The sequence below is a fragment of the Medicago sativa genome, chromosome 8 (genome assembly GCF_051527215.1).
Source record: "Medicago sativa cultivar Bolivia chromosome 8, Bolivia_mono, whole genome shotgun sequence".
NCBI classification, from domain to species: domain Eukaryota; kingdom Viridiplantae; phylum Streptophyta; class Magnoliopsida; order Fabales; family Fabaceae; genus Medicago; species Medicago sativa.
In genome coordinates, this window is record NC_140756.1 from 61,539,863 (window position 1) to 61,653,902 (window position 114,040).

Here is a 114,040-nt window from a genome sequence, read left to right on the forward strand (position 1 = left end):
CTCTAAATTCAATAAAACTAAAATATGATCGAGGTTTCTTTATACTGACAATATAGCAATACGAGTAAGCACATATGATTATACAATTAGGAGTACATTTATATGTTTCTAATCACGGCTCTAATAAATACAATAGGCACCAAGTTGAACTTGAAAATAAAACAAAGATTGAGATACATATTCATTGCTCTAACCCACACTAAAACCAACTAGAGACAGACCCACACATAAGCCGAGCAATAAAATTAATCAAAGTACATATATTATTTAATCAAGTGTGGGAAATAGAAAGATCAAAACAAGAATTCTCTAAAATAAGCCATCTATCATGAATGATGAGAGAAACAAAACGGCAAGTACGATTTCACGACAACATGTATTTAAGCACATAATTTACACAAAATATCATGAATCAATATGTCTCTTAATTATTTAAAATGCAATCAAAAGGTATTTATAACATCTATGGTAACGAGTTATTGTCGCCTTTTTCATTGACGATGAGTCGATGGGTAGTTACTCAAGGTAGCAACAACTATAGTCATTTAAATTTGATTGTGAGTAGTAAAAAGACTTTTTAACACAATTCTAGAGTGCACAAGTGTGGTCTCACTTCTGCTTCCTACACCACTGCAAAAATTCTTTTTATTACATGTTTTCAATAGAGAAATTCAGTAAATGCACATTCAAATAGGTAAGAGGGATTATTACTTTGCTAGAAAAAATATTTCAATGAGACTGTAACAAAGTAGAAACTACAAACAATACAAAAAACCACATCAAAGTTAGTCAGTTAAACATGATCACACAATAAAACATAACTACTAACTAGAAAACACTAGAAAACATGACGACACGACACAACGACTCATCTACTTGGCCGGACGGACCAACCAGGCTCTGATACCAATTGTAACACCCCGTTTTCCCAACTTGAAAATTTCATTTAAATCAGAGTATTTAATTCATAACGGAATGTCACATAATTCATTTAAATCATAAAATGGATAATAATAATTATCCTTCAAATTCAACATCCTGAAAATCTTAAAACTGTTGCAGCGGAAAATAGTTCAACATTTAAAAGTCTTGGCACGCAGGCCTTATTGGAAAATCTCATAAATTAGTTCATAAAAGAGACACGTAAGGAATAGAAGTAAAAACAAGCCCCCATCCCGTTACGTATCAGAGCACCTAGACACCAAGTGAGGAGTCCACTCACGAACGCCTCTAATCTTTATTACCTGCACATTACCCACGGTCGAGGCAACATATACGCAGAAGGGGTGAGATTTCTCAAACAATAATATTAAGCTTATAAATCATCAAAATGCATTTAACAACATAGAACATTATTAACATATCAAACATTTATCATTCAGCATCATATCAAATCATAGACAACCATCATCTTTTTAAATCATCATTAGACATCATGTTCAACTTAACACTTGACTCGACAACACGACTCAACTTGACAATGCAACTCTTATCAACTTAACAACTTAAACCATCGTGAAACTTCTTGTTATGCAAATGCATGTGGTACCAATCAACAACATAAATGAGCGTAATTAGGCTCTTCAACGTGTGAGCACAAAGGCTGCCGGGCCTAAAGCCCCCAACTTTAACGAGCACAAAGGCTGCCGGGCCTAAAGCCCCCAACTTTAACGAGCACAAGGCTGCCGGGCCTAAAGCCCCCAACTTTAATGAGTATGCAATGGACTCAATCTTCCTACAACTTAGACAACAACGTGAACATCTTATACAACTCCATAATCATGGACAACTTCTTAAATTCTTGCAACTTAGACCGACTCATGCAACTTCAAGACATTAACAATCAACAGCAGCAACCAATCAACATTTACAGCATTTAACGGTGTTTAAATAACATATCAACATTAAAGAGAATGAATCATATCATCATAAGCATCGTAAATAACACATATAGTGCATAAATAACAAGATCACATATTTATATAACCCATCTTTAAATCACACATTTTCAAATAACACATCTTTATATAACACATCGTCAATTAATTCATCTTTATATAACATATCATCAAATACTCACATCTTCATATATCACATCATTTTCACATCATCAAATAATTTACAAATTACAATTAGGTAAAAAAATTCATCAATTACACTTCGTTAAATGACTCATCAATTACGCATCAATACACATCCTCAAATAAAATATCTCCATAAATAAAAATCACTAGCAACACGTAAAATCCTTGTGTGTGTAGGTATATTTCTTTTTCCTAATTATCATAATTTGTGAGGCACTGATCCTATATTCTAATGGTAATTCTAATCAGCCTAGTTCACCACTGCTAATAATATTTTCCTTTCGCTCCATATGAATATGTCCTTCCAAATGGTAGTTCATCAGCCTATTATATAAATATAATTCTATGAATAATAAATTTCTTATGAGAATGTTTTTCAAGTAACTAAATAATTCACACACATAAGCACCTCTTAGTAACTATTCAAATGGAAAAGTTGGATATAACAAGTGAGTAGGCATACGATAGCTTCTAGAAAAAGTGGAGCTGAAGACAGAGTAGAGGAACTTATCATCACTTTCTAATATTAAATCTTGTTTGTGGCCTTAAATTAAACAAGAAATCATGAACCTATAAAATACCAGACGCATGAAACCATGTGGATAACCAAAATTTGAGAAAATAATGACAATAAACTCCCTTTTATAATTAACCAAAAAAAAAACATACAGGAAATCCGACTAGAAATTTTATCCACAATTTGCTTTATGTCTAATTTTCTGGATCCGGAGATTAAAAGAAAAATCAATCAAACACTCATGTCAAAAATTCAAAGTTCACCGATGGATATTAGCAAAGAGAAAATTAATTAACCACCGACCAAAATAAACAAGCAGCAGCAATTAGATCACAAAATTTTAACATGAATTCATTAAAAGATCATAAAAAAAAACAATGGAAAACAAAACCCTTCACTACACATGTGATTATACAGCCCTTATGGTGAATATAAACTTCCCCTTTACATCAATTCAGCAATTTTCCATCATCTAATCATCAATTCTCACTCAAACCTTAATTCCTCATATTCTCACAAACTCATCCTAAAACATGTTAGATGCAATCTAATGATCTACAGACTTAATATTAGTGAAAGATAGTCTCACCCTTACCTTAGATTATTTTTCTGAAATCAAAAGCAGCGTGCGTTCTTCGTTCCTAGAGTTCTCTCTCTGAGTTCTCCTCTTCTTTTCTCTCCTTGTTCTCCTCTTTTCCAAAAAGCGGTTTAACGTAAAAACTCTTTCTAACCTAAGCTTCCTTATTTATAATACTAATCACTCTTCCTAAATCTATTTAGGCCCAATAACTTATTCTTCTTTCTATTCTAACCTCCAATTCTACTTACACTAATAATTCTCATATTCTAATAAATAATAGAATAATGCCACGTAATAAAATACTAACACCTCATATATATAAATAAATCACATAAATAGATTCTAACTTAATAAAAATAATTAAATAAAAAGGAGGGCGTTACAACTCTCCCCAACTTAAAAGAATTTCGTCCTCGAAATTCAAAGCACAAGAGAAAATGAATTTAATTATTGCAAAAATATCTTAAACTATATCCCAATCCAAGGAAGAATGAAAAAGAAAGAAAAAAAAAATTCTCTAAATTCAATAAAACTAAAATATGATCGAGGTTTCTTTATACTGACAATATAGCAATACGAGTAAGCACATATGATTATACAATTAGGAGTACATTTATATGTTTCTAATCACGGCTCTAATAAATACAATAGGCACCAAGTTGAACTTGAAAATAAAACAAAGATTGAGATACATATTCATTGCTCTAACCCACACTAAAACCAACTAGAGACAGACCCACACATAAGCCGAGCAATAAAATTAATCAAAGTACATATATTATTTAATCAAGTGTGGGAAATAGAAAGATCAAAACAAGAATTCTCTAAAATAAGCCATCTATCATGAATGATGAGAGAAACAAAACGGCAAGTACGATTTCACGACAACATGTATTTAAGCACATAATTTACACAAAATATCATGAATCAATATGTCTCTTAATTATTTAAAATGCAATCAAAAGGTATTTATAACATCTATGGTAACGAGTTATTGTCGCCTTTTTCATTGACGATGAGTCGATGGGTAGTTACTCAAGGTAGCAACAACTATAGTCATTTAAATTTGATTGTGAGTAGTAAAAAGACTTTTTAACACAATTCTAGAGTGCACAAGTGTGGTCTCACTTCTGCTTCCTACACCACTGCAAAAATTCTTTTTATTACATGTTTTCAATAGAGAAATTCAGTAAATGCACATTCAAATAGGTAAGAGGGATTATTACTTTGCTAGAAAAAATATTTCAATGAGACTGTAACAAAGTAGAAACTACAAACAATACAAAAAACCACATCAAAGTTAGTCAGTTAAACATGATCACACAATAAAACATAACTACTAACTAGAAAACACTAGAAAACATGACGACACGACACAACGACTCATCTACTTGGCCGGACGGACCAACCAGGCTCTGATACCAATTGTAACACCCCGTTTTCCCAACTTGAAAATTTCATTTAAATCAGAGTATTTAATTCATAACGGAATGTCACATAATTCATTTAAATCATAAAATGGATAATAATAATTATCCTTCAAATTCAACATCCTGAAAATCTTAAAACTGTTGCAGCGGAAAATAGTTCAACATTTAAAAGTCTTGGCACGCAGGCCTTATTGGAAAATCTCATAAATTAGTTCATAAAAGAGACACGTAAGGAATAGAAGTAAAAACAAGCCCCCATCCCGTTACGTATCAGAGCACCTAGACACCAAGTGAGGAGTCCACTCACGAACGCCTCTAATCTTTATTACCTGCACATTACCCACGGTCGAGGCAACATATACGCAGAAGGGGTGAGATTTCTCAAACAATAATATTAAGCTTATAAATCATCAAAATGCATTTAACAACATAGAACATTATTAACATATCAAACATTTATCATTCAGCATCATATCAAATCATAGACAACCATCATCTTTTTAAATCATCATTAGACATCATGTTCAACTTAACACTTGACTCGACAACACGACTCAACTTGACAATGCAACTCTTATCAACTTAACAACTTAAACCATCGTGAAACTTCTTGTTATGCAAATGCATGTGGTACCAATCAACAACATAAATGAGCGTAATTAGGCTCTTCAACGTGTGAGCACAAAGGCTGCCGGGCCTAAAGCCCCCAACTTTAACGAGCACAAAGGCTGCCGGGCCTAAAGCCCCCAACTTTAACGAGCACAAAGGCTGCCGGGCCTAAAGCCCCCAACTTTAATGAGTATGCAATGGACTCAATCTTCCTACAACTTAGACAACAACGTGAACATCTTATACAACTCCATAATCATGGACAACTTCTTAAATTCTTGCAACTTAGACCGACTCATGCAACTTCAAGACATTAACAATCAACAGCAGCAACCAATCAACATTTACAGCATTTAACGGTGTTTAAATAACATATCAACATTAAAGAGAATGAATCATATCATCATAAGCATCGTAAATAACACATATAGTGCATAAATAACAAGATCACATATTTATATAACCCATCTTTAAATCACACATTTTCAAATAACACATCTTTATATAACACATCGTCAATTAATTCATCTTTATATAACATATCATCAAATACTCACATCTTCATATATCACATCATTTTCACATCATCAAATAATTTACAAATTACAATTAGGTAAAAAAATTCATCAATTACACTTCGTTAAATGACTCATCAATTACGCATCAATACACATCCTCAAATAAAATATCTCCATAAATAAAAATCACTAGCAACACGTAAAATCCTTGTGTGTGTAGGTATATTTCTTTTTCCTAATTATCATAATTTGTGAGGCACCGATCCTATATTCTAATGGTAATTCTAATCAGCCTAGTTCACCACTGCTAATAATATTTTCCTTTCGCTCCATATGAATATGTCCTTCCAAATGGTAGTTCATCAGCCTATTATATAAATATAATTCTATGAATAATAAATTTCTTATGAGAATGTTTTTCAAGTAACTAAATAATTCACACACATAAGCACCTCTTAGTAACTATTCAAATGGAAAAGTTGGATATAACAAGTGAGTAGGCATACGATAGCTTCTAGAAAAAGTGGAGCTGAAGACAGAGTAGAGGAACTTATCATCACTTTCTAATATTAAATCTTGTTTGTGGCCTTAAATTAAACAAGAAATCATGAACCTATAAAATACCAGACGCATGAAACCATGTGGATAACCAAAATTTGAGAAAATAATGACAATAAACTCCCTTTTATAATTAACCAAAAAAAAACATACAGGAAATCCGACTAGAAATTTTATCCACAATTTGCTTTATGTCTAATTTTCTGGATCCGGAGATTAAAAGAAAAATCAATCAAACACTCATGTCAAAAATTCAAAGTTCACCGATGGATATTAGCAAAGAGAAAATTAATTAACCACCGACCAAAATAAACAAGCAGCAGCAATTAGATCACAAAATTTTAACATGAATTCATTAAAAGATCATAAAAAAAAACAATGGAAAACAAAACCCTTCACTACACATGTGATTATACAGCCCTTATGGTGAATATAAACTTCCCCTTTACATCAATTCAGCAATTTTCCATCATCTAATCATCAATTCTCACTCAAACCTTAATTCCTCATATTCTCACAAACTCATCCTAAAACATGTTAGATGCAATCTAATGATCTACAGACTTAATATTAGTGAAAGATAGTCTCACCCTTACCTTAGATTATTTTTCTGAAATCAAAAGCAGCGTGCGTTCTTCGTTCCTAGAGTTCTCTCTCTGAGTTCTCCTCTTCTTTTCTCTCCTTGTTCTCCTCTTTTCCAAAAAGCGGTTTAACGTAAAAACTCTTTCTAACCTAAGCTTCCTTATTTATAATACTAATCACTCTTCCTAAATCTATTTAGGCCCAATAACTTATTCTTCTTTCTATTCTAACCTCCAATTCTACTTACACTAATAATTCTCATATTCTAATAAATAATAGAATAATGCCACGTAATAAAATACTAACACCTCATATATATAAATAAATCACATAAATAGATTCTAACTTAATAAAAATAATTAAATAAAAAGGAGGGCGTTACAGTGCACGTGTGTTTAGTAAAATTGATTTGAGGTCAGGTTACCATCAGATTAAGGTGAAGGATGAAGATATGCAAAAGACGGCATTTAGGACACGGTATGGACACTATGAATATAAAGTGATGCCTTTCGGTGTTACTAATGCGCCTGGAGTGTTCATGGAGTATATGAACAGAATTTTTCATGCTTTTCTAGATAAATTTGTTGTTGTGTTTATTGACGATATTTTGATTTATTCTAAGACTGAAGAAGAGCATGCAGAACATTTGAAGATTGTTTTACAGGTGCTGAAAGAAAAGAATTTGTATGCAAAACTATCAAAGTGCGAGTTCTGGTTAAGTGAAGTAAGTTTTCTTGGCCATATTATTTCTGGTAGTGGTATTGCAGTTGACCCGTCGAAAGTAGAAGCGGTATCGCAATGGGAGACTCCTAAGTCAGTTACGGAGATCAGAAGTTTTCTTGGTTTGGCTGGTTATTACAGAAGATTTATCGAAGGATTTTCGAAGTTGGCACTTCCATTGACTCAGTTGACCTGTAAAGGTAAAGCTTTTGTGTGGGATGCTTAGTGTGAGAGTAGTTTCAATGAACTGAAGCAATGGTTGACGACAGCTCCAATTTTAATTTTACCAAAGTCAGATGAACCTTTTGTTGTATATTGTGATGCGTCCAAGTTGGGCTTAGGTGGTGTGCTTATGCAAGATGGTAAGGTAGTAGCTTATGCTTCTAGACAGTTGAGAATTCATGAGAAGAATTACCCTACGCATGATTTAGAGTTGGCTGCTGTGGTTTTTGTGTTGAAAATTTGGAGACACTATTTGTACGGTTCCAGATTTGAAGTGTTTAGTGATCATAAAAGTCTGAAATATTTATTTGATCAAAAGGAGTTGAATATGAGGCAGAGAAGGTGGCTAGAGTTGTTGAAGGATTATGATTTTGGTTTGAATTATCATCCGGGTAAAGCCAATGTGGTTGCAGATGCCTTGAGTAGGAAAACATTGCACATGTCTGCTTTGATGGTAAAAGAATTTGAATTGCTGGAACAGTTTAGGGACTTGAGTCTTGTTTGTGAATTGACACCTCAGAGTGTGCAGTTGGGTATGTTAAAGATTAATAATGATTTCTTGGAGAGTAACAAAGAAGCACATGAAGTTGATGTGAAAATTGTAGACTTGAAGGTTGCTAGTAATCAGGCTACAGGTGGTGATTTTCAGGTTGTTGATCAAGGAGTGTTGAGATTCCGAGGCAGGATTTGTATCCCTGATAATGATGAATTGAAAAAGTTGATCTTAGAAGAGAGTCACAGAAGTAGCTTGAGTATCCATCCGGGAGCTACAAAGATGTATCATGACTTGAAGAAACTGTTTTGGTGGTCTGGATTGAAGCGTGATGTCGCACAATTTGTTTATGCATGTTTGACTTGTCAGAAATCGAAAGTTGAACATCAGAAGCCTGCTGGTTTGTTGACACCATTAGATGTGCCGGAATGGAAATGGGATAGCATCTCCATGGACTTTGTGACGAGTTTACCAAACATGCAAAGAGGGCATGATGCCATTTGGGTTATTGTCGATAGATTGACGAAGTCGGCACACTTCATTCCGATTAATATCACTTATTCAGTAGCTCAGTTGGCGGAGATTTATATTCATAATATTGTGAAGTTGCATGGTGTCCCGTCGAGTATTGTGTCGGATAGAGATCTGAGGTTCACCTCGAGATTTTGGGAGCCTGCAAGAAGCTTTGGGCTCTCAGTTGAAGTTGAGTTCGGCTTATCATCTGCAAACAGATGGTCAGTCGGAAAGAACGATTCAATCATTAGAAGATTTGTTGAGGGTGTGTGTACTTGAGCAAGGTGGAGCTTGGGATAGTCACCTACCGTTGATAGAGTTCACATACAACAATAGTTACCATTCGAGTATTGGTATGGCACCTTTCGAAGCTTTATATGGTTGAAGGTGTAGAACTCCTTTATGTTGGTTTGAGTCGGGTGAAAGTGTTGTGCTGGGACCTGAAATAGTTCAGCAGACTACGGAAAAGGTCAAGATGATAAGAGAGCATATGAAAGCGTCGCAGAGTCGACAGAAGAGCTATCATGACAAGCGTAGGAAGGACCTTGAGTTTCAAGAGGGTGACCATGTGATAAGTGCTCAAAAGTATTACTTTTTATATTTTAAAAGAAGCATTTTTGTAACTTGTTATGCAAGTTATCCAAGGAAAAGCATTCAATTGTTGTAAATTATCCATTTATGCTTTAAATGCTTCACTCTACTCAAGTTTTACAGGAAAATGCAAGCAAAGGAGCAGGAAATGGCAAAAAGGAAAAACAAGGTCGCTATTAGCGAAATGGTGGCTAATAGCGAAATCATGAAAAAAGCAAGAACGTCGCTATTAGCGTATGGGGCGCTAATAGCGTATAAATTAGGTCATGACTGTGACATCCACTCCGTGAAATCTGGCACTAGAAGGCATTGATTGTGACAGGCACATAACCTAATAATTTCGCTAATAGCGAAAATATGGCTATTAGCGAAATTTCCTGCTCTATAAAAGCAAGTTTCTCCTCTCTTCCAATTCATTCAGTTGTAAATTCAGTTCTGTAATATATGTTTTCTTAGGTAGTTTATGTTTTGTAAGAGAGGAGTTAGTTCCATAGAGAAACACCAAGCAAGGTAGTTAGGAGTCGATTCAATAATGGATTCATTGAGACATCGTGGATCTTTTCATGGAATCTTCATCTTTCTTTTATCCTTTGCAAAGCTATCATAGACATATGTAGCTGCATCTAACTTGTGGTTTTGAGGTATTCAACCTAGCTATTATGTAATTTCTTTATCTTTTAATTATGGTTCTAGCTTATTTATTCAATATTGTTGTTATTCTCGTTCTTAATACTTTCATCGAGATTCAAGATGATTTGGACACGAACTCTTGAATCTAGAACTAGAATAACAATCTATCTTAAATTATCACTCTTGACGCGTTTGACTAATCTTTGATAATCACTTTTAATCAAGAACTTAATGCTTTCGGACATTTAATCGGTTGGGAAATCGTCGGTTAAGTTATCCGATCGACTTTGTTATATTTTAAATGATTTGGTCACGAATGTTTAAAAGATACGTTAGAAATAACTATATCGTTTTATGACACGATCGATTATGTTATCTTTTAAATGTTTTGGGCACGAATGTTTAAACGATAACTTGGAAATAACAATATCACTTTGGACACGAAGGATGTTGTAGAAATGATTGTGATAATATTGTTGAATATGCTAGAACCTGTTAATTGATCAAGATAATTGCAGTTGTTACGCTTGGTTGATGTCTCTGACCTCAAGCGGAATTACTCTATCTCTTCTCATTTTACTTTTATGTCAAGTAGTTAAAATAAGTTTTGTACAAATAAACAAATTATATTCAGATCCTTAACGTGACAAATATTGTGGAAATATTTAAAGATATACACCATCCCTGTGGAGACGATATAAAAATACTTACTTTTGATCGTTGTAAAAAATACTACTTCATCAAAATGGCGCCGTTGCCGGGGATGGCGTGATTATCTTAAGTATCGAAACAATTTTGTCATTTTAAGCAATTTTGCACAAAATTCTTTCTTGTATATATTTTTGTTTAACTTGTTGTTATAAAGCTTGGACATCGTACTGAAGCGATGAAAAGATATTAACTTGATGCTCAATGGTAAGAAATATCACTTCAAGGTTACCAAAGATTTTGTCTTTGGTCATAAAACTTCTTCAAGGGTATCAAGGTAAACCAAGCTAAGATAGATGTTATAGAGAAATTTTCCTTTATAACATCTTGATCAAAGAAAAGTTTAATTTTAATTCAGAATATTTAAATACTTTTTCTTTGATTAAAGTTGGTAACTGCACAAATAATTTTAGCATCTAATTGAAATTTAATTTTTGAACTTATATGAGATGCAAATGATTATGCTGTTTGTGCAATCCTAAGCCAACACAAGAACAAATTTTTCCAATGCAAATTTTGCATTAGAAAAGTTTTGTTCTTAATCTGATAAGGTTCGAAGTCATTGTTTCTACAGATTATCAGCTATAAAATAACTCTTGACAAAAGGAAATTCTAAGCCTCGGCTGTTGAGGTGGATCTTTTTGTTGCAAGAATTTGATCTCAAAGATTCATGACTTGAAAAGAGAAGGTTAAAAGTTATGGTAAGATTGTGAAACAATTTTGAGTTTAATCCCGGGAAACTTAAATTGAAGTGGATCAGTCCGTCTATGATTAAAGAACCTTTTGAACCTTACTTTGATGGTGAAGTTGATCAACAAGCATGACAATTTCATTGAACGACCCAAGATTTCTTCAAGAAAAAGGCGTCGAGTTTATGACGTGAAACAAACGCTTGCTGGGAGGCAACCCAGTTTTGTAAGTCAATTATTTTCTGTTAATTTCATGTAGGACCAAGTCATAAGCATAAAAACATCAAAATGAAAAATTTTGTTCAGAAAATTTCGCTAATAGCGAAATCTGAGCTATTAGCGAAATTCTGGCAGAAAAAAAAAAATTCATTTACTTGGTTCATTCTATTTTTAGTTATGTTGCATTTTTTTTTTTTTTTTTTTTTTTGCTTTTATTTTCATTTGACTTTATGTATTTTATGATTTTATGCATTTTATAATTATTAGTTTTTTTTTTATTTTGGATTTGGTTAAATTTTATTGTTTTTAGTCCTCTTAACTTTTTAGTTTAATAGTTAGTATGTTGTTGTTATTATTATTATTATTATTATTATTATTATTATTATTATTATTATTATTATTATTATTATTATTATTTTTTTGTTAATATTTATTTTGGTTTAAATAATTTAGTTTGTTGTTGTGAATAAAAATCCTTGCTTGTGTTTCAAAGAAGAAAATGGCTCATGAATGTTATTGATCAAGTGCTCAAAAGAGCCAAAGAAATGAGCAACAATTACAGGTAGTGATTATGAGAAAGTGCAAAGCCAAGATATTAGTTCCTAGTTTTCCAAGGCATGTAAAAAATTTTCAGAACAAGTACTTTGCACAAATTTTTCTCTTTTAGTTCTTCTCATAAACATATTTATTCTTGAACCACTTAGAACTTAGCTTAAATGTGAGGTAGCCTTCATCTATATACTATATGCTGGAGACCAATATTCATTGACTAACTTGTTTTTGTTATGTTAAATCTAATAATTATTTTAAATTGTATGAAAGCATGGAAATGATCAAGGCATTTTTCAAACTTGAGTAAAACACTTGACCACAAAAAGCTTACCCGCGAGAAGAGTGAGTATCTGACACCCCAATCTGAGCCAAATTAATCAAGTCCTCAAACATGAACTAGCAATACTCATAAGCACAATGCTTATTGTCCAAAATTTTGAAAAATTCAGTTCATGTTTGATTCACTTAAAGGACTTTGATGTTTTTACATTGTTGAACCCTAAACCTTCTTGTATTATATCCCTTATCTAAGGATAGGGAAACTTTCAAACAGGGTGATATTGGTTTAAGTTGGGGAGAAAGGGAGGTAATTTTTGGCAAGTATCATGGTGATTTGTTAGAATTAATTTGACAACGTTGAAGTACATATATATTAGTAGTAGCAACATTTATTTGAAAAGAAAAGAAAAAGAAGAAAAAGAAAAATAAAAAAATAGAATAAGTTGTCAATATTATTTAGATTGCAATCACCAAAGGTTGAATAAATTGGTAGGGAAGTTTATTGATCTTATCATTATTACAAAGAATGTGTCCGACTATTTGATTTCAATTTTCCCACATATGACATTTCTTTTGTAGCCCAACCAAGTTATAACCTTATAAAGACCTTTTGATCCATGCTTTGTATTTTTTTGAGATGATATTTAGATGGACATATAACTTAATCAGAATGTTAGCTTGATTATTGGATGTGTGTACACTAACCCTTTTTCATTTTTGTTTTTACTTTCAAAGTGTGTTAGGTGTGGTTCATAGGTAAATTATGTTTATGACTTGAACTTTATTAGAAGATTTTGTGCTTAGGACTTGTTTTATTCTCAATATTTATGCTTGGATTAACAGAAACTTCATGCTTGCTCGCCATTCACATTTGAATCACAACTTGAAATTCATTTTTTGCTTGGCATTGTAAATTGTCCGAAAAACCTTTAAAATTTCATTTCTATTCTTTTGTTTGAGGACAAACAAAATTCTAAGTTGGGGAGAGTTTGATAAGTGCTCAAAAGTATTACTTTTTATATTTTAAAAGAAGCATTTTTGTAACTTGTTATGCAAGTTATCCAAGGAAAAGCATTCAATTGTTGTAAATTATCCATTTATGCTTTAAATGCTTCACTCTACTCAAGTTTTACAGGAAAATGCAAGCAAAGGAGCAGGAAATGGCAAAAAGGAAAAACAAGGTCGCTATTAGCGAAATGGTGGCTAATAGCGAAATCATGAAAAAAGCAAGAACGTCGCTATTAGCGTATGGGGCGCTAATAGCGTATAAATTAGGTCATGACTGTGACATCCACTCCGTGAAATCTGGCACTAGAAGGCATTGATTGTGACAGGCACATAACCTAATAATTTCGCTAATAGCGAAAATATGGCTATTAGCGAAATTTCCTGCTCTATAAAAGCAAGTTTCTCCTCTCTTCCAATTCATTCAGTTGTAAATTCAGTTCTGTAATATATGTTTTCTTAGGTAGTTTATGTTTTGTAAGAGAGGAGTTAGTTCCATAGAGAAACACCAAGCAAGGTAGTTAGGAGTCGATTCAATAATGGATTCATTGAGACATCGTGGATCTTTTCATGGAATCTTCATCTTTCTTTTATCCTTTGCAAAGCTATCATAGACATATGTAGCTGCATCTAACTTGTGGTTTTGAGGTATTCAACCTAGCTATTATGTAATTTCTTTATCTTTTAATTATGGTTCTAGCTTATTTATTCAATATTGTTGTTATTCTCGTTCTTAATACTTTCATCGAGATTCAAGATGATTTGGACACGAACTCTTGAATCTAGAACTAGAATAACAATCTATCTTAAATTATCACTCTTGACGCGTTTGACTAATCTTTGATAATCACTTTTAATCAAGAACTTAATGCTTTCGGACATTTAATCGGTTGGGAAATCGTCGGTTAAGTTATCCGATCGACTTTGTTATATTTTAAATGATTTGGTCACGAATGTTTAAAAGATACGTTAGAAATAACTATATCGTTTTATGACACGATCGATTATGTTATCTTTTAAATGTTTTGGGCACGAATGTTTAAACGATAACTTGGAAATAACAATATCACTTTGGACACGAAGGATGTTGTAGAAATGATTGTGATAATATTGTTGAATATGCTAGAACCTGTTAATTGATCAAGATAATTGCAGTTGTTACGCTTGGTTGATGTCTCTGACCTCAAGCGGAATTACTCTATCTCTTCTCATTTTACTTTTATGTCAAGTAGTTAAAATAAGTTTTGTACAAATAAACAAATTATATTCAGATCCTTAACGTGACAAATATTGTGGAAATATTTAAAGATATACACCATCCCTGTGGAGACGATATAAAAATACTTACTTTTGATCGTTGTAAAAAATACTACTTCATCACCATGTGTTCTTGAGAGTCACTCCTATGACCGGTGTGGGTCGTGCATTGAAGTCCAAGAAGTTGACTCCGAAGTTTATTGGTCCTTATCAAATATCTGAGAGAATTGGCACAGTGGCTTATAGAGTTGGTTTGCCACCACATCTTTCGAACTTGCATGATGTGTTTCATGTGTCGCAACTTCGGAAGTATGTAGCGGATCCTTCACATGTCATTCCTAGAGATGATGTGCAAGTTAGAGACAACCTTACGGTAGAAACTTTACCTTTGAGGATTGATGATCGCAAGGTGAAGACGCTGAGAGGCAAGGAGATACCTCTAGTGAGAGTTGTTTGGGGGGGAGCAGCTGGTGAAAGTCTTACTTGGGAGTTGGAGAGTAAGATGCAGGAGTCTTATCCTGAGTTGTTTACTTGAGGTAATATTTCGAGGACGAAATTCTATAAGTTGGGGAGAGTTGTAACGCCCCATTTTTATTCTAATATTTTAGTAGATGTGTGAATATTTTATATATGACTTTAATTGCTATATAAATGATTTTATGTGAAATATATGTTTTATATGATTTTTATATGAAATATGTTATGATGCAATTTTATTATATGAATATTGGGGTTGTGTATTATTTAAATGAATGTTGTTATTATTTGATAGAAATAATATGAGAAATAGAAATATTATAGAAATAGTATTTATTTTTGGTTAATGGGAATTAAGTGGAAATTAATAGAAATTAAGGGAGTTGGGTGAGAAAAGAAAAGAGAGATATTTTTGAAGTAAAAAGAAAGAAAAAGGGAGAGAAACATTTTCACGTGAAAACATTAGAAGAAAACCTGCTTTTGGAGAGAAAACCTAGAAGAGGCAAAGAGAGAGCTAGGAAGGAATCGATTGCGGTAGCTTGTCGTTTGGTGTTGCTGAATTAAGGTAAGGGTGGGATTCCTTTCAATAATCTTGATATATAATTTGAAAATTGATGAAATTGTTGTTCTTGAGTTTAGGGTTTGAGAGGTTATGTTAGATGATAATTTATGATAAAACATGTTGTTTAATTGTATGAATATAGGTTGTTTTACCCCTATGATGTATACTAAACCTGTAAACATTGTTCTAATTCATTTTGGGTGATTGGGGGATCAAAAATTGGGTTTTTGGAGTGAAAACTGGTCTTTCCCGTAAGCTGTGAATGTCCAAAATCGGGCCCCGAACTGCCAAAATCGGGCCCCGAATTCTGAGCTGATTTTTCAGCTTTGGTTCGACAAAAATCGGGCCCCGAACTGCCGAAATCGGGCCCCGATTTCCTGTCAGTCAAAACTGGAAAACACTCACTTTTTCGCCCGTTTCTGTTTTGAATTAGCTTTCGATGTAAACATAAAAGTTGTAGATAATTGAGTTAGTTTTCTAATGGCCTTGGTTTGGAGTGGAAAAGATTTGTAGATTTTGAGTTATGATAAAAATAGTCCAAGTGGGTCTTTAGCAAAATTTAAGAAAACTTAGCATAACTAATCCCAAGTTAGTCCAAAAACTTATGGTTGGTTTCCCAACTTCAAACTTAAGTGTTAGGGCTTTAGTTGAGGTGTTTTATGGATATTTGACTTATGTTCTATCGATCAAAACTTAATTGCTTTTGGGGGATGTTTTAGACTTGAGCTGAATGTAATTGATTTATAAATATATGTTATGTTGTTGATTCCGTTGTTGACGTTGTTGTATCATCTAATGTCAAAGTTGGGGAGTGTGTCATAATTGTTTTAGGCACATATGTTGTTGTTGTAGTCGCTGTTGAAGTTGTATGTTGATATACACAAGTCGAGTCCATTTGCATACTCACATCTGTTGGGGGCTTATGCCCTGGAATGTTCATCATTCAACCCGTTGGGGGCTTATGCCCTGGAATGTTTATCATTCACCTGTTGGGGGCTTATGCCCTGGGATGCTTTAACCATCCAAATTGTTGGGGGCTTATGCCCTGGAATGCTTAGCATTCAACGCGCGTAGATTGGTACCACCTGCATGATGCATAGTTGTTGTTGTCGTAGCATTGTTGAGTAGTTGTTGTTGTCGTAGCATTGTTGAGTCGTTGTTGTTGTCGTAGCATTGTTGAGTCGTTGTTGTCGTTGTAGCATTGTCGAGTTGTCGGTGTCGTTGTGGATAATGTTGTTGTTGTTGTTGTACCTTGTTGCTGAAATTAATTATGTTGTTGCTTATGTATTTATTTATATACTTTATTAATGATGCATGTTGTGATATGTTGTTGTTTTCATTAATTCGATGAATTATATATTATTATTATTGGATAAGTTTCTCACCCCTTCTGCGTATATGTTGCCTCGACCGTGGGTAATGTGCAGGTAATGATGGCTTGTAGGTTGATTGGCTCAAGTGTCTAGGGCTCTGATACATATTAGGATGGGGATCGTCGCGAGTGTCTTCTCATTTCTTTTATGTATCACATATTTTGGAAAGGACTTGCTATTAGAATAAAGTTGAATTATGTTGTGGCCTTTGTGCCAAGATTTTTATTGATGTTGAATTTGGTTAAATTTATATTTTAAAGAATTATTCCGCTGCAGTTTGTAAGATAATTTAAATGTTGGTATTTAAATAAATAGATATTTCCTATTTATGAAATTTTGATTAGCAGTGTGACACTCCGTTGTGGGGTACTCTGATTAAATTAACTAATATTACGCTGTTGGGAGAACGGGGTGTTACAACAAACATTTTGAGCATGCATAGATACTATGACATCATATGCAATGCAACCAATGATTTGATTTAACCATTTACTTTTTGTGTGTGATTTTAATCCTTTTCATTTATTATATATCGTAATTGATTGAGTTATGGCGTGATTTTATTTTGCATATATATATATATATATATATATATATATATATATATATATATATATATATATATATATATATATATATATATATAACACACACATATATGAATATAAACCTGTCTAAAATATTTTAACTTCTTAAAAAATATATATTTTCTTTCAAAAAAAAATATAAATATTTAACTTCTTTTATGAAGCAATTTTACTATGTTTCTCTGAAAATAAAGGGTGAAATTCCTATATGTCCATGTATTATTTTATTTTAAATTCATATCAAATATTTTATCAAAGTATTTTACTATACTTTGTAGTGAGTTATTTTAGTTAAAATAGATATTTAATTATTTTATGCTTGTGAACTATTTATTGATTGGTGTTACCTGGATTTTTTTTATTAGATTTGCGGTCGAAAAATCTACTCTAGTTTGTAAATTGAGTTGAAGGAACGTCGTTTATATTTGACATTAGATATTTTACTTCATCCTTATATTTTCCCATTTTGTTGTTATTTGCATGAAGGAATAGTTTACATAAATTTCAATCATCTAAGAATAATTTAAAAATAGTTTTCAAGGGTGAATTAAAAAAATTGAATCATCTTATTTTTTTTGAAAGAAAAATGCTTATAGCATTTCATCAATAAGTTGAATCAATTTATGAAAAGCGGTTTTGTAAAATCTATCGATATTCTCGTGTTCTTGTTGAGGGTGAAACTATTTTATGCTTTGAAAAATGCAAGATCTGAGAATTTTTTTTTCATTATATATAAAAATATTTTATTTTAGAATATTTGAACTTGACCTTTTTCTCCTTAAAAAAAATCACCTTTAAGAAAAATGATTTTTACTATCTTATGATTTTATTCAAATGAGGAAACTTTACCCTAACCTTTTCTGAAACTTTCTTATATGAGGGTTAGTATTCTAATACTCTAATATTCTTATAAGTGTGTGTTCTTCTTAGTAATTTTTTAATTATTATTTAATTAATAGTTTATTTTATGCTAAGGAATTTTATTGAAATTGTAACACTCTTTGTTTTATCGAATTAGGTCAAATATCGCCAAGTTTTTAAGTTAGTTCTTTATAACAAACTAGTTCTTTGATTTTATTTTCCAACAAATTAGTCTTTTAACTTTTTTATTTGTAACAAATCGTTCCTTTAAGTCATAAAATAACTACAATGTTACCTTTCTCTTATTCAACTTTTTAAAAAAGTGTTTATGTTTTTTTTTTAAGGAAAAAAAGTGTTTATGGTTTCATTTAACATTTGTGGTTATAAGTCCAAAAATTATTTATTGTAGCAAACATGATTACTTACACATATTTTCTTTTTCTTGTTTCCGAATTCAATACTAATTTCACAGATAAATGTTTAACAAACAACATTATAAATCAAGTAATCGAACATAATCTGTAATATCCCGCCTGTCAGTATCGGAATATTACCAGTCGATCGTGTCAGAGGGTTATTATTACGGAAAGAAAGTTTGATGGAAATGTTTATTAATGGCATAAGTCAGGTACGAGCTAAGTATCAGTGTCAAGTTGAACGCGTCAAGACGAAGGGCAGTTAAGTATTTACGCGCAAGGGAGCATATAAGTGTTTTTGGGGCCAAAATATTCATTTTTCACTTCTCTTTCTCTCTCTAGGTTTGAGAGAAAGAATTCTCTCTTCTCTCTCTCTAGGAGGCCACCCCCTTTTCCTCTCCCAATCCACTCAAACTCTTCCAAGATCATCAAGTGGTCAGCAAGCATGGATCAAAGAAGCTTTGGGAACAAGAAAACATCAAGAAGGAGAAGTTTGGCATGATTAGAGAAACTTGGAAGTTAGGGTTTGGGCTTGATCAAGATGGATCTAAGCTTGTTAGATGCTGCATATATCATGTGAGTTCTTAGATAAAACCTACCTATGGGTTTATGTGCTTAATTTTGCAAGGAAAACATGAATTAAGTTAAGTTTAGAAAAATAAGATTTTTAGTACCCTAGCCTTGATCTTGCTTTGTTCATGTTAAAACTACCATGAAAGATGCTTTATAATGTTATATAAGTTGCTGGATGTTTATAGTGCATTGCATGATCGATTTGGACGAGTTTTGGATCAAAATTGCAAATTTTGTACCACAGACCCGAAGAAAGTCGCTATTAGCGAAATATTTCGCTAATAGCGAAATTCTTCAGACAGGAACCCAGAAAAAGTCGCAAATAGCGAAATTCTCTGGAAGGGCCAGCATGCTTTTGGCCTGTTGGTCCATTCCAGGGTCGGTGGTGCATTCCGAGGCTTTCCTTTCATCGTTTTATAACTTTGTAACCCCAAAACAACATCTAGGCAATGCACATAACATCAAATGATCCTTGAATCAAGAATCATGGTAATCTTGGCATGTACATCAAGAAAGGCGCAAGAGAGTTTAAGCCGATTTATTCAGGTAGTAAGCACTAAGGAAGGGAAAGAAAGTAGAGCCTTGACATAGCTTGTCAAGAACTAGAATAGTTAATTAGTAAAGAAATAGAATGCTATGCATTAGTGATATGCTTGATAAGACGCGAAGTGATATAGAACATTACCTTTGCATAGAAGATAAGTGTCATACGAGTATGGCAAGATGTGAATTGATTAGATATCTCTTCAAAAAGTAAGATAAGCAAGAAATGAGTTAATTACCTCTAGTTGGATCGTTTAAGTAACCGAGGTAAAAGAGATAGCATGTTTAAGTTTAACTTTCATGCATGCATAAGACCAAGATTTTAATAAGAGTGTCATGTCTCTTGTAATCCTTCCAAGGTTGGATTCAAGGGGTTCCCTAAGGGGAATGGTTAAGCCGAAAGGGAGCCGCATGTCACTAAGTTAAGGTGCCGTGTCTTTTGTATTCCTTCCAAGGTTGGATATAAAAGGTTCTCCAAGGGGAACGGGGTAAGCCGTAAGGGACCCGCACGTCACTAAGGGAGTCCGGTGTGCTCTTGCTAAGCATTTCACCGGTAGTAAGGGATTATCTTCCTGGGTTACTCCACGCGGGACTAATCCGTAAAATGAACTCAAATAATGTTTGTTTGTTCAACGCTAACATAATCAATGAATTTGACTATGCATATTATTAGACATGTTTATGTTATGTCATAGAGCCTTGACGTAGATCGTCAAGATCAAGTAGAGACTTGGCGTAGATCGTCAAGAAGTAGTAAGTTAGCAAGAATCACTTTTGTGATAAGAGATGATATGTTGATAGATGCAACATATTCATGCAAGTAGAAGCAAGGAAAGAAAGATATACCGATGACGATCTTAGGTTTTTCCCTATTCGTCCGGCTTAGAGTTGTGTCATGATTATACTATGTTTAGGCCTCGATACGTAGAGTGTATCTTGGCATTGCGGTATTAGTTTCCCCTTGACCGCCATGACTCTTGTAAGAAGAGAAGCCTATAACAAGTTAAGATGAGACTATGACGGCCCTAGTATGCACGACCGTCTAAGTAAGCAAGACCCCACACACGTATAATCAACCGGCAGGTTGTATTTTAGACACGTGGTGACCGTAGGTTTCCCTCGTGGTTACCTATAGCCTAGGATTAGGTAGAACTCACTGAGATATTATGTCTCATCCCAATCCTTAATTGTTTCAGATAAACAGGTTGGATTAGCAAGCTAGTAGCCGAATGGATGATTCAACAAGTGTTCGTTCGTACCCGCTGTAGGAAGAGATGGATATTCAAGGACACATTTATTATACTTTAGGAAAGTTGAGTTTTGGATTTATTGTACAAACGCATATTGTTGTAAAGATATTCATTCGAAGTTTTAATGTTGTAATTTATTTTAATGTATCCAGTACTAAACTAATGCACATGCTAGACTTTCTAGACACGTCTAGTGTGGGTGTTACACAATCATTTCAAACCAATATTAAATAATATACTTATGAACCATAGTTTTGAGAGCAATGAATTTAGATTCATCAACATAGTATTAAACATCCACAATAAACACTTTTTGACAAAAGTATTATTTATTTTATTAGCGGGAGTGAAAATATTAGTTTGGATAGATTAGTTGATGATTAATAATAGACCAACCGTAAGAATGTAGTATCGATGAACTAAAATAAAATTATGTCTCCTCCTTTGGTGAAAGGTTGATAAAATGTGTACTCAATATATCACATCATTTTAATGATATTATTTTTTTAAAAGAATCATTTTAATGATATTATAATGCATATGTTTTTTTTAAGAATAAACTAGTTAAAAACCCGTGCGATGAAAATCTTTATTATAAAGGAGAAATGAGTAAATTAAGGGAAATAACTGCATCTTTCTAATAAATTGCTTTCATTCATAAATGTGAAAATCAAGCAACATATTGTACAAATCTCAGCTATATGTATCTTTCTAAAATATTTATCGAAGCATTATAAAACTTTGTTGTAGGAAAAGAGCATGTTCTATTTTGTTCAAGAGATTAGGAAAACAACATTATAATTAACATGATACTAATTGGAACCAATGAAGGAAGCAACAATGTGCAGATTAACATTACATAATAGTTAGGTTTATAAAAGAGACTGCTAGTGTCATAGACTAACCAAAACGAGATTTTTGTCAATATTTACATCAGACAAAATGAACGAAACAAATGGCATCCCAAGGTCAAGATAGTTTAGGATTACAGTCTAAGCGATACGTTAAAATAGTATAAGGTCAAATAGTTCAGGAACAAAGATCTAATTTGGAACAGTTCGAACGTGCAAGTTCTTCGGTGACTTTTCGAGATCAAAGATAAGCTTACCACCTTCTTCCATCACACGTTCTCTGCAGAAATTGAACCACTGCCCACCCAAGTATTTTTCATAGCTTGCTCTTTCGGCGGTAATGAGGTGACACTTATACTTTCTCTGTGTCTGGTCATCAACGAGGGTGATTGTTTTGTGCTTTCCTTTCAGAATTGTTCTTGACACCTCGTTTGGGAAATGCTAAACAAGGAAACAACTGCAATATTAGTCTAATGCATATTAACATGGATAAGATGTATGCGAATATAGTTACATATAATTTATAAAATGAAGGTAGCATAACTGATTTTAAGCTAAAGAAAATGTACCATGACTTGTAATTTATCTTCCTATTATCTTCCTATAAAGTCTAGATAAATGCATGCATGTGGATTATATATACCCCGTTGACCAATTAACATTGTTGAAACAAATGGAAATTAAGCATCACTCCCCCATTGTTTTCCCAATAGTGATGCAGTATGTATCATAACACAAATTATGCAAATGAAATAATGAATAAATGTATTTTTAATTTGTACGTAAAAAAACTCAAAGCATGTTTGTGGATTAAAAAAAACAAACCTTGACTAAGTTTCTAAATTCAGCAATTGGCCTAACTTGAGACAAATTGAAAAAATCGTTGTACGAAGTACGTTGAGAAGAAGCCGAACCCTGACTTGAGTTCTGACTGAAGCTTTGTCTCTGAGCTTGAGAAGTGTTAAGGTCACGACAACTATTCAAGAAACATGGTTAAAAAACAATCAAATCAGATTGTGAAATAATAAGTTACTCTAACACTGTATTGTGAAATCATAATGCAAACTTACTAAGTCTTAAACTTCTCAACAACCGGATGATGTAGGTTGATGAGCAGCCTCAAACCTGACCAATTGTTACATATATTTGGTTTGCCATTGTCTACAAAATGGAAGCAAAGAACTCAAGGTAAATAGATGGTACATGATAAGACTACGAAGTATTTTTCCCATAGTGTTACATCAACCATATTCCCACTGCATAAGGAAAGACATATTTCAGGTCATTATCAAACCTATACAAAATCCTATCATCTGATGCTGACAAATTAGAAAATAATACCTTTCATCTCTCAGCACAATGTCCGTACACGGTTTCTTTTCAGTTCCAATTGGCGTTGTCTTGACAATCTCCTGAAGAAGCCCGATGATTTCTTAAAAAAATTACATCTATAAGAGCCTTATAATCGAAACCAAAAACAACCTTAAAGGGATGGTCAACGAGCTTAAATGCAATGTCATTATTAAACACATGACAATTATACAAAGTATAAGTCTTGTTTTCCTCGATCAAAGTCTTCCAATGCTCCAATTCTCTATATCGAGTTATTACATGAACTCGATCACCCTAAATCCGAGAAAGAAACCAAAAAACAGAAATAAATATGTACACTAATAAGTAACATTGATAAATTATGAAGGAAATTACAACAAATCTTAACTAACTCCTCTAACCTTTGCATCACAAATAATGAACTCCATATGTTGATTCTCATTACTACCGGTCACAATCCAAGAATCAAGCACTCTAAATCCTATTTTCCAAATGTCCAAATCCTTTTTGAGATCCTTTATGTAGTCATAATCCCTTGACATTGAAAGCCCTATATAGAAATATAACAATACATCATTTAATTTTATTCCCTTTGTTCATTCTGATATCGAAAGAAGGTAACATATTTCCGTGTGATCAATTTTTGTATCATCAAATCAACCTGATCTTAAATGCACAAATTTCTGTATCATCAACTTTTTGGACGTTAATGATATGACCAAAACAAATTTACATCAATCAACTTTCGTACGGCTCAATGATATAAGAAAGAATAAACCAAATATGAAAATTGTTACAACTTTAGGAATACTCACAAAATCAAACAACTAATCAAGGTTCTTTATCATCAACTTGGAAATTTAATGCCACATGTTAAAATATTAGTTGTATTAGATCTTTACCACGACCCAAAATTGAATCACCAAAATAATGACATCAATCATGATATACCAATATCATAACCCACATGCATCAATTTTTTTTAACTATAGTACCACAAGGTAAAATAACAATTGTGTCAAAACCTTACCATGAGCTAAAATTCAATCATTCAATCATCATGACCTGTACTATAATCCACATGCATGCATTTATTTAAACCATGAAAATAATGCATCAAATGCAAAAACATAATCGTAAGAAGCTAAAATAACAATTGTATCACAACTTTACCATCACCTAAAATTCAATCATCATGACATTTGACTTCTAATTTTGATGAAATGTCAACTAATTAAATGATTGTTCAATAATTTATTGATATCTAAAGGTAATTGTCAGTATTCAGCCATTTGTTCATATTCACATTTTTTTCACCCAAATAATAAAGTAAAAAGTCTACAATTGCAAATATAACAATCCTCTAATTTTTTTTGTTGCAAATATAACAATTTAAATGAAGGATAAAATTGAAAATAAAAAATCACTCCAAAATCATGTATCCACTTATATCTATGTATAAAAGTATAGATTTTGAAGGAGACTACCATATAAAACCAACTTCCATGCGTGTGACACCATCGTTGATAAGCCTTCAAGCCCGATTAGCAAAACGGTGTAATTACCAAAATTAAAACTAAAACTATGGAACACCGAATGAAGATGGAAGGAAAAATTTATTAAATGAAACTTTTATATCTGTTATTTTTGATAAAAAATACCGGTAAACAAACTTACCCTTAATTTTGAGTTAATTCGTAAATTAAAAGTTGAGTTGGGAAGAAAATGTTATATAGTTAATGTCATTAAAAAAATATAAGTATGATTTATCTCAATTTAAAAGTTTAAGATATCTTCTTTCAAGAAAAAAAAGGTTTAAGATATCTTTAATTTTATGAAAATCAAAATTTTTATATATTTTTTTTTCAAATTTACATATCTTAACGAAATAAAAAAAATGGACAATACGGTAGTGTCCCAACGCTAGTTAGAATAATAAGAATGTTTCTTAAAAAAGAAAGAATAATAAGAATGTTCTATACAAAAATATCAATCTTTAGTTCTTTACTTCGCGTGTCGACATAAAACACACAAAAATTTGGTTGGGTTAGCTGAAGTTAACGTGAAGGTGAAGGTAGTATAAGAACAAACAAGAACAAGTGTCACCCTTCACATGTTTTGCCTTATCTTTCATAAACCCCAAAACTTCAAAGCTAAAAACGCAAAACAATAAATAAGTTGAGAACGAAACGTGAAAAATCAACAAGCACAAAATATTATGTGAGCCACAGCTGCCCAACAACACTAAAAAAACACCCTCACTCTTTTCTTTTATTCGAACGAAGTTTAGATTAGTCCAGTTTTAAGTTCATGAAAGTCAGGACAGATCTCAAGACTCAAAGAACTTTTTAAATATGCTTATAGATTATTTATCAACGAGGTTTTGACGTCGACTACAAGAGTTGAACTCCCGTCCTTATCAGGATTAGTTGGTTTTCGAGTTCATTAAAGTCGGAATAAATCTCAAGTCTCAAAGAACTTTTCCAAGTATACTTCTAGATTATCTAACAGAGGATTTTACGATTTTACGTGACTATAAAAGTTGAACTCACGTCTTTACTAGGAATTAATCATACTTATCAACCGAACCAACTTTTATCGACAAAAAAACCCTTTCATTTTGAATTTCATTTCTCAAAACGACATCGTTTTTTTCACTCCCAAACCAAACACCATCATCTATTATTCTCATCTCCCTCCATTCATTATCAACAAAAAAAGCCACACACACATCTATAGTAATGATAACAAAACAACCATAAAGCACCTCATCTTATTTATTACTTCCATTTTTAAATTCAAAAAATATTCATACACATAAATATTCTACACATTCCTTTTTCACTTTCTCTCATTTCAAAATTTGAAAACCAAAAAAAAAAAAAAAACGAAATCTGAGAAAAGAACAACAATGGCGGAGCAACGAAACCGTTGGAGTTGGGACGTTACCGGCTTCGAACCGTGGAAGTCATCTTCGCCGCAAACGCCGTCGTCTCCGGCGGCAGATTACGATGATCGGAGACCTAATACGTCGTTAGTGAGAAGATACTCAATTTCTTCGGCTTCATCGGTTCCTCCGCAGCATAAGAACACTACTGCGGTTAAGCTGCAACGGTTAAATGATAAAGTTAAGGTAATGCGTTTTTGAATCTTCAATTGTAACTGTATTTAGCTTCTTCTTCGTTTTTTTCCTCAATTCGGGAAGTGTTTCAGTGGTTTTTTTTGGTTCGGTTCGTTTTCGTAGTTGCTTTGTTGTTTCTGGTGCGTAGTTTGAATGTGTGAATTTCAGAGAGAGTTAAGGTGTTAGGATGATGAGTTTTGAGGCTTTGTGGAACTTCAATGCAGTGTGTTATGCTGTTCGGAGCTGAATTAAGTTTGTTTTAGTGTCAATTTGTTGAAAGATTTTCTCATTTGATGTGTCTGTGAGTTCGAGTGAACAAGGATTTGTCGATTTTTTAAGCGTCGGTAGAAACTCGCCAATTTCGTTGTGTGAACTACTTCAGTTAATTTGCTGGGAGGATAAGTCGGTCTTTAAACTGGATACCGAGTTTCCAAAAGAAATAATTATGCCGGGAGGTCTGTTTTGATGAAACACAGACATCAGACATGATACTGACACTGACATGTAGATGCTATTAGTAATTTAAGAAAATAGAAGTAATTGAACATAGCTGCATATGCAGGTTTTGTGTCAGACACTGACACTGATACATGTTGGACATCGGACACACTTTTAATTTAAAGTGTCGGTGATATATAGACTCTATTATGACTTTTAATGACTTGATTTAGTTCTTGGTTATTATGTGATGAAGTGGGTAGAGTGGAGGGTTTCCTTGCTGTTTGAGGTGTGAATATTTTGAACCAAGAACTAGGGTGTGTTAGGGGGAGGTTTTTTAGAATAATATAACATGAGGTGGAAGAATTCGGAGTAGGAGAATTTAGGATCAATTCAAACCAAGAGCTAAGTTGGAGACTCTGAAGATGTGATAGCACATATATGTAAAATGAATTGTTTTTGTATAAAAACAGGTTCTATCTAATATTTTCATTTGAAAAATAAATTCCTATAGGAGTCTAATTTCAAATGTTTACCATAGATGGCATATAAAAAGTGTAAGCTAGATGACCATATTCTTAATGTAATCAAAGAATTGTAGTATTACTAGTATATAATTTTATTTTTGAATTTTAGGATTTATTGGGCAGATAAGGGGTTTGGGTAGTTTGGCGTTTGGTACAAATTTTCCATGCTATATTGCTATGGTTTATCAAGATGATTAGAATATGTGCATCTATGGAATATCTGCACATTGTTACAGCCATGCTGGGTTGAGTGTTTATGTGGTATTCTTGCTTATTTGTTTTGTTTTAATCATGTGTTAACAATTACATAAAATATTTTGCACAGCTTGCCAAAGATGACTATTTGCAGTTAAGACAAGAAGCAAGTGAGCTTCAAGAATATTCAAATGCAAAACTTGATCGAGTTACACGATATCTCGGTGTTCTTGCTGAGAAAACCCGCAAGCTAGGTAAGAAACTAATTTTTATTGACTCTTAGCTCATGCTAGATTAGTTGTAAGTTTTAAAATTTGACATTTTTCATATAAATTTCTTTTTATTGATTGGATCACTTAATTTCAGTGACAACTTGAGACTTATACTTTAAACTCTGTCTGATCTGTGCGACCACCATAAATGTGGTAGGTTTAGATTTAGTTTCTTGAGATACATGAATTATTTATTTGTTTATTTTTTGGTTCCTTAAAGTTTTCGGGGGGGGGGGGGGGGGGGGGGAGTTTGCCTCATTCAAAATTATGGCATGCTAATTCAATCCCTTGCATATGTGTATCTCTGAATTTATTGTGCTGTTGGTTTTTTGTCGTTAAATTCTGAACTTTTTTGCCTACTTGTGAATTTCAGATCAAGTTGCCCTTGAAACTGAAGCAAGAATATCACCGGTGATCAATGAGAAAAAAAGATTGTTCAATGATTTATTGACATCTAAGGGTAATTACTATGTATAAAATTTCCTTTAGTATTCTGCAGTTTCTTCATATTCACTTTTTTTTTTTGTCCCCCAAATACACTTTTTATACATTGTTTTATATGGAGTGACTGGAACGGAAGCTAGTTAAATACTCAACTTTGATCTTATTAAAGCTGATCGAAACTTAAGCGATTAATATCTTTTGCAGGAAACATACGTGTATTCTGTCGGACAAGGCCGTTATTTGAAGATGAAGGTCCTTCAGTTGTTGATTTTCCAGATGATCACACCATTCGTGTAAATACTGGTGATGAATCCTTGGCTAACTCCAAAAAAGATTTTGAATTTGATAAAGTTTATGGACCTCATGTTGGACAAGGTAAAATGACTCTATTCTTCATACATTACTACCGTTTTGGAGTTGAAAAGTGGTCTTTGATATACAGCTTACTTATATTGTCCATTATGCTCTGTTTGTAGCTGAATTATTCAGTGATGTTCAACCACTGGTGCAGTCAGCTTTGGATGGATATAATGTTTCCATATTTGCTTATGGTCAAACCCATTCCGGAAAGACCCACACAATGGTTAGTCTTCTTATTTTTTTCTGTGCGTGTGTGCCCATGTGCATTCTTTGCACAATGGTCGATATTATTAATTTATTTTTACATTTAATAATGTTTGGTCTGATCAATTGCTTATTTGATGTTCATTCATTATTCTCAGGAAGGATCGAGCTATGATCGAGGTTTATATGCTCGGTGTTTTGAGGAGTTGTTTGATTTAGCCAACTTGGATACAACCTCCACTTCTCAATATAAATTCTGTGTTACAGTTTGTGAGCTTTACAATGAACAGGTCTCTTTCAGTTTTCAGTTACCATGTACACCCTTTTTGTCATGTCTCTGCTTTACATCCAGGTTTTTATTTCACTTGGGACTATTTAATTTTTCATGCAAGCTCCTTTTATGTGCTTTCAGACAAGGGATCTACTTTTGGAGTCAGGGAAAAACATGCCAACACTCAGCTTTGGAGCGGATGAATGTTTCGTAGAATTGGTGCAGGAAAAAGTCAATAACCCTTTGGAATTCACTACAGTTTTAAAAACTGCATTTAGGAATCGGGGAAATGATTTATTAAAGATCAACGTATCTCATTTGTATGGTCTACATTCTCTGTCTACATCATGTGTTGCCATGGTTGTATTGTACCATGGTTTTATTTATTATGTTTTAAGTTGTAGGATAAACTTATATTGATAGCATACTTTTACAAATCTATCTGGTATGATCAATCAAATGCACAGTTGAATATTTATTTGTGGGATGTAATTACAATGCTAAAGGTTTCTTTCTCTTTTATTTACATTTTATAGTTTTTGTGACTCACAGTTGAATCATAAAAGGTTAATATTTTCTTGTAACGTATCTGATATTCTATCAGAAAAATAATTTTATAAGTTTTTGGTAGATTTTACAATTTTGATATTGTGTGCATGTGTAGCTGGATTTCTAGTGAGGGATATACACTAATTTAGCTTTGTTGATTTAATGTTTTGCTCTGTCAGGATTGTCACAATGCACATATTTTATAACAATTCGATCACTGGTGAGAACTCATATAGTAAACTTTATCTGGTTGACTTGGCTGGAAGTGAAGGTTCAATAACAGAAGACGACAGTGGTGAGCGTGTCACAGATTTGCTGCATGTGATGAAGTCACTTTCAGCGTATGTAATTTTTTTCATGCATTTTCCCCCTTCGTTATCAAAATTATACACATATGCTCAACAGTCGGCAAGATGTTTGTCCTCCATTTCTTTAGGTGTCAATGCACTTTGACTGCTCACTTTTATCCTATATTTGGTGGTTTGCCAGTTTTCATTACTTGTTGCAATTTGCAAATGTTACTAAATACTAAGTTAGGTGACCAGATTTGTTATCTCTATGTTTGCTTTGGAAACAAATCTGTAGGTAATTAGTCCCCTATAACTCGATGTAGGTTTAAGTTGGTTGGGCAAAACACTTAAAAAGTAAAGGGTGTATTTTCCATTATTATATAGTTAATTAATTTCCTATAACTGGATGTAGATTGTGTTTATCTTACAGTGGTTGGGCTAAACAATTAAAAGTAAAGGGTTCTTTTACTAATGGGATAACTGATTCCATGTTTCCCCATATCGATAGTGAACTGGATTGCGTGGCTTAGTCATCAACATGTTAATGGTCTAGATAGTTTGTTCAAAATAGTGATCCCAATTAAAAGTTGAAAGGGTTTCTGATTAACCTTTCTTTGCAATAAAGGAAAAGGGACAGCCTCTGTAGGAGCTTTGCTCATGGTCTAGATTGTTCAAAATAGTGATCCCAATTGAAAGAAGGACAGCATCTGTAGGAGCTTTGCTCTGTGGCAGTTGGAATTCCTTTCCACTATATTTTGCTTATTTCAATATTTCAAAATACTCACATTTCCTAACATTGTTGAGCTATTTGTTGGATATATGATTTATAAAAATTAGCTCAATTTTATTAAATAAAGTTGTCAGAAAATACTTTTAAGATTGATAAATAAAGAATTTGAGCTTTTTTTTTTCTCTCTTCAATATCAACTGTGCCATTCACAAAAATTACAGATTAAAACAGAATGAGTATATCCATTGTTGTTAGAATTAGAAAGAACATAAATAGGATATTTAAGTTTTATAGTGTTGTATAATTACGGTAATTGGGGTGACTAGTTTTTATTTTTTTTCCTTTTCATTTTATGTGATATAATTCCACTGCGTAGTTGAGACAGATATTTCCATTCAATATCTCTCTTTTTTTGCTTCCTTCAACAGATATCACACAAAGCGGAATATGCAATAAAATAATAAAAAATAAACAATGAGAACTTGCATTAGTAGAGTCCTTTCTATTGGCTCGGCTTTAGTAATTAATGTGTTTGAAAATCAGAAAGTATGAATATTGTGGTTCGGCAACACTCTTAAAGGTGTATTTGATGCTAGTGTGTTACCTAAGTCCCTGTGTCTCCTATTAACAACTAACTGGATCGGACTACTCCGATGGGAAATTTCATTCATGATCTAGATTATCTAAAATGTCGATCCCCACGACAAGTGTTTTGTCATTAACCTTTATCTGCAAGGAAGGTATGATAGTGTATCACCAAATTCCCTGTTTCCCCTACCAACAAATAACTGGATTGTGCAACTCCAGTTGGACACACAATCCAGGTTGTTCAAGACGGTGATTCCCATTGGAAGAGGCAAGGGTTTATGATGAACCTTTATCAGCAAGAGGGACAACCATAGTGTCCCTCTGATCACTGTGATGCAAGTATTGCATTCAGTAAGCTTTCCCAAATGTTTAAGAGTTGTAGTAAGTGTCAAAAATTATTGTACCTTGTCCAGTTCTGTGCTGTAGTGATGCATGTATAGGTGACACTTTAAATCCATAAAACTGAATTGTAATTTGATTCTTCTTTCCTACTCTAGCTCTCTCACATTTCTATTTTTATGGCTATTTCGTGTGACATATATACATTTCTGTCTTAATTTGTATTGAAATTTGGGCAATTTGAGCAGAGTAAAAGAATGTGATGCATGTCAAATTTCATTGTCTAACTCATTGTGGCATTTTTGAAACGTCTTTGCAGGTTGGGAGATGTTTTGTCTTCTTTAACATCGAAGAAGGATATTATTCCTTATGAAAATTCAATGCTAACAAAACTACTAGCAGATTCACTTGGTATTGATATTTTCTTCCTACTTCTATTTATGAGCTTGTTTCAGCATCTATTTGGTATTTGAGTTATCAGATGATCATGTATTAGTAAACAGAAATTGCCTGTCTGTTAAGGGGCTAGTTAGTCCCAATTAGTTAATTGGTTAGGAATTAGTTAAGGGGGAAAGTGGGTAATGAAGTATTAAGAGGCAAGGGTTAGAGGGAGGTCAATTTTAAATAGCTGAATCCTTTGGAATTTAGGGGGTAGCCAGAGCCTCAAATATCTTCTATTTTGTTATGCATTCATGGGAATTCTTTCCTATTTTCTCTAATAGGATACTGGGTTCTATCAATTGGTATTAGCGCTCCAATCTTGAATCTGGGCCTGTGGGATGCCAATGGTGCATTCAGAAGCTGCGCAGTATCCAACAAGAGAGCTAACAAGAACCTGTTGCATGGGCACAAGCCTATAAAAAAAAAGAATTAAGGGTAGCATGACCCAAAGAAAGAGGCCAAGTGAGTCAAACAAAAAGCAAGGGCAAAGGCAGAAAACAATCTGGAATTGAAAGATCAAGTTGGCAGCAAGAAACCAAAACTGCCAATGTCAAAAGATGGGAGCAAACTGCAAAGTTGTTCTTCAGGTATAAGCGAAGCCGACAAAAGTTTCAAAAAACTAGGAAGATTGGGTGCACAAAGTTGGGTAAGAAAGTCGAATGAAGAAAAAAATAGGGGACATAGAAGTTCATAAACCCCTAACAAAGGAGAGGAACAAAGAGAAAAAATAATATAAGAGCAGTAGATAGAGGAACACAAGGTGCTGTTATGCGTCCTGCAAAGGTAAAAAAGAGATGGGGAAACGAAAACCACTTTGAAGTTATCTAGCTCAAATAGTTTCTTAAAGAATTGAGGCTTGAGGATGGTGTGTAGATGATAATCTTTGTGATAATTAGATTGCTTTGCATTTCTTCTCAGAGTCAATTTTCTACGCGAGGACGAAATACATTGAGATAGGTTGCTATTGCATTAAGGATAAGACCATGAGACTCTTTGGGAGAGCTTATGAAAACAACTTATTATGACATGTCCATAAGCTTTTTATCCTGACATGGCTCATAGCTCGAGACATCACTATTTCGTCTATTCGAATAACCAATCGACAGAGATTTTCAGTCTTCACTAAGTCACTGAGAGTTCCTCAAATACGTTGTCATGAAATAATGTCATGATGGGTAATTATGGATTGATAGATTCTGTGTTGTGTATTATCATGTAGTTATCGAAATTGGGGTCACCGTAAATCCTTGCATTTATGACTCTCAGTGAATATAATATCCTTTAGTCTTTAATTTGACTCATAGATTCCATCACCCGTTTCATCTCTTTTCCTTCTCAACGCAAATATTTCCATATATACACTCTATTTGCATATATTTCAAGTCTGTTATTTGATGTGCAGGTGGGAGTTCAAAAACTCTGACAATTGTGAATGTCTGTCCGAGCGTTTCAAATTTATCAGAGACATTAATGTCTCTGAATTTCTCTGCTAGAGCTCGAAATTCTGTCTTAAGTCTTGGAAACCGAGATACAATAAAGAAATGGAGAGATGTTGTAAGTTCCCTCCCATTCCCATTTATAATTTTGATGTTTTTCTACCCATCTGTATGAATTTTTGATCGAAGCATTTTGAAACCATAATAACTACTATTATACATGACATATGATAAAAGATAAAATTACATGTGGATACTGGATAGAATGATGCCTATATTAAACTAGAACTTGATGATTATAGCATCCTTATTTATATTCTTCATTCTATTTGTCATTGTTTTATAGGCCAATGATGCCCGTAAGGAGTTGTATGAGAAGGAAAAAGAAATTCTTGATCTAAAGCAAGAGGGTCTGGGACTCAAGCAAGCCCTTAAAGATGCTAACGATCAGTGCGTTTTACTCTTCAATGAAGTACAAAAGGCATGGAAAGTTTCCTCTGCATTGCAGACCGATTTAAAGGTTTGGCAATTTATGCAGCAACAAGTTATTGGTAGTTTGACATATTTGTTTTCAAAATATTGCATGCCTGACTTTTGTTTATCCATCGAGTCATTTTATTTTCTTTTCATGCTGCAAAATGTTGGAAGTACAAGAAATTTTATACAATATTTTTTGAGAATATAGGTTCATAGTTAGTAATAGTTAGTCATCTGACAGATGTTCATTGTGAATGACAGCTGTCCAGTGTTAGTGCATGATAAATCACTTGTGTAGGATAAGAGTCAACTGTATATAGCTGTTGTTCTCTCATTTGTGACTGAATTGAATCGTTTTAACAGAAGCAATAGAATCATTTTAGCATCTGTCTTCTATTTACAACTTTGAAATATATCCGAAATATTTTCTTCCGGTTTATTCCAAAATATTGAAAAACTGAAAGATAGTAACAATTAACAAATAAATAATCCACTATTCACAGAAAAAAATTGTTGATGACCTGAGATTATAAGACGAAGGCTATGGGAAAGCAGCCTGGGCTCATCCAAAACACAGATCCGAGCTATTAAGTTCATCCCAAAACGGATCAGACGAGTTTATGGTGGGTTCCCGACTTTTTATCAAAACTTAGTGATTCACCCTGCTTCACACTGGTTGATGCTGAGCGAGATGAGTTAACACTGGCTCTCAGATTTTGGTCAAACAAAAATATGGGTTGGGAGTCCTAACATTGTCATTTTGGGTGTGTGTTGGGTCTTATTCCCCACTTCTATGCAAGTTTTCTAACTCATTGAGCTAAGTTGCATATTTGATCAGAGTTGGCTCGAGTCTTATGAGCAAACAAGTTTCTGTGCACGTTGACTCAGTTTTTACACCTAACCTCATACATCACAAGTTCACATCTAGCGAGTTTGACAACAATGCTGCAGCCAGATGCAGCGTGAATGACAAGAGAGAAAATTGGAGTTGCACACCCTGAACTCAGTTCTGACTTAATAAGCGAAGACCCGAGGAATTAGAAATCAATATCTGAGAAAATGCTTTATTATTAAATTAAAATGTCACTGTATCTTCAGAGATGTTATAAAATTTATACAGTCTGTTAGCTCTAACAGAATTCTTACCGACTGTCGAACAGTCTGTAACAGACTCTAATAAGTCTAACAATTATAGCACATGCAGGAAGAACACCTTAAAACAGAGTCTGCACAGATGTACTCTACACTCAAAAGACTTTCAAATATGAGGATAACTGTTAATACCTCCGGTTCGTTTTATAAGAAACAATTAGGTTATTTCTTTTGTTCTAATTATAAGAAACAGAGACTAATTTTCACGAGTATTTTTTTCGAATAAGCTAAACTAGCCCACCTAAATTGGCACCTGGGAGAATCAAACATGAGACCTTGAGGAGGAGCACACTCCAAGGTCCCAAGCCAACACCACCTAATTTTCACGAGTATTAATAATTAGAATTTCTTTTATACTCATTTATGTTAGCTAAAAATCGTCCTATTCCTCGTGTAAATGGTGCATTTAATGAGTATTCTTTCCTGATCCTAATGATTGTCTTTTGTTTCATATGCAAAAAACAGTAGTATTTGACTATTTTTATTCTTCTAATTTCCGCTTAAATATGTACTCTCTTTTTTTCAATTCTATTTATGAATTGATCTCAAAGATTAATGGCATGTGTACTTTGTTTACCTAAGAGACTTAGATACTGTGTTAAAAAATTATCCCTAACTGCATACAATCACACTCTTCTATCAACACTTCGTTATTAGCTTTGAATATATAGGCTTCAGGCTTGTCAGTGAGCTATATTGTTGCTTTTACCTCTTGCAGTCAGAGCATATTTTGCTCTCAGATAAGTATAAGAGTGAGAAAGAAGAAAGTACTCAGCTTAGAAATCAAGTTGCTCAGCTATTACAGTTAGAACAAGATCAAAAATTGCAGATACAACAGCAAGATTCAACCATCCACAGTTTGCAGGTTGGTCCAATCTTATGCTAGTTTGCAAGAAATATTCATCACGAACTTAATGTTGTGCGGTAGTCCAACTTATTATTTTTAACAACAACAGTTTCCTGGCAGAATGTTAGAAATAGTCGAAAAAAATGGCAATAATAGATATAAATGGTTCAAGAAGAATGAATGTAAATCAATCTTTTTCACTGGGATGCTTTATCTTACATTTTTATAATTATGATCGAACCTTAAGTTCTTCACATTTTCTACCGACTCTTCATTTTTTATGCCTTTTCTTCTTCCTATTTCTCTCCTTGCTGGAGTTTAGGTTTTCTATACAGTATACTTTCAATTCAATTGTACTTTTGCTGTTGATTCTTTTCTTGCTGTCAAGCGTATATATCATCAAATTTATGTGCTAATGGCTTTCCTAGCGAAAATGCTGTAGGAGCGCAGCTTATGCCACAGTTCGAGATTTTTGAGAAACCCATCCATGATTCGAATCGCAAAGCCGTGATTCGAGACATAGTGATTCTAATAAAAAAATCCTTTGATTATCCATGATTCGAGTCGTTTAAAGGAGAACCTTATAGAAATTTGAAAAAACAAGGTCTGATTTGAATCATACTTTGTCAAAATCTTTCAAATCAATATCTTGTTCTAAATATTTTTCAAACAAGGCTTTTATGCACATGAAAATATTTTCATGAAGATTTATGATATGAAATGATCCTAAGATAGACGGTGCATACACAAAAATTAATCTAAGGGACATCACTCAAAACTTAAACAAATAATCTAGAACCAATACAAGAGTGCAACTTACAAAACCTTTACACTAGATGTAATTATGTATGTGATCATCATTATTCATGCTTGTTAACCAATTTATGTACCCTTCTCTGTTTTTTGTCTCTGAATCAGGCTAAAATCAGAACCCTTGAAACTGAGCTAAGTGGAGCTCTTGGATCCAGCAAAAGCAGTTCAACGTCAGAACCAGAGTCTGCAGCTAAATCTGATTCCAGATCAACTGGAGATGGCACTGTGGTAGCGAAAAAATTAGAAGAGGAACTCAAGAAACGTGATGCTCTTATTGAGGTCTGCTTTACAGTTGTGTCTTTTAGTAGTAGTCTACCAAATTTTTTTCTTCCTATTAAATTATGGTTATTATTTTTTACTTCTTTGACCTCCACGTTTAATTATGGTTATTATTATTTTTTGTTTATCTGGATTTTTTTAAAATAAAAAACATTAATGGCCACTGTACTTGGAACATGACATCTTGTAGATACTAAGTGATGTACATACCGGTATAGGAGCATAGTTTAAGAATGGGCAGATCTCCGTGACAAAGAAACAATGTACTTCCTCCGTTTCAAAATGAGTGTCACTTTAGCAAAAATAATTTGTTTCAAAATGAATGTCATTTTCACTTTTCAATGTACTATTAATTACTTTTTTTTCCAATAGCACCCTTAATTATTATTATCCACACAACTTCCAAAGTATCATTCTGTACTTTAATTTATAATGATGGCAAATGCACCAATAGCTAACGAGGCTGTTTTAGTAAAAGTATCATATCTTTGGACAACATTATTCCATTCCTTAATCTCTGTGCAATTGGCTAAAGCGACACTCATTTTGAAACGGAGGGAGTATATAAAAAAGCTTTTAAACAAAAAATGAGTATAGATTTAGTAAATGTTTCATTGCCCTGGTGGCACCATATCTGTAATGAAATAGAACAAATAAACCTAAACTTGCAACCAAGAAAGACCAGCTTAAATTTTTTTATTTTTTTAGATGTTTTGGATTTTGATTTGCCCAGTGTAACTTCTGTTTTCACGAGGAGCTCAATTTTATATTTGAATTTTTGCAGAGGTTGCATGAAGAAAATGAGAAATTGTTCGATAGATTGACTGAGAAAACATCTGTGGCTGGGTCACCTAAGGTAGGAAAGTTTCACTATATACCTGATTGACTTCATACAATCGAAAGTTTCAATATTTACATTGATAATCTCACTTACGTGCTGTATTTCTGGTTTCTTAAAGGTGGCACCTTCTTTTCCGCCGTCAAGTCCATTATCTCGTGAATCAGTTAATATTCAGCCTCAGAATATGAAAAGGTAGAATATATTCTATTGCTTGTATGATTTGCAATTTTTGTTCTGCAGTATATAATTAATTGGAAATAAATTAGGAATGGCACTGGCAACAACCCAACAGCAAATTCCATGAATGCTCTTTCTTCACCTTTGACTGCTGCTGCTGCTAAGAACGATGGAACAGTTGCTTTGGTTAAATCTGGCTCCGAAATTGTCAAGACCACCCCTGCGGGTGAATATCTTACTACAGCCTTGAATGACTTCGATCCAGATCAATATGAAGGTCATGCTGCCATTTCTGATGGTGCAAACAAGCTATTGATGCTGGTATGTATCAGTGATCTATTTATGATTCAGTTTGCTGAAAACAGCTTTGTAATAGCATTTGCAGATATGTTCTTTCCACTTCTATAACAGTCTGAGTCTTTAATGTGTCGGGCACAAGCCTCGGGAGAAAAATGAGAAATTTTTTCTTGTTGTATAAACCAGCTATCCTAAAAGCTTAAACCGTTTGGGAAAACCATGTTTAAAACTGAACAAGACTGGCCGGTTTAACTTATTGAACGAGGAACAAAGAAAGCTTAACTCAAAAAACCGGTTGATCCTAAAAGCAATGGAAACTGTTTGAAAGTTGGTGGTAAAGAACAGTATGTTCTGGGCATCAAAGAGAGGTTGTAGATGTAATTTTATCCACAAAAGACGCTGGAGTAAAGACACCAATTGATTTTTTTATTTTTTTTTAAGGATCTTTTCATTGGTGTTGATTGCTCTGGCTCTCAGTAAAATGCGTGTACGGTTGCACCAATTCCTATACTGACAGTTTTTCAATCTTCATTACAAGCTAGACTTTTTTATGATTGTATTTAAAATTGGTGCAGGTTTTGGCTGCTGTCATCAAAGCCGGCGCCTCTAGAGAGCATGAGATACTTGCTGAAATTAGGGATGCTGTTTTCTCTTTTATCAGGAAAATGGAACCAAAGCGAGTAATGGACACCATGCTTGTTTCACGTGTTAGAATTCTATATATACGATCTTTACTTGCAAGATCCCCAGAATTGCAATCAATTAAGGTAATAACAGGTAGAGGTTATTGGATTTCTCTTCAAAAGAATATGATACAGTTTTGACTCTGTATTTTGCGGTGTTTTATCGAGTCTAGTGGCATACCTTATGTTAACTTGGTGAATCTTGCACATTGATTTGGAAGGTCTTGCCTGTGGAGTGCTTTCTTGAGAAGACTAATGCAGGGCGCAGTAGAAGTTCCAGCCGAGGGAATAGTCCTGGAAGGTCTCCTGTGCAATATGTCGATGAGCAGATCCAAGGATTTAAAGTGAATTTAAAGCCAGAAAAGAAGTCCAAATTTTCATCTGTTGTGTTGAAGATTCGTGGGATTGATCAGGTAGCTGCTAATACCTATTAATCTATTATTATTATTATTATTATTATCAACAGAAGAGTTCAGTTAATGAGGAGTAGAAAACTTTTGAAGAATGAAAAAATAGTTTCTCACAAGATTTCTTTTCAAACTCTGAACATTTTTTTTTTAATCTTTTCTTGTTGTTCGTATCTTATATAATTATATTATCATCTTAATAACAGGTTGAGGAATGAACAAGACCCTTATTAAAATTCAAAGTTTCTTTTTAGCTTCTGGGTTGCTTATGTTCACTCGTTTCTTTTCTGTCTAATACATACAAAATTCATTCATTTATAGAACTTCTGTTGCAAGTAGAGTCTTCATTTTACCTTACTTTCTTTGCAATTCGAAACAAACGGCACAGGAAATCTGGAGACAGCAGGTGACTGGTGGGAAGCTTAGAGAAATTACTGAGGAAGCCAAAAGTTTTGCAATAGGCAACAAGGCTCTTGCTGCACTCTTTGTACATACTCCAGCAGGTGAGCTGCAGCGCCAGATTAGATCCTGGCTTGCAGAGAGCTTTGACTTTCTATCTGTTTCTGGAAATGATGCATCCGGGGGGTCAACTGGTCAGTTGGAACTTCTTTCTACAGCAATTATGGATGGTTGGATGGCTGGACTTGGTGCTGCTTTGCCTCCACACACTGATGCCCTTGGCCAGCTATTATTTGAATATTCAAAACGTGTATATACTTCTCAACTACAGCATTTAAAGGTACCTCTCATGTTAGATCTGCTTAGAATGACTATGAAGGCATATCTCACAGATTCTTGATTACTAGAAGAACACTTATTTATCTTGAGTTGAGATATGGTACTCTTACAAATTATGAAGCCCATATATTTCAAAAATGGTAAAGTATTGGTTTCCAACACGTATCCGATACCAATATGCGGCAAAAGTATCCAATAATTATTTTAATTCTATCTAAAAATATTTCCACCGATACTTCTCAAATACATCTTGATGCTTCTTCCCAACTAAAAACACAGTTGGCATCTTGTTAGGATCACAAGTTTATTATTATTATTATTATTATTATTTTATTTTTTTTTGGTAAATTGTGATCATCATATACTGATTACTGATATGTTTATATATTAATGCGTAATTAGGAATGTGAACATCTCTTTACAAACATTGTGCAATTATGCTCTCTCTCTACACACACACACACACACACACTTTTGTTGATGTATCTTTTGATCGTATTGTATCGTGATTTTTAGAAACTTCTTGTATCCATGTGTATCATATGTATATATGGCCTTCATTGCTTATAAACTTTCGGTTGTCAGGATATTGCTGGTACCTTGGCAACAGAAGAGGCTGAAGATGCGGCACAAGTAGCCAAGTTGCGTTCAGCTCTAGAATCTGTTGATCATAAACGAAGGAAGGTGCGTAATTTTTTTACTTTTAAATGTACATGGATGTAATTGTTATATATGAATTTACCCATATATCTAAGAGGTTCTGCATAATGTTCTCTTTATAGTTATTGGGGTGATATGAGGTGATATAAAAAACAAAACTAATCTCTTGATTTTTCTGAAAGACTTGATCCTTATTAAATGTGGAAACAACTTGTGAAATTAGATCAATATGGACATTAGGCACCAGTCCTAAGGGATTATATAATCTTATCAACCATCGTAAGATATAATCATGATATTATGCTATTTTGCTTCTAGGGCTATAGAGATTTCTTGCGTTTGATTTTTTATAGCTTTAGTCTAGGTTAATGGAGTTAGCCTTGGATGAAAATCCTATATTTGTTAACCTTGGATTAAATATGAATGGCAAAGGTTATCAATTCCTCCCTAGTAGCTACTAGTCTACTACTGCTTTGTTAATGGTATATAATCCAATTTTAAAATCATTTACAAAATGGTACTAGCTAGTGCACTAATATTTTCTTAATGATTTTCTTATCATCATTGGTTAATATCAAGTTCTTCATTCTTCTTACAATCAGATTCTGCAACAAATGAGAAGTGATGTAGCTTTATTGACATTGGAAAATGGGGGTTCACCTATTTCAAATCCTTCTACGGCAGCTGAAGATGCACGATTAGCTTCTCTCATTTCACTTGATGGAATATTAAAGCAGATCAAGGTTCTAATCTTATTTGTACAAATCCCTTTTTGGCAGTTTGTAAACTTATTGGATATATATCAATAATTCTAGGTATTATTTAAACAGGATATAACAAGACAATCTTCTGTGAGCATCTTAAGAAAAAGTAAGAAAAGAGCATTGCTTGCGTCACTTGATGAACTAAAAGAACAGATGCCTTCACTTCTTGAAATTGATCATCCATGTGCTGAGAGCCAGATTGCCAATGCTTGCCACATGGTTGAGGTATGCCGAGTGTTGGATCTATTGTATAGAGTAACTCATCTCGCCCTCGTTTCTCTTGTGTTTATGAGTTGGTAATACTATTCAAATTACCATCACAATTTTGCTGAAATAAACCAACACTAGTTGTTTTCTCTTATTGGGACTAGATTTGAGTTTGTAAACTACTGAGGATTGAACTGATAAAAATAATTTAGATTGATTTCTTTTGTGATGCCTAAATCTTCTATTGTTGTGATACAGTCAATTCCTGAAGAAGATGACCGCATTCAAGATCTATCTCATGACCGCAACCCAGCAACAGATCTAGGCACCGGGTCAGAAATTGACGTGGCACAGTGGAATGTACTCCAATTTAATACAGGCACTGCCACACCATTTATAATAAAATGTGGTGCAAACTCAAATTCAGAACTGGTCATTAAAGCCGAAGCTCGAGTTCAAGAACCTAAAGGTGGTGAAATTGTGAGGGTTGCCCCTAGACCATCCGTTTTGGAAAATTTGAGCTTAGACGACATGAAACAAATATTCTCTGAACTACCCGAGGCTCTAAGCTTGCTTGCCCTAGCAAGGACTGCAGATGGCACTCGAGCACGGTATTCTAGATTATATAGAACCTTGGCTACTAAGGTTCCATCTCTTAGAGATTTGGTCAATGAACTCGAAAAAGGAGGTGCACTCAAAGATGTGAGAACATGACCATTGAAAGATGGATGGTTGTTAACTATGCCTGAAGTTTGCTTTGCTAAACTGTTAATGCTCTTTTGGGGTTGGGTTTAGTGGTAATGCATTCTCTTTCGAGTTTGCTTTATTCTTGTGGAGGCAAAATCTGTGTAAAATGTAATCGTTACCCAACATTAATGTATTTAGTGGTAATTATTTTATTGTATTTCTTCTTCAGTTTTGGCTTGTGCAATTAATCCAAATAACTTGATTTATGTCCACATTTACCAAATTCAAACAGGTGAACAAGCTGGCACACCCGATTTCAATTTACAGATACAGGTCTCAGTAGATATCTCCGCTAGAATATAGGTACGCCTTGCTAAATTGAACTGTTGGGAATAAGAAAAAACATATTTTTTGATATGGAAAGTGAACAAATTTATTTTCCTTCCTGTATGTTTTTATAGACAATTGTTGTAAAATGCAAGTGGAGAGGCAAATTTGCCGTTTAAGCAAATCCAATTATCAAAGTCAACAATCTTCTTGTGCTGTGGCCTAGAGACCATGTGATAGGTTTCTTCATTTATACTTTCTTGTCTCCCTTTGAGTGTGTTTAAAACTAATTACACAAAACTATGTGACCATAGCCTCATTCGCATCTTATATTCCATGGCAAAGGATCGAAGTTCTGTATTTAGATTTCAAAAAATTTGCTACATTGTCGTTATTTTTTCCTTTTGCTCTATCATCTTATTCCTTTCCTGGACTCATTGTTGCAGCCAATGCTATTCACCTTTTGCTTACCAAACAACACTGCAAAATCAAACTCAACCAATCAATCTCCTTTCATATCCTTTAGCATGGAACAATCTAATCTTTCCATCAAACCCATCTTCAAAGTTCCTCAAGATTGCACTTTTTGTCAAGAAATGGCCACAAAGATCTCATGCTGGTGGACTTGAACGCCACGCCTTAACACTTCACCTAGCCCTTGCCAAAAGAGGCCATGAACTTCACATATTCACCACTTCGACAAACCCCTCGTTCTCTAACCATTCAATTGACAACAACATACATTTTCACTTCTCAAAACCATCACCTGCCGGTTACCTCGATCAAGCCGTAGTTTGGGAGCAATTTCAACTCCAAAACTCAACCATTAGGCCATTTGACATTGTTCACACTGAAAGTGTTGGCCTTAGGTACACACGATCTCGATACATTACCAATTTGGCTGTCACATGGCATGGAATCGCGTACGAGACTATTCATTCCGACATCATTCAAGAACTTCTAAGACCACCCGAAGAACCACAACCAAATGCAATAAAAGAAAGAACAATAAAAGTTGTTGAAGAGATCAAGTTCTTCTCAAATTACGCTCATCATGTCGCAACAAGTGATCATGCCGGTGATATACTAAAGAGGGTCTACATGATTCCAGAAGAAAGGGTTCATATTATTCTTAATGGTGTTGATCAACAAGTTTTCAAACAAGATATTTCCAAGGGGAAGGAATTCAAGAAAAAGCACGGAGTTCCAGATTCTAAGTCATTGGTGATTGGACTAGCAGGAAGGTTGGTAAAAGACAAAGGACACCCTTTAATGTTTGAAGCCTTAAAACAAATAGTTGAAGAAAACAACACCTTTTTAGAAAGTAGCATAGTTCTTGTGGCTGGAGATGGACCTTGGGCTGCAAGATATAGAGAACTTGGGTCAAATGTATTGGTTTTAGGACCCCTTGAACAAGGTGAACTTGCTTCTTTCTATAATGCAATTGACATATTTGTAAACCCTACTTTAAGAGCACAAGGTTTGGATCACACTCTTCTAGAAGCTATGTTGAGTGGTAAGCCAGTAATGGCTACTAGACTTGCAAGCATTGTAGGGTCTGTAATTGTTGGCAATGAAATGGGTTATACATTTTCACCAACAGTGATTTCACTTAAGAAAGCCTTATATGAGACATGGGTTGGTGGCAGAGGAATTCTAAACAAGAAAGGTCAAGTTGCTAGGGAAAGAGGTTTGCAATTTTTCACTGCTACCAAAATGGTGGCTGCTTATGAAAGACTTTTTCTTTGCATATCCAGTTTAAATCATAAGAATAATTTTTGTGAATACCATCCATTGAGTACTTAAACGAGTTTCAATTTCATAAAGTAGAGGAAAAACGCAGAAGCCTGTTGTTTAAGCCATCAGTGTATTTTGTGAATCCTTATAACTTTGTTTGCCAAACTTTGCACTATTTTATGTAATTTTTTCACATGATAGCTTGCAACTATACTTGGTGTGTTCTTAGAAGCTTGAACCTTTTTGATATGTTATGTAACCGAAGTAATTAATATTTTCTTAGGTATCCGTATCATGAACTTTATACATTCTTAAGTGAGAGTGTATTCTACTTTATTTATAATATACTTGATGATACTTTATTGAGAATACTTAGACACGACCTTATAAAATTGGTTGTGAGAACATTGATCTTCTCATGTAATGCTGCAATGCAACTGCGTCAATCTTCTTGAATAATCTTAAATCATCTTGGTTCATTGTTGAATTTCTTGATTAAAGTATATGAGATCTGGCAATCTAGTCTTTGGTATTAACATTTTAGGGACTAAATTGACGGATTTTCGTACACTTTAGAACACTAAATTGGCAGATTTTATATGGTTTTAGGGATTATTTATTATATTTATATAGTTTAGGTATGAATCAAAGAGAAAATAGGGGTTGGATAACTCAACTGGTTTGAGATAAGTGTTAAGGAGTTGAAGCCAAGAGAAAAAATAACATAACAATTACTAACAAATGAACATTTGTCATTAAAAAAACGAACAGAAAATGATAGTTTTTTTTTTTTGGTTACTCAGAAAATGATAGTTTAAGAATAGATTGATGGTTCATTCAATATAATGTTATGTTTAGGATTTTTTTTTTATATCTTTTTCTTAAAGAGGATTTCCATTCTATTCACAACCTATGTATTTGACGGTCGCTAGCTTAAGTCCAAAGTTGTTTTTTTCCAACTACAAAGGTAGATTGCACATTGATTTAGATTTCATTCATGAGACTCAATGTGATATATTATAATGAGATTTTGTTTAATGGCAATAACATCAACAAATGGTTGGTCAATATAGATAGATTAAAACATGTAAAGGTGAGAAAAGAAATATTTTTAAGAATACGTATGAAAATTTGTCTTACTCTGCCCGTGGTGGGGATTTCTATTCTTGAATAACCATTGGTAATGTGTAGAATATGAAAGGTTTCACCTTTATTTGTTCTTCATTTGTATGCTAAGGTTAACTTAGAAGGAATCAACAATGAATAAGTTGAATGAGGGTGATATTACTCAAAAAAGACATGGTGATTGAGAGATCGTTACTCTAAAAAATGTTTAGGTTAAATTTCTCGTGAAAAAGTTAAAGCACTTGCAACATGAAGAGATTTGAGATAATCAGAAATTTAATAAACAATGAGAATTTGAGAGGAGTAATTTGAAGATATGGTTCGAACACTTAAAAAAGAAAAGATACAATTGAGTCAAAATTCAAATGTGATGGTATGGAGTATTTTGCGTCTTTACACGATAAGTTACTAACTAACAGATAAGTTCCACCAACAATAAAGGAAAGGGAAAATTACAATGACATCATTGAAGTCTCTTTAAACGACACAAACACCCCCTCTATTTTTTTATTAGACACTAACTTCCCATAAATTCTCTTAAAATAGATAAACATCTCCCTTTATTAAGTTAACAATGTTTGTTCATCTGTCAAAACTAAAAGAGATAAAAAGAGATGAATGATGTCTTGTGATCAATGTAAACTATCATCGCAGTATTGCTTTTCATCAATAACCATCTTGATTCTTGAGTTAAAAATAACTCACGTAATACTGATTATCATCAATAGCTAACAAGTGATAATAAGCAGAGGCGGAGCCCTTCATGGGCGCCCACCTAAAAAAATTAAAAAATTAACAATTATAGGTTTATTTTGCAAGATTTTAAACAATTTTACTACGTTTTTTTGTTTTCGGCACATCCAAATCTCTGTAAAGCGGTGTAGTGGCCCACCCAGAAAAATAAAAAAATAAAAAATCATAGATCAATTTTGTGAGATTTTAAACAATTTTTCAACGGTTTTAGACTTTTGCGGTTCCACAAGTAGTATACATGATTTTTGTCGTGCCTATGCTTGACTGATTACCGGAGGTTTACACACCTTCTAATTTATGGGGGGTTTCAAACCTCCCTTACATTGTCTCTCAACTAAAACTTGTTTCAATTAACATTTATACTATAAAAAAAAGCTTCATAATTTAGTGGTTCACCCAAACCCTTTTTTTTCTGGCTCCGACACTGATAATAAGTAAACATTTACAATACTTTTAAATAATAGCAATCAACAGAAATGAAATAATTTGTCCATAGCTCATAATCACAAATTACAAACATCATAGAAAACTTCAAAAGGAAAAAGGGACAAAACTTAATGAACACCTTCAAAAAGGAAAGAGGGCATAATAAAGAATTTCAAATTACATGGTATGCATACCACAAGAACAACATATTGCTTATGAATGTTTATTTGAACGAACAAGTTTTTCAAGAGTTATGTAATATGTTGCAAGATGATTGTGATAAAGGTACTACCAAAGAGAATATTGACTATAACTTTGTGAACAAGACATTAAAGAAAGTTTTACATCTTAATGAAATATTTAATATTGTGGACATGTATATCAATTTTTAAGGGAAAGTTTCATCTACATTAGATGGGGAAAAACCATCTATTGATGCCTTTAAAAGACCTTTAACCACTATATTTTTTTTTTGAAAGATTTAACCACTATATTTGTTGACCTTTAAAAGCCAACAATATATTTCTCCAACTTCAAATATAGATTATACATTGTTCTAGATTCGATTCTTAAAACTAAATGTGATATGTTATAATTGAAGCTTTCTATTGGCAAAGACTTAAGGCAATTGACCGATAAAGACAGATAATAACACTTAAAGATGGAAAAAAAAAAATGAGGTTTGTAAGAATATTATAGAAATTGATCTCACTCGATTGGTGGTGGGAAAGGTTTGATTGAATAGACATGGATAAGTGATATAATATAAAGGGATGTACGTTATTATTTTTCTCCATGTGGGTGCTAAGACTACATTTTCATGAATTGTTCAATTCATGTCATGCAGACATCATATTTTTGGAAAGAGTAATGCTATTTTGACATCCATTTGGTGACAACTTTGTTGACAACCTTGTTTTTCCCACTTCTTATTGGTCAAAAACAATGGAGAGAGAAAAATGAAGAGAGAGGATAACAACATCATGTGAGTATGAGAGAGAAAGTTGTCCAAAAGTTGTCAAAAAGTGGTTGTCAAAATATCATTTCTCTTTTGGAAAACAAGAACATAGTTGACCAAAACAATGTAGTTGAGCAAGATGAAAAAGGATAACAAAACTCTTAAAAATACATGAGAAGTGATTTGGTTATCATTACTCACAAAAAACACTGAGGGTCAAAATGCAAGAATTTACTAAAAATGGTAATGTGTTCACACAATACAACAAATGTGTGGGATAAAAAAAAATCAAAACTAGGAGAATCTTGAGGGAACATGGGGAAATGAAAAATTTAACAGTTTTGAGAAGATTTAGCAAATTAATACCTCTAATCCCAAGAGAGTAATTCATAAGTGATAATTTCTTTGATTTCAAATATGATATATCTCTTGTAAATAGGACCGGAGGGAGTAATTCATAAGTGATAATTTCTTTGATTTCAAATATGATATATCTCAACTTTTGGTCGTGATGGTTTATACAAACAAATGGAAAACTTATATTGATTGAGATTTTTCTTTTTGGTGCAAAAGAAGACTCATTCGTTGATGGGTTGTGGTGGTCAAAGATATCCATGAAATTTAGGATAAGCTTCTACTACAATACATAATGAAGTTAGTTCAAATTTGAAGTTAAGGTAAACAATGAGATGCTTGGTTGGTAAAAATCCATGTTATTCTTGTGAAGAACAAATATTTCGAGCTAGCTCTATAAAATTATAATAATCTTTTGTGGTTGAAAAATAAGCATACTTTTCAAACATAAAATATCTATATATTTTGTAATAAAAAATAAACTAAAGTCATGACAGACTCATATTTTCTACTATCTCTATAGACCTTTAAATGAATCCAGCAACTAAGCTTTATCTGCAAAGATAAAAGAGAATTAGAGTTAACACAAGAACCATAACATTGCATAAAAAACTATAAAGAAATCCTAAATAATAATGTGTTTGCTATACTTTGCTTTCCCGCACAAACTACCAGTTAAAGTAATGGAAAAAAAAATATATCATTTATAAAATCATACACACTCCGGTCACTATTATAAGCAAAAATTTACAATTTTAGATTCATTCATTAAATGATGTATGTGGACTATAATAAAGACCATATACATCATTTAATGAATGAATCTAAAATGTAAGTTTTTGCTTATATTAGTGACCGGAGGGTGTACATGTTTTGTCGACAAATGACATCGTTTCTTGCGATTTTTGTTTTTTCATTAATTTTCTCTATCCTCAAACTGCGCTAGTACTCACTTTGGATATACACTCTCTGATCACTATTATAAGCAAAAATTTACATTTTACATTCATTCATTAAATGATGTATGTAGTCTACAATAAAGACCATATACACCATTTAATGTAGGGCTGAGCATCAGACGGTTTTGAGCGGGTTCGGGCCCGAAATCGTCACACTAGATGAAACCGAAGGCACAAATTTCAGAACCAGTTCCGACCATATGTTGTCTCGGTTTCGGCGGGTCTCGGTTAGTCGGTTTAACGGGTAGCACGGGTGGGTTGGTTCGGTTATGTGTCTCAACAAAGAAAAAAAAATCATAGAGAAGAACAGTGGGTTTCAAAGTTCAAACCTGAGTACAACAATGACTTATGACTTATGAACCTTGACAAGAAAAATGATACGAAGCACAACAATGAAAAAACACCAGAGAAACAATTAACTAGAGAGAAGTGAACCAATTGCGACAAAGAAAAAGGAGAGCAAAAAGTGAAAATAGGCTTGATCCATGAAGAGAAGCAACTCAGTTGTGATGTACGGTGACGATGAAAGGAGACGCAAAACCAACAAGTGATTCTCTCTATGTAGCTGGGCGCTGGCTACAGAGAGGTGGTGGTTTTATTACTTTAGAGAAAGACAAAGAAGCATGAATGCTTTTACAGGAAATTGAAAGAGTTTTTTTGTTTGTTTTGCTTAATAATAATGATAATATTTATTACTATCCTTCTATATTTTTGTTTTTGGTAGTGACTATCCTTCTATACTTTGATAAGGATCACGTGCATAGATCTCATTTCTTGAGTGTTTAAAACAACATGGTATATTATTTTAAAATAAGTAACGTGTGTCAGCAAGTTTGTAAGTGCTATTGGGTTGTGTGTTTTGAGAGCCTCAACGTGTATAGACCTACTTTTTCAAAGGCTGTGACTGCAAGTAACTAAAAGGCTAGCGAATAAAATAGACAATGTATCGGTCGGTTGTGGGTACCGATGGGTTATAAAACCAGGAACCGCAACCGACCGTTGGTAACTGCACATACTCGATTTTGACCATTTTTGAACCCGACAACCGACCCGACCCACCCGTTTAATTAATATGAGTAGCGGTTTGAGCGGGTTTTGGGCGGGTTCGGTTCTCCTGCTCAGTCTTAATTTAATGAATGTATCTAAAATGTTGATTTTTGCTTATAATAGTGACCGGATGGTGTATTTTATACGATGTAGAATATGTTGTTGACAAATCTGTGTTGAAATAACACAACTATTAGGGCAATATTACACATTGTCAAATAGGTCATCTATTGCGGGACGGAGGGAGTAAAATATTAGTATTTTTCGCCTCGTCATATTTACCACTAGGAATTGTACAATGCATGCCATGCAGTTATCACATTCTTGAAAACTTCAGTCGGCAATGAACAAGAAGAATGAGGGTGACATAACTGAAAAATTACACTTGTGTGAAAGTGAGAAAAACACACGCAAAAAAAAAAAGGAGGTTTGAATTGTGTTGGTCTTTTTTTCATTTCATTTGGATCACTTTAGACAGATAAATGCTAGTAGTAAAGAGATAAGGGAAGAGAGATGACACAAGTAGGTAATCCTCATTCATTCCACAATTCAGAGTTGATCCAGTCCCCTCGTACTTATGAGAGATTCATTATAATCAACAGATTAATTACAACAATACTACCAAGACAACATACTCTTAGATTTCCTCTTCAACTTAGAGGACTTTCTAATCTCAATATAGAGATTTACAACAAATGTGTTTACATAAACTTAAGAAGTAATAAACAAATTAAGGGCATTACATTATAACTGTATCTCTTTTGAACAAATAATATATGAACAGGTTAGACTTCGAATGGTTGTATATACGTGAATATGTTCAAGTGTTGTATATGTTAGTACCCTTATTTAGACAAAACTTGATCCATTATATAGAGATGAAGTTTAATGACTGTTGTTGCTGAAGAAACCCTTGTATATGAATGTCTGATTGAATGTTGAGATATTATTTATTAATTGTAGTCAGCGAATCAGAAATTCACTTCCATTAATGATGCTCTAAATTAATTTTACTTAACTGCATAAGTCAGATCAATGTTTCCTTTCTTAGAAAAGAGTTTTTGCATGCATCAGTGACGTGTTCTTGAGTCACCACTTAGTATAACGGATCGCAGTCCAACCACAGAGCGTTGACTCCCTCATAGCGTGAGCTTGACCTTGACCTTGATATAAACCTTTGTTTTTATCTATTGTACAAAGCTTCACTTCAAGGTTCAGAGCGTTGACCGCAGTCTAGAGTGTTGGTTTGGCCCATAGGTAAAACTTCATTTACTTAGAATTTCATGCACACTTACATTAGTGTGTGTCATTAAAATTTAAGGGCTTATGTCTGTTAACCAATTTTGGTGTAACATTGTGGGGGGAATACTTCAGTGACTTAGAAATGGGGCCATTGGTGCCATAGCAGAGATCCTGGCCATTGATGTGTGTGGGTCCGCGTGGGGATGTGTGTGTGATGTGTGTGTGTGTGGTGGAGATGGAATTGGATGGTGCCATTGGTGCCATTAATGGCACCAAAGTAGATCATTACTATAAAAAAAATACTTAGGTTAAATGGCAATGATAAACATTAAAAATAATGCGCTTGCAAAATCAAACATATTTGAGGGATCACAAATTTTTTTTTGGGTGGTGGCCGGGATTCGAACCCCGGACCTTGCATATATTATGTATTGTTCATACCAACTGAGCTAAGCTCACGAGGACAAGGGATCACAATTTAATAAACAATGAGAATTTTAAGAAATAATGAAATCAGATAATTGACATTTTGTAGAATATTCTAAAAATTAACGCCTCCAATCTTGATGGGAGATATTTGAAGATATTGGCCGAACATAATGAAAAGATGTACAACCGAGTCAAAATTTAAACGTGGCGGGTATGGAGCCTTTTGTGTATTTTTGCGATAAATTACCGACCAATAAATATGTTAGTCCAACAATTAATAAAATGAATCCCATGTCCTCGTGAGCTTAACTTAGTTGGTATGGATAATGCATAAAATATGCAAGGTCCGAAGTTCAAACCCCGGCCACAAGAAAATAAAATAAAATGAATCCCATAATATAGAATCTTGTATGTGTTGAGCATGAATATAACAACATATTTCTTCTAAATGTTCACTTGAATGAACAAGTTGTTTTCAAATGTTCACTTGAATGAACAAGTTGTTTTCAAGAGTTATATATGAGATAATATTGACTAAAATATCGTTAGCGGGGCATCAATGAAAGTGTTGTATCTAATGAAAATTTCTATAGAAAACTTGTTTGTTGAATTCAGGGGCCATGGAAAGCTTGAATACTCACCGTGTTGGAAAAATATATATTCTTGACTTTATAGGTAATCTTCTACTACAACAGACAATAAAAATAGTTTAAGTTATAAGTTAAAGTAACCAATGAGTTAATTGGTTGATAAGCAAATGGCTCTTATTCTTGTAAAGAGGTCAAAAAATTTCAAGATCCCTCCACAAAGGTGCATTAACCTTTTGAAATTGAAAAATAAAGGTTTAATTGCTATTTTCGTCCCTTAACTATTTTCAGACTTACCAAAAAATTAGTTTAGGGACAAAAATAACAATTAAGCCAAAAATAAACTTACTTTTAGACATATATTATCTATAAATTTCGTTAAAAGTAAACTAACGTGAAGACAGACTCAAATTCTCTACTATCTGTGCAAATCGTTACATGAATACAATGACTAACCTCAATCTACAAAGATATAAGAGAATCAGAGCTCACACTAAAAGCAAAACATTACATAATAATGTAAAGAAACCTCAAATAATAATGTTTTTACTACCTTTTTTTCCTACATATTTCTCAATTCAAAAAAAATGTGTTATATATTTAGACATACAAAAGTCCAACACCATATCTGACATTGTATATAATACAATCAAGATGTCAATGAATTTTGCTAACTTTGTAAAGGGAAAGTCACCATGACTTTCTCCGTATCTCTCGCCTATAGTAGTCTCTTATTGTTGTTGAAAAAAATGGGTTTGTACAATGTCTTTAAAGTTTTGATGATAACAAAGTATCGAATAACAGTTGAATATCGTAATATATATTTAAGTGTGTATGACCATAGATTAAAATTTGTCAAGTTATGAACATATATAAGAGCATTTGAAGCACCGGAGGAGTTAAATACTCTATAGAAGATATGCAGAAAGGTCAACTAGAAGTCAACAATATGATCAAAAGCAAAGAATTCATCCAGAAACTAATGAAGGTCAAACTCTGAATCATCAGACTCTAAGTCACCCAAACTCTAAGTCAACCAGAATTTGAGTCATCTAGACTCTGAGTTATCCAGACTCTCAAGACTTAGAAGCCAAACTTTGAATTATCCAGGCTATGAAGACTTAGAAGCCATGTCAACTTTGTTTTCTTTTGAGAAGGGTCGCTTTCAGCCTCTGACCAAGTACAATTTGTCTTCTTCAGAATCACGTGCTAAGTTAAATTCAAGGGCAAAAGGAATGAAACAGATAATTCTAATTATAATTATCATTCATTTTTCATCTCTTTTTCTCATAAAATACCCTAAAATATAATAAAATCACCATAACTTTTCCCCCAAAAATTATCCCATCCTAACCCATCTCGATGTAGATGTTTTTTTGATGGGGTTTGGTTCGGTTTTGAGGCTAAAAATAATCTGAACCGCAAGACGAGAAAACATGTTGTTTGATTTAGTTCAGTTGGCTTTTAAAATAAAATCGGAACCAAACCAAATCAAACCAATATGGTTTGACTTGGATCGGTTGGTGCGGTTTTTCTCAAGACAATACAATTTTTTGTTTTCAACATTATAATCAAGACAAAAAGCTAAAACACAACATATTTTCAGAATGTTTCCAACAATGTTTTGAATTTCATCCAACATTACAAAGTTAATCCTATTATGTAAGAATTGCCAAATACTAAAGTTTTATCATTCTTTAAAGTTTTAATCCTATTACAGTTTTGCTTTTTGGTTGGTTCTGTTTTGAATACCCTTATCCCAATGTGTGTGGTGTCAAATCGAAGATGTGACGTTGAAATTGTGTCTAAAAACATTTGAAATAATAGTCATTTTAGTCTCTAAAAGTGTAACAAGTAGTCACAATAGTCCTTCAACGTATCAAAATTTCAAAATAGTCTTTGATTGTGCATTCCGTTTGTCAAAATAGTCTCTGACGCTAAAATAATCTCTCAATGTTCACAATTACTCTTTTCATATAGGGACTTAAATGACAGTAAATAAGTACTTATAAAAGGACTTATATGAAGTATATTAAAGACCTAATATAACAATATTAATAAAATGTTTTATTGTTGGAGACTATTTTGAAATTTTAATATATTGAAGGGTTAATAGGTTTTTACCCCCCTGCCATTTGGGGGACTTTTGGTATACCCCCCTACGAAAAAAAAACTTGGAGATTCCCCCCTGTAATATAAAGATTCCTTGGTTTACCCCCCTAAGGCCATGTGGCTGGATTAATGAGATGATGTGGCTTGCTGACTGTGTATTTGTTTATTTTTTGTTTTTTTTTAATTTCCACGTGGCACACATAATAATTATTTAAAAATAATAATACTAAATATCTGAAATACCTAAAGTACCCCTAATGCTTAAAAAAATAAGAAATTTTTCCAGAAATTATAAAAAAATTGAAAAAAAAAAGTAATATTATCTAATTGTTTTATTTTGAAAATTAAGTTCCATAATTTTTTTATAAAATTATATGAACCTTTTTTTCAAATTTGTTAATTTAGAAAAATATTTTGTAAAAATTATGGAATAAAATTTTCAAAAAAAATATGAAATTAAGATTTTGACAATTGAAATAAAATAGAATTTTGGATTATATAATTTTTCAAATTTTATTTTCATATTATAATTGGAATTCAAAAAAAAATTATTTCCAGATTTTTAAAAATTAAAATATTTTACAGAATTTTTATTTTTTGTTGAAAAAATAAAAATAAAAAAATTATTTCAAAAAATAATCTGAACTTTTTTTAATTTCGATTTTGTTTTCTATTTTCTATTTTTTATTTTGATAATTAAAAATTCAATTTCTTCTCTCTTCTCTTTTTCTACAGCAACTTTCTTCTTCTTCCCAACAACATTCTTCATATTTTCATCAAACTCAATCCCCAATTTTTTTACCTCATCATCTTCTTCCCTCTATCTCATCTTCTCTTTCAAGAACACAACACAACATAACTAACACCACACAACAAAAACAACAACAACCCACAACAACACAATTCCCTCACTTTTCCTCTCAAATCCAAAAACACAAACCACAATAGCAACAAACACAAACCCATAAATAGAAATGCTCTTTTATCGAATAAAGTGGTGAGTGTTAAGGAGAGTGCTCAAAAGCGAGTGTTGCTAGCATTCCTCATTGAATGATTATTGTGACTACCAAAATGACTATTAACCCAAAAACATTTCCACCTAGAAAAGGGAAATAATCTCATTTATCAAATATAAAACTAAAAAAGTTGCCTCATTTCATGCTTTGCCTTTTGTCCTTCCCAAAATCTAAACAAATGTGTTTTCGTGTATATATAACAATCCGCATTCTCCTCCACTCTCACTAGTAACAGTCTACTTCAAACGAAAAACAATGGAAACAAATGACTCCGAGCCCTACCACTCTTCTCTTAACACAGGTGTTGCTATGCTTTCACGTAGACTGTTCAATTCTTGTCGCAAGTTCATCGATCGTCAACCAAGATCGGATCCCAACATTGTTGCGCAGCTGGATCGCATTCTTGCTATTGTCGATGTGCTCGAAGCCTCTTCACTCCGATTGGGTTCCACCCGCCACCCAGACTACTATTCCATCCTCAGAGTCAAACAATCAGAAGCTGCAAACCGTGACCTTACCCGGCAGCAATTCAAAACCCTCGTCAGACTACTTGACCCAAACAAAAACAAATTTCCATTTGCTGATGAAGCCCTTATGCGAGTCCGTGAAGCCTGGTATGTTCTCTCTGACCCGGTTAGACTAGACAAATTAGAACGCCAGATCCGCGGAGATGATGTTTCAGTTGCTTCATTTTGGACTATGTGTCCTTATTGTTGGTATTTGCATGAGTATGAGAGGAAGTATGAAGACTGTTCTCTCAGATGTGCAAATTGTAAGAGGACTTTTCATGGTACAGCCGTGAATCCGCCGGATTCAGAGTCTATGGTGGAGGGAAAGGAACAATACTATTGTTACCATATGAGTTTGCCTTTAAGGTATCCTGTGGATGGAGGGTCTAAGTTTGAACTTGATGGAAAGAAGATGAGGGTAAAAACTGTCGCTAATAGAGTTAGAGTGAAAGGGTTTGTTGCTGACAGTGAATCTGAGCCTGAATCTGATCCAGAAGAAATGGAAGTGGAAATGTGAAAACCTAATTTGAAGTGTATTTTGGGGGAAATGATGAAATTGTGGATTATGTTGTTTTTATGTGTATGATAAGATGCTTTGGTTGTGTTAGAGATTTTAGCAGTAGAATCAACATGTTGTAATCTTGTAAATATTGTGTAGGACTAGTCAAGTTGGTAATGCATGTTTAACTTATGACTTATGAGTAACTTAATAGAATGTGAATCTTTCCTCTTTATGATTTGGATCATTTTTTTCAGATTATGTTGTTGGGAATATTGTTTGTGTGTTTAGCTTGATTGTTTTTTGGATTGTTCATTCATTACTAAGATTTAGACAGGTATGTATGACATATTCTAATGTCTGAGTTTTATTCATTGAACGAATTAGACAGAAATTGACCAGGTTTTTAAAGCATAAAACAGAGTGAGATTGAGTTGATTGTGATATCTTTAATGAATACAATTTAAGGTATATAAGTGAAATCCATAATGCTTTTTGAGATTTTCAGATATGCTGAAGTTGATAATGAGCCTTGATATTCAATTCAAGTGATTTAATTTTTTGCTTTTTATTAATTAAAGTTGGATAACAAGCTAGGTGTATATACAAAATCTAGTGATTCAGATTCTCGTGAATGTCCTCTTGTGCTATCAGCATATAACTGTGTTGCTGCACTTAAATTACTAGGATACAAATTTTGATAAAAGGAGATAAAATTTGAAGTTGATGAACAATTCTAAATCAACGGTGTAAATTCTTTGGTTTTTTTTCTAAAGAAAACTTATGAGAGTTGAGAAGATTGAGTGACCAGATTGCTAGCTTTTACTACCTCAGCTGACCAGATTGAGGAATTTTTTTTTGTCTGCCCTATATTGAAAAGCAAATTCCAAATCTGCCCTACATGAAAAAGAAAGTCCAAAACTGCCCTACTTTTTCTCTTTCTCTTTATTCCCCGCAAAACAGGTTTGGGGGGTGTCATTCCCAGCAATTTCGTTTTGGGGAGAAGGCCCTGTTTTTTTGTCTTATTATGTTATTACCCGCAAAACATGTTTGGGGGGTGTCCTTCCCAGCAATTTCATTTTGGGGGGAAGACCCTGTTTTTTTGTCTTATTATGTTATTCTCCGCAAAACAGGTTTGGGGGTGTCCTTCCCAGCAATTTCATTTTGCGGGGAATAAAGAGAGAGAGAGAGAGAGAGAGAAAAAGTAGGGCAATTTTGGACTTTCTTTTTCGTGTAGGGCAAATTTGAAATTTGCTTTTCAATATAGGGCAGACAAAAAAAAAATTCCCAGATTGATAGCTTTTACTACTACCTCACCTAATGCTAGTATGCTACTGCCAATAGTTAATAATTGTCTAACATGGCCAGCAAGTGTAATTATTAAACTGCTATATACATGACCTAAAGTTCTGTACTGCAAAATCTTTATTGTCTTACAATTCAATGATTACAACCACCACTGGAATGTCATCGTGATGATGATATGTTTGGCTTCACGGTTAAAAATGTTAAAATTGATTTTGGTATGTTTGGTTGCTTTCGAGAAGAATTGATTTTGCTTTTAGAAATTGTAATTTTTGATTATAAAATTGATTTTAACACTTAAATAGTTCAACTAACTTTTATATAAATGTATCCAAACATAAAATCATTTTACTTTCAAATCATTTTTATTCTGAATCAATGTTACAGAATCACTCACTCAAAATAAATTTTTATTCTGCAGTAATTGCACGACAGAGTTACTATTCTTAACCATCTGATTTGGAACAACAATTGAGATCCTTTAACCTAATAACATTTATGTATAGTAGACGGTTCTATCTAAATTAATGACCAAAAGTAATTACAGTGGGAAACTACGTGATATTCTTCAATAGCATATACACAAGTTTGAGTCGTATGTTTGCTCAAAAGGCAATATGCAGTGAACAAGCGAATATACACAAGTTTTAGCAAGAGAGCAAAACAAAAGGGAGCAAATACAAATATTTCAAACTGAAAAGATACTCATGAAAGAAAATACATTCATGAATACATAAGCTTTTCGTAGGATTTCATTTATAGACTAAAAGGTTGAAACTTGAAAACCTTTGCTGAAGTAAATGTGACACCTTTAACGGATTTGGCATGTACGAAGACGATTGTAGCGTGTGTGCTTCTTCGTTGGGCAGCAATTGAGCTCCAGTGGAGATGTGGTTAGTATCGTAGTGAGCCTACGACGATATTCTAGCGGAAGCAAGATGTTTGTCGAGTTGTTGAGCTTCGCCACAAAATCCAAAAGTGAAATCTAAACCACTTGCACATGAAACTAATGGACAATGAAGAGAAACATAATGAGAGGCAGAAAAGTTGTGTAAGGGAGCGAATCTTGGTAGATACACAGAAATTAGGACGGGAGACAAGAGCTAGGTTAGGGTTAATGAGATAAAAGATAAATAAATTAAAATCATATGTTGAAATGAAAAGTTAGTATGTACGGAGCATAAGAATATCTAATAAATAAACATAAAATCTCCCTCTACATTTATTACTTTGGGCGATTTTGGTGAACTCGACTATATTGTGTTACCAATTTATCTGGGTTATTCGATTATCAGGTCAGTGACGGGTCTTTATTCGCTGGTTTTATCTTTGATTTCTTTACTCTTGTTTTGATATTTTTCCTTCAGTGTTTTATGTCCTAGTCATTCATATACGCTTGGGTGTCACTTATGCCCATAATTTCATGATTCGTAAAATGCTAATATACAAATTACTAGCAGCTGCCAATGGTTATACCAGATAAATGTTTCAACACTGCAAAGCAAATATATTCCCTTATATAAATAAATATCTGTAAAAGATTCAACTGATTTTACAAATAGTGTATCAAAGCTACTAAATTACAATAATTTTCGAAAGCCATGGTGTGGACCAGGTCTCATATCAGAAAACTAGTCCTATTAGCAGCACCCAAGGCCAAATTTTAATATGTACTGAGCCTGCGTGTGCCACATTCATCATCACATCTTCAAACCAAGTTGCATCTACCATGTATCAGAAAGAAGTTGCATCTACCATGTATCAGAAAAATAGTGCATGAAAAATATAATTTAAATCGGGTGTCAAGTCTCAATGCTTATAAAACTTCAATTCTCTGCTACAATTGGTTTTCAGTGTATCCTCCAATTTCTCAGCTCGGTCAAAATCAACTTTAAAAGTAACCATGGATATGTCATCTTTACCCGTATCATAATCTTGCTTCATGTCTTCGACATTAAAAGACTGCAGCTGTAAATGACAATAGCAATGAGCATGAGATGTGTATACATTTAACAGAAACACATACAACTCTTGCAGTTAAAGCAAGAGATTCGAGCGGTAGTTATGACTAGTTTTAGAAAAAAATGATTGTGGAATGCCAAAAATAATAACAGATAGTGTTGCAGGATAATAGTGGAAGCCGCATAGCGCAAACAGTGCCTACAAATAAAAAAGGCAATGGAGGCAGAGCATAGTTTACATATTTGAAGGTTTATGTAATGAATGTAAGAGTAATATTCATGGACTCTTCAATTTTTCTATTATAAAAACATGTTGGCTACATCAGCTAGAAAAACCCCGGCACCGTGGCCCTAATAGAGAAACTAGGATAGTACCGTGGTTTCCATAGTGGATTCATTAAAATCTGTTATAGTGTCCACTATCACTGCTATTTGACAACACTGGTAATGACAGTGCAACTTAGATTTGTTTATATACATACCCAAAATTTATACAGGTATACTCCTTACCGCCTTAAAATACTATCAGCACAAGTACCTAAAAATTACTGAATTAAAGTTATTTCACCAGCAAAATCTATAGGCATTCATTGGAAGTTAGGATAGAAAAGGAAGGGAGTGGAAGCAAAGGAAAGAGGAAGGGATGCTAAAGACTCCTACCTTCTTTAAATGTAAAGAATCAAACAATTTGGCAGAACTTCAAAAAACTAATAAGTGATGATTTACAAAAACTCCTATCTTGCCAATTGTTTTAAAATGTTTCCAATCAAGAGAACAGTTCATCATAACCCTCTCTTTTCTCCCTTCCACTCCTAAAGTCCTCTTTCAAACAAATCCTAATGAGCAATAGTCAACAACACTATCCAGACAAGACAGACAAAAAAGAAGAAATGGATAAAACAAATCAAGATTTGTTTCTCAAAACTGATGCAGTCTTCATTAATTACAACGGTTAAATATGAACATCCAAACATAATTTTGAGAAAATCTCACACTTCTCGCCAGTCTATTTTATTATCCTACCCAGGTCATACTATAAGAAGGATATTCATAATAAGGGAGTCATCATTACAAATATGCAAGAACAAACCTGATGGTAGAGTACTCCAAGTAAGTCAAAGGGAACTTCCACACCCATTGGCACCTACATTTTGCACAATTTTATTCATAAATTTACATATCATAAGTATAACGAGTTCCAAGATCATTCAAGTGAAACTCTAGGTATAGAATCTATTGATAAAACCAAAGATGCATTACAGGCTAAGAAATTAACCACCTTTTTTTTCACAAGGCAAGTTGGAGCATTCTTCAAACATTCTGATGCAACTCCTCCATAAGCCCTGACTAATCCTCCAGTGCCTAATTTGATTCCACCAAAATACCTGAAATTCAATATAGATCACAAATACAATCATGTTCCAAATCCAATATCAAAGGATGAAATGCTTAACCCTTGAAATGTACGAAAAAATCCACAAGCACACATACAGCCGCTATTTTGTCAATGGTTAAAAAAAAGTAGATGTTGAACTCATGCAAACCAACAGAAGTAATTACTTAAATTAATTGACATTAATATACATATGTGAAATGTTAAAATTAGGTTGTTAAAGTATTAACCTGATCACAACCACCATTACTCTATCTATTCCTGAAGTAGAAATGGCAGAATATATTGGTTTTCCAGCCGTACCTGAAGGTTCACCATCATCATTGGACCGATATTGATCCCCTACCTGTTGAACGAAAGATAAGATAAGAAGCGTGCAGAAGTAGTAGAAACTCGTTAATAACATTATACACTATTATGTTTTTCTGTTTTCAGTTTTACTGTGTCTCTTCTATGTTCCAATCCAATCAAAGAAATTAAAACCAACTAGTGAAGACACAACTTGTGAGTCTGAGACTAAAAGAATTTCTGGTAAAGGACAGTAGGACACTATTAGAGGTTCTTCATTCCAAAATACAAATCGCTTATTCAGTGTTTCAACCTATTAAAAATAGAATGAATAGGAAAATTATCTTTAAAATTGTGAACATCAATCAAAATTGTTCTAAAATTTTGTGAATTGGTAAATACATGCTTAAAAATATAATGTGTCAGTAAAAATGGTCATCTGTTAACTTCTGTCCTTAAAGTTAAAGCCAGGCTATGATTCGATAAGTAAATATTATATTAAAATAAGATTTAGCTCAGCATCATTAGTCCACTCTCTCAGCACCTTCTGTGAAGAGTTTCACAGGATACCTAATCATGTGCTATAACTAAATGTAAGAAAAAGTACACCAAATTCAAGAAGAATAGAGCTCTACTTTGATCGTAGAGCACTACAGTCTACACCGAAAAAGCACAGACAACATAACAAATTATAGTGAGCAGATTAATTTAGACACCCCGCAATTCAACAGAAAATGAAATACAACACTAACTAGTAACTACTATACTGAAAAACCACCCCAAGTGCTTCATGCCCATAGGATATCACCCAGCATACACTTTTCCTTGGCAAACAATCTCTCATGAAGACTCCATAAAGGGCACATATGCAGTTCCTTACTTCCTTCACACTCTGGTTATGGCAGTACAAGATCTTCATTCTCCGCCATATTAACACCAAGACAATAAAGGGAGCAACATCACAAGGACATTACCAGCACATATCCATAGAATCTAAGTCAATAAAGCATGTGTCAATCACATGCCCTCACACACCAATACCTTATCAAGAACACAGCACTGTTGAAGCATTTATGCAGTCTAATTTAGAGCATATAAACAGCACTAGAGCATGGTAAATAATAGGTCTGATTCCCTTGACCAGAAAAATAAAAAATAATAGGTCTGATTCCTGAAGCTCAAAATTAGATGCTGAAAAAAAGCTGAAGCATGATTCATTTCAGAGAGCACCAAGGGCAACCCGGTGCACTAAAGCTCCCGCATACGCAGGGTCCGGGAAGGGGTCCCACCATTCGGTGTATTGTACGCAGCCTTACCTTGTTTTTTACTCAAGAGGCTGTTTCCAGGACTTGAACCCGTGACCTTCCAGTCACATGACAACAACTTTACAAGTTGCGCCAAGGTTGCATAACACAATGCCTACCGGCAGGAAATTAAACATACAAAACTAGAACTTTAGACCAAATACTTAGATACAATACACGTCAACCTGCAGTCCCATAAATTCATCCAAACACTAATGACTAGCCTAATGCAGCGCAATCACACATCAGTATTATCATTTCACACCATTTGCAGCAGTTTTCACCATAAATACACATCACTACCACAACAAATTGCCAACTTCATTATCTGCATAATTCCTATATCAGCACCAAATTACCCGTTTCCCTTCCTTTGCCAAAACATCCACAATACTTTTGCTTCTCAATTAACACGGACAAAAAGAGAATTGTACCAGCAATCAGCATAGATAACAGATTCTGCAGTTTGTTGCTATAAAATATCAACTTCCACAAACAAAAATCCAATTTACTCACCCATGCTATACCCTTTCTTGAGTTGGGCTCAACTATTATATCCACACGCTAGAGTCATATTTGGCCTATAGACACCTCTAACACATACACAGTAGCTAAAAACTCGTCCTCATCATCAACGCCACATCATTTTTTATTCAAACACGTTATATAAAATTTCCCTCCCTAATTCTACATGCAATTTAGTCATAGTGATTTGGCATTGAAACGGGTTCCATGAAGAACACCATAAGTTGGCCTCGAACAACATAAATTAACACACTCTATAGAATATATACTTCTAATCGATCACATGTCCACATATGTTAGTGTGCAACACTAACACATGATTACATTCAATTATGTCATTTTCTCAGATTATTACCGGTGTCAGTACCACTCTTGTGTCCGGTGTCTGCATCAGTGCTTCACAATTTTGAGAATTAATTTTCTTATTATCATCAATAATAATAAAAAAAACATTATGGTACCTTATAAGCCCAGCAATTATGGGTAGCCTTTGGATCCCGAACCTAACAATAAACAAAGTAAAAAAAAAATGATCAATTTATTCACTATGCTACAAAATAATAATAATAATAATAATAATAATAATAATAATAATAATAATAGAAAATGGGAGGTAAGTAACCTGAGAAAGAAAAGACATGGCGGATTTATCATCGGAGACGGAGCCAGCAATGGCGATGAACTTGCTTTTCTTGATATCTTTCTCGAAAGTGACTCTTTCTTTGATTGTTGTGAATGCACCTGAATTGTTACTACTGCTGCTGGTACTGGCCATGGTGGTGAACTTGGCTATGGCGAAGAGTGAAGCGTAGATACGGTGGTGGTGGTGGTGATGGTGATGGTGATGATGAATGGGTATCGTTGCTGCCACAAGCATCTCTCAACATTTCTCTACTTCCCCAAAATTACTAAACTATTTATTTTATTTTTGTTTTTATACATGAATTTTTGTTTGATACTTTTTTTATTAGATAATGATATATGTTTTATTATACTTTGTTATAGCATTTTTTTAATTAAATTTGATTATAGTTTTAATTTTGTAATATACATATTTTTGAAAGAATTATTTTATAATATATATGTTGGCCAACTTTATCTAAAATTCAATTTCAATATCCATGATGTATGTTGTGAAATTAAATTTGAATTTCTAAAAGAATTGTGTTGTTAAATAAAAGAGAGTCACCTCTTTATTTATTTATTTTTTAATAAAAAGGTTAGGTTAATTACACTTTAGGTTAGAGTAGATATAAGGACTTAAAAAATACCTACAAATCACCACTAAAGAAGTTCTTACATTAACAACAAAAGTTAAATACACAATCTTACAAATCGATTAACTCTTTATTAATTAAATTAACTTTTTATCAACTAAGTCAATCTTTATTTGTGGAGAATTGTCACATTTATCGTACAATATTTTTATCTCTCAAATTAAATGATACATGAGTATCTTTAAAAAAAATAAGAAAAATTGAAATCAATAGAAATTTTTAAATTGTAAAAATACATAGACGAATTTCCTCAAGAAATATTAATTTAATGAAAAAACTCTTGGAAAAATTTATTTATTAAGCATAACCGCTTCTGTCTAAGGTGCACGCGAGCGTTTGCGTCAAAAAAATAAGGTGCACGTGTGTAATGTTTGAAGCTTCATAAAAAACTGAAAAATAAAAAAATGATTCGTCGCCTGAGAGATTCGAACTCTCGCGGGGAAACCCCATGTACTTAGCAGGCATACGCCTTAACCACTCGGCCAAAGCGACTTTGTTGATACATGTCACGTAGTTTATGATTTTAAACGTTGTTTTCTACGCTATATAAGAAAACATATCCAAGTCACCAAGTGTGTTTGCTTAAAAATGAAAATTCAAATTTCTTTCCTTTGCAAAACTAGTGAACAAATCTCACTAACGTTACACAACGTTAACAAAGAAACGTTAATGTACACATTTTTTAATATATGAAATGTAACTTTGATGGATAGTGAATTATTCAAAATTACAGTGACATCACAATTTTTTATAGAAACTCCAAACCACAGTTTTATAGAAAACTCCAAATAATTTCTATCAAAACCATGACAGTTCACCATAATTTTAACAATTCTACATTCAATCCAAGCATACACCAAATTAATACAGTTGTTTTCAGACAGATTTCTTGGTGCAGCTGATATACGATTGAACTTGAACATACACATTTCCAATTTTCCACCACCCCTTGCCTCTTAAAATGAGGATGTACTTAGAAAAGAATTCATTGCAACAAGAAATCTTGTATGCATCAAGAACTTCTGATGGGTCACATTATGTCTGCGACACCTTATTTAGAAATTTAAGTTGTATTAGTTTATTTAGAGATTCACATTCATATGCCTTATTTTCCTTTAAAACTTGTGACAATAGAGGTAACGTGTCATTCCCTAGTTTCATTTGTCGATGTTTTAACGAACTTTCTAAACTAAATAATCAAAAAAAATTCTCCCTTGACATGCAAGAATTGAACTCTTTTTCACTCTCTTTTTTCCTCTTAGCAATCATAATAACCCAAAATACAAACATAATATCATATTGTTGAATCGATAATGCCATTTATATCCATACACAATCCACATGAATTTCAAAGATTTCAACGTCATTTGAATCTTTACATATGATAAAGAAGAGGAGCAGCCTAATCCTAAATCATACGAAAATTTCGGTTAAAAACCAAAGAATGAGTTAGAATCTAATCATTTTAGCTGTGGCACCAAATCATTAAACAATCGGTCCGTCACTTCCAGTTTCAAATCCTTGTTATGAAAACACCAAACACATAAAACCTTGACACTAAACTTCATCTTCTTCCTGTCGATCCAGCTCGCGGCTTACCTTTAACCTCAGTCTCCTGTTCACATCAGAAAAACAGTTACAAAGGTCCAACTTTATCAATGGAAAAAAAAGGGAGGAAATTATAGAAGAATAAACATATATGTCCTTGTATGAATTCATTTTGATACATGAAGACATGTAAAAACTAAGATGAACAAAGCATCCCTTAAAGTTGTCCACAGGAAGATTCTTCAACAATTTAACCAATGTATTCACATATGAATGTATGCACACATGCACACGTGTACCTGTGGTAAGTGCATATATATGTAGTTCTTTGCTGTAGTTGGATTGTGATTTTCCGCACCTTTGCTCCAATCATAGCAAACCTATAGACATGTGTAGAGTTTCAGAGCTAAATTATTGGTAATTGCAATGAAAGTGCATATTAACATGTCCGTAAAAAAGCAAGCATATTTTTGTTTAATTACATTAAAAGCACCGTTCATGGAGAACAACATTGGGATTTTTTCACTTAACAGGAACCAAACTAATCACACATCTATAATATATGCATAAAGCTGACAGTTCCACCACACACATTTCAATTATAATTAACCGTCCGAAGATGCATGTATTATGTGATATCCCTAGAAAAGTCATTCAATGTTTGAATTCCTCAATTTAGCATTTTAATTTTCAATATCTCATTCTTCATACAATATCCAGCAGAATACATTGTTGGCTCAGAAAAATTAATAAAATGTCTACCACATAATATATTTAACGAGGAGTGCTAGGAACATAATTTCTAACACACTCTTCTATTGGTTGCAATTCAAATGGATTTCACTAAATCATTTTTTTAGTCAAATAGCCCGTTTATCTATGGCATAAGATGTTATTCATGATTGTCATACTCCTTGAATCTTAGAATGTGCTAATTGCTTGCAGCTTTGCATCATGCTCTGTTTTATTTTGTTTTAAGTGTTTAATCTTGAGTTTTCCTCGGAGTGCAAAAGCTAAGTGTGGAGGAATTTGATCAGTGCATTTTTGCACATATTTTATAGCATTGCATTTTGAGATCTTTTTATGCTTAACATTATAATTTTAGCATGTTTTCGTATTTTGGGTCTGATTTGAGCGTTAATATAATTTGTGGATTAATTTCCGTTTTTAATGTGTTTTGACCCGTATTCACTGTGCAGGCCATAACTTTGGCTGCCGTTATCAGAATGAGGCGTAAAAATAAGCATTGGAAAGCTAAGGAAATTATCTACAACTTTCCTGTTGAGCACGAAGCCCAGTTTGGACGTCATAAAAATTCCGTTCTCTGAAGCAGTTGTTTTGACCACGAATTTGGGTCAAATGTTTTTACCGTAAATGGGTCGATTAGTCGTCTTTTGGTCCAACTATTGTTGTAGCTCGTTTTACAACTTTAGGTTAATGTTTATGCCAATAAATAAAGCTGAAAACAGCCGTTTTATTAAACTTTTGTGCAAACTTATTGTCATGGAAGCTTAAACCCACTTCAACCCATAAACATTAACCTAAAGTTGTAAAACGAGCTACAACAATAGTTGGGCCAAAAGACGACTAATCGACCCATTTACGGTAAAAACATTTGACCCAAATTTGTGGTCAAAACAACTGCTTCGGAGAACGACATTTTTTATCAGGAGGACGTCCAAATTGGGCTTCGTGCTCAACATGAAAGTTGTAGATAATTTCCTTAGCTTTCCAATGCTTATTTGTACGCCTCATTCTGATAACGGCAGCCAAAGTTATGGCCTACACAGTGAACAGGGGTCAAAACACATTAAAAACGGAAATTAATCCACAAATTATATTAACGCTCAAATCAGACCCAAAATACGAAAACATACTAAAATTATAATTTTAAGCATAAAAAGCTCTCAAAATATCAAAATGCACTGATCAAATTCCCCCACACTTAAGCGAGCAAAATTCAAGATTAAACACTTAAAACAAAAATCAAAACAAAATAAGACAGAGCATGATGCAAAGCTGCAAGCAATTAGCACATTCTAAGATTCAAGGAGTATGACAATCATGAATAACATCTTGTGACATGCCTAATGGATAAACGGGTTATTCGACTAAAAAAGTGCATCAAAAATGATAGAACCTCACAATATATATATATATATATATATATATATAAAGTGCACTCAATCACTCGTGGTATGTATAAAGAATTTTTAACATAAGAAACAGTGGACATTTGGATATTGTATTACTTGTTTGCATATTCCATATCATCCAAGATAAGGTACATACTTCTTGCAGGTGATACAGCCAGAGATAGTGAGTTAAGAAAGGAAATGAATAAAAAGTAAAAGATATGGCTACAAGTCTTGGAAAGACATGGTTTTCGCTTAAGTAGAAGTAACATGGAGTACATTGAATACAAGTTTAGCAACAGAAACAAACTCTACAGTAGACATGAAAATAGGAGAATATATGACACTGCAAGTCTCAAGTTTCAAATGCTAAGTCGATCGTATAAAGGGATATCTCGACCACAGGATCCAATCAGGGTTGATGAAATGGAGAAATACTCCGGTTTTGATATGCAATAGTACCGCTAAACTAAAAAAAATACCACAGCTATAAGACCTGTAATGTATAGAGAATATACGATAACACAGGACAACTTTAGCAATACAATCGTTGGGGAGAACATTGGGATAGCCCCAATCGTAGAGACGGTACAATCTTGTCTCGATTGGTTTTAGGCATGATTGGAGAAGACCCATAGAAGCTCCAATAAGGAGTATTGACTATGAGGAATCCAATAGTTAGATTTAGAGGGGCAAAGGAAATGTATATCCCAAATCATTTAACAAGATCAAGCGATAAATAAATAATTATCTCTTAACCTAACACATGACAAAACTTAACGGTGTCAATTGGTCCATATGGTAAACTCCACCTAGTGAAAAAAGCTTGGTTGTTGTTCCCGTATCAACAAAGCAAAGGCCTAAATTATTATAAGAGTTCAAGAGGAAAGTTATAGATGTCACACAGATCCTAGGCACTGACAAACGTAGGTTTCTTAATTTAAGGAAGAACAAATTATGAAATGGAGAAATAAAAACATTATAAGAACTGCAAAAGTAAATGACACTGATTTTTAAACAGTATTATGGAGCATACCGCGTAAGCATATATGGAACCATCATTATTGAATGTACCACAAGGTATGGGCTGACTACACCTTTGCATTGCCTACAAAACACATTCAAAGTAAAAATTATGGCGTGTTTTGGAATTACGTAGATCACATTCAGAAAGAAAAGATAGTGAGAAAGAGAGTTTGGGAAAAAAGAAGAACCTTGAGTCTCTGTTTACTGTCCTTATCCCAGAAATTAAAAGCACCGTCAGATCCAGCAGTTGCAAAAGTGTGATGTACCTGAAATCAAAGAAATCAATAAGATCTTGGACAAAGAAATAAAATTTTTTAAATATATCCACAACCATCCAAATGAAATTCATATAATTTTGATATCATACAGTGTATTACCGGATGGAAATTTAAGGAGTTCACCGAATATATCTCATTACTTTCTCTGTGGCATTTAAAAGTAAAATTCTTGCTTTGTTGTGCATCATCAAGGTGATGTACTCCAACCCTTCCCTCTATTGAGCCAACCTACAGGAAACAGTAATCAATAATCAATAGTATCAGCATCAAGATCAGTGTATATATGGCAAGCATATGTAGTAATAATAACACCAAGAAAAAATTTAAGGGAGCAAAAGCAACGCACAAAACTGTTTAGATTGAAAGAGAAGACAAAAACTATAGTGTGATGTGTTAGTATATGTACAAAACATATATAGAAAATGATAATATGGACATACAATTCAAGTGGCATTCCTTATATGGTTCTATCTTAATAAATAAAGCCTTGACGTTGACATTTGATAGCATCGATTCAAAGCCTTCTGACAAATAACACATTGATTGCCCGATTGTCTAAATACTTCGATATAATGTACAAATTAGAGCGTCCTCAAGCTTTAGAGGCTCTTCACAGTATGAGCATACAAGCTCCAAACCAAGTGGAAGAGAATTGCCCCACATTATTGCAGAGATCGAATTAAATAAAATATAAGGGCACAACTAAGACTTCAGGCTTCTATAACTGTATCTGAATGCAAGTGAGGAGTGAGTACATACCAAAAAACCTTGCTGATCTGGAAAAGCAGCAACACACCTTGTCTGATATTTCAGGGGCGATACTATCCTTTTATACTCGGTCTGTTGACGTTTTCACGCATGTTACAAGAAAATGTATAACATCAATATTATTGAAATCAATAGCTCCTCAAATAATAAATATGTAATTTTCCTTTTTAATTGTTGATATTCAAAATCATGGAGAGAAAAAAAAAAAGCATAGAAAAGGTGAAATATAAAAAACCAATAAACTTGGATAAAAACAGAACAGTTTTAACAGACAGTCTGACATATAAAACCATAATTGAGAAAACAAAAGTGTGTCAACAAAGACACTTGTTTTCTTTCAGTTTGGGTTGCATGTTCCATGAGTTCACTTTATATTCACTCAATTTTCTCTAATAAGTAGTTATGTACTAAATTCAATATTTTCACTTTTTGGCTGCTTAAAGAGATAAGGTGTAATCCCCATGGTGTAAGTGCATAATCAAATTATAATCATAGTAAAGAAAAACATGGTTATCACGACACTTGGAGCGCAAGGTTATTTTAGCATAATGCATTCCTTGTATGGATTTAACTGTTCTGTAGGGTTTTCCCTAGGTGTGATACTACAGAGTAAAGTTCAAATGATCTGAATCCAGTTCCAATAAAGAGGATTGTGCACTTCAGATATCAAGGGATTGCCACTAACGATATTTACAAAAATATATATCACAGATTACACTTGCGTGGAGAAAAAGCAGATAATGCAGATGTCACGTGATGTTGAAAATGTTATAAGCAAGCACCCATTAACACAAGTGGATACTGAATAGAATTTATAGTTGAAACTTCATCTCTTAAATAACAAAACTCATTATTCAATATTCACATCAGAACACCAACTTACTGCTAGCAAAGCTACAAGCAACAGTAATTTATCTTAGAATAAAATATCACCTGAGGATTCTGCAAGTTGAAGACAATCAGATTCCTATCGGCAGTTCCCACAACCATCAGAGGATGTCTCACTGACATTGTATAACATCGATCAGGGAGTTGTTGAGTATGCACTGGGTTGGACTGCCTAGTATCCCAATACCTAATGCAGAAAATAAAGCATAAAATTATTTATGAAGTAGATAAATCTTTCTAAACCAACATGCGGATACCAAGAAAAGGAACTAGAAACAAAATATGCATTTTCCTCACAAAATTACTAGAAGTCATGCAGTCATAGCAGTTGTCAGTGTCATGCAAGGGGAAAATTGTACACTTCATAAAGATAAAAGAAAAATAATCAAACTAGCTAATGCTTCTAATGAAGAAACAATTATCCATAAAACTTAAGTTGCTAGGGGAGGACGGAGGACCTATAACTGGAGCTTGCCTCCACATATAGGAGCCCTTTGGACTTGAAGAATGGAAGAAAAAACACAAATCCACCTTTACCTTGTACTGAAATTCAACTTTTATTTTGAAGAAAGACGACAATAAGTATCATACTCTCCCCAACTAGGTCATAAAATTACAAAACTTAAGTTGTTGGGTTAATAACACAAATGGTTTTATTACGTCTCTAAAACTACTCCCAGCCGTCTCACAAGAGCCATTTTGGATTGAAGCATATACAATGTACTGGCCTATTAAATATTCTAGAGTCAACTTCCAACTTAGAAGACGGTAAGCAGCAAAAGCCAGACTCTTGATCATTTGCCTATACTCAGAGGCTCTAATATTATGTCATAAAACAACTACCCAAACTAAAATTACTGGGTGAAGATGATTGTATGATTTTATCACATCTCTTAACAAGATCCAACAAGCAAGAACACTTTGGGCTTTGAGCATGGACAATGAGTTGGCTTGCTTTTTATAAAGGAGAACAAACTACCGAACACTTGGTCATGGAGATTTTGGTACCATGCCATGAACCAAAGCAACCAACTATCCTAATAGAACTTTTAGATAACAACGAGACAAAAATGGATTTATTACATCTATTGGCACACTACCGTTTCAGCAATTTTAGATAAGAAAAAACAAAAATAAACTAAGTATTCGAAATGAAGCCACCAATTCTGAGCTATACTTTTTCATAGAGAATATTATTTAAGTTCAGTTCTATGTATTAGGATGCCTAACAGTGAACTTAAGCGCAGCACAAACTATCATAATCTATCAAACACAGACTCAGGCACAGAAACCGGACACGACGACACCAATTATAATTTGATAAAATGGCATAATTCAATGTAATCATATGTGTCAGTGTCGAACACGTTACATATCCGACACCGGGACACGCCTAATCCGAGGAGTATGTGTTTCATAGATTATAATTGATTATGCATTAAATAGAAAAGGCCACCTTACAGGCATTAAAAAGATGTAGTTTCTGTGACCCTAGCTCTAAGAATTTGTCGCATGTTCATGGCATGTATTCATTTTTTTCTTGAATAATTTATACACATTAGCTACTGCATTTTAGTGTTGCATGCTTTTATACTGACAGCGCCGTCCACTCTAAAATAACACTCATCTAAATCAGAGCACTACATTGCATTTTCAAATTCTAGTCATTAATACAAAATAACTAGGACTCTTAAAATGTAACTAAATAAAGAGAATCAAAATGCATACTTTATGGTTTTGTCCAAGCTTCCAGTGGCTAAAAGACTCATCTCCGGTATCCATGCAATCTCTTTGATAGGAGCATCATGCATAGCAACGGTCACGGGTTGCCCTCCAGACAAAAGCGGCCACATCTTAGCCTGCTTGTCACAACCTCCAGAAAAAACTGTTGTTCCATCATCTTTCCAAGCAGAACACAAAACCTTCAACAACAACCAAAAACATGTGAATCCAACGCCATTTCACTCACAGAAAACATTTTACACAAAATTGTCGAAATTCAAATGCATTACGGGTTGATCATGTGAAATTGAAGCCTTGGGTGTACTGGTAACAACAGTTCCATTCTTTGCTATTTCCCAACACCGAACCTATTAAAAGAATTTATAAATTAGTATCTCTTAAGTTTGCATATTCATTAATTGACGTGACAACGGAGTAAAACAACGATACCTGGTTGTCCCATGAAGTAGCGACGAGGAAATTGGCTTTAGGACTGAAAGAAAGACTGGAAATAGAATCGGTGGGTGGTTGTGAAACCTGAAAATTGAAGGTTGTAAATGATTGTTGATGGATAAAGGTGAAACGAAATACATTGGACATATAAAATGCATAACATTACCTCATAGGATTTGTTTGGATTTGTATTTGTATTTGCTGCTCCGAAAGAAGACATATTGATCGGAAATAAGATAGCGGTGTTCGCCTGTGTCTGGAATTTGCCGCAGTCGAAGTTTCAGTTCAGAGGTATCTTTGAGGAACGAGTGAAACGGGCAAGGGAGAATTCAAAATCGCATAGTAAAGTTGGGATTAGGGTTTTTTCTTTTTCTTTTTTCAAAAAATAAATTTGGATTAATTTATGTTGAAAATTGCTTTTCTCTCATCAAAAAACACTCATGTCCTAACTGATTGGACAAAAGAACCCCGAGTGACTTAAATACTTTCAACGTGAGGTAACTCAGCAAGTCAGAAACATAACCATTTATTTTTTAAAAGTTTCGAATACAATTTTTCTCGCACCAAGTGTGACTTTCTTCATTCTTACGACAATCAAACTCAATTTCAACCACAAAATCAAGTAAGTGTTGCTTATCCTATTGCATTGTCTTTTTTTAGTTTAAATTTTTTATTTTAAATTTTTGAGAAATTTTTACTTTTTTAGGTTTTTAGAAATTTGGTTTGCATTGTTAGTTTTTAGGATTGTTAGTGATGAATTAAGTTAGGAATTGTATTTAGATGTTGTTTAGAGTGCAATGTGGTAGTTTAGGGTTTAGAAATTGTTAAGATTTTATGTTGATTGAAAGTTGCACTCTAAATGTTTGATAAAATGTCTCAATGAAAATTTGTTTGTTTTTTGGATTGTTAATGATGAAATTTGTTAGAAATTGGTTTATTAATGTTGATTATTGTTAGTTTGACTGCAATGTGGTTGTTTACGGATTGAAATGACACCGCCGAAATTTAACCGTTGTTGTTGAATAGTTAGAAATGACACAATGTCCGTATGAAAAAAATCATTGATTTTTTGCTTTTGGAAATGTTGTGTAGATATGTCCTAGAGGCCTGACAGACTTAGAGCAGGGAGGGAGTCCGCTACAGGTAGTGCACGGGCCGAAAAGGTCGCACAACGCCCTCCTCAGGCTCAGCCTCGTAGATAGAGACAAGGGCGTGAGGATTGGTAAGGGTGATGATGTGGAGGGATCATCGTCACAGGCGGGTGTGTCCCAGATAGTGGACCCGACACAGTATCAGCATCAGCCTCAGCATGAGGCGTATCAGCCTCAGTATGAGCAGGCTCCCCAGTGTAACGACCCGATTTTAGAATTTTATTTATTTAATTGTTTTATTTATTATTTAATTGTTTTGTGTGTTATAATTGTTGATTATTTGGATCTTAGAGGTATTAAGGGTATTTTGGTACTTTTGGATACATAGAGTTAATTTATGGGGAGATTAGTCACTTTAGTCCCTGAATGGGAAAGGAGTCATCACTTTAGTCCTTGAATGCAGATAAATTACAAAATAGTCCCTGAATGTAGACTTGTTAATCAATTTAGTCCCTGAATACAGACTCCGTTAGTCAATTTATTCACTGAATGTACACTCCGTTAGTCACTTTAGTCCCTGAAATTGACCAACAGAATCTACATTCAGGGACTGTTTTCCAATTTCTCTGCATTCAGGGACTAAAGTGACTACTCATTTCCCCTTCAGGGACTAAAGTGACTAATTCCCCTAATTTATGAGAATTGGTAGTAACTTAGAATAATTAATAGGATGATGGTGTATGAGTAATATTGAGGGTTTTAATCAAGTAATTTGGTAGTAACATTTTAATGAGAGGATGAAGTTACTAGGCCCATTAAGAATGAGGGAAACCTAAGATTTCTGCTCTTCACCCAGCACAAAACACTCGCGCCCTGCAGCCCTGACCAAAATACCCCCTGCGTGACTTAAGTTGCGCAGCGTGACTTAACTCACGCAGCGTGAGTTAAGTCACGCTAGTTTTAAAACACCCTTGCCTTCTGCTATATGCTTCAGCAGTCCAAAACCTTTCCCACTTCAGCTAGCATATATGCATATATAAGCTTATATGGTTGAAATGAATGCAAAACAAACTGAGAGTTTCCAAGCAGCTTTGAATATTCATATAACTCTGTCCTCTGTCCAAGCATCCATCAGATAAGTTTGAGTTATTTCGGAGACACGTACAAAAGAAAATATCAAATCATACTGAGCATGTTCTTTTAGAAAGCAATAATTGCTCTGGTGGCTTAATATACCATACAGATAGATCATTTACGAAGCTTAAAAATCACTAGATTGAGGCAGTTGAAGCATGTAGCAGAAGGTAAGGGTGTTTTAAAACTAGTGTGAGTTAACTCACGCGGCGTGAGTTAACTCACGCAACACTACTTAAGTCACGCATAAGATACAACGTGCGCAAGTTAAGATGCGCCGCGTGACTTAACTTTCGCAGGGGTAATTTAGGCACGGCTGCAGGGCGCGAGCAAAATGTGCTGGGTGAAGAGCAAAATTCGAAACCTAACTCATTTAGTGAGACTATATATGGATAACTTTAGTTGTGAAGTAGGGTTGTGCATTCATTTCCTAAATTTTAGTAGAAAGTGGCTAGAGAGAGAGAAGTGAGAATAGGGAGAAAGATAGAAAGAAGAGGAAGAAAGAAGAACTAAGTGAAGAAAGAGGGAGAGCAAGCTTGGAAGCAAGATAGAAAAGGAGATTGAAGCTCTAGCTTAAACTTTTAGGAGATTGAGGTAAGGGGGATAAATTTGATTCTCATAATAAGCTATAATCACTTTTCTAGTGCTTAGGTCATGTTTGTTTTACTTAATTTAGGAAATTGATGATTATGAGAGTTAATTTTCGTGCTTAGAATTAAGTGATAATTATGGGTATGTTGAGGTGAAATTAAGTTGTTTCTGTGTTTAAACTTATGTTTGATGTTTTGGAATAAGTTGTTTTCAGAATTCAGCTTAATTATGTGAAAACTATGAAGTTGTTGATGAGTATTGCTCAAGATATATTGGAATGGAATCATGTCGTGTAAAATTTTAAAAATAGACGAACTTTGGAGAAAAATATACGGACTTTGACAAATAATGGTTTGTGCTAAGTTAACTTGTAAAAGATTGTTGGCTACTGTTTAAATGATGTTTGGTGATTGCTTTGATGATGAAATGTGTTCCCAAAAAGTGTATTAACTTGGAGTAATTGATTGTTTGTCTAAAATGTTATAATTGCTAAGTGATGTGATTTTATTCCTTTGGTGTGGTAAATGTTTGTTGATGACCATGATGATGATTGCTTGATGGTGTTAACTTGTTGATGTATGGATGTAAATACTTGATGATGCAAAATGTGGGTTATTGGTGGGATATATTATATGATGGTGGGAATTATATAATATTGAGTGGTGAATTATGCATTCTGAGTCTTTACTTGAAAATCCGTGCATTCATATTCATGTTGAGTTTTTTGGTGTAGAACGTAATTGGTGGGGATTACGTTAGTTGGTGGGTGGATCGCTGAGTAATATTATCTCCGAAATCCAAAATGGTACCACATGCATGTAGAGATGTGTCTAGAACATTACATGCATAAGAGTCTATATGAATTGTCTCATACTTGATTATGTGACTTGGTGAATTATGTGAATTATGATATTGGTGAATATTGTGACTTATGTGGAGTTGTGTATTTGAACATGTTTGCTTAGTGATGCTTGTACACTTAAGACGATGTTGTTAATATGAGAATGGTGTGATGATTCAATGATGACGATATGATTAAGAGAATGTTTACTTGCTTTGGACAATGAATTATGCTTTAATATGCTATGATTGGAACAAAGATGATAATAATTTGATGTTATTATTTTAGGAATGATGAACATGTATATATATGATACTTAAATCTTAGAATGTTATATTCGTGCTTATATTTTTTATGTGAATATTATCTAACCCCCCGATGGTCGTTTGGTTGACTGCCTCTTCAATTGTAAAAATGGTGTAGACGTGCAAGCTTGAGGACGTTCGTGAAGACGTGAGTACCCGAGGTTTGCATGACACATTCCTCGTTTTTCTTTAGCATTGAGTCTAGTATAGGCTCTGATTAGGATTGTCGGAATTCTATGTTTATTTATCTTTGAGATTACGTTGAAACTTTGTTATTCATGTATTTCCGATATTTGAGACTTGTTGTTGAGTTTTTGGATGTATCTAGGATATTTGAGATGTTGTTTTTATTCCGCAGCGAATTTTATGAAAACCGAATTATGCATGATTTGAGAAAAATGATGACGTAACATCTTGAACTCTTTGATTAAATGATTTATTTGCATTAAATATTGCTTGTGGGGTTCAAGGGTGTTACAACCAGCAGGAGGGTGAGGCTCAGGAGAAGCAGAGGATGGAGTTCGAGGCCGGACCGCATGGCTTTCATGGGAGGCCTTGTGATTTGTCGCTTCTACCAAAGTTCGGTAAACATAATGACTTCAACGATAAAATTTTAAATCTAATTTAACTTCGACAATTGTTATTAGTTTTTATTGTATAAGAGCATCTCCAATGGCGAACTCCACTCAAAGTATTTTGCGGGTCCTACAACCACATCATCTTAAAGTAACTCACCTTTTTTTGTTCCAACGATGCAACTCTAAAGAACCCATATTTGGTCCCATGATTTTACCTCATATATTTATATTTTATTCATATTTATTTTCAACTGTAAAATAACATTGTGAGAACAAAATTAAATGTAAATAAAAAAGATAAAATTGTGAGAGCAAAATTGAGTGTAAATTTTTTTTTTTTGAGTGTAAAAATTAAAAACTAAAAGAGATAAAATACGTGAGCGTTTGAGTGTAAAAATTAAAAACTAAAAAGAGATAAAATACAGGTGAGAGTAATAATCCCAATTTATAGGTTGAGAAAACTTCAAAGTGTAGAAAAACAATAAAGTTAATTAATCAAATTTTTTTTTTTATCAAAAGCATCGTTGCTTCAAAATGTAACGGTAACTCCAACCTAAGAGTACTTCAATGATGAACAAATAAAAAAGTTGAGTTCTTCACATGACATGCTAGTGGACAAAGAGCAAAATACCTCCTTGGAGGTGCTCTAAGAAGGAAGATGATCTTTCAAAGAAAATGCTAATAAGTATTTTAAATGTATTTGTTAAAGAAGTATAAAAAGAAATTTTATGTTTAAAATAATATATTTTTAAACTTTTAAAATGTTTGTTGGTAGCTCTGAGAGATCACGTTCCTTCCTAAATTTATTTAACTTGAGAAACCTCTAGGCTTCTTCATGTTTGTTTAAAACAACATGTATTTGCTAATGAACTTGATTCAAATTATTGATGAGTTTTTAAGCTAAATGATGTGTTCTATCCAATTTAAGTCCTTGAATCCTATGATTCTGAATAATCAAGTGTAACATTTGAGTTCATTATTCATAAAAATAATGTGTGTTTGTTGATTTTTTTTTTCCTATATCAACTACGAACCCAACACAATCCAACTCATTGATGATTGAATTGACTTGGTTTGGTTTTAGCGTTAAAATTAGGGATTGAAGATTCAACTCTAACTAAACACAACTATGAATAATGAACTCAAATGATTGAATTGAATTGAATTGATTTGAACATTAGGTCTATCAAATTCAGCATAACCCAATTTGATTGTACTTTAACAACAACCAAACTTTATCCTATAATTTTTAACGAACAACTATATTTCGATCTAAGTCATTAACCTATAAACTTTTTTTAATAGTTTTTCTTTTAACTTTTTAGGTCGGGATCTAATGATCTGACTATCCTCTATATAATCTACTCTCTTTATTATTAAATTTACAAGTTTTCCTTCTACATATCCAAATCACCTGAATCTATTTTTCACGGTCTTTTCTATAAGAAGAGTTGTAATTACGAGTGTATATGCCTTGTGTAGACGGTAATTGAAGAGTTGTAATCAAACGCCATATATATCAAGCTACTCCTCTCCTCTAGTTGCAGCTCTGACCCGAAAAGCATATGTATCTATTTTCTCGATGAAATGATATTGATGTCCCTCTTTTTCTTTACTTGTTATTTCTAGAGGGCAAGGAAAGTCAGGAATAGCATTTCAGTCCCTCAAACGGACGTTTACTAGTTCCCTTCTCTCAGAAATTGGTATTGTTTTGTGTCAACCATCAAGTTTTCTATTCATTTTTGACAATCTCTTCCTCCAAGTGCTAACATTTATATTGGACAGTGATTGATTCTATACGTCCCACTTACGTATTCATGGCCAACTCTCACAACTCGAAAGGTAATACTTTACGTGTAATTACTAATTCACCATCAAAGTTTTCTGGATTTACCTTTTGAAAGTTCATCTTTTCATATTTACTGCTCTTAGATACATTGAATAATTAATATATCCGGTCACATTTATAGGTTAGATGCATTAATTATTCAATGTATCTAAAAAAGTTGTTTTTTACTTATAAATGTGACCGGAGGGAGTAAATAATTGGGTCCTTATTTTGTATCAATAATTTGTAGTTATATTATTGGACTAAATATATTTTGAACCTGATCGCTGAATTTTCAAATGATTTGTAATGAAGACTTGCACTTTAAATAATTTGTGATTGAATCTCTAAATTCAAGAGCCTGATAACGTTTGTCAAAAAACGAAATGAAAAAAAAAAGAACCTAATAACAAATCATATTTTACGGAAACATAATAATGAACCATTGAAGAAAATCTTAATATGTGTCGGTCGTTTGATTTTTTGTTTTCCCATGTTGTGGTATCAAGTTTCTACTGATGTTTGGTGGTCATTAATCTCTATCGGTTAATCTATAGTGTAAGATGAGAGAGTTCTACATACGCGAGAGAGAGAGAGATCAATGTAATTAAGAAGCACAAATTCCTTATCACCCAATCAATTATTGATAGAGTTTGATATGATGAATCATGTGGGAAATCAATTTCAAAATTTCAGGATTCCAAACGATATAAGATCTTGGTTTCTTTTCTCAAAAAAGTATTTTTTTTTTTAACACACAAACCTTACTCGTCAACTAAACGTGCATTGGCAGCGGGCAAATATGACAGTTTTGGAGGGGGAGGCAATAGCCTTACTCGAGGCTCTTCACTTTGCTGATGCGAACAGATGAGACCGGGTTGTCTTCGAGTCCGACTCATCGTGCAAGCTCTATCGTCTCCATGTCAGGGTGATTCGAAATTCTATGCTATTGTTTCTGGTATTATTTATCAGTTATCTTTACATTCCAACTTCGAGGTGAAGTTTGTTAGGAGACAAGCAAAGATGGTTGCTCATAGTTTAGCTAGAGCGGCCTGTTCTTTGGCAAGTCACCGTATTTTTGATTCTTATCCTTCTTGTATTGAACATTGGATGATTAATGATAATAGTTAACTTTGTTTCGGTCAAAAAAAAAAACTAAACGTGCATTGGACTTAATATTAATTGGCTAAGTCCAAATTTAGTTGTGTAAAATGTAAATGCACTTGTGTTATTATAATTTTTTTTATTTTTTAGATTATAAATATTTTTCATATTATAGACCACATACATCATTAATTGAATGAAACTAAAAAGTCAAGTTTGCTTATATTTAAGAACGGAGGGAGTATCTGATTCATTTATATTATGGATTGGATACATAAATTATTTAATAAACCTAAATGGTGATGTTGACTTGCAATCTTCGATTGTCCTTATTTTTTTGTAGATAGACGAGATGACAAAGCCATCGTAAATTCACACACACAAAGTGGAGGTACTGAGGTTTGAACCCCAGTCATGACGTCTGACCTAACAATTTCGACATTTTTGTCAGTTGAGCTATGACTTATGAGACTGTCCTTATTTAAATGACTCATATAGGATTTTTAAAAATGAAAAAAATTAATAAACCTAAAAAATTGTTTTTCTTTTTTTGGCTTACCAGGGAAATTGGACGGTGTATTTTACACGGTTAGTTCCGAGTTCCGACCATTTGAATCGAGAGGGCATTCGAGGAGGACCCAAAAATCACCGCAACTGACTTTTTTTTTTTGAGAGAACCGCAACTGACTTTTATCAAGGTCAAATACATTCATCTAATAAAAAAATTGTGAAATCTAACTAGGTGTCATTTTCTGTCAAAAAAAAAAAAACTAGGTGTCATTTTTTAATTTTTAGTGGGCACATTTGCAACATGTCAGATTTAAAATCACACAACAAAAAAGTATTGCGTCACTTGCCTCTCAAGAAAAAAAGAAAAAGTGTTGCTTCACTTGTAATATAAAGTTTTTTTTTGGTAGTGACTTGTAATATAAAGTTTAAAGTAAACAATCTTTTTGAAGGATATTTTAAAGTAAACATTAGTTTTTTGTCGCATTCTTCATACCCTTTCAAACTTTTGTTTTGGTAAAGTTAGAGAAGATATAAACTAGTCACAAGTAGCCTTTGCCATAAAGTAGTCACAACTTCCGTATAAATATACTAAATTTTCCTCAAGTTCTTATAAAATTTTCAATCATTATTTTTGGTTTTTATTTTGAAGTTAGTTTTTGTATTTTTTGATGAAATTGTGAATAAATATGTAGAATATTTTTTATTCAAAAATATGAATTCTACATATGAGTTTACTATAAAGGAGGGACCAAAAGTTAAGATGAAAAACTTTTGAAGGACTAAAAGTTGAACAATTTTTTTAGAGGGACTAAAATGAAAAATTGACATATTTATAGGGACCACAAATATATTTAATCCTTAGATATATTCATAATAATGTTCTATAAAAGGTTATATCCATAATTTTCACCAATTAATTTAATTATGTTAATAATTATAAATGATTAATTTCCTAAAAAAATAAATGATTAATTATCATAAAATAAATTAAATGATTGATACTTTGTTATAATATTTATTTATTTTAACCCACTTGGGTTGGCCTAGTGGTATTGACTTGAGACCTAGGAGTGTGCTCCTCCCCGAGGTTTCAAGTTCGATTCTCTCTGGTGCAAATTTAGGTGGGCAAATTTAGTTTCTTCAAAAAATATTTTTTATTTTTTTTTTTTATGAAAGCTAGGGTGCAAAAAATATCACATGCTAATTAAGATATCTCAACTATGTTGACACAAAATTATTTAGTTTCTTTAAAAAATATTTTTTATTTTTTTTATGAAAGCTAGGGTGCAAAAAATATCACATGCTAATTAAGATATCTCAACTATGTTGACACAAAATTATCACCGATCATTTTTTTAAAAGGCCAAAGAAATTATATATTGAAATGAACAATCAAAGCATAGTAAGTGCTATAATTTAAATGTTATATAGTTAACAATAATAAAATAGACATCAAAACAACAACGACACTCAACCAAAAAGTAAAAAGTTGACAATCAAACTACAAGTACAATCACTCCCTAAACATCTAAGAAGTTGAATGCTCTATTTACAAAAATCATACGAAAATCCTTTAACTTTGGACGTAATCCAAGACCACACGAGAAGTTTAACTATGTCCAAGGTTGTAGATGTTGAATGATCATGTTGACCGAACACAACAAAATTAAGTTGCCTCCAAATTAACCAAATACATACCATCCAAATCTCATGAAAACATCCATTCACTTTCTTACCATGAGAAACCAAGCATATGAACTGAGCCACATGATAACAACTAGAATTTGTCATTACAACACTAAAGTTAAACCAAGACAAAACTTCCAACCATAATTTTTCGAAAATTAGACACTAAAAAAATAAATTCTTAGCCAATTCAATTAAACTACATTCAACAACGTACAAAGGTGATGCTAAATTTTGCATCCCTCTAAGAAATACTTACCTTTGATTGGTAGACGATTAAGTAATAACCTCCGAGCAAACAATAATATCTTTGTTGGAATCAAACTGTTCCAAGTAATACTAGTCATAAGATAATATGATATATTTCAGAGTTGCTGCCGTGTTTTTCTGGGTTTTTATGAAATGATGGAGATCAAGAACAAGAGGAATAGGAGGAGGAAGAAGAAAAGGAGGGAAAAAAAGAACTGGTGGTGGTTCACCGTAAGATATAACAAACTTGCATGATCCAACGATCATCTTTTTTAAGAGAAAGATCAAAGGATTAAAATTTAAAAAGTTAATAAGGTCTATGGTGGACCACCTACAATGTTGATACACTTTAGACATTTATGGTTAAAAATTGACGAAAGGAACCATTTTGGCAAACGAAGATAAAGTTAAGGGACAAAAACTAAACTTTTATTAATTAGGGAACCAAGATGAAACTTGAACATTATTTAAGGGACCTAATATGCAATTAACCCTATATTTCTTCAAAACTAAAAATCATCTCACAATCTTCTTTAGCAGAGAACAAACCATCGAGGAGTAAGAATACCAAATTCAATTGTCCTCCACATTATTCTGCAAATAATGTTAGATAATAAAACCTTAAACTCATCCAACAACTCAACCTTCCAAACAAATAAATTTCTTCTCCAACTTCAACAACCTCCCTTACCATTACCTAACAACATACCCTTCACATAAACATTTATCTCCAATGCTAAATTAAACAACCTGCTAAAGCATTCCTTTAATGCCTCCCTATCCAACAACGACACGTGCCAAAACAAAGTATTAGTACAATTCCCAATTTTCTTAGGAACATTATCCAGAAACCATCTCCCTCCATTCAACTCGCCACTTCTCTCAATAACATATATATTTCCACCAAACAGAATCCTTGCTTCCTCCCCACTTTCCCATCAAGAATCCAATATTTATGAGTCAAAACTTGGCACCAAAACCCCTCCTTCTCCCACCTTAACCTCCGACCCCGTTTCCCCAGAAGGCAACATCATTCCTTAACCTATAAATATCTTTCCACTTAACATTTCCAACATCCCAAAATATCTGATTAAAGTAACAAAAAAGAAAAAGCAGTACAACTTGGCGGGAATATATATACCACAAAACAGTATAGCTAAAATACTTGTATAATAAACTTATTATTATTAGTTCTTCTAAAAAATAATATTAATTAAATGTAATTTCATATACATGTTTGTTTCAATCCAACGTAAAAACGAAAGTGGCTTATTCTATAAGAACAATTAGGTTGGTACTTGCAGACACAATTCGATGTGTAGGTGGATAGGTTTGAATCGAAGATTCTTCATACGTTTAGTGTGTTATGATCGTCACTAGACTATTTAACAAAAAACCTGAAGTGACCCTTGCGGTAAAGCCCACTCTCAAAAAAGTAAATTTATTTAAATTTTAGGACTGTATTTAAATTCATGACCGATAATTAAGCTGGAAGATGCTTGAACCATCTCATCAAAGTGCTCTTGTGTAGCAAACGAGTACTTTAATATTTCTACTTACCGTATAAATGTATTATTAAAAAAATAAAAAGTGAATCAGGTGACACAAGTAATTCTCATATATATTTGGAGTTCGTTTGATTTGATAAAAAACAAGGAATTGGACTGAGCAACTTTTTTTATACCTTGTTTAATTTAGAAACTAGTCTTATAGCGTTTGTCCTGGATTGTTTTGTCAAGTGTGTGCTTTTTTGCAAATCAAGCATACCGGGTTAAGAAGTCTAAAAAAGAAATTTTATGTTGTAAATGATGCATTCAATACATTGAAACTTTTAAAAAGTAACTTTTTTTACTTAAAATTTACAATTATTTCCATTTTTGTATCCTTGTTAGCAAGACCCATATTTAAATCATAGACCGTTGTTAATTTCAACTCTAAAACTATTATTTTGAAACAAACCTCAAAGTCCTTTTTTTACATCATCAAACCGCTTAGGTTGCATTGGCTACAACTTTTTAAAATAATTTTTATGGTGTTTCATCTTTAGTCATAACTTTTTAAAAGAGAAGTTTTTAAAGGAAATTTCAAATTAAAATTTGGTTTAAAAAGCTTCTCATAAACGTCATTCCAAACATTGCATTCTTGTGCTACGACTTTTTTGGATAGTAAAATTTTAAAAAATGCTTAAAATGAGAAGATATTTCGAATTACTTCTCATAAAAATTATTTTTGAGAGATGTCTTTTTAAAAAACATGTAATTTTGATTATGTTAAATTTCCAACAATGAATATTGCAACATTGAAAAAAATATGTGTCCAACGACAGTTAGCTGCCGATGAACAATTTCCCAATAATTATAAGGACAATGAGTTTTTGTAGAAAAAAGATGACAATCCAACTATACCAATGTGATTTTCTGATTTTTAAAGATCTTGCCAATACTATTCAAATTCAAATAACAAAAGTCCTCGTGAGCTTAACTCAGTTGGTAAGGGCAATGCATAATATAAGCGGGTTCAAACTCGGCCACCACAAAAAAAAATTCAAACAACAAAAGTAAAAATGAAAGTGAAAAACTCTTGCTATTCAAAAAAAGAAGGAAAATGCTATTTCTCTAGAAAAATAGCATCAAGAATTTTTTAAGACACAGTTGGAAAGTTTTAATTGCATGATTTATTTGTTCAATTCTTATTTTTCAGCCACACCTCCTTAAATTATGGTAAATAGTGCATTGTGATTGATCGCTCTTTATTCTTGAAAAATTCTTGATATTATTTTTCTAAAGATATAGCATTGCTAAAAAAAGAAAGTGAAAAACTCGTTATGAACGCAATAAGCAATTGAAAAGTCCAAAATTACCAAGCATAAAATAGGAAGGCCCCCACCATACAACGCGTTTAATAATTAATAATTTGGCGAAGATTTGACAAAGATATTTTTCTATTTTTCCAATTTGTTACCTCATGGCTTTTGTGTGTGAGCGTGACAGTGCCAGCTTCCACAATCATTCTTTTCCCTTCCAAATACACTTGCTATAAATTCCCCTATTTCCCAATGTAACTCTCCAACACAAACCTCGTTTTCGTTTCCACACACGGTTTCTTCTTTTGTCACATGTCTCAAACCTTTTACGTTCCTCAATCTTGTTTCATAGTAACTTTTGATCTTCATTCCCAACCTAAACTTCAATTATTCATCTCTTACCACCTCCCAATAATTTGATCCGTCTATTTCGTTACATAAACAAATCTCAGAAAATATTTCCGAAAAATTCTCTTGACAAAATCAAACACAACCCTTTCTTTCTTATTTCATTTGATTCTTTCAAAGTTGTCACGAACTATTTGTGCCAAATAATCGCAATGGGTGTGAAGGGTTTCGTCGAAGGAGGCATAGCTTCCATCATTGCAGGGTGTTCAACACACCCTCTTGATCTCATCAAGGTTCGAATGCAGCTTCAAGGAGAGAATAGTACTCCTACAACCAATATCCGACCAGCATTAGCATTCCAACCCGGTTCGGTTCATCGGTCACCGGCCGTGACGGCCCAACCGCCCCGTGTTGGGCCGATCGCCGTTGGTGTTAAGCTAGTCCAACAGGAAGGTGTAGCAGCACTTTTTTCCGGTGTCTCTGCCACCGTTCTCCGGCAGTGTCTCTATTCCACCACTCGTATGGGACTCTATGATATGATGAAGAAAAAATGGTCTGATCCTATCTCCGGTACTTTGCCGTTGACAAGCAAGATTGGAGCGGGGCTGCTCGCCGGTGGGATTGGCGCGGCGGTCGGGAATCCGGCTGATGTGGCAATGGTTAGGATGCAGGCCGACGGAAGACTTCCGTCGGCCCAGAGAAGAAACTATAAATCCGTTGTCGACGCCATCACCAGGATGGCGAAAGACGAGGGAGTTACTAGCCTATGGCGCGGTTCATCTCTGACAGTGAACCGCGCCATGTTAGTTACCGCGTCACAACTGGCATCCTATGATGAGTTTAAGGAAAAGATTTTGAAAAATGGTTGGATGAAGGATGGGCTTGGGACCCATGTGACAGCTAGTTTTTCCGCGGGTTTTGTGGCGGCGGTTGCGTCGAATCCGGTGGATGTGATTAAGACTAGGGTGATGAATATGAAGGTGGAGGCCGGATCGCCTCCACCTTACTCCGGCGCCATTGATTGTGCTTTGAAGACTGTTCGTGCTGAGGGTCCTATGGCTCTTTATAAGGGTTTCATTCCTACAATTACAAGGCAGGGACCGTTTACCGTTGTGTTGTTTGTTACATTGGAACAGGTTCGTAAGTTGCTTAAGGATTTCTAAGTTAGATGGATGATGAAGAATTATGTTTCAAACAACCTTGATAATGCTCTTTTAGTCAGATTTTTATTTTTAGATTTAATTAAGGTTAAGATATTATGTTATTTAGTTTAGTGATTCCAATAGTGTGTTACCGATTGTGATTTTGAATCGAGGACCTAGTATTGTGCTTAGAATTTGGATTATGAGAAATTATTACTATAGTTTTTAAGTTTTAATTTTGAGATTCTGAAGTTCTTTACTTTTACGTGGGAAAATGTTATCACTAGCTTCTTAATTAATTATTTTTTTACAAAATGTTATCCTTTTTTTCTCCATAAGATTGCAAGTGAAGATACAATATTGATAGCTAAGGATGATTAAGTGTGACAGTTTAGATGCAGATAAATTCAAGAAAAAGTGAAGAAAGAAAAGAATGTGATTCTGCTTAGGAGTTAAGTTCCAATTTCATTCAAGAAAGGAAGCACAATTGTAAATTTTGGTCCCCTTCGTTGAAAATGCCTTTTTAAAAGTAGATGGTATGATTACGTTTGGAAATTTGTCTAATGGATCGATCTCAACAATTTTCATGTTTAGGCTCATGATTCATGTTTGTCATATCAGCTGAATTTTATGACCATCATATTCATTCTTCAGTTTTCTTTTACTTCAGAAGGGTCTTGCAAAAAACTACACAACCAGCAATTGTGTCTTGAACTAACAAAAAGTTGCTTAAATTTTTCTTCAGCAATTTTCTGATGAAAAATCAAAGTCAAAGTTTCAAATATAGGAGATTGGAGATTAGGGGAATGAAAGTAGGAGTTAGAAGAGTGATTCAATATGACTTTTTAGAATGACAATTGCATATTTGACTTTGTTTTGGATTAAGACCTTTTCAAGACAAATTTCTTTAGTCCAATTTTTTTTTCCAAAGAAAAAAGATTCCGACTTAGAGCACCAAGTGGCATATATTCACAAGGTAAAATTTTCTCATTGCCTTCAATAGAATATCCCAAATGAGATACAATGATGTTAGTGACACGAACCTTAGAAAGAACAGCTATTTCAGCTTCAAAATTCTTCCAAGTTGTTGCCAATAACTCCACGCTCCACTCTCTTTACTGCTATTTTGGTTCCATCTTCTAATAAATGACCTTTGTAAGTACAGTTCCAAACCCGTCATGGCCTAGCTCATTTTTCCATGCAAAATCTGGTACTCTTGTGTACGTACTACTTGCATAGATCAAGATATCCCAAATTTGGATTGAGATTCCCTGCTATAAAAAAGCAAAGCACGCTGTTTTGCATCTTAGCCGTCAATTATAGATCGTACGATTGAAATTAACTTAGTAGTCAAATCATTCTAAGCAATCTTGACCACACGATTTAGATCGGACGGTCCGAAACTGTTAAATTTTTGGTTGAGTAAAGATCTAAATTGTTCTTTCACTGTATCATTTTGATGATCTATTTTTATAAAATGATTAAATAAGTTTTTGGTTCCTATAAATATATCAAATTTTATTATTTTTCAATTTATTTTTTTCCTTCAAACAATGATGTTTCAAATGTTTTTAATCAACATTTTTGGTCTTTGCTTTTAAGCAAGTTATGTGTATTATTTGAAATTTTAAACTATTTTTTACATTTATGTTTAGTACATTAGATCATCCCCAATGGGTGACGCTTAACTCATTAAGAATTGGTATGAGAAAATCTATTTGGTATGGAGCAAAAGTGCTCTCTCTCTCTCTCTCTCTCTCTCTCTCTCTCTCTCTACCTCCCTCCCTCCCTCCCTCCCTCCCTCTCTCTCTCTCTCTCTCTCTCTCTCTCTCTCTCTCTCTCTCTCTCTCTCTCTCTCTCTCTCTCTCTCTCTCTCTCTCTCTCTCTCTCTGGGGGTCCTGATGATACCTCATATGTCGTTATTTTTGGTATATTTTTGAGTAACTTTAGTATGCGTTTGAAGACAATATGGAGGATTTTTATATAAGTTTCTTATGGTTTAGATAAATTTCTCATGGTTTAAGGGACAATTTGTATTATTTTGATTTGAGTCGTTGTAATTTTGTTTCTTCCCCAACCATACAACTCATAGGTGTTTTGAGTCATTTTTATTGATAAATTATTTTGATTTGAGTCGTTGTAATTTTGTTTCTTCCCCAACCATACAACTCATAGGTGTTTTGAGTCATTTTTATTGATAAATTGTGTAAGTCGGCAAATAAGACATCTCATGGAAGTTATGAAAGACAAGGAATGAAGACTAGTGACAATTCAGAAGACTTTGAAGATAATACAAGTTGGGAAAATTATGTCCTATGTCCAAAGAACATGTCAAAAAAGGAAAACACTCAAAGAACAGAGAAAACCGACATTTTCCGCACATGTACACTGAAACCATGTGCCCCAGGCACATAGCTACCAGAGCATGGTCCACACGCCTTCCCACCATGAGCGAGAAAAAAATCAGTTAAATGCTTATTTTCACTTGCGGATCGGAGGAAAAAACCAATAGTTTTAATGCAAACCCAGTTGGAAATATGCCTATAAATAGAACTCATTTCACTTAGAAATATTCATTTGAAACTTGGCCGTTCAAGGTGAAGCAAGCTACCGAACGGAGCATCAAGAGGAGTCTCAAACCTCCACTTTTGTTCTAGAATATATTTTGCTATTCTTTGGTTATGTATTTTGTTATGATGGGTAACTAAACATCTTTTGATTAGGGGTCTAAGATGATTGTCTATTTATTTGTTGGATTTTATAAATGCAAGTTAATTATTCAGTTATGTTATGAGTTATATTTTATTTTCTAAGATGAGTTATATTTTATTTTCATATGTTTCATATGAAGTGACACACTTAGACCGTGAATCGATCTTAGGTTACATGTTTGTAGACTGGAGTCTTGCTTAAACTAGAATCGTTACATGTGAATTTTATCAAAGAATCTTTAATTTACTAGGGATTCTAAGTGTATGATGGTTATGTTCTAAGACGTCTATGCAATGTGAATCATTTAGATGACAATTTAAGATCCACACATTTGTCTTGTGTCAATTACTTGTGAGAGTGTAAGTCTCCAATTTAATAACGACACCCATGTCTATGTATCCTACATGAGTGATGACCCTTAACTGATAATGCACATATGACCTTTAAAGTTATGAGAAGCAACATGACATCTACAGGTATAATCGAGTCCCACGATGTTATGACCAAGTTTATATAATCCTCATGACATAATTTCCTACTACTGAGCATCCTATTTTGGGTGCTTAAGTGAGTTCTCAATGTCCACGTCATTCATATTATCGTAGTACTTAATTAGAACCAGCATTTTCCAATCCCACACCTAATAAACATGCGTGCAAATATTCATTCAAAAAGATAAAATGTATACTCCCTCTGACCTCTATTATAAGAAAAGTCAACTTTTAGATCCATTGAATAATCGTATTATAGATCAGATATATCAATTAATATAAAAAGTGGTTTTCTTTTTATACAGGGAAATGAGATAATATTAAATAGGACACCAATAATTTTAAATCATTGCATTTCGACAACATTTATTTATTTTATTATAATTGATTAAATGGGGGCCGTGAAAAGTGAAAAACGAAAGTCATCTATAGTCACCTTTCTCCATAGACATCCAAGTTTTTTACTCTACAACATGGTGTCTATTTAGTATGGTGCTAAATTGGTGAAGAAACCACCATTGTGGACGGTCTTGTGTGTGTGTGTGTGTGTCTATATATATATATATATATATATATATATATATATATATATATATTTCTTGCAAGAGTTTAAAATTTTACAACAAGGGAATAATTAAATATGAACTTTTAAGTTTTTGGTGCTTAAAAACTCATATTTAATTCATATTTTGTTTAAAAATTTAAAACTTTACATGAGTTGATTTTAAAAACAGAAACTAAAAATGATGACTAAAAACATTTAAAGGACAATTATTTAAAGATTTTTTTTAGAGGAACTCAAAATAAAATATGATATGTTTATAGGGATTATTAGCTTATTTAACCGTTTATAAAATGTCAATGTGCATCACTTCTTAGAAATTGGTATAAAATGTCAATGTGCATCACTTCTTAGAAATTTAGTCCAATTAGGGGTATTACTTTTCCCACCTTATGAAACTCTCGCGCGCCCTATTTTTTTCTTACAAAATGCCCTTGAGATCGTCCTAATTTTAAAATCCGAACTGGTGTTTTCCTTTGTTATAGGGTGAAAAAAAAATGAGTTTTTCACCAATTCGGATTTTGTAATCCGGAAAAATCCGAAAATCTCAAAAAATAGGACGCTATTGATTTTTTCAGATTATAGAATCCGAACACCCCTTAAACACCTTTTTTTTTCATGGTGCTGATGCAATCCGAATTACGTAATCCAGACAGCACCACCACCAATTCTGAACAAGTTTGGAACATGGATAGTCATTTTAAGAACAATACTAATCTTCCTAGCTTTCATCCTAGTGTTTTTATGATCAAGACTCTCAGAAGGGACTTTTTACGGGACTCCGCCCTCAAAATCCAAAATTCCAGACCATTTTTTCATGGTGCTAATGCAATCCGAATTACGTAATCCAGACAGTATCAGCACCAATTCTGAACATGTTTGTAACATTGATAGTCATTTTAAGGACAATATTAATCTTCCTAACTCTCATCCTTGTGTTTTTATGATTTTATTTGACATGAATAGACCATTTTTTTGGTTGTTTTTAAAAGCAAAATTCAAAATTGCTGAAATGGGGAGAGATTATGATTGCTGATTATACATAAGCATAGTCCGGATTATGAAATCCGAAAACGTCCAAATTATGAAATCCAAACTGCAAAGGGGCATTTTTGGAAATTTTACAGGGTGCGCAAGAAGACACCAGGGTGGGAAAAGTAATATTCCCCAATTAGTCATTCTCTTGATGTGAAATATTTTGCCATGTCATATTGATGTTTGGAATTAGACAATATGAAGATGGATCCGGAAATTAAATAGGAAGATATTTGATGTACACCCTATAAGAGGTATATACACCTTGAAACAAAGAAGAAAATGAGAGTCACGTGATAGAGATAATAGAGTAATGATTTTTGTACAACTATTTTGTGACAACTTTTTATTCTCTCCTTTGAAATTGACCCTCGATTTATTAAAAAAAATACTTGCATATATATTAAGTAGGGGAAATAGTCATTTTCGTCCCTAAACATGTAACGAGTAACCACAATAGTCTCTCAGTGCATTGAAATTTCAAAATAGTTCCTGATTGTGCACTCCTTTGATCAAAATAGTCCCCGACGTTAAAATATTCTTTGTATGTTGATAATAACTATTTTCTTATAGAGACTGATATGATGGTAAGTATATTAAAAGACTGATATGGTAATATTTTTTGTTGAAGAAGCTAAACTAGCCACACAAATTAGCACCGAGGAGAATCGAATTTGAGACCTTGAGATGAACACACTCCAAAGTCTTAACCCAACACCACCAGGCCAAACCAAGTGGGAGAATCAAACCTGATATGACAATATTAACAGAACATTTTAATATTATGACTATTTTGACTAATGTAGTACATAATCAAAAACTATTTTAGAATTTAGATACACTGAAAGACTATTATGACTATTTGTTACACATTCATGAACGAAAATGATATTTATCCTATTAAGTATCAAAAGAAATAAAACAACATACATATATAAGTTAAACATTTAACTTGAGTAAGGGTGGCAAAAGAATCCGCACCCGTGGATATCCGTGGTTAAAATCTGTCACGGACACGGAGCAGATACCTTAATGGATATCCATGGATAAAATAAACAGATATTTTAACTACCCACTAATTAATGGATACAGATGCAGATTTAATGGTATCCACACCCGCTGATATCCATACCCGCTATTAAACCGAATAAATTACATAAATAACCTTAATACCTTTCAACTTTCTAACTCGTAAGCAAACAACATTGATCCTGTGAATGTTATTAGTTATTACACAACTGTTCAAACATATATTACACTCCTTTAGAAGGAAGTGAAAGTGGCCAGTATTGTTGAAGCAAGAAGCTTTGTTTTTGTTGAATGTGATGAGCTTTATCTATGTTTTTGTTAAATCAAAGAACTTTAATTTTATTAAATGTAAGAAACTTTATTATTGTTTTTGTTGAGTCAATGATGTTTGTTGTTATTATAATGTATGTGGTTGTTATTTATTGTTTTTGTTTTTAAATTTCAATTAAAAAAATTAACAATTTTTTATTTATTTTTTTATTTATAAATGTTATGATATCTGTATAAATCCGTTGATACCTCAAAATCCATGGATTATCCGCTAAACGGATATACACATATATAGATAGGGTACGAATTTCATATTTATCCAACGGAGCGGATATAAATATCACACTATCCGTATCCATGGATATCCATTTACATCCCTAAACTTGAGTTATAAATTAAGGTGGCTTGGTGGTTGGAAACGTGGAATAAAGTTGCGAGTCATACTCGGCATAGTTCAAATTCAAACAATTACTTACACTTTTCTTTTATAATTTTGTTTAACTTGCACTACAATTTTTTTCCATGATTGTTTTTTTTTACAACAATAAACGATATTCACTCATTCAAATTGATAGAGTACATCAATACAATACAAATCCAAAGTCGCTTAAAACAAAAAAGATGATTCTGCGAACAAACTCACAACATCCATGTTAATAACATAAAACGGCAAAGTACATATGCCTACAAATATGACTATATTTAAGTCTTCGGAATACTCATATCTCAAGATCTGCAGCGTTGACGGCGCAAAAGTCATTGATCGGTTATGCACTTGCTCAAAGCTAATCTTTTAGGCTGAATCAAATAAACACCCGCACTAAGACGGGAAATCAAAAAACATTGCACAAGGACGGAAAATAATCAAAACAAACATAGTCACGACGAAATCACAAAAACAATTGAAAGAAAACTAAAAATATGTGGAAACCACTTATTTAATTTGGATAAAGAAAAACAACTCGGAGGGGTGATTCTGGGTCAAAATTGACCCTAAATCGCCCCTCTTCGATAAACAATAAGAAGAAAGGGCTGACGGCTAGGGTTGACGTACTCGATTTCAGTGAAAAAAAATATAGTTTTAATACTCAAAAAAATTAATTTATTTATTTCATTTTTCTATGTTGACGTATTCGTATGAAAGCGAGTACGTCAGCTATGTGTATTTCTTTCATTTTATCTGACCACCTATGCCATGTGAAAGTTCCTTGACAGTACTGAATCAAACAAAATTCTATGTTAGATGCTTACTTTATCAATGGAACAAATTAGGGAAACTTTTATTTTTTTGGTACAAATAAACGTCGGTAGCCGGTGGTTTAAAATACTGACGTTATGCACCAATAACTTGCGCTAGACTCAAGTTATAGAAATTAAGGAATAAAGATAAGAATATTACTCTACTAAAGTTTTAGGATGTGTATTTTCCCAAAGTAGTTTTAGAAAAATAAAAAAGAAAAAACGAAAATAATTTGTTAACATCAATCATATAAATTAATAATACAAACACCCACATATATTTGTGTGTATTTTGTTAGAATTTTATTTGTTAATTATCAACTTTTAGAGTGTATTCTACTTTGGAGGAATCATTAGAACATAATTTTCAATATGTAATTTTGTCATCTAAAAATTATAATTACTAGATTTTATTTATAATATTATAAATTTAGGTATCATGAAAACTCACCATCCCCCTATTATGTTGAACTCTATATAAATGATCTTTGTGTTCTCTATAACAATGCAATCAAAGCTCTCTCTCTCTCTCTCTCTCTCTCTCTCTCTCTCTCTCTCTCTCTCTCTCTCTCTCTCTCTCTCTCTCTCCCCCTCCCTCCCTCCCTCCCTCCCTTTTGCCTTCCGTATATTGATTTTGCGAAGAGTTCTTATAGAAGCCTCATGCTATCTTTCCAACAATATTCATTCAAATACTATATATGTTTGTATTATATAATTGATTATGGTGATATGTTCTGAACGGAGTAGACAAACTATGGCTTCATTTTTCCAAGGTCGATACTATATGTATAACGATTACAAGTTTTTCCTATTTTTCTATCACTAATTGCATACATATTTTTTTGCTTTTCTCTCCAATTCAATGTTTTGTATTTTTTTCTTTCTCAATTAGATCCATGGCGAGATAACAAAACGAAGTTCACGGACTATCATGTCAGGCTCAACCACATGAAATTCATCACCATTATCTCATATTTTTGCGTCGTCTATGATCTTTGCACCTTTGTTCGTTTTATGAATGTTCGACATAAATCTCAAACGAGTGTGATTTCTTTGATTAAGCATGAGTACACCTGTAAGCACAAAAGAAGGTATTTTTTTATTTAAGAAATTATTAGTTAATGTTATGCATAGTCACCTTCATATAGTTTATTTTTAGGAGTATATCTATAAGATTTCTATCTATTTTGAATTACTAATTGTTTTTATTTACAAATTTGTTTTGAGCGCTATCATATTTTGAGGAGTAATTATAACAAATTTTAGTATTGATGTTTCATGTCTTCTAAATCAACTGTACTAAAAAAAATTGTTTTGCAAGTGCATGCCTAAATTTAATTTTTTTTTTTTGAGGGGCCTAAAGTTAACTTGTTTCATGTAAGAGAAGTAGACCAGAATAGTGTTTTTATAATTTTTTGTTTTAATTTGTTCCATGTAAATACATTTTAATTAAAAATAGTCCATAAAACAAGTGCTCGCCAATGAAGGTTGGTTTGATTATTGAATAATTAATTGGTAAACTTATATGTTTTGACTCTTATGCAGATGTTGTTGAAAATTACCAAGAGATGGGTTGGATAAATTTGGTTAAGGATATAATATTGGAGCTAAGCTTGGCATAGGATGAATGGTTGCTCCACATGCAGGAAAATTATACGCTGCCATATTATATCTCAGACAATATGTCTTTCTAATTTGTCATTAATTTGTACGCAAGTTAATGCAGCATAGCTATAGAGGGATTACTATGACAGTATGACTTACTATAGCATTTATACTAAGTATTTATCTTATAAAAGTTATGCATAACATAAAAGTTGTTGAAAGTGTATTTTAAATCTAATTCAATATGTACTTGAAGGAGTTAAAGAAATGTGAAGAGTTACTACCAAGAATAATCATATTTTTTACTTTTTTAATAATAAAGGCAAAATTTATTAATAAGAAAAATAAAGTACAAAGACAATGGGAGGACATCCAAAAACCCACTTCAAAAAGTAAAAATCCTATAAAATAGTTGTGTTCGAAGACTTGATATGATGGACAAGGCAGTTTTACCAACCGGCGAGTTTGGGCATATGCCCATACTTAACCCATTATTACTTAACCCCTACTTTCTTTGTATCACCACAAGAAATTTACAAGAAATATGAATTTTAGTGACAGCTGAAATCCGTCACTATAAGGTTAATTTCCGTAGCTAAATCCGTTTGTCATTGTCAAATAGATGTCACTGCATGTTTTTCCACCTTTACCTATGGACAAAACCGTAGGTAATTCTAAGGATACCATTTTAAAAACATTAAGGACCTCTGCCTACGGTTGCGGCTGTCACTAAAACTTATCATATTTTTTTTTTTTATATTTTGTAATCTACTATAAATTCTAAAAATGAATAATTCATAAAGTTACCACTAAAATTTGTTTAATCAATATCATTGGAATTTGAAATTGATTACCGTAATAAATTTTTAGAATAAATTCTTGAAGTGACTTAATTAGAATAATTCTCCCTAACTATGAACTATTAATACCATTCACCCAAACCAATACTCAATACTCACATAAATAGTCAGTACTCAAAGAAATCAAAATCTATATATACTCCATTGCTCATTTAATTTATGGTAACAAAATTTGAATCACTATTCATAATAGCTTATTACACAAAATGACCCACTATCAAGTTACAACTTACAATCACTTCATACCTAAAAAAACTTACAACCACTTCTACAACATGGCATAATAAATCAGATTTTAACTTCTAATTTGTGGATCTTCAACAATATCGGGTGCACCAAAGTTATAACCAACATCAACAAAAATTGAAAGTCCACCAGTTGTCAAGCCCTGTCAATAAGCTAATAAAATAATCTTATAAGTCCGTGAGAAGGAATTGATACCAACAAGATCAACGATGTGTGGTTCAATGACTTGATGATATGTTACACCGAGCGGGAGATATTCAAGTCACTTGATGATGTTGATATTATTCGAACATTCACCTCAAAGAGGTCTCGGAAAGGGCATCTACCTCCTAATTTAATTTAGCACACTATTGGCAGGTTATATTTCATCTTTCTTATTTCAAATTGTACTTTTTTTTGATAAAATGACGAACATATTTTACTTCGATTTATGACTATTTATATATTATGTCACATGTGAATTTACAGTTAAAATTTTGTCCAGACTCTATAAAATTCCTGACTCCGCCACTGATGAGGGATCCTAAAAAAATGAATCACTTGACAAGAAGCTAAGGTGTGAAAATGCTTATAAAGGAGGGATTGATATTGTCAGAAAATTTACGCCTAGTCTTCTTGCAAAGGAGTGCAAGCATCAATGATAACTTTTAAAGCACCTTATAAGAGAAAGCACAAATGGAAAAATAAATGGAAAAGGTTTATAAACTTGGAACAAGAGACACTAATACCATGTGCGAAGTATACCGATGCTCTTCTTGCAAAGAAGAAAAAGAAGAGAACTATTGACTACAAGTTGAAATATCCACCCTGTCTTGGGCCTTGGTTCGTCAAGCTCGAGACGTTAAACATGCTCTTATGGGGAGGTAACCCTTGAGTCTAGTCTTTTCTTTTAATTTTAATATCGAGTCGATTTTTAATTTATGTTGAGTCTTAGACATAAATCATGTGATAACTTATTGCTTATAACATTTCATTGATAATAAAAATATTTATACAGCAAGGTACATCAGAATAAATAATAGGACTAGATGATAATGTGACAACCCCAACAAGAGTGTGAATGACCTCATTTCTTTATTGCCTATTCAAATTTATTCTTGGTTTCCCCAATTCTAAATTCACAATTTGGGTGAATCCTAACATTTATTATTGAAATCCCTAATTTTCTACATGCATAACCAAATAATCAATCATTACTTTCAAATCAGCCCCTTCTTAATTTTGTCAAAGGATTCACATACAATCTAAACCCTAAGCTTGAATATAAAACCTAATCAAAGAACTCACTTTTGTTATAATGAGATGAGATGAGATAAACTTGATGAGTATGACAATTGCTCTTTCTAGTTTCTGGAAATCTAATGCTTAATTCCATTGATTCTCTAGTTTCCTTCTTGTTCTTTAACTCTTAGGCTTTGTTTGGAAGTTTGGAGGGGAGGGGAGGGGAGGGTTTTGGAAAAAAGAAAGGAGCAAGTGGAAGAAATAGAAGACATTGGGAGGAGAGGGCTTTGGAGATTAATTTTTTACTCATAATAAAAAATCCCCCTCATTTGGGGGAACTCAAAAATTGTATTGGGGGAGGCTTTTGGGAGGTTATGGAGGGTTTATATGAATTTTTCAGATCCAATCTATGTTGTTATTATATTATTAAAATTAAAAGTATATTAATTATAAATATTAGTTTATCATTCTCTAAAAAACTGTTTTTTCAAAAAATGTGAATTTTTTTTTTCCATTTTTCTATATATTTCCAACCCCCCAAAACCCTCCCCTCCCTTCCCCTCCAAACTCCCAACCAAAGCCTTAATCTTCTTCAAACTTGCAGCCTCCCATCTCCATCCTTTTACAATTTCTAACATTTTCTTCTCAGGCAACTACCAACATTAATATCAGAACACGTACACATTTTCTCTCAAAGCATTAAAAATCGGAAAATGATATATGGTACGACAATAAATTTGTTGGAATCACATGAATGCGTGTAAGTGTTTTCCTTGATTTTCTACGTACCTATCCAAAACATAGCTTCATGTGATAGAGGAAATGTTGATCACGCTCTAGAAAGTCACAATCTTTGGAATAATCACCATTACCATTAGAGTGCACGTTGATTGGGCCTGCTGCTGTTAGATGAAACCACCAATCTTGTTGCTAGAGCAAACTACTCACCACTATTGAATGTTCCCTCCTTTGGTTCAATTCGGTTAGCTCCATACCTGAAACGGTTCGGTTCAGTTTTCCCGAACCATTTCAAAATTTCGGTTCGGTTCGGTTCGGTTTTTTAGGTTAACCGAACCATGCCCACCCCTGTTACATACTGTACTTGTGCTTCTAACATTTATAAAAATAAATGGAAGATGTCATTTGGAAAGAGATAGACACAAAAAATAAGTGGTGGATCCCAACATTAAGTGGGTCCCACCATCATTAATTATTTTTTACTTTTTGTATGTCTTTATCTCTCTAAATGGAACAAATTGAAGAAGTTATAAATGGAGAGGATCCTAACCCTAGTTAGACACAGTGAGAAAGTTACCACTGAGTATGATGACAAACAATGATGATTTACAGAAGAAGCGGCAAGTTTGTACTGTCCAAAACATCATTTTTTTAGCCCAAGTAAGAGAGAACCGTGTACTCCCTCCGGTCCTAAATATAAGCAAATTTGACTTTTTACATTCATTCAATTAATGATGTATGTGGTCCATAATATGAACCACATACATCATTAATTGAATGAACCTAAAAAGTGAAATTTGCTTATATTTAGGACCGGAGGGAGTATGTAACATATGTACAGTGGAAAATAACACATTTGAGCATTCGTCGAAATTCGTTGTCTAATATGTCGTGCTAAATAACACTTCTCTTAAAAACCATGCAATTTCCTATATTCCACTCCCAAATGCCATCATTAAATGAGGATTCCTAAGAAGTTAAATTTGAATGGTCCATAATATAAACCACATACATCATTAATTGAATGAACCTAAAAAGTTAAATTTGCTTATATTTAGGACCGGAGGGAGTAATCACTACATCTTCTCGTCAGAAAAACTTTTCCTATGAATCTTTGCAGACACCAAGGTGACTTTATTACTTTGTTCACCATTTTCAAATTCAATCTCCGCATTTTTCATTTCCCCACAGTACATACTCCTCCGGTCTCAAATGTAAGAAACAAAAAAATAAAATTGATGGCCTCAAATATAAGAAAAAGTATAGTAAAATGAACGTATTAAATGCCACTATTCCAAGTTTACCCTCATTAAAACCACTTCATTAATGTCTTTACTACTCCAAGACAAGAGTAAAATTAGAAAAATATTACTTTTTATAATGACTTAAATGTGGTCAATCCACTTTCTTAATATGTGTGCATTTTTTTTTGTTTCTTACATTTGAGACCGGAGGGAGTATATCTCTATGGAGTACTCCCTCCGATCACTATTATAAGCAAAAATTGACTTTTTAAGTTCATTCAATAAATGATGTATGTGGTCTATATATAGACTACATACATCATTTATTGAATGAATTTAAAAAGTGAACTTTTGCTTATAATAGTGACCGGAGGGAGTACTCCTATTTAGTTTCTTTAGTCTCCACCCTTTCATTTGCCTTAAACTTCTTTATTGTTCCATCGCTCTCTGTTTGGTTCATACATCAACATGAAAACGACCATCATTGTAATCCGAACACCACAAACGACATTATCTGATATGGTGACTTTCCTTCTTCTTCGATTTCTTCTTTATATTCTTACTTTTGTTCTGTGTTTGCTTCTATTGCTTTGGTATGATGATTGAAATAGTGTTTTGTAGATAGATCTTGGGCTTTGTGGCTGTAACAGTGAATTTGGACAAGGTTTGTGGTCTATTTCCTTAGATTTATTCGTGGTCTAATTCCATACATAAGTCTAAGGTTTTCTACCTCTCCTTGTCGACTTCTTACAATTAAAGTTTACAAATAAAATTGATTGATGCTTACACTTGAGACTCTGAGAGTGGTAAATTAAGTTAAGCTCAATTGACTTCCAAACAGTTACGAAATTCTAGGATTGAAAGTTTGCATAAAATTTTCAAAGTGTTTGTGCGATATAAATTTTAAGGCAAATGTTAACTTGTGCCCTCAAGGGCACATGTTAAGGAACTCATTATAGAAATATATGCATCAAAAGCCGTGTAGTCAACTTCTAAAAAGTTAAAATATCATGTTTTCCAATGCAAAGTTTCTCTTTTTGGATTCCTTAACATGTGCCCTTAGGGCACAAGTTAACATGACCCAAATTTTAATAGAGTTTTGACACAATTTGAATACGTGAAGTCTCTTAATTTCTTCAAATGCTCAAAGTCATAGGATAAATGAATAGAGCCTTTGTTTGAAGAATTGTCGGCACATCGATCTTCTTAGAGAAGCTTTGATCAAAGTTTGAATGTTTTGCTTCTTTTGGAATGATCTGTTGCATTCTCTTTGGCTTGAGAAACCATTGTCTGTTTCTGCACGTGTTCAGAATAAGACAAAATTTCTGCAGAACTTGGACAATGGCGTCTCTTAAAAAAACACAAAACTGGTTAGAGCTCATTAGAGTGTTGACCGTTGACTGTGTCTATCAGAGTCTGCTCCCATAGAGTTCAAGTCTTGATACATTATGATCAGAGCTTTGACTTTTGTTGACCTTATTCAAATCATAGTTTTGTCATCAGAGCTTTCTTATAGGGTACCAAATACGTTCCGTTGCATTTAGAGCTTGGTGTTTGAGAATCAGAATATTGACTTCAGAGTTAGAATTTAATTTTATGGTCCTAGATACTTGAAAAAACATCAGGGTACCCAATTGTTCTTTCATAAATTGTTATCATCAAAACTTTAGAAATATTATTTTGAAACCCACTTTGGTTAAACATAGCTATCTTAGTATTCCTACATCCGCCTCTCTAAAACGATGATAAATGTTTAACGTCTCTCCATATCAACATTGAGTATTCTAACCAGCTTATATCTAGGCCGATGTTAGTTTCTAATATCTCCAATTCAGTTCGATCGCCAAGAAAACCTTTTTTTTCAGCTTGTCAAATTAAACCCATGCCACTAACATGGACGATGTAACACCCTATTTCCCAACGATAATTATTAAATAATAAGAATATATTTAATAGTAAGGATGTTACAAAACTCAACATTATATCACAGAATAACGATAAAATGTTTTCTTTTAAAATAAATCCATTGGAGAAGAAGACAGTTATTCACTGATCACATTAATAACTTCATACTTGTCATTCAATAATCATAAATAGGAAAATAACAAAGTTTTCAAGATTCAACTCAAACTGCAATTAAAAATTAAATCGTCATCCCCAACCCTAGTGTTACAATATCAGAGCTCGTAGCGACTACATACTTATTCAATTACTAATAACAGAACTAAACGGAGGGCATCTCCTCATCTCCACCTTCTAAAACGTCCCATAGATACTCCTTGTCAACTTGAGTATCTGTACTCAAGGTACAACCACCATACATAAAACAACACAACAAAATAAGGGGTGAGAAATCCTACCATAACATAATAATAGGGAAAAACACGCATATTAAATAAATATCAAAATAATATAATCTCCACCATATCTTCACTCTCAACGGTTATTATGCATAATCTCTTCTTTTCATAGATCACTACAACACATCATTTTCACACTTACTGGACTTTCACTGCATATTTTGCCAGAGGTATGTTAATGGACTTTCACTGCATAATTTGCCAGAGGTATGTTAATGGACTTTCACTGCATAATTTGCCAGAGGTATGTTACTGGACTTTCACTACATAACAATGCAAGACATCATGCTCTATACTCTACATGGACGCATAGAATTAAAATCAACAAGTATTACAAGTATACACTCATCACATAATCCACATACTAATGCAAGATTTCACTAAAATGCACGACTCTAATGCAAGCACACAAAACATCATAACCATTCCCATCATCATCATAGATAAATATCATCACTCTCATCATCGTCATAAATTAACCATCACCACTCTCATCATCACAACAACATAAACATCGTTATTCTCATCAGTATTATAATATAAACTCATCATTTCCCATCATAGTAATTTCTTTACATATATATAATATTACTCGTCATCACTCTCTGTCATAGTTCTAGGAGTCCTCATCATTACTTTCTATTATCCGCTTATATCACCACCTTATCTTTTCATTAATCCACACCTTACACATGACTCATTCTATGCCAACATCCATTTATTTTATTTTATTATTCATCTCACAGACGTACTCTATTCTCTCATCTATTCAAGGCCCTCTATATACTTTATTCCCTGATATCATATCCTATTTCTCATTCCCAGTCTCAAGATGTTTTCTTATTCATTATCATTACATAAAACTTCCCTTCCCTACATAACTAGGCTCTCCCTCACCATTGCCATTAACTCTTTCATACTTATTCTTCCCATTAAAGAAACTTTATATCTTATTTCCTCGTTCTCACATTCGTTGTCATCTATACAATGATCATTCTCCTAACTTTAACTTCGTTCTATTTTAAAGTTATTATCTCATCTTATCGTTACTTTTGACTTCAACAACTTTCCTCACTAAAACTTCATTGTAATTTTTAAGGAGTTATTCTCTCGATACCAGTCGTTATATTTATCATCAAACATTATAACTATTACCTCTTATCTTATTTTCTATACATCTTGTTCTCTTCTAATGGATCCCCGTCTTATTCATCGATATCATCATTCATATTATCTTTCACCACTAAATGCACAACTCCTTATCTTCCTTTACCTTTCGTCTTAACGACCCTCTCATCGCCTACGATCATCTAAATTCGACTTCTATAATCTTTATTCATTTTTCACCTTATAAGTTTTTATCTAACATTCATCTTGAGTTCATTAATTACTTTGACTCGTTTAATCTTCAACTTAACAACTTCCCTATGTTCTCTCTCTTCATATATACTCGTCTCTAAATTTATTCCTTACTCTAATTTATTATTATTTTCATCTTTATTAGTTCATGAATTAACCTCTTCCAACTCTCTCTACTTTACCTTCATGTCTTTCATAAGCATCATTTCTCTCCTCATCATCAAATTCCTCATCTATACAACTTCGTTATTAACATCTTATGTATACATACATACATACATATCCCATCTTCAACCTCGACATTATTAATCACCATGAGTTACACATCTATATCGCCCTAGATTTCTCCTCCTATTGTTTAACTACTTCACCCTTTAGGCTCAATATTATTTTTGGAAGGATTACTTCGAATTACGCTTAAAACCCTTTCCCTCATTTAGGTATATAGTTTAGAGCCCTTAACCTTACCTTTCACGTTAACAACCTTCTTAAAATCACTATTATTCCCTAGGATTGTTCTAAGGTTCGTAGAAAATATTATGCTGAAGTTCCATGAAAAGTGCAGCATAACTCAGGTACAGTAATTTGACCATAACTCAAGTTGTAGAGGTCTAATATAATCCAAGTTAAAACAAAAATAGATCTTACATTCATATATATATTTCTCATGAAGAAACCTAAATCCAATTCGGTACAGAGAAGAGGGGAGAGATTGGTTTTCCTGAACCTAGGCAGATCGCGTGACCGTGCTGACATCCGTGTAGTGTTTTGATCATAACTCACGTTGTGGATGGATTATGGAGGTGAGACAAAATCCATTTGAAAACTAACATCCATACCTAAAACTTTCATGAAGACACCTAAGCTCAATTCGGAATAGAAAAGGGTCAAAAAGGCACAAGAACGCAACACTCGCAGTTCAGGCAGCACGAAAACAAAGGTACAACAAAGCAGTCATGCATGAGGGGCTGCCTTGCTGCGCTCAGGCGCTGGCAAGCTGCGCCCAGGCCTGGGAAGGCAGTAGCCAGTGACCTGCGCTGCAGCTCTCTACAGTCCCGGTTTTGCCGGTTTTGCCGTTCGTTCGTAAAAATTCGACTGTTATCCCGATTTCAATTCCGTTTTCGCCTACGCGTTCTACTCAATTAATCCTATCATACTTCTCTGAAAAATCATATTTTCACATCCCAAAAAAAACAGCTTATCCCAGAATCACTTATTTTCCAAAAACACTCAAAATTACTTCTACTCAGAATCCCAATTTTCTCTCAACGATTTCTCATCTTCCAACATCACCTTTGTAATTCGTTCGTCAGCAATCTCTAATCACAATCTCGTATCATATTAATAGCATCGTACCCTAACCTCTTTACAACCTCACCATAAAAAAAAACATAAACCCTAGAGATGAATAAATTTTCCCCCTTACCTCGAATCCGTAGATACATTCGGTTTGGCTCGATGTTGCTGCACTAAGGTTCCACTTCTTTCTCTTTGATTGTTTTCTTCCTTTTCTCTGATCAACCAAAAACTGATTTCTAAACCCTAATACTCCTATATATATATATATATATATATATATATATATATATATATATGGGCTCACTAATATCTATAATTACCTTTATTTCCTATCCACTACTCTTTTACTTCTCCCTTCCCCCACTTATTAAAAACTTACATTCTACACCCACGACTCATTATTTATTTTGTGTGGACTCTCCTCTTCGTTCCTTTTAACTTTCTTAAACCACTTCCCACTCCACATCATTATTTCTATTTTCTTACCAATAAAATAATACTCAAGCACAAGAAGCATTAATAATAATATTAATCAAAACTCCACTTATTAAACATCGTATAATTAATTCAAAATATAAAAATTGGGGTGTTACACACGAACCCAAACTTACATAGCTCAGTTGTTCAATGGGGTTCTAGACTTTGTTGTTCATGCACATAAAATAATAGTAGAACCATGTAAAAAGTATAAATCCCATAATTTCATACCTTTACCTATTTGATGATACTGGTGCCATAGCCTAATACATCAAATATTTTTATTGACAACATATTTCGCCTAAGTTTAGGAACACACTTTACATCTTGCAAAAAGGGCTCACAATTATCAAACATCATAAGAGAAAATGAACCAATTTCTTGAACCGTACAAACCTCACTGTTTACAAGGGGAATAACTTCATGAAAACTCATTTGATGATGTTTTAGCAATGTTTTTCAGTCAATTAATAAAAAATTGAGGTCATTTTATAAGAGTTTTAGATGAGTTGTTCATGGTTTAAGGAAAATTTTGTATTGTTTTCATTTTAGTGGTTTTAATTCTATTTCTTGCGAAGCCAAACAACTCCGTAGGTGTTTTGAGTCTTTTTATATTGACAAATCATGCAATTAGGCAAATCAAGTCATCTAAAGATCAAAGGAGATTTAGCAGGTTTCGAAGACAATACAAGTTGGGGAAATTTCGTCCCAAATCCTAAGAACATATCATGGAAGGAAAACACTCAAAGAACATAGAGTAACAACAAAATCCGCACATTTTATTGGGCCATGCGCCCCATATGCATCACGTTGCAAAAAAGTAGTGTTTTCGCTGTGGGAAAAATAAGCTTTTTGTTGATTTTGCAAGCTGGGTCGGTGGAAAAAGCCCAAAATTCTAGTGTAAACCCAGTTGTAAATATTCATGTAGATATAGAGCCTTGCACACATAAACATTCATTCAGAATCGCGCCAGTTCAAGGCAAGGAAAGCATCAAAAGCATCAAATAGGAGTCCTTTTCCTCTTACTTGTTCTATAGTATGTTTATCTTCTTTGTTCATGTATTCAATTACTATGAGTAACTAAACACTATAAGATGACCTCTATTTTTTTTTTGGAATTCATTAATGCAGTTTAGTTATTTAGTTATGGTCGGGATTTTATTTAAATTTCATATGTTTTGCGCCTAATGCGTTTACAAACTAGGTAGTGACATCCCTAGATTTCTGAATCATCTTAGATTAGGGTTCATTAGGCCGGAGTCTTGCTTTAACCAAAACTTTATATAATCCTTAGGTCTAAATTAGTAGGTATTTTGCATTAATTCAACAAAGAAGGTAGAAGGGATTCAAAGAATTATTATCGTCGCTAAAACTCTGAATCAAAACCATTTATTTACTTGCAATAAAATCAACTTTCTTTGCACAATCAAACAAAACTTGCAAACTTCCCCCATCTACTATTTTTAATTATAGGCTTAGTAAATTTTCGAGTAGAAAACAACAATTCCTTTGGAGATTATAACATACTATTTTATTACTTGGAACATATTGGTACACTTGCTAAATTTGTCATCACAACTCCACCTTCTTCTAGCTTTAGAGTCTTAAAGTACTCCTTCCTTGGACACCTGTGAAAGGAGGATCCAGAGTCCAATCTCATATGGTTCCCAACTTTTAACCAATAACGCCTCTGCATAGTCATAATTCTCCTATAAGGCAATTGTACTTGCACAAAATCATCATGATCTCCCAACTCGAAATTATCCTTCTTGAAGTTCCTAATCTTCTAAAAATTGAATCATTTCAACTTGGCACCACAACTTGATTTTGATTTATCCCATTTCCCTTTTTTCTTACCTTTTCCTCTTGATACTTTAAAGACTTCTACACTACTATACAACTTCAAGTCATTAAACATGGTCATCTGATTGGTCTTAATCGTCAACCAGAACTTCTCCGAGGTAATATTACCTTTTTCCATAGAGAAATGCATCCTTAAAGTACTCATAAAATTTGGGCAACGAGTGTAGTAAGAGTAAAGGTTTATCCTCCTCATAATCCTTCATTTCAATATCCACAAATCATCAATGAGTTTTTTTTTTGAATTCTATCAATTGTTTGACCATGGGTTTTTATTATATCATCTTGAATGAATAGATTTGTTGTTTTGGAAGTAATCAATGAGCCAATGATTTGGTCATATCCAATGACTCCAAATTGGTCCACATAGTCACCACGATATCCTCCTTTATGACATCACTCAATTGACAGAGGACATTGGTGTTTAGAGTACGTGAACTCCCTTTGAGTTCGTAATAATTATTTTTTTGATGCAGCGTTGTATATTATTAATTAATGCATAATTATATTAAATCAAATACAGTAGACCAAATATATTATAATTACGTTAATTTTGACTACTTAATAGATATACATGCATTGTTAACTTTTTTTTTTCCTTCGAGATAAGATCAATAGTCTAAATATACATCAAATGAAGAGTATTTAATTTGTACCGTTGAATAAGATTTATAACAAATATTACGGTCAATGAAATATATTATAACTACGTTAATTTTGACTGTTTTATAAAAATATATAGCTTATTTTGCATTTTTTTTCACCCGATAAGACCAATACTATAAGAACAAACCACTTCATTGTGGATTTATCAAAACGAAAATATTTTGTGTACACCACATGTGGGTGTATGCACCTTGAAACAAAGAGAACAAAATATTTATTTGATAGATGTGATAGTTTGGTGATGTTATCTGAAGAGAGATAAAAAGAAAGTAAGGTGTTGAATTAGTGTGTATAATTTAAAGATATCTATTTATCATCGTTGTTTTCAAAACGTTCCTCTGTTTCACAAGCACACTTTTTTATTTTTTTATTTTTTTTCTAATATTTTATTTCTCTTTTCATTTCTTCAGGATTCCTACATACGCCCCAGTCCATTCTCCACATTGCCCACTCACTTTCCTCTCACTCTTTATACTCTTATGTCGAATGCTTTTTCATAAAGTGTTCTTCTTTTGTTTCTTCCATTGAAACATTGTTTTCTTATTTTGATTTTCATAATTTCTAATTCATTTTTTGGTCTCACTAATGGAAGGGAGCAATAAGTTTGATTTATTAAACCTTATGTGCTTTGAAAACATATCAACATGTTTTGCAAATTCTAAAAGTGGTGTTGAGGACGAGTCTATTCTTTCATGGGACCACAAATATCTTAACAATCAATGTTTGAGTTATGAAAACATGAGATCAGAACTATTTTTGAGTCTTTTTATACTTAGTGATGATATTGTTTTGTGTTTGGTTAAGAAAGAGAGTGAACATTTGCCTCGTGATGATTATCTCGAGAGGCTTCGTGGTGGGGACAATTCTTTTGTGGAATTGAACTTGATTGATACTAGGATGGAGGCTATTAAGTGGATTTGGAAGGTGTGTTTATTTATTTTTATTAGACGATGCTTACATGTTTAATTTTTTGTTTGTTTCCTTCGTGATCAATTCCTTTGAACATAGTTATATATATAAAAAATTCATTTAATGAAAATTATTAAATAAACTTCTTTAAGATTTTTTGGCAAGTTAATTTTATTAATTCTTTACATTTGTGGTCCCAATGTATTTTAGTTGAATTCTAGTCATTTAAAAAAAAAATGAATTTTTCATTTCAAAAGTTGTTAAAAAAAATCTAATATTAATTTCTTCATAATTTAATTTATGAATTTATCATTGTGTTTCACTTGGATTTTTCATTGAATATTATGTGTGTTTTTATAGTTGATTTTCGAAGTTGGTTAAGGAGTAGTTTTGTTTTTCATCAGTTTGTTGATGCTTCAAATGCATTTGAGATTTTTTTTTTGCCACATTTTTTCTTCCCCTTACATTTGGATTTTTTTTTTTTTTTTTTATTTTTGTGAGGATTTTGATTCCCAATTGAGACATTGCATATTGGTTTTTGATTAAACTATTTGATCTACAGGCTGCTGCATTTTATGGTTTTGGGTTGTGCATCCTTTCTCTAGCTGTGAACTACATGGACCGTTTCCTCTCAGTATACAACTTTGAAGTAAGATCATATACAAAAACAATACTTATTTTCTTTAAAGATAAAACCAACTTATTTTTTGTTGTTGTTTATAAGTTAATGTTTTCAAATATTTTCTTTATTATATATAATAATGTAAATGGTTTTACTAACCCCTATAGAGAGGCCATGATTGGAGTGTGCGATTGTTGTCCTTAGCATGTTTCTCGATTGCTGCTAAATTGGAGGAGAGTTATAAATTGCCTAAATTTAAAGACTTTGAGGTATGCTTTTCATTTATCATAAAAAATTGTTGCGCATATTTTCTATTTTTCTTTGATTTTCTCATTTATAATTTTGGTAAATTGCAGTTTGGAGAATCAATGTTTGAAACCAAAGGCATTCAAAAGATGGAGCTATTGGTATTAAACCACTTAAACTGGAAAATGCAATCTTCAACTCCATGTTCCTTTGTGGATTACTTCCTTAGTAAGATTACTTCTGAGCAGCAGTTTCCGTCAGAGTCATCCATGTTGAATTCAGTGAATCTCTTGTTTGACATAACAAAATGTATTATTCTATTTACTATGACATTATTTTTTTTTTAATTTGGTAAGGGTTAATCAGGTGTTTATTGATGGAAAATCAATGCAATGCAGGTATTGATTTCTTGGAATTTAGACCTTCTGAAATTGCTGCAGCAACTGCAATTTTTGTTTCAAAGGAGTTGGAGACAAATGAGATTGATGATGTTTTGACTCGTTTTGCTGTTGTAGAGAAGGTAAGTTGGTGGAAACCTATTAAGTCCTGACACTGGCATTAACACATTTGTCATTAACACATCAACACCAATAATAATTTAAAAAATTAAATAATTGAATGTGCCCATATATGTCGTTGTTGGACACTGATACATGTTAGACAAACCTTATAATGGAAAATAGGAATTTCCCTTTGTTGGTTTTCCTTTGGGGAAAACCTTTTACCAGATATGCGTCACCAACAATTCAGAGTAAATGTGTCTCTGGTATCCGACACTGACACGACACCAATACATATAGTTATGTTCAATCACTTTCATTTTCTTAAATTATTACTAGTATCATGACATCAATGTCTATGTCCATATCTTAGTGAGTGCTTTATCAGTTAATAGCATCCTGACGTTGTGTTTAAAAATAATTCTACTTATTGACTTATAGAGTTTTTTTGATTTGCAGGACAATACTTTGAAGTGTATTGAACTGATGAAAAATTTGGCACGGATGGAAGTGTCTTCCGATTCGAACTGTTTCAACTTTGAACCATTTATACCTGAAAGCCCTAATGGAGTGGTTGATTCTGCATGGTTGAGCTCTAAAAGTGATGAAACAACAACAAATGAATTATCAGATGCAAATTCTTCTCCTAAAAATTCAAATACTAGGGAAAGACAAGTCCTTCCATAGTGATGGAACTTTCCTGTCATGATATTTCAACTTCTTTTTCTCTATTTATACCAAAGCTATTTAGGTTTTGGTTAAATGGGAGATTAGTATGGTCTTTGTTTGCAATTTTTTTAGCTACTCTTTGTTGGCATTTGTAACATACTCAATGTGATTTTGCTTTTTGAATGAATAAGACAATAAAAATTTAATAAATTTCATGCTAGCATGAACATAAGGTGTTTCTAGTTGTTATAATGAAACAATTTTTAAGAGACAACTAATAAGGTTGAGGAAATGTGGATGAAATACATTTTTTTTTCATGAAATAATATTGTTGTGTTTTTTTAGGGAATATTTTGTTGTGTCATATTATGTTACAACTATATTTTTCTATGATACAACTATACAATTTCTACAACACTCATACAATTGCGCAATATTTTTCTGTGTTGCAAATATGAATTTTTCTATTTTCCCCCTATTTTTGTACAAAGTTTTTAAATTTTTATGAAACAAAGTAAACATAATTTGGTAATTTATTTTCCCATTCTCTTCCTCTTCATATTCATTTCTCTCCTTATTTTCATGTCTCTTCGTACTGCTTTACAGGACACAACAACATTTCAGAAGCATGTTTTGTCACAACAAACCCCAATTTTTTAAATTTTTTTCCCTTCCATTTAGAGTTTGATTTATGTGATATGAGTCTGTTAGGTTTATATAAGAATATATGTATTATGTTTCCGTCATGTTTATATTGTTTTGCGTTTTCTGCCATTTTTGTATCCCTGTCTTTTTATCATCGATGATGATATAAACCATTAATAAGTGAAATATGAATCAAAGAAATCTGAAGAGTCAGATAAAAATGTATGAAATTATTAAAAATAAGAAACTAATAAAAATACATGACTAATGACATAGATGCAGAAGAAGAGAAGTTTTATGTTCTTCTACAATCTTAGGCATTCGGTTCGTTGTTATCCAAGCCATACTATAATTCCAAAATTAACTTAAAAACTATAAATTGATGATTGACGTAAAATTCTTAATTTAGAGAATAGAAAATCCCCTATTCTCTGCATCCATTAAGCTTAGGCACTATTAATTTAAAGAATAGTAACTTAGAGAAATTCTCCTAAAAAAAGTAATTTAGAGAAATTATAAATTTATGTTTGTGAGATTTATATGAATGAGGGCGTTTTTGGTATTAAGATTAAATTTTAAATAGATTTAGGTGTAAATAATTTTTTTGTGGGTGTGACAAAAAAAAAATCGAAACAAACATACAGGGTCAAAGCAAAATATATCAATTGTTTATATTTCAATTTTCCATTTTAGATATGTATAAAAATAGGATGTTTTGTGGCTGGAGCGAAATACAACAACAACCAAGTCTTATTTTATTAACTAGGGTCAACTACATGAATCAAACGACACCATAATTTTCTATCAAAAACCATGTGTAACGCTCATAATAAGTTGTCTAGAATTCTTACTAGAGCGTTAATATTTTGTACTGGATACAATACAAATTTCTTAAACTGACGGAGATAATAGCATACATAAGTCTCAAAGTGTCATGTCAATACAACTGGTACATAAATAACACATAATCTGTCTGACTGATACATATACTAACTAACGAGTACATAATATCAACTACATAACTGAGTACATAACATAACACGATACATAAAAGCTAAAGCACGATCAATCAGTAGCTTTCTCCTTACCCTTGCTATGATAATCATAATCATGTTTCATGGCATAATAATAATCTTTATGTTAGCGTGTAACAAACAAGTTATCTGAGTTTATTTTACGGAATGCATCGAGTGGAGTAAC

General features: G+C 33.2%; 7 protein-coding genes, 1 long non-coding RNA gene and 1 other non-coding gene across 10 annotated transcripts; 6 read left to right on the forward strand and 3 right to left on the reverse strand.

The window, feature by feature from the left end:
- The first annotated feature begins 26,288 nt into the window (after positions 1–26,288).
- Positions 26,289–43,043, forward strand: LOC146900233 (kinesin-like protein KIN-14B). 2 transcript variants are annotated; one of them, XM_085735831.1, is made up of 23 exons: positions 26,289–26,714; positions 27,993–28,116; positions 28,508–28,594; positions 28,783–28,953; positions 29,055–29,161; positions 29,301–29,432; positions 29,555–29,733; positions 30,142–30,303; positions 32,229–32,320; positions 33,753–33,904; positions 34,133–34,306; positions 36,134–36,280; positions 37,181–37,354; positions 38,139–38,210; positions 38,314–38,387; positions 38,462–38,693; positions 39,245–39,436; positions 39,574–39,765; positions 40,148–40,498; positions 41,083–41,181; positions 41,760–41,900; positions 41,988–42,146; positions 42,387–43,043. In XM_085735831.1, exons 1-23 carry the CDS (start codon positions 26,493–26,495, stop codon positions 42,840–42,842), a joined length of 3,891 nt encoding a protein of 1,296 aa, XP_085591957.1. In that variant the 5' UTR covers positions 26,289–26,492; the 3' UTR covers positions 42,843–43,043. The 2 variants fall into 2 exon arrangements, with proteins under 2 accessions (XP_085591957.1, XP_085591958.1); XM_085735832.1 differs by lacking the exon at positions 28,508–28,594.
- A 19-nt stretch (positions 43,044–43,062) lies between these two features.
- LOC146900234 (UDP-Glycosyltransferase superfamily protein) lies at positions 43,063–45,284 on the forward strand. Its single transcript, XM_085735833.1, has 2 exons — positions 43,063–43,178; positions 43,277–45,284. The coding sequence occupies exon 2, from the start codon at positions 43,479–43,481 to the stop codon at positions 44,946–44,948; it is 1,470 nt and encodes a 489-aa protein (XP_085591959.1). The 5' UTR covers positions 43,063–43,178; positions 43,277–43,478; the 3' UTR covers positions 44,949–45,284.
- A 10,254-nt stretch (positions 45,285–55,538) lies between these two features.
- On the forward strand, positions 55,539–57,130 carry LOC146900235 (uncharacterized). Its single transcript, XM_085734861.1, has one exon. The coding sequence runs from the start codon at positions 56,143–56,145 to the stop codon at positions 56,911–56,913; it is 771 nt and encodes a 256-aa protein (XP_085590987.1). The 5' UTR covers positions 55,539–56,142; the 3' UTR covers positions 56,914–57,130.
- A 2,554-nt stretch (positions 57,131–59,684) lies between these two features.
- On the reverse strand, positions 59,685–64,578 carry LOC146900236 (ribosomal protein S5 domain protein). The gene is made up of 6 exons (XM_085734246.1): positions 64,294–64,578; positions 64,133–64,174; positions 61,785–61,900; positions 61,441–61,546; positions 61,252–61,305; positions 59,685–60,168 (listed from the first exon to the last, which is right to left on the reverse strand). Exons 1-6 carry the CDS (start codon positions 64,546–64,548, stop codon positions 60,010–60,012), a joined length of 732 nt encoding a protein of 243 aa, XP_085590372.1. The 5' UTR covers positions 64,549–64,578; the 3' UTR covers positions 59,685–60,009.
- Positions 64,579–65,358: 780 nt separating this feature from the next.
- Positions 65,359–65,440, reverse strand: TRNAS-GCU (transfer RNA serine (anticodon GCU)). The gene has a single exon. It is a non-coding gene; the product is annotated as a tRNA-Ser (tRNA).
- Positions 65,441–66,219: 779 nt separating this feature from the next.
- Positions 66,220–74,314, reverse strand: LOC146900238 (protein RAE1). Its single transcript, XM_085732883.1, has 11 exons — positions 73,933–74,314; positions 73,764–73,850; positions 73,604–73,681; positions 73,320–73,513; positions 71,637–71,778; positions 70,695–70,775; positions 70,035–70,163; positions 69,846–69,923; positions 69,668–69,739; positions 66,796–66,876; positions 66,220–66,563 (listed from the first exon to the last, which is right to left on the reverse strand). The coding sequence occupies exons 1-11, from the start codon at positions 73,984–73,986 to the stop codon at positions 66,513–66,515; spliced, it is 1,047 nt and encodes a 348-aa protein (XP_085589009.1). The 5' UTR covers positions 73,987–74,314; the 3' UTR covers positions 66,220–66,512.
- Positions 74,315–86,750: 12,436 nt separating this feature from the next.
- Positions 86,751–88,212, forward strand: LOC146900239 (mitochondrial uncoupling protein 5-like). The gene has a single exon (XM_085733940.1). The coding sequence runs from the start codon at positions 87,047–87,049 to the stop codon at positions 87,995–87,997; it is 951 nt and encodes a 316-aa protein (XP_085590066.1). The 5' UTR covers positions 86,751–87,046; the 3' UTR covers positions 87,998–88,212.
- A 7,607-nt stretch (positions 88,213–95,819) lies between these two features.
- LOC146900240 (uncharacterized) lies at positions 95,820–97,217 on the forward strand. The gene is made up of 3 exons (XR_015022323.1): positions 95,820–96,087; positions 96,207–96,405; positions 96,860–97,217. It is a non-coding gene; the product is annotated as an uncharacterized LOC146900240 (long non-coding RNA).
- A 12,617-nt stretch (positions 97,218–109,834) lies between these two features.
- LOC146900241 (cyclin-D4-1-like) lies at positions 109,835–112,288 on the forward strand. The gene is made up of 6 exons (XM_085737929.1): positions 109,835–110,173; positions 110,721–110,807; positions 110,948–111,049; positions 111,137–111,335; positions 111,425–111,546; positions 111,986–112,288. Exons 1-6 carry the CDS (start codon positions 109,835–109,837, stop codon positions 112,211–112,213), a joined length of 1,077 nt encoding a protein of 358 aa, XP_085594055.1. The 3' UTR covers positions 112,214–112,288.
- Positions 112,289–114,040: the final 1,752 nt, after the last annotated feature.

Bases quoted from the DNA above. Each gene is read 5' to 3' on its own strand.
- LOC146900241 (XM_085737929.1), top strand. From the start codon at position 109,835: ATGGAAGGGAGCAATAAGTTTGATTTATTAAACCTTATGTGCTTTGAA. The intron at 110,174-110,720 runs GTGTGTTTATTT...TTTGATCTACAG, and splicing joins CTATTAAGTGGATTTGGAAG to GCTGCTGCATTTTATGGTTT. The intron at 111,547-111,985 runs GTAAGTTGGTGG...TTTGATTTGCAG, and splicing joins GTTTTGCTGTTGTAGAGAAG to GACAATACTTTGAAGTGTAT.
- LOC146900238 (XM_085732883.1), bottom strand. From the start codon at position 73,986: ATGTCTTCTTTCGGAGCAGCAAATACAAATACAAATCCAAACAAATCC. The intron at 70,776-71,636 runs GTGATATTTTAT...AAACGTCAACAG, and splicing joins TCAACTTGCAGAATCCTCAG to ACCGAGTATAAAAGGATAGT. The intron at 66,564-66,795 runs GTACACGTGTGC...TGATGTGAACAG, and splicing joins TATATATGCACTTACCACAG to GAGACTGAGGTTAAAGGTAA.
- LOC146900234 (XM_085735833.1), top strand. From the start codon at position 43,479: ATGGCAAAGGATCGAAGTTCTGTATTTAGATTTCAAAAAATTTGCTAC.
- LOC146900236 (XM_085734246.1), bottom strand. From the start codon at position 64,548: ATGCTTGTGGCAGCAACGATACCCATTCATCATCACCATCACCATCAC. The intron at 61,901-64,132 runs GTACCATAATGT...TTCGTTCAACAG, and splicing joins ATAATTGCTGGGCTTATAAG to GTAGGGGATCAATATCGGTC. The intron at 60,169-61,251 runs GTTTGTTCTTGC...TGTCATTTACAG, and splicing joins TTGGAGTACTCTACCATCAG to CTGCAGTCTTTTAATGTCGA.
- LOC146900233 (XM_085735831.1), top strand. From the start codon at position 26,493: ATGGCGGAGCAACGAAACCGTTGGAGTTGGGACGTTACCGGCTTCGAA. The intron at 39,766-40,147 runs GTAGCTGCTAAT...CAAACGGCACAG, and splicing joins AGATTCGTGGGATTGATCAG to GAAATCTGGAGACAGCAGGT. The intron at 41,901-41,987 runs GTTCTAATCTTA...TTATTTAAACAG, and splicing joins GAATATTAAAGCAGATCAAG to GATATAACAAGACAATCTTC.
- LOC146900239 (XM_085733940.1), top strand. From the start codon at position 87,047: ATGGGTGTGAAGGGTTTCGTCGAAGGAGGCATAGCTTCCATCATTGCA.
- LOC146900235 (XM_085734861.1), top strand. From the start codon at position 56,143: ATGGAAACAAATGACTCCGAGCCCTACCACTCTTCTCTTAACACAGGT.